The sequence below is a fragment of the Leuresthes tenuis genome, unplaced genomic scaffold (genome assembly GCF_036924035.1).
Source record: "Leuresthes tenuis unplaced genomic scaffold, fLeuTen1.0.hap1 SCAF_21, whole genome shotgun sequence".
In the NCBI taxonomy this organism is placed as follows: Eukaryota; Metazoa; Chordata; class Actinopteri; order Atheriniformes; family Atherinopsidae; genus Leuresthes; species Leuresthes tenuis.
Window position 1 is genome coordinate 29,437,154 of NW_027325375.1, and position 142,809 is coordinate 29,579,962.

The 142,809-nt window shown below is 40.7% G+C and overlaps 7 protein-coding genes and 1 non-coding gene across 12 annotated transcripts; 4 read left to right on the forward strand and 4 right to left on the reverse strand.

Moving 5' to 3' along the window:
- Positions 1-26,346: 26,346 nt before the first annotated feature.
- On the reverse strand, positions 26,347-26,419 carry trnav-cac (transfer RNA valine (anticodon CAC)). The gene has a single exon. It is a non-coding gene; the product is annotated as a tRNA-Val (tRNA).
- A 19,738-nt stretch (positions 26,420-46,157) lies between these two features.
- On the forward strand, positions 46,158-51,909 carry cdc23 (CDC23 (cell division cycle 23, yeast, homolog)). Its single transcript, XM_072374542.1, has 16 exons — positions 46,158-46,276; positions 46,639-46,711; positions 47,595-47,732; positions 47,819-47,861; positions 47,946-48,051; positions 48,149-48,281; positions 48,446-48,623; positions 48,709-48,806; positions 48,889-48,970; positions 50,358-50,511; positions 50,593-50,712; positions 50,820-50,895; positions 50,975-51,036; positions 51,155-51,233; positions 51,429-51,548; positions 51,630-51,909. Exons 1-16 carry the CDS (start codon positions 46,164-46,166, stop codon positions 51,780-51,782), a joined length of 1,728 nt encoding a protein of 575 aa, XP_072230643.1. The 5' UTR covers positions 46,158-46,163; the 3' UTR covers positions 51,783-51,909.
- Positions 51,910-52,627: 718 nt separating this feature from the next.
- kif20a (kinesin family member 20A) lies at positions 52,628-59,621 on the reverse strand. Of its 2 annotated transcripts, none has more exons than XM_072374782.1 (19): positions 59,398-59,621; positions 58,218-58,397; positions 58,004-58,114; positions 57,758-57,877; positions 57,528-57,666; positions 57,224-57,399; positions 56,955-57,054; positions 56,564-56,776; positions 56,222-56,333; positions 56,054-56,128; positions 55,824-55,967; positions 55,550-55,718; positions 55,287-55,439; positions 54,916-55,055; positions 54,558-54,660; positions 53,902-54,097; positions 53,718-53,809; positions 53,482-53,619; positions 52,628-53,117 (listed from the first exon to the last, which is right to left on the reverse strand). In XM_072374782.1, exons 2-19 carry the CDS (start codon positions 58,389-58,391, stop codon positions 52,740-52,742), a joined length of 2,733 nt encoding a protein of 910 aa, XP_072230883.1. In that variant the 5' UTR covers positions 58,392-58,397; positions 59,398-59,621; the 3' UTR covers positions 52,628-52,739. The 2 variants fall into 2 exon arrangements, with proteins under 2 accessions (XP_072230883.1, XP_072230882.1); XM_072374781.1 differs by having other exon boundaries at positions 52,629-53,117; positions 57,224-57,395; positions 57,524-57,666.
- Positions 59,622-60,510: 889 nt separating this feature from the next.
- Positions 60,511-64,895, reverse strand: LOC140279313 (cationic amino acid transporter 2). The gene is made up of 11 exons (XM_072374431.1): positions 64,526-64,895; positions 63,732-63,887; positions 63,431-63,581; positions 63,206-63,339; positions 62,830-63,052; positions 62,478-62,614; positions 62,166-62,268; positions 61,356-61,489; positions 61,089-61,255; positions 60,766-60,874; positions 60,511-60,650 (listed from the first exon to the last, which is right to left on the reverse strand). Exons 1-11 carry the CDS (start codon positions 64,893-64,895, stop codon positions 60,511-60,513), a joined length of 1,824 nt encoding a protein of 607 aa, XP_072230532.1.
- Positions 64,896-68,267: 3,372 nt separating this feature from the next.
- casr (calcium-sensing receptor) lies at positions 68,268-73,819 on the forward strand. The gene is made up of 6 exons (XM_072375104.1): positions 68,268-68,452; positions 68,533-68,839; positions 69,097-69,936; positions 70,016-70,246; positions 72,470-72,593; positions 72,681-73,819. Exons 1-6 carry the CDS (start codon positions 68,268-68,270, stop codon positions 73,817-73,819), a joined length of 2,826 nt encoding a protein of 941 aa, XP_072231205.1.
- A 5,581-nt stretch (positions 73,820-79,400) lies between these two features.
- On the forward strand, positions 79,401-88,332 carry b4galt4 (UDP-Gal:betaGlcNAc beta 1,4- galactosyltransferase, polypeptide 4). 2 transcript variants are annotated; one of them, XM_072375280.1, is made up of 7 exons: positions 79,401-79,423; positions 81,560-82,089; positions 82,201-82,433; positions 84,737-84,924; positions 85,082-85,204; positions 85,301-85,405; positions 86,360-88,332. In XM_072375280.1, exons 2-7 carry the CDS (start codon positions 81,840-81,842, stop codon positions 86,493-86,495), a joined length of 1,035 nt encoding a protein of 344 aa, XP_072231381.1. In that variant the 5' UTR covers positions 79,401-79,423; positions 81,560-81,839; the 3' UTR covers positions 86,496-88,332. The 2 variants fall into 2 exon arrangements, with proteins under 2 accessions (XP_072231381.1, XP_072231382.1); XM_072375281.1 differs by lacking the exon at positions 79,401-79,423 and adding an exon at positions 79,526-79,708.
- Positions 88,333-92,396: 4,064 nt separating this feature from the next.
- arhgap31 (Rho GTPase activating protein 31) lies at positions 92,397-106,448 on the forward strand. Of its 3 annotated transcripts, none has more exons than XM_072375042.1 (12): positions 92,397-93,180; positions 97,012-97,114; positions 97,339-97,483; positions 98,667-98,749; positions 98,857-98,964; positions 99,074-99,216; positions 99,297-99,519; positions 99,634-99,752; positions 100,232-100,288; positions 100,473-101,117; positions 101,196-101,344; positions 101,692-106,448. In XM_072375042.1, the coding sequence occupies exons 1-12, from the start codon at positions 93,081-93,083 to the stop codon at positions 103,723-103,725; spliced, it is 3,909 nt and encodes a 1,302-aa protein (XP_072231143.1). In that variant the 5' UTR covers positions 92,397-93,080; the 3' UTR covers positions 103,726-106,448. The 3 variants fall into 3 exon arrangements, with proteins under 3 accessions (XP_072231143.1, XP_072231142.1, XP_072231144.1); XM_072375041.1 differs by having other exon boundaries at positions 92,398-93,180; positions 99,631-99,752; XM_072375043.1 differs by having other exon boundaries at positions 92,398-93,180; positions 99,312-99,519; positions 99,631-99,752.
- Positions 106,449-112,405: 5,957 nt separating this feature from the next.
- Positions 112,406-113,753, reverse strand: gsx1 (GS homeobox 1). Its single transcript, XM_072375035.1, has 2 exons — positions 113,299-113,753; positions 112,406-113,203 (listed from the first exon to the last, which is right to left on the reverse strand). Exons 1-2 carry the CDS (start codon positions 113,672-113,674, stop codon positions 112,851-112,853), a joined length of 729 nt encoding a protein of 242 aa, XP_072231136.1. The 5' UTR covers positions 113,675-113,753; the 3' UTR covers positions 112,406-112,850.
- Between the last annotated feature and the right edge of the window lie 29,056 nt (positions 113,754-142,809).

The following is a 142,809-nucleotide window of genomic DNA, read 5'->3' on the forward strand; positions in this document are numbered from 1 at the left end:
CTTCATCACTAAGCGAGATGATGAATGTCGTCACTGAGAGAGACTTGAAATGTTGATGTCATCACGCTGCGATGTTCTCAGAGAGCAGAAAGAGGTGCCGAAAACCTGGTGAGCAAATATTACATCAGCGGTCAGGGTGCTTTGTGATCCTGATGAACAGGTGAAGACAGCCATGCAATTTCATGGTTAAAAGAACGTTTTTTGACCTTGCAATTCGCCACAACAATAAACCTACTGACAGCAGGTGATAACGTTAGTCTGCTTGCACAATGCAGTGCTGTGCATGGAAACCGTAGGATGTTTCTCTAGCACATGCTACCTATTGAAACAATGCTGCAGACCGAGCACAGTCAGTGGGAACACAGACTACCCCCAGCACAACGGTTTGACCTCTGACTCGAGCAGATAGACCAGGACCCCAAAGCTGCTGTGAAACAAACCTGATCCACACAGGATCTCCAACCCATAGGATTCCCAAGTGGGGAGCATGGTTTCCATGTCTGGGTGCACAAAGCAGTCGGGACTCTTCAGACATAAGTTCTTACCTATTCTACATTTTGAGTTGGCTCGGCCAAGCTTCCCATGCATGGACATGTAATCGGTCCACAGAACACCTGGAAGTGTATAGATTCTCAGCCAAACCCTGCTTCCACGTTGTTCTTTTGCTCCTTGTCTTCTCAGTCTGGTGTCTCCATTTCTGGTTGTGATTCAGGTCCTTTCAAAGCTGCTGCACTCACTCTGGTTTGTTACAGATATTTGGGTCACGTTCAGTCGGTTGCAGATGGATTCGGTGGAGACACTGGTGGACGAAGCAATGATTAATCTTTTTCTCAGGCTCCAGAAGTCCTTTTTCCCAGCCCTGATGGGTCAGATCTGTGATATGACGGGAACCAGCCAGGTGGTTTTTGTTTTGGTGTGTAACAATATCTGACTCCCACCTCTGGGAAATGGTTCGACAAATCCCCAATTTGTTTTTGTTTTTCCCCACTCCAAGGACCATAAAACTGAAAAGTTATCTTTTAATTAACACCATCAGTGACAATGTTTTATTTATTGCTAATTTTTACAAGTTAAAGAACTTATTGAATGGATTCATTGAAGCAGTGGTTCACAGCATTTGTTTATGACAGCAGTAGATGCATTCCCAACTTGAAATAAAGCTTAAGATTATGTCAAAGTTACACTAAACTGCAATGAAGTGAAACACTTAAATTTTTCACACATATACAAGTTCAGCTGCAGATTGATGCTGTGGGTGCCTGGAAAAAGAACATATGGTAAAACTACTGCAGTCGATGGCAGGCTTTGTCACAAAAGTAAAGTAAGGGTTATTGTGGCTAAAATATAAATTCACTTGGTCATTTAAGGGGGCCCGAGTAGAGCTTGCAGCTTACCATTCTTAATTAGGGGTGTGAGAAAAGAACAGCGAATTGTACAGTACAGGAGTTCAAACTCAGGATCCTCGTAGTGTGAGGTGACAGGAATGACAAATGAGCTGCTGTGCCACCCCAGGAGGCACTCAAATTGCTTCGTATTCCAGCACAGTGCTCAAAAATGTACATAAGATCAGTAGTTATGCTAATGTGCTTATTAATTATGTGAATCGGTGCACTCAGCTGAAGATAATCCATTGTCAACATACAGCACCTCTCTTCACATATTGCAAAGAATATATTAGTATAAATTAGAGCATGAATGGAGAATCTTAAAGTACTAAAGAAAATTACATTTTCCTTTTTATATGATAACATGCACAGCAAGAAATCCTGAAAGTCCAGGTAACCTGTTTAATTCTCTCTCGTTTCAACTGTTGTGTGCAGTTCTCCTCTAGACTTTCTTTACAGATACACAGTGGAGAGAGAGAGAGAAATACAAACAAAGATGACCTAAAAAGTAAAAAAAATCCAGCTGAAGCTTGATGGAATGAAATTGATCAATAAGAATGACGAGTAATGAAGCAAAAGACATGCAAAGGGTGCATGAATGCGTTGGAGTAAGGCTGATACATCACCTGCAATTCTTCTTCTTCACTGATGATTCAGACTGCAAATTACTGTAGATAACAGGTTCAATTACCTGCTGAGCAGTGATGGAAGAAGCACTCAGATCTTCTATTTGAAGTCCTAAAACATTACAAAATAAGCTACGATCAAAGCTTGTGAGTCACTGTACAGACGTTTGACAAAGGAGGAGAGTCTATAAATTCTTCAGCTGAAATTGAAAGTTTCTTTGAGCTCTGAGGCTCAAATGATAACTGGCTGGGAGGCCAGTCCTGGCCCAGTGCAAGCAAGGATTGAATTATACAGCAAGAATGGTCTTTTAGTGATAAAGAAGACATCTTCTATCCAGCAGTTTAACATTTGAAATGAAAAATGTCAGCTCTATTACAGATTCTGACTTTTTTAATGTCAGAGGAGGCATTGATGTCTTTTGAGGGATTTTCAACTGAACTTTTAATGGAAAAATATATCAGACACAAATTATTCTTCAAAGAAGATCATTTTTTTTATGTCTCAAAGTACAATTATACGTGTCTTCTGACATCTTCATGCAAAACTACAAATTTCACAATTTAAAAACGGCCCGTCACGTTCATGCTTCAGAAAATCCACTTCAGTATCGACTCAATTTACTTCAAAAGTAAAGTTTAACATTAAATTACCTATTCTGCATGGCCCTTGTTCCTTATGTTGGACCATTTTGTTGTTGAAACCGACACACAAGTGCTTAGCAACACTTTGCTGTTGTAGCTAGAAGACACGAGTGGTTTTAATAGCTGGCAACAATTTGGTTCAGTGCGTTCGTTCACCAGCTCTGAATATACGCGTCATTATGTGGTGAAGTGGAAACAAAGCTCTGCAATAAACTAATTATTATACTCCCCTTTTAGACTTCTGTTTATCCTTAATTCTTCAGGACCACAACTTTCCAAAGTAAAAGCATGTCTAAAGTGTACTTTTACTGACAAAACTAACCACGACTTGCTGTGCAGACGCGCACTTATCCAGGCAGCGGAAGTTTTGTCCACAAAGTAAATACAGGAACCATGTGAAGCTGCAATGATGCATCATTATCAGAACTTCGCCCGTGTTGGGATTTTATTGGATTTTTTTTTTTTTTTTTGCCTTGTGAGGTAAATAGAATCCGTCTTGAAAGGATGCTGTACCCGCTGTGGAGAGGCGACAAAGCCGTCCCCTAACAACAAATCACCCTCCCACTTCCTGCAGTCTCTGAACAAACACTGTGCCAGTCCGATGTGTTTGTGGTCAACGCACACAGGACAAATAATCAGTCTGAACAGGTTTTAGATGCGGCTCTACTGGTCGGAAGCTTGTGATAGACGCACCTATCCCCCAACAACCCGTCATACAGCTTTTTAAATCCTCTTTTCAGAACAATGACCACAGACAACTTCCGGATGGTTTTGTGTAACACACCATCTGCTTCTGTTACTTTTAGTCCTGCTCTGGACAAAAGTCCACCTGCAGTACGATTCAGCAGCACCAAACTGCTGAGAAAGTGTGACAAATCAGCAGTTTGCCTTGTCTCAGCCTTGAAGATCCGTCTGTGCACAACATCCTGAATTTGTTTAGCTACTAAGTTCTGTTAGATTCTAACAAAGCTAAGTTAAGGTTTCTTTATCTAACATCAACTGGCTTTAGTGACAGCAGTGATTTAGTCGTTACTGCATGCAACTCTGACCTGATGTTAGCCAACTGTCAAGGTCATTAAGGCGCCATTGTGCTGTCTCTACTGTGAAAAGTGTCCACCATATTCCATCATCTCACTACTCCTGCTAACACAGCTGCTTTAGCTTCAGTACAAGTGATTTACAGTCAGTATTCAAACGAATTTGGCCACTAGCCTGCTTCACACTTTGATTTGGAGATCTGCAGCCTCTCTGGTTGGGTCTGTTTGTCTGGTAGTGATGTTGCAGTGACTGTCTAAATAAAAACGATTTACTCTTGATCTTCTGCCTCATGAGTCTGCATTTCAAATCTCACTCATCAGGTTTACTGAAGCCTCACACCAACATGTGAGACAGAATATTTATTCTTGAATAAATTTCTATTTTATTCTAATTAATGGCTACATCTAATTAGAGTTACATTTATATTTACTTAGACAGTCTGACAGGTAAGTAGGTTGAGTAGGCTGCTCATTCTGGCTGCTAGCAAAGTTATAAATATGCATATGAATATTTTCATGATCAAAAGTAACACTGAAAAAAAGCCCCTTTATCAATTATTATTGTTAATACTGTTTAAGGTACTTTGGTAACCTTATGAGCCAAGCAATGGATTACAAACATGCTCTTTAATGTGAAAGAAAAACAAATTATACATGGACACGGTCAAATGTCTGCAGGCTTTCGTCTTTATAAAAAGTGTCAGTGGTTAATTTCACTGATTAGCGTGCCTTAGATGAGAAAAGGGTAAACTAATCAGCAGAAGCAAGTGTGGCACTGTATTTGCTATTAGAAAGAATCTCATTTCCCCTCGACTTATCATGCAGCCATGCTCATATATTGGTATCTTTTTGGCTTTCAGAGAGCAAAAATATTGTGAATGTTACGTGTGATATGTGTGGAAGCTGAATATTTCCTCCTGTGGCGTGCTGCAAATGGACTCTGAGATGTGAAGTTTCCAGTGGGATGATGGCTGAAGGGGAACTAAGTTGCTTTTACACTGAGGTGTGTTTTCTGTTTGCCGGCTGAAGGGCGCCCTGTCAACCTGAGTTATAAAAAGGAATAGTTCTAACTCCAGGTTACTGCAAGAAAGCAAAGGAGCTTCATGTCTATTAGCAAAATATGAAGCCAGCAGCTGGTAGGCTTTGCACCATTAGGAATGTTCACTGACTGCAACCTGCTCTCATTCCCAAGGTGTCAGATGCTGATGTTTCGATAAAACTAGAGGTAACTCTGAGATATATGCACAAGCAGATCTTTAAAACACCAGCGTAGGCAAAAATTGATACCAGGACCAAACTCCATGTCCATGTCCATGTTTTTTTGTGAAAATAATGAAGGATTACAATGAGGCAGAGGTAAAAATTAGTGTTCCTCAAAGCTTCCTTATTCATGTGAGTTATTGTTTTGATATCATTTTTTAACATCTGACCTGATACTATTTCTAGTCATGAAGCCAGTTTCGACAACCGGCTCTAGAGTGTCACATTCAGACAGCAACATGGCTGCTGACTGTCATGCACAAAGCTCTCACAGTGCCACTTGTTTTTGTGTGAATCTGAGGAAAGCACAAACAAAATGTTCTTGAAATATTCACAGCTGTGTCATGAAACCCTCACGAAACACTTTGCAATCTGCAATCCCGTTTGTGGCCTCAAATATTCAGCAGAAGTTAGATTAAATTAAATACGAATGAAGCAAAAGAAGAAACTTTATACTTTTTAAATCCCAGAAATTCAGAAAGGTTTTTCTTTATAAGTTAATAGACAATAATAGTAATTATCCCAGAATTATTCATTAAAAGCAGTCGTTGCATCATGCTAATGCTGCTGGCAGCAGTGACCTGTAATATTCTTTGAGCTGAGGAAGCCTCTCTCTAAACACACTCTGTTGTTTCATCACTGTGTGTCGTTCTGTTGAGCAGCTTTCACAACATTCTCCTTTGCATAACCAGCTTTAGAGTCTTCTTTTCAGGTTGTTCAGCTTCTTTGAGTCTGATGCTGTTGCCCCAACAGATGACTGCAAAGCAGAAAACATCTTGGTGCCGAAGCTGATGGACCAAAGCTTCCTAAAGAAGTACGGTCTGCTCTGCCCCTTCTCTATAGACAGCCTCAGTGCTGGATTTCCAACTCAGTGTGCTGTCCAGGTGAACACATTCCTCCACCTCCTCCACCTCTCCACCTCCAGTGATGGAGACAGTGTCCTGATCCAGGACTAAGGCCAACAAGTTCCCTGTTTCAGCCTCTTTTCCATCACAGATGCACCCAACAACTGCAGGGTCATCTGAGTATTTCTGGAAATAACAAGACTCTGAGTTGTCCTGGAAGAGGAAAGATAAACAGTGAGAGTACAGTTGCCTGTTGTGAGCAAATAACAATCTGTGTAAGACTTCAATGATGTGGAGCGTTATGGCAACCAGTCTGTAGTCGCTGAGGGCAAATGGAGGTACGGTTACAAAGCAGGATGGAACTTTCCTCTGACTCAACCAAAGGTTGAAAGGTTCTGTAAAATCGTACATAGCTGTTCAACCCAGGCCTGCGGGTCTCTGGGGCTGACACCATCTGCACCAGCAGCTTTGTTCCGGTTTGATCTCTCCAGCTGCTTCTTCACCTGACTGCTGGAGACAGACAGGCTGGGGGGGGGGGAGACAGACGAGGTGTCACTGTTTCCTGATTTTGAGGGATAGGCTGTTGGTGTTGGTTGGACTGTGTTAAAGTAACAGTAGGTGTGTGTGTGTGTTTTGCATGAGTTGAAATAACAGCCCGCAGATTTTTGACAGACAAGTAAAGAATGATGTTGAGACATAATTTTCCTCCATGTGACAGATACCTGATTGTAATGTGCCTTGAAATTCTGCCAAAAAAAAAACAAATGCAGATGCACAGCTTTGTATGATTGCAGGAGAGAGTGAAGGTCTCCTTGAATGTGTGAGAAAAAGATGATTTGTTAGGATGAGAAATAACCATCAGTCATCGCCTCACTGGGGTGTGTGTTGTTTAAGTGAGATATTCATTGTTCAATACATTTATCCTCTTGTGATTTAACAACATCTATAACACTTAAATGAAGAAAACTGAAGTGAAGTAACATACAAATTGTATTCTTGTTTAAAGAAAACATATTGAATGTCTCACAATAGGCTGTGAGATTTAAAGAAAAGGTTATTTTAGTCATTTTAGTTTTGTATTTCTTTTGTAATCTTAAATATTCTATTCATTCATTGAGTATTTCTGCTTCCCTGTGGTTCAAAACCACAATAATCAATAATGCATCTGGGAAACCGCAATGAAAATACGATAAACAAAGAAAAACAAAGAAAAACATCTGCCTTCTGTTACAATTTTGTGTTTTAAAAAGAGGCTCCTGTGGGATGGTCTGCATCTAGATTTATTTAAGATAAACAAGAAGACGTACCTGTGGTTACAGCCACAGCTATCGAATGTTTCAGCTCGACATAGTCTACATTTTCCATTAGGTCTTCAGGTCTGCCACTAAAATGCGTTCACCTCATCTATTCTCCACATTATCCATGCAGCTCCCACATCGGCAGAGTTGTTGCGGAACCCTTTATCTTATTACACCAGCAAATAAACCCCTTGAGACTGGAACATTACTGTTATGAAAGCCATGTAATGTCCAAATTATTTATCCACGGCTTTTCTTGTTTGATGATTTTTGGGCTGATGAGCTTTTGACACCTCACACCTCCATTATTAGTCTGGTGTAACAGATTAATCCACTGAAAACGAACAACTCGAAGTTTTCGTGGTCACATTTCACATTTCATGAATTGAAATAACTTGTTAAGCTGTCAGACACTTAAACAGCAATTATAGCTAGAGTCAGAATTGCAGAAATTAATGTTAATCGATAAGTTGCCCTTTCAAACTTAGTAAATCAAAATCTGTGGTGTTTTGGAGCTCAAATGTCATCAAGCTTGCTTTCTATCTGACATTTTCTCTTCTCCTAACTAGTAGAATAAATATAATTTGCTAAAAATTACATATTTTTTTCTGTTAAGTTGGAGAAAGTGCTGGAAAAATAAAAAAGTATTTCACTACTGAAATGTATACATAAGAATTCCTGTGATGTTGAGTTTCACAAATCAACACAACATATAAATCGTTGACAGCTAAAGTGATCGTAGCGTTCTCTCAGGAGAAATGGCCGCAACCTCGGTGTTAAAATTGCATTCCAGCACTTTGACAAGCAACAAGATTCTCCACTCTTTTTGTTTGGCTGTTTTAACGGACAGCAAAAAAGGGAAAAACTGGTGTTACTGTTTTTCAAGTGTGTTCAGACTGCCTGCCTCGTGCCTTGAGGAATTTCGTGCCTTATTGTGACGATGAGGCAACTTCATTTACACCTTACAGTCCAACAAAGACGTCAGATTCAACCTCCATCATCAGTCTGAGCAGAAAATCTGTCCACCACAACAAAGCTGCCAATTTCATTTCACATTATGTGATGTTATTAGATAGTTGCAAACCAAAAGCCTCCCCACAACCCTCCACACTGATAAAAAGTGCCACAGGAACAACCTGAGGAACACAGCGAACACTCTAAAGTACTGACTCATCCGCCAAACTCCCTGCACCTTAATCTGATTTGGTATCTGCAGGATGTGCTACAGCAAGCCTGATCCACGAGAGCTGAGCTGTTTAGACATCACAGGAGACCGAGGCAATATCATTGATTTGACAATAATATATGGGCTCTCTAAGAAGCAGACGGCTGCACCCACAATGCAAGAAGGAACCCTCTTACAGGTCCTTCATTCCAGCTGCCGTCAGACTCTAGAGATTAAAGCATTTACTGGTTTTTGTGCAAACTAGTCATCTAATTAACAGTGAGAATCACATGCATTTAGCATTTTATAACTTATTGTACAGTATCCTGCTCTGTATCTGGATATGTTTTGCATTCAGAGACAAAGAGATGTAAAATAGAAACTTATTGTTGGCTGGGCTGCTGCTATGAAAAGTTAATTTCCATGAAGTGTGTCTCATCTTAACAGGCAGGTGGTTTTAATGATGCATCTCATCAGTGTATGATCAGCTGATCCGCTCTTAACTCTTGATAATTGTTGCACATTTCACTGGTTGTTAATTTGTGTCTGTAGATTTTTACAAAAATCACTTCACATTAAGCTACCACCTTAAAAGTCAGACATTTTGGGGAATTTTCATTTTATATCTATATATCTATATAGTTTAATGGCTGTACAGTAGCATTAACTAGTTTTAATAGTGCATCCACACGATATTTCATGCAGGGGAGCATTTGTAAATGTTCCAAACAGCTTATGTGTATCCTTTACTGGCTTCCTCTTTGCAAATGTAGACTGGAACGCTGTTGTTTGTGCCTGAGACTCTAAAACCTTGAAGATATCGTTTATTGGACAAACACCCCGTCTCTGTTTGTTGCTGTTTGCAAAACACGAAATAAAGAAAACAGTTCTCTCTGTGAAGATAAACATATGAAAAGACGGCAAACAAGACGGCGTGCCCCAGACTTGTGTAAGTGCTTTAAAACGTGATAGATTATACACTTTCTCCTTTAAAGACAGTCATAACCATCGCTGCGGCAGCGATGCATATAAACATTACCCTAAAGTGATACACATCTGCTGCCGAGTAGTCAGTGTGACGATGGCGCTGTGGCTCCAGGCCTGCCAGGCTTCAATACACTGCTGATAAACTCAGAAACATTTTGTTCAATTGATTTTCCCAAGAACTTGGAAGTGCAGATTTTGTTATATAGATACGAATTTATATGAAGACCGTGTTCATCTACCTTGAAAGCATTATGTGATGGTGCCGTAAATTGGACTTTGTGACAGTGATACAAATATAATCTCAGGGCCAATCTGATTTTATTGACCATATAGTGGCTATAGCTGCAATGACACGGGTCATTGAGCCTGAGCTTTACTAGGTAGTTTTCAGATGTCAGCATGAAGTTGGCTGCTGTGTGTTGAAGGTTTGTCACGGGATGTTTTTATGTCTTTAAATGAGCTACAGGAACAGAGTGACCTTTGGATCTTGATTTCTGAGCAGAATCAAACCTCTCGGTGGCCTGAGACGCCACAGAGTGTCTGCTTTGCTTAAGAGTGTTGCTGCCTCCTCCTCTGTTTATTCCATAGCCATATCAGCTGCCTGATGACTCTGGAGCCCATCTTGCACCTGCTCTGCAACATCCCATCAAATCTGAGTTCCCACTGTGCCTGCTGGCTTCATCTTCTCTGTTTTTCTTGCATCCTGCTGAAACAGTCATCAACCTCCAGTTGTTAGCTCTTTACACCCTGGAACTGTCAGATAAAGTTTACATATTACCCTCAGAAACCTCAACTTTCTTGTTTCATAGCTGATTTCGCCCTTTATGGTCTCCACAAACTGGTGCAAAGTGCCTAATAGAAACATATACATGTTAGGGTTTGTTTTTTGGATTCTTGGTGTTTTTAATCATTGGTTTAAACTAGGATTAATTCAATTTGTATTTGTCTTGACATGCTCTGTCTTTTGGTTTCTTAGTTTCTTGTGTTCTGATTTACTTCTCTTTTTTGAGTATTTTGTCTTTACTCCTAATTATCCTCAGTTCCCCTGTTTTTGGTTCTCAGCTCAGTTATTATCAGACCCTCACTGTCCTCATGCCTGTTCTCAGCTGTTCTGTCCAGGCTGAAGCTGTGATTTCCAAACTGATCTGCATTGAATGTGAAGTTTAGTTTCAGTCCTGTTCTCAGCTGCTCCCGCTGATCTGAGGAGGCAGAGTCTTTCCCAGGTTCCAAAATTTAAAAAAAAGAGACAAAAGCTTCACGAAAGCCCAATCTTCTGTCAGGAAGAACAGCTCTGGCTGTTAGATATCAGCTTAGGAAGGAAGAGGGACGGAGTTCAAGTCTTTTCCAGCTTCCATTCAATTTTTCTCAGTCTTCAAACTTTAAAACCAACAAGTCAGAGACTTCATCTGGATACAGAGCAGGAGACAGAACAGTCCCAACCCAACACCAAGCAGCTGAACTAACCAAAGACAGTCCATGAGCAAAGCTGCTTCACAGGAAACATGTTGGAACACTAAAATATAGAGTCTGTGGTCGTCAGTTTCAGGTAAAAAGTGCCAAGAAAGCAGCACAAACCAGCAGAGCCGTAACTCAGAGGCTCAATAAACTACTTTGGGACTCGGAGCTCATAGGTTCAAGTCCTGTGAGCTTAAATAGTTTAAATGTCTCCAGTTTTTAGAGGCCAAAGGAAAGAGTGAAAAGCTTTAAGAGCTTTGATCCCTCATCTTCACAAACAAAGAGCTGCTCAGTAACAGTTTGAGCCATTAAATCAGAGACTCAAACTTTCTAACTCAAAGCGCTCTATGGGTCAGAAAGATTTTGAAGTTGAAAAGATATTTTGTGCAAGTGTAAAACTGAAACCTGACAGACACACAAAGACCAGATGTCCCTGTTTTGGGTGACCTGTCCCTGGTCAAAGCTGCCCCCGATTTTGACACTGAAAGGGGGGGAAATGCGCGCAGCCTCAGAGTAACACCAGTTGCTATGGTAGCCATTTAACGCCAGAGAATACGTTGTATGACGTATAAACGCAGCAGCGTCAACAACAACAATCTAAAGGCGGCAAAAAGGAAAGAAAAGGATTGTTGTGTTTTGACTTACTTATTTTTGGCAGATTTTTCACCACTGCATTGAAAATGTCCCTGATTTTCATTTCACAAATCTGGTCTCACCTTAAAGTAATCTCACCTTACTTTTACTTGATGTATAGATATGAGTTCATGTTTATGCATTTGGCAGATGTGTTTATCCAAAGCAACTTACAGGTTGGCAGATAGGATAGTATATTGGAGGCATTACCTTTCTTACAGGGGTTTTGAACCCAAGACTCCCACATAAGAGGTGGCAATCATACCCCTGTACTATCCAGTGCTATAGATATACATATATTATGTTTATATCACTGTACAACACATTTACATGTAGATTAGCCTGTTTAGTAAGACAAGATGATTAGAGATTGATATAAAACACCTGTTTTAATAGTACATCAAAAGGCCTTCTTATCACAGTCTCCCATATCATACAACGGTGCACATTACATGTTACAGTATGCTTGTTAATGGCAGCATTTAACTTGTAAGCAGTTATGAATTATCTCCATTGTGTTTCAAGAGGTAGTGAAGAGTATTAGGCTAATACTCACCTCAATAACATTACTTAGGCTGTCACGTTTCTCATTTTTAGTTGTCTAGAAGATTATACTGATCTATCTTTTTTCCAGGCTATGTTTTGCTCTTACTGTGGACGAGATCTGGGAACAATTTACATGTTCTGTGGCTCTAATGTGGATTTTATTTGGCAGAATATGCAGACAACAGTAAGTGGACTCATATTATTTGTTAATAACATTGATGTAGTTCACACCACATCTTCATGTAAAATGCGTTATATTTGACTTTAACAGCTTGTGTTGTGTAATAAAGTTACAGTGCAAGCTAACCAAATCTTGAGCTGTGTGTCATTAAGGTGCAGATAGTGAGTTTCACTGCCATATGGGTAGAAAATTGGCATTTATGCAGGTTCTGATGTTAAAGGACCTCCACTGTCCATCAGAGGCAAAGTGTGATAATTCTAATAAAATTCGATCTCTGCCTTTATCCCACTTAATGTTTGTCAGGATCAGCATCAGATGACTCTCTCCAGAGGCAAAGTGGTGTAACGCAGCCAATGACCTGGGAGACCTGTGTGGAACTTCATATGACAGTGAAGAAAATGGCTGATTTGTAACAGAACTGAAAATACAGGTAATAACTGTTGAACTTTAGACACTAAAGGTCAACCTAACAGTTTGTTATACAATAATAAAAAAAAAACATGAGTACAGTCCAAAACCAGGTGAGTTTTCTATTCCGAAGTCCGTGTCCTTTGCAAACTCTTCATAAGTCATTGACAGTGGAATTTCCATTGTGTTTGCACAGGTTCTGCTGCTTGGGAAGCGAGACTTCCTTTGAACCACCAGCTTTGGTCTTGGGTCAGAGAACTGAGTCCTGTGGCGAACATCAGGCTGTCAGCCTGGGAAAGTCCTGTTTTTTTATCTGGAAAAAAAACGTCCTAAAGTTAAAATGTGTTTTATTAAACCTGCCATTCATAAAAGATGAGAGAAATGGGAACAATTGTATGACATGCTATTGTAATAAACCTTCTGTATCGAGGAGATAGTCTCTCCAGAATACCAGTACTCTGGTTTCCTCTTGGCGTCTTGTAGCGCCTTGTTCACTGAGGGGAACCTCAAAAAGGTTATCCAGTGTTGTGGATGTCAGCTGTTCCACACTTGAGCACATAAAGGTGGATGCGTGCTGCTCCAAAGCATGACTCACATTAAGTGCTGAAAGCCCATCCTTGAACCTACAAAATATTCAGAGGGAAAAAACACTGTAAAATGGCAAGAAAAACATCAGTATCAGAGACGACTGATAACATTAAAGGGGTATTTCAACAGTTTGGTAAATTGGCCTAATGCTATAATCCCGATAGTCACATGAATAGGTGCATTACCTTCTATTATCAGTGCCTGTTATGGCAATGGGTCACTTTGCCAAAATGTGGAACTATCGCTTTAAGCACACTAATTACTTAATACTTCATACAATTAACTTTATGTAAAAGTCTTAAAAATGTTAATGTATGAATGTGTGAAAATAAAGCACATTACCTGTAGGTACATTTCAGTTCATTATGGAGAATGTATTTGGATTTCACGGCAGTTTAATAATTTAATTTAATTTAAAAATAAGTTAATTGAAGTCATGATTATTATTATTTAATTATCATTTGTACATAAACACTCATAATTCCTTGTTTAATGTCATTATTAGTTTCAGTGAAGCAGATGACAGTAAGCAGCTGTATCTTTAAGAAGGTAGCGGTTCCAGGTGATGAGGAACTGGGCTGTGGACCACAGGAGAGTGACAGGAGCACGCGGGTTTTCTGACCGTGTTGATCATTTCGTGGATATCGTGCTAAAAAACGTGGAAGACGTGTTTTGGAGTGTGTGGTTACAGTGTCCGTGGAAAACTTATGCTTTTTATTTTTCGTATTTTGGCGAATAAACCTGTAAAATCCATCATCGTGGAGGACGCGCTTCTGGTTTGGTTTCGTTTTGGACAACACGCGTCAGCCATAAACCCCGGTGGTTTGTTGGAAAACCCCTTGCGGTAAATCAAGTACCACTGCATGAAGTCCTTAATGATAATCTTCTTGTCCACCACAACATTTGGGTCCTGAAGACAACCAGCAGTCTGCAGGAGACTTGAATGTTTGTCGGTCACTGCATGCAGTTCATCCAGTGTTGCTGCACTGGATATCTGGGAGACAATTACCACACATTTAAGTGAAAAGCCACAAATTTCCCCATACTGAAAGATAAATATGGAAAGAAATCAAACTATTCGCCGTGCCATAAAATAAGAAGGAGGGGCTTAATTTAGCTAATGTTCTGAGATGGTGCAAACTGGATTTTACTACAAATGGTTGGGTTGTTAGATTACAAGTATTTACTATTCATGTTTAAAAAAAAGATGGAAAAAATACCTGAGAACAGATATTTGGTTTAAAAAAGGGCCCAATTAGTCAAAATATTGTTTCGGGGGTTGAAATAGACTTTAGCCAGTTGGGAAAGTTGTTGTGTGATAACACTTTGTGAGCTCTGTGACGTCATCAATCCTCGCTCCAGCATCAACGCTTGATTTTCCCGTGATGTGGTCGTAGAGCATTTCTGACAAAAATCGAGGGCCTGGACCACCGTGGACTATTGATGTAGCGATCATCCTCCCAACAAGAAAATATTCATCATCTCTGGCAGCTGTTGATATTTTACCATCCATTAGTGCCACTATTAAAATCAAATCCACATGAAAATGCATAACAGAGCCCAGACCGGCATACAAAACACAATATAAACACATATATAACTAATCATTCAATAATTATATTAAATGAAATTTTCTAACTTAAAGGGATAGTTCAACATTATGGAAAATTGGCCTATCGGCATCCTCTGCAGTCATATAGGTACATTACCTTCAACAGAATGGAGGTGGACAGCATGAGTCTGTCTGTCCTTTAAATCATCAACTACATGATCTGACAGCTCCAAAATGGACAAGTTGTGAGCTGTACATTCACCTAAAGTGCATATAGTGCAACTCATTTGCTTCATGTGTCATAATGTTACATAATAATGCATTATTATTATTATTTCATAGTATGGTGAATATAAAGGTCACTACTTGTCCAGAAGAGCATTTTGGAGTATTTGGATTGCATATTTGATGAGACGGACTAATAGCATCCCCTCCATTCTGTTCTCCAAACGGCTCACACCCCCCCCCCCAGGTTCTCAAAACTGATAGGTAAAGATAATGTTCCTAGCAATAGGCCAAAGTGTTGAACTATGGCTTTAACATGTATGCACTTACCACAGATGACACGTTCACATGGACAACATCTTCACTAGAAGACTGTCCACCTTTGAAAAATGCATTCTAACAAAAATCACAAACAGTTTGGAGTAATTGGCAGAATGTATCTTGCACAGATAAGATATAAGTGGAAAGACTCTGAAAATCAATGTGAAATGGAACACTTACAAATGGTTTCAAAATCCTCTGCAGTGCAAATGTATCGCGTTATCTTCTGGCAGGCCTTCCCTAACGCCTCCTTGTACTTCTGGACAGTGAAAGGGTCATCTGTTCCTGGGATGTTTATCACTTGTCTGCCATCAGGGTACAACAAAACATGGACAACATCCTGCATGTCCTGGAAAAATCTGATCTGTGTGTTTTCTAACAGCAGAAGCCAATAGCTGCTCTGATGACCAGTCAGGCTGAATGTCAAGAGGGAGCGACACATTCCAACATAAATCTGCAAAATAACAAATAACATAATAAATAAAATGGAAATTGATACAACATGACAAATCGATATGAGGTCTGCACTGACAGCTAAATCTCAACAAACTATGCAACAACTTATGTAATGTTTACAACTGTTCATACCTTCACTGGCTTCTGTTTCTTTTCAGGGATAGTGAGAGAGAGAAGAACACAATCTGAACATTTCAAGCATTTTATGTTACAAAATCATGAATCTGTTTCCCTGCTCTGGTGCTAGGTTGTGCACGAGTGGCAGGCGTCTCTTCTTTGACATGCTTTTAAAAAGTTATGTTTTTTGCCACATGCACAGCAAAAGGCAAGGGAAGCACAGATCCACAGAATGGACATCTGCAAAAGGTGTGGGAGACTGTGATAAGAAGGCCTTCTGATGTACTATTAAAACAGGTTTTATATAAATCTCTGATCATCTTGTCTTACTAAACAGGCTAATCTACATGTAAATGTGCAGCGTTGTACAGTGAAATAAACAGAATATATATATAGCTCTACATCAAGTAAAAGTCGCATTACTGTTGTGGTTCAGTCAGCTGTTGTGTCTCTCTCCATCTCGTGTGTCTCTCTATTGAGCTGTTAAACTGAGAGCGCCCCCTGCAGCTTTGGAGTACGATCGTTTTTAGTTTGCAGCACATTTGATGATGATGCGTCTGTTTTTTGCTGCTCTTTTTTTTTTTTTCATTTGCACCACTTTCCTCGTTTTGTACTTCGTTTAGACTTGTGTTTAAGTTTGGGATTTTTCATCGTTTCTGTACTTTCAGTACAGCTGTTTTCTCGAGCTGAGACGTCCGTTTGACTCTTGTCGGCCACCGTAGTTACCTTTATCGATGCCATTTTTACATTTTACGTCACACAGTTACAATCAGTCGAGTTCACATATTCTGCAAAGAAAATAATATGCCCTTTTGGTCCATGGGGACATATTTGGGTGGACGGCAGTCTCATACGTTTGCATCACGAACCCATTAACATTATCTTTCCAACTACATGCTTTATTTGTCAGATAATTAGTAGATGTTAAAACAGTTTTAACAGAACCAATTTACAGCCAACAACAAAAAATAAAAGAGAAAATGAGGCCAAGAAAGTGCCACAAACCGCAGCCCTTGAAAGGCCAGTTTGAGGCTGCAAAGCATTTTAAGTGCAGGACAGTGTTGAATGACTGGAGAGTTAACCAGTGGAGCTGCACTGTCTAAATGCTGTACTCAAAGGCATCAAAACGACAGTTCATGCACCAATGATTACAGGAATTTAGCCACAAAACAGTTAGCTCACATACGGGTATTTTAAAGTGCTCAGATTTTGTAATAATCTGAGTGATTATTCCTCAGATAGATTAAAAATGGGGAAAGTGTCACAGTCTAATGATTGAACTGGGCATACAGTTGTAGTAGCTATAGGTTTTCAGTTTAATATTTGGCTTTATGGGCGGCTGTAGCTCAGGAGGAAGAGCAGTCGCACACCAATCGGAAGGTCGGTGGTTCGACTCTGGCTTCCCCAGGATACATGTCGAAGCGTCCTTGGGCAAGACACTGAACCCCACGTTGCTCCCCCAGTGTATCATTGGGGGTATGAATGTGTGTGAATGCTTAGAAAGCACGTAGTTATCCCCTAAGACGTGCTGTATGAATGTGTGTGAGTGGGGTGAATGCGGCATGTAGTGAAGCGCTTTGAGTGGTCAGCTAGACTAGAAAAGCGCTATACAAGTACAAGTCCATTTACCATTTTTTAAAATAATTCCAACAAGTTTAGCTTCTTTTTAGCTAGATAGATCGTTCTAAATGAGTAGGTTTTTGGTCATGGCCTCATTTCAGCCCAAATTCCACTCTACTGGTTTATTTTGAGGAAGACTGTAGGTGACTAAGTTTTGTGTTGTAGTGACCTTGACATGGAAATAAGAAGTGTGATACAGATAAGACAGGTTTCACAGTAGTTAGGCTTCTAAATCCAAACAAATACCCAAAAGATAAAAGAATAAGTCTTCTGTTTGTGCTTCCTGTGGCCTGCAGTCAGTCCAGCTTTTGACAGAATTTTAATTTCTCTTAAAGATAATTAATTCTCTTAAAGATGATTAAAGCCTTCTGCGCCGATCGTATGAAAATATTTGTGTGAGAAACACTTGAGCATAGTATACTAGGATATATATAGAGGGAGACAGAGGCGGTGAGAGGGAGTAAAGCCAGAACACAGATGCTGTCTGAATAAGTAAAACCACCTATGGAGGAAAACAGATTGATGAAAGGAAAACAAGGAAGACAGAGGAGCAATTCCCCCAGACACAAAGACTAAAAAAACACTTACAAGATAACATATGAGAGAAGGTCTGAGAGCTGCAACAGAGACCTTCACATTTTCCCCCTACAGTGCTCCATCACAGAGAGATATCAAGAGAAGGCAATGCACACAGACCTATTTTGGGGAGGGGAAGGATAAACTAATGCCTTAGTTTATTTTCTGACAAATATGGCCCTGCAGAACTGCTGACCATGTTTGCAAAAAGCAGAACGGAGAATGAATGAGAGGACACATAGTGAGAACTGTTGGAGGGGGTGACGGTTGATGGGGAGGTGGTGGAGGGTGGAGGAAATGTTTCTGTGAGAAATTACATAGTGAGAGACACAAGGCAACAGATGGAGAATAGAAGCCCTGGGAGGCTGACAGAGGCAAAACTGCAGAGAGGCGAGACAGTGGGAAGTGAAGCCCTGCGTCCGCTGAATAACCACCCGAGTCTTATTAGGGCAATGGTGTGCCTCAAAATTAGCCCTGAGACAATCCGTTGATATGTCTGAGCCCATTAAAGTCTGTAATGTAGCATATATGCTGCCTCAATAATTATCATTTTGACTTAATAGTTTACCCGAAACAGCAAACTTTTCAATCTGTTGCCAAGCAAGTGTGTGTCATTATGCACGTGCCACATATCATGTCTGCTAAAGGGAGCGGGAGAAATGCAGGGATAATAAAGATGAAGCGTTTGATGTATGCCTCCAGAACAAGAGTAGCCTTAATGATAAAACACTGGCGATGAATAAGTCTGCCGGTGGACAGGGCAGGCCTGTCAGCGTAAGCATAAAAGGTGATGAGTGAGAGCTTTGCACTGGTAAACCTTCATGCTCCAGGATGCACAGTGTCGAAGGCAGAAGAGAAGCCCATTGAATATAAAACACAGCCATAATTAAGTGCTGACTTAGATGGCTAAGTCTGTTTAGAGGCACACATAAATACACACACACACTCACTCTCTCACACACACCTTCATAAATAACAATAACATGATTAGAAATTCATGCAAACATTGATATAATGTTCTGTTTGTTAAAACAGATCCTTTATGAACAACTGAAATGATATTACAAGCACTAAAGCTGCAACATGTGGGAGTCTTTGCTGTGATTTTGAAGAACAGAAATGATCACCAGAACTCTGAGATGTCACACATGTGAGTTTGGAGTTTGGGATCCAGATTTAGTTTTACCCACCACTTATTTTATATTTCCGTTTCAGTGTATAGTTATAGCGCCTCCTGGCTACATCACTGCTGAGACTGCCTCGTGTTGCTTTGGAGATCCAGATTTGGCTATATCTGCATCTGATGCATGGACCAGAAACTAAATGACAGATGGAGCCACTGTGACGTCACTCACTGATTTGCGAGCTGCCATTTTGAAGCTGTCAGCAGTGAAGTCGCCAAGCCAACTGTCTTTGCAGCAAATTTGGAAAAGAAGGTGGAGCTGGCAAGTTATTCCTGAAACCTGGATGGACAAAAAGATCCATCAAAACAGACAAATAGCTAAAGGTACCAAAATGTACGGTGGGAAACATGGCAGCCAGTAGCTTACAGCTGTCAGTGTTATTCCCCTTCACGCTCTTTGTGTCACTTCCAATGTTCTTAGGAGATCCTGGATGAGAAGCATCCTTCACTTCAAAAGAAAACACGACGGCAGGTGCCTAACAATACTGTCTCCATATTTTTCAGCTGCACAGAACGGCTTCTGCCTCACACATTACTCCACTGCCCTCCTCTTCTCAGTCCCTCTCTCGGCATTTTGCCCACAGTCTTGTCATTCTTTTAAGTCGTATGGAGACTGGAGTTGTGCTAAAGAGCTGGGGGTGAAGAGGCAGGGCACTCGATCGCTGGGAATTCTCCAGAGAATAACAGCTTTTACTCAAGCAGATATCTCCAGGGCTCAGCATGGAAGTGTAGCCTGGTGGGACAGAAATACCTATTTTGAATAATGCCCACCAGTTGCTGCCTCTTAATGAGTGCCCCTGTGAGTACATAACCCTCTGGAAAGAGGCCATCTTATGATACTGTGGTGCACATTGTTTTTCTGGAGGATGACATGTTATCTGGGAGAACTTTCCTGCACAGAGGACACGTCTGACTGTTATATATGTTCTTCCTGAATCCAGTGTAAATGATGTGAAAAGTCCCATTATCTCTTTGTTGGTGCTTCTGGACAGCTGTACGGAACCGAGGAACCACTTCGCCTGCTCAGAAAAGAGTCTGAGATTGCAACCACAGCCATTTATGATCATTTGCATACTGTGAAATAATTATCTGTAAAGCGGAGAAAGGGCTTTTTCTTGCAGCTGAGTTTAAAGTAAATGCTTCCCACAATCCCAGGCCACACTATCAGTACTTTTTTTGTTCTATTTTATCTGCTAAACACTAATTTTGATTGTTCAGTGAACAGTGAATCTTACATATAGCCAAATTCAGTGCATAAACGTCATCTTTATGTGAATTGAAAGCTAATTTTGTCAAATGTGGTTATAAAATCAGGGTTTTATTAGTAGAGCTACAGTCCAGCAATGCTTTCAGTGAGTTTAAACATGGTCTTAATGAGCTGAGTTTTAGTCACAGTTTCCTGTACGTTTAGCAGTCTGACTAAAGAAACTGAAAAACATGTGAATGAGTGCTGCTTTATTGGGAATTTAACAGTATTGAAATACACTTGAATTTTAAAGATTTTATTTAAGAAAAGATGTCAAAAGATGGAACTTTTGAGCATGTGGGAGGCAAATTGGCCTATTTTAATCAATCTGAGAATATACATGCAGAGAGATTAAGTCCACAACCGCATTGTCTGGGTGTGTTAGTCCAGCTATGATTTTGTGTAATGTCTCATTCGCATGCAGTATTTTCAGAGCTGTAATCGTAGGTTGACTCAACTGAGCATGTTACCATGCCGACTATCAGCAACAGAGCTATCAAGCGATCTTAAGGAAGAGATCGCACTTGATATAACTCATTTAATTGTGTTTGTAGCTACGCTAACCATATTTACCAGACCAAATGAGTTTTACAGACCAAACAAGGACTAAATCTTTTGTTTGGTCCATCCATCTTCGGCCCTGAATGACATTTCCCAGCAACCAGTCGATGTCGTCTCACAAGGTTTAGAAATTCAGTGTCACAAAAGGCTAACATTTCAGCGCTTATCTAAACAGATAAACATGACATGCATGTTCACCTGGCTTCTCGGGCCAGTACACTGAACAAAGGTTATGAACACGGTAAACATTTCAGTTGCCGCTGCAAGCACAATAACTTAGACTACGAGTTTACAGCCTTACAGAGACACTAACATGGCTGTAAATAGACCCTGGGAGTGAGGGTGAGCGTGGATGCTTGCTTGTCTCTATGTGGCCCTGTGATGGACTGGTCCACACACACACAAACACACAGCAAGAATAATACACACACACAAAATGTGACTGAAACAGCATCATAAATGTCAGCCTAATTGAGTCTGTGATGATGTCACTGCACTTATATTGACTGATGACAGCACTTTGTCCTCCCTACATTTATGTTATGAATAAATATATGAATGACAAACTAGACTTTTACCAACATAACCATGAAAAGACTGACCTGAGAGATACAGTTTTAAGTGTAGCAGTTTGTGATCTTAAGATGTAATAACAGGAAAAGCCTTCTTGGGGCCGATGTCAGCTGATTCTTCATTTGCTTTTCAGCCATTTCTGTGTGCGGAGGCCAGCGGTCAGACATTAAAAGCCGACAGTCTGGCAGGGTGAGGTTTATACAAAAGCACTTCCCCTCCATTGAAACATACACAATGAGAGAGCCCCTTTTTGGGACTTTTGCTGAATTATGCAACTTAATGGATTCATCTCTGCAGAGAAAGATGGGATGGAGGGAATACGGAGAAATGTAGGGGAATGTGGAGACTTACTGAGGGATGAAGGGATATGAGAATGGGAACGAAAGAGAGGAAGGAGAAGGGAAGATGAGCTATCTCAGAGGAGAACACACAGCCACTGGCTTTCAGGCTGTAAATCCGCCCCCCCTTCACGCAGAGATGTGGGCTTTTTCTCTCTTTTACTCTCACCTCTTTCACTCACCGCATCACACACATAAACACAGGCACTAACATAAATGTGAGCACTCCAAACACTGCAACAGGCTTTCTACTTTCTACTGCACTATCAATAAATCGAGTTATTTAAATGTAAAGCCTGAAACCCGAAGAGCTGCATTAGATATAAAAGATATATATAAAAGAGTAAAGGGACTGATTAAGATCAGGAGGTTTTGATTTAAATTACCTGTAAACTTTGGCTGTTCTGCTTAGTGACACAGAACAAATATCTATAAACACGTGTGCTATCAGGGAGAGATGTTTCAACCACTTTGCATAAACATTTTTACAACCTTTACTTTGTACGAAGACTTGATTTTACAACATATTTTACTTTACATTTTCAACCGCTGTAATTTTACAGTATTTTTTAGTCGTGGTTTGCAAACCTTACAGCTTCCTATGCCTTATAAGAGCTTGAAGTTGATATGAAACATTTGATAGGATACAAAACTCTTTGGCTTTTTGGGGGGAAACAACAAAACTGACTGTTGTTCATTTATTAACCATGTAATAATCTTTGTTATCTCATTTTTAAAGTGGCATTAATGTTCTCTCTGTTGTCTACTAAGATCAAAATGTCTGACAGCTGAATTTTGTTTCCATTTAATCAGGCTACTAATTTCCATATGTAAAAATTGCGCACAAATAAAACTCATACTCTGTATCTTCCTGCTGAGATTTACTCAATTAACCCTCTTTTTTCCCGTTTTGTGTCTTTTCAGAAGAACTGGAAACTAAAAACATTTCAAGAGCCCAAAATTGTCAGAGGAGTTTTCCCACCTGGGCCCAGTTTTCACTGGAATGACATCATGCAAATGATAGTTTTTGGTCCTGTGAGAACTTCTCAAATACTAAAAGTCCATGGATTAAAGTGTCACACTGTCTGTGGTGAACGGTCACCCAGTGGAGGAGCCAATGCAGGAAGCAGCAGTACAGAGCCAAGGGATGAGTAGTAAAGATTAAGGAACTGGCGAGACAGGGACCCCTCTGGGGGCCGGGCAGATAAGCAGACAGCCAGCGACAAAGGCAGCAGGGATTGCTCTGGCGGACGGACAGGACCTCCAAGGAGGAAGGAATAAGGACTGATTGAGGAGCTCCCACTCGTGCGGGGGCGGGGGCGCAGGGGACGTGGACCAGGCCTGGGGCGCAGGGGACGTGGACCAGGGCGGGGGCGCAGGGGACGTGGACCAGGGCGGGGGCGCAGGGGAGGTGGACCAGGGCTGGGACCCAGGGGACGTGGACCAGGCCTGGGACCAGGGCGGGGGCGCAGGGGACGTGGACCAGGCCTGGGGCGCAGGGGAGGTGGACCAGGGCTGGGACCCAGGGGACGTGGACCAGGCCTGGGGCGCAGGGGACGTGGACCAGGCCTGGGACGCAGGGGACGTGGACCAGGCCTGGGACCCAGGGGACGTGGACCAGGGCTGGGACCCAGGGGACGTGGACCAGGGCGGGGACCCAGGGGACGTGGACCAGGGCGGGGACGCAGGCGGTAGGGTCCCATGGGTCCTCGGCGCTGGCACCAGCTTTGGCCCTGGAGTGCGCGCTGTCCTTGGCCGGGCTGGACGCTGGCTGTGGGGAAAGGGTGAGAGAAGGTTCTTCAGAGCTCCACCTCCTTCTGGAGCATCTTCTTTGATGACCGCTTGGGGGAAGCGTCACGGTTAATCCCCTCGGAGGCCATTAAGGCAGCTGAGCACATCTGGGGTAATGAGAGGATCTAAACACAGTTAAAACTAAATACCAACAGGGAACACAAAACAGAGAGTGAATTAAAGAACAAAGAAATAATTAAACCTCTGAAAGGACAAGAAAATCAAAACACATAAAAAATGTGGATCGTGACAAACAGCTCTTTTTTACAAGTGGAAGTGTCGTGTCAACAGCTGTTTGACGTATTTTTTATGATGGGGGATAAGGTAGAAATAACTTGCAATATTGGAAAATAAAACTTACTATAAAAAGAATCAAGGAAGGCTCATGTTTTATTGACTCAAGAGAAATACAGTTGCATAACATAAAAGCATTGACTTTTAGTGATTCATTGTTGATGGTTGTAATAATTCCAGCACTTAAAATGATAGCTTGTTCAATAAACATAAAAACATGGAGCAAAAATCCACACAATGACTTGGTTTATTTAAGCATTAAGTGATTCTGTTGTATCAATTTAATTTGTTTGTGTTGGGTCAACAGAATGTATCAGGGGGTTAATTAAATGATTTACTGGGGATGCATCTTAATTTAACAGAGATCCACGTATTGAACTAATCTTACATTTGTTGTTGAATGAACCAGTATAGATTTTATGGGGTTTACTCACATCAGTCCAGTTGTTTTTTCAATTAGATCCGTTTTCATTCATTCACCAAGACATAAATAACAAAAATTTGCTCATTCAAAAAGATTAAATTTAGTGGAAATGGGAATTTTGTGTTTTTTGTGTTCATTCAAGCCCTCTTTTTTCCTTTTTAAGCACACTGGGTGAGGTGGAAATTATCAGTGTTGGTGATCGGGAACAAGGTTTAACCAACATTAGCCCCACATTGTTGTGTGAGTGTGAACAGAGTCAGATATGATCAGCTGCAGGCAGGCCAGAGGAGGATCATTCGACAGGGCTTATTTGTATATTCAGCAATAGGTACACAGTTAAGAATCTAAAGTTAAAACAGTTCATATATCTTGTGTTTAAAAATGCATTGAGGAGCAGAATAAGTTAAAGTGAAAACTAACTGTGAACAGAAAAGTTTTCAGGAACTCATTTTACGTGGGTGCATTAAGCATAGATCTAACAATAAAGACTGCTTGACACATTAAGTCTGTGAAATGGATGCAAGATGTCAGCCAAATATCGATTATGTGCTATGAAAATTAAATAAATAAAATAATTACCTAGCAGAAAAGGAGGGGTGGGGGCAGAGTTTCTTTGCATAATTCTTGGGAGACAAGCGAGGAAAAGTAAGAAATGTGAGGGAAGAATGAGAGATCAACCCATCCCTTATTTATCAAATTAAACTAGTATTGAATCTATGCTCCATAGATCGTGGGTGGCAGTAGATAGAAGGTGTTAGAGGGGAGAGTGTTCAGATTAAGAGTGGTATTAATTCTGACCCATAATCTCTCCTCCACTGTAATTGAGGTCGCACACCAAGGGAGGCTGAGTTTGGAGTGAGACAGGCTTTCTGCTTAACCAAGCTCTGCAGAGGGAGCTAACACACACAGAAATGCACTGAGAGGTGCAATCCTCCACAGACCTCATGACTGGAGAGTTTGTGTTTGGCGACAAGTCAGGGGAAGCTGACAGGGTCTCATTTATTTCCATAAAATCCAACAGTAAGAGTTTTGGATGTACACAGTTGTAGATAGCCTTTATGAGCTGTTTGATGTTTGAAATGAAGCAGCTTTCAGTAGCTCTTCTTAGTGTGTCACCAGCAAAAAATAGCCAACTAATAAAAAAAAAACGGAAGACAGGATGCTTAAACTTCCTTGATGTCTCAGAGGCAAACCAGATTGCTTAGTGTTCTCATATGTGGTGCCCAACCATCAATTCTTCTTGAAGCCCTTGCTTTCAGTTTCTTCACTCCTCTATCCACTCCATTCTTCTGCATCTGTTGCAGATCAATATTGTAATAACTGGAGATGAGAAAGCCTCATCATAATCAATAAGGGCAATGTATAGCTTTGCAGAGGTAGACAGAGAGAAATCATTCTGCCTAACAGAGGAGCTGGCTGTTTCTGGCACCTCATTCATTACACTATTGAATAATCCATTGTCTTGTCACCACCACTGAGGAACAGACGATGGTCTGGTGCGAGCACATCTGCAGACGTTTACAGCAGGAGGAAGCTGCGCAAAGGGCCATGTATTTTGTTTGATGACACAGGAGATTCACTTGTTTTAGAGTATATCAGTCTGCCCATAAGGGTTGAGTCAAGTCTCACAACTGTCAGAGTCTCAAGTTCCTGAGAGCATATCACAGAGCAAGTTTAAATAGGAAGTGTCTTTGGTTCCAGAAACTTGCAACCAGTGTTTATATGTAAAAAGTTATTCAATCCGTGCATCGTGGAAACCAGCATTTGTTTTTGTATTTGTATATTAGTGAGGATTTACTAATGAGCTTATTGGTTTGTTAAGTTAAGTTACAGATACACAAAATCACTCCTCTGCATTTAACCCATCCAAGGCACAGGGTCACACTCATAGAGACAGATGCCATTTACACCGGAGCGGTGGGCAGACATTCACAGTGCCGGGGAGCAGATGTTTGGGGGGCACCTTGGCCATGCCCAGGAGGTGGACTGCGATCCGACCAGCTGTCAAAAACATGTTTCCGCCCGGTTTCGAACCGGGGACCTTTCGCGTGTGAGGCGAACGTGATAACCACTACACTACGGAAACTCATGCGTGATCGCATATAATGAGCGGTCAAACCAGTTATATATATAAATATATAAACAAACCTTCCAAAATTTCATATTTATAAGGTGATATATTTACAACAACACCCGTTTATGAAATCTAGGGATAACTCATCCACCTTAATGGTTAAAAAAAACTTGCCACCAAATGACAGAAAACAAATTCTAGTTTCCAGGCACTAGAACAGTTGGTCCATGCTTGAGTTAAAATGATCACAGCTGCCATAAATGCAGCTGAGGAGCCACACCTTAAACACAGATGATAAGGTGGGAGGAGAAACACTGAGAAATAAGATGCAAAGTTATCAGCTCACATTCACGCCTGACAGTCAGAATGAAACACTTCTTAAGAACTGCTCTTGCAGGGCCTGGGCGGCCTGTCAGTTGACTTTGGTGAGCTTTAAACTCGGGGCTAATAAGGATGTGCTGTTGGGAATTTGTGTGCATGACAGCTAAGCAGAAAGGGATACTTTGATTAGCCACGGGGCCTGTGTAAAGGGAGTTATAGCAGCTGAGACCAGTCATAAACCTGAACTGAATTGGAAAAAAAAAACGGTTTAAATTCTGCAGAGGTTCAACATGCTTTATGGAAATAAGAGCATGAATGGTACGACTTCAGATTTATTCCAAGGTCAAACATCCTCAGGTGAAAACTTGGTAAACAAGAGCTTGTAAACAAGTATATCAGTTTACAGTTGCAGCTCTGATTAGCAGTGTCACATCAGACAGAGCAGAGGGCTCGGAGCCATTTCAGCCAATCACCACATGTGAAATTGATTAAGGATGTCAAAGTGGATCAAAGTGGAGAGCAAAGGACAAGTGATTGCTATTGTCAGGGTGACATGAGGTTGGCTTGTAATACTACCTGTAAGCAAGCTTTAACTGTACAGACCACACAGAAGTATAATAATGCATCATTTTTGCTTCAAGCCTTTAATGTTTTATTCATAAAAGTTTGTGGTTATGCTTCAGTGTCATAATTTGAAAAAGCAATGACGAAATATATACATTCTTTTGGTATTAGATACCTAAATCAAGTGGTAGATATGGCTCAGGCAGGTTTAATTCCACAAATAATGAATATGATACAGTATAGTTACTGAAAAAAGTGCTTTACCGAGTGGAAGAGCGGGACGGTAAAGGAATAAATTTGCTAGCTCACTTGTGTGATTGGGTTCTCTTCATCTTCTGGAAGGACTTGCCATGGGTCATGTCTATGCAGGAATATGAAAAGTACCAGAAAGTTCATGAACTTTCACAGTAGATTTTTAAAAAATCACATCAAAACAGGAACAAAAAAGCAATACAGGCCTGAAAGCTCCTTTCAGACTCCTAAACCATCAGTTTAGTTGATAAGTGATACATAGATCTCATTTGAAATGGGTTTGTATGAAGTATTTATGAGTGGTCAGTGTCCTGACTTCTGCAGTCAGACAGCAGTCAGACTTCTCTTTGTTTGGAAGGCAGGAGGTCTCCTGTGGGGAGAGCTTAAGATAAAAGTTGCTTTGACTGGGGCCACCAAAAGAGCACATTTTTCTTCTTTCTTCATAGCAGTTCAAGCAACCTATTTTGTGGATGGATTTCTACTACAAGGCACCTCTGCATCAGACTGTTATTTATGCTCCCACTACACTTCCTCAACTATAAAGAATCCTTTCTGCAGCACATACCGAAACAATAAGGGTTGAAACACAGCATCCAGACCTGTAAGAATCCACAATGTATCATTCAATCTAACTCCTGTTAAACCTTTGAGGTTTTGGGTCGTTTTAGATTGAGACAAAATTGCTCTTCTCAGCTCTCCCCTCAGGAAACTTTCTGCTTTTCCAAACTAAAAGGTCTCTAACTGCAGTCTACTGCAGGTAAGTCACAGATAACTTCAGACAATCCTCCAAAGGAAGAAAATTCAATGAAAACTGGAACCATCCCTTTAATGCACATGAAGCTCTCATGTATTTGATGCCACTGGCACAACAGATAATGAAACTGTCCACCCAGAAATGCTTTTTGCAGGCTGAACGACCTATAATTAGGTTCAAAGAATAAGAAACCTCCAGCTTTCCAAAGAGCCACTGCACATAAATTACATCTATGAAGGAAACGATTCATTTTAGTCCGAACCATGGTCGTTTTCTCATGTTATTTCATCATGAATGCACGAATGACTGAAAACACTGCAGGTAATCACTCCATCCGAGCTCCTTTCTGACCTCTTTATGGGGATTTTGTGGTTTATCAAAGATTTTTAATCTATTGAAACACTCATGTGAGTCACTTTTCCCCTCTCCAGCTTGTTTTGGCCGTACTTTACAAGCCGTTATTATGGTATTATCGTATTTAAACGTATGAACAAATGACCTATATCATCATTTCAGTTAGAGTTAGACTTGCTGCTATTGATGCTTTCAAAGTTAGAAATTAAATTAAACCTCACAGCTACCCCTGCAATTGATGTATCATCCCAATAAATTTGACAGAAAACAGTTACACAGATTGTAGAATTGTGTTTTAAGACTCTCTTAGTGGAATATATTCTGTCTCCTTTAATTCTTTTTGTCATCAGTGCAGATTTCTGGGACTGTTTGCCCGTATGAGCGCAGCAGGAAAAGGCTTTTTAAATGAGGCTGTTTCCCGTTTAACACTCTGACATTAAAAGTGAGGTTATTGATGTGACTCAAAGCTTGAACTGAGGAACAATAATGTTTCATGTACATGCATGTTGACAATAATGTTATGAGTGGAACTGAATAAGACGAGCATGTGCTAGCATGTAAGCATGCTGATGATTTATTTCTAAATCCTGGGACCCATTTTACTGTAAGCGAAATGGGTCGTAAAACATCAGCTGGACAGGGCTTGCTCAGTTCCAGCTGAACCTCCTCTCCAGAAGGGTCAACAAGGCTGCTCCCAAGGGAGACTCGGCGGCAGTTTTCTTCCAATCAGAGCAGAGCGAAGGAAGATGGTCTTCATCATGTCACACTCACTGTGATTGCAGGGAGTGAAAAGGCCAGAGGGAGTTTGTGTTGACTCGGCCTGTCCAGCTGTTTGTAGGCTTCAAGGTCAGCAAGTCACAAAGTGAGAAAATCACTCTCTGACAAACAGCAGTGGAAATCCATTTGAATTTTATTCATTTATTTGATCGTTTGTGAATTCAATGCAAATTAGGATTTAACATCTTGTAAAACAATCGTTGTCAGTTGAATTTAATTCACTTTCACACAGATCTCAAGTTATGAAACGTCCAATATCAGTAATTTGTCTGTCCTGAGTGCTCATTAACGACTCAATAAAACACTCACATTTCTTTTGTTTCTGAAAAACAAGACATTTTGCACATCAATTTACCTTTTATACAAATTAATCCAACGGGAAAAAATAAGATGTAGCTCCAAGACGAAGGGAGAAGAAGGCAGGATGTGCAATAAAAGTCATTTTCGTATTAAAAAAGATAGCCTGCACTTAATTGATTTCAGCTTTTTTGTTCTTCCTCCTCCTCACAGCTGTTTCAATTAAAAAATGTACAGAAGAATTTTACAAAAGAATGTTTTTCTTTCGTGTGTCTGTGTTAGCTTGACTAAAGTTGACAAGATGACAGTCGTGTGAGGACATGGGAGGGGAGAGAAAGATTCTTGTGGACAGCCTGGAGTTACTTGTTATTCCTCTAATGAATCATGATTCTGCAGCTCTTTATGCCCTGAACTTTAATTGGCAGGGCTCGCGTAGATGTGCAGTGATTTACTACAACTCGAGAATGAAAAAAAATGTCAAATCGGGACATGCTTCAAAAGCTACTGTGCTCCCCTGACTCCCTGTCACAGGTAGAAATGCTGAAATTCCATTACTGCCAAAAGCATAGCATGCGATTTTCATAGTTTCTTTCCCTCCCAGCAGTAATGCAAAAATGTAAATGGAAATATGTTTTCAAGCAGCAGTCAGTCACAAACTCTGTTATGAAGAGACACCCTGCTGGCCCAGCCGATGTAACCTTGAAATATGATGGAAAAAGGAAAAAAAAAAACAGAAGAACCAATGAATTAAATTAGCTCTGATGACATGATATCAGCAGCGAGGCCAGCACATGCGGATATATGGTGAATCCCAAGGCAAAGCAGAACAAGAGGAAGAAATATGACAATAAGTGCACCAAAGAAAGATGATGATATAAAGCTCCGACACTACCAGGAAAGATGGAAGAAAAAACAGACGATGGATGGAGGAAGGGAGTGAGATAAACTTGAAATGAGTTGGAAGAAAGAATCTTTGGATAAAATGCCGGACAGCAAGCAGCCATTCATAACCACACATTTACTGAGACAGAAACATGGAGCGATATAGGGAGAGAAGTGGAGGCACAGAAGTGGGTGGGTGGCCATCAGTGCGCAAGCCCGAAGCGATGAAACATTACGCCAGGATAATGAAGATGGTTCTGCTCGGTCACACTCCACATTAGCCCAGAGTCAGACCGACCCCAAAGTGTCAACAGCGTAATAGACTGGGTATCAGTGACTCTTTCACACTGCTGCTTTCCACCACAAACACCAATTATTTAGAGGATTTCTGTGGATAAATGAGCATAGATACTGCTACATGAAAATGCATTACATGGTCAGTCTGAGGAACAACCAGGGGTGGAAGCATTAATGAGCATGAATGTTCGGCTACAGGTGGGACACTAAGTAAAAAAAATAATTTTTGGCTCTGGATCTTCTTTCTGAATCGGTAGATTTTTGTTGCCAAATAAAGAAAATCAACTTTGGACAATTTACAGTTTATAAAGTAACTGGTGTTAATAATGAAGTAATGAAACATGGCAGAGGATCGTTGGGAGTTATTATTCAAACTGTGTGTGCTTAAATTCAAAAGGGAAGCATTTGGTCACAGTAAAAACCAAAGTCAGGTGATGATGTGGAACTACAAGGTGTTAAAGAGGCTGATAGGATCAGCAAAACACAAATTTAGAAATATTGCACGGTATGACTTGTAAGAGATCCACCCATCCACTGCAGGAAAATGTCTCTCCATCACAATTTGAGCTACACATTCTCACTTCTTTGTCGAGGAGCCATTTTGGTGTGATTGTTCAAATATGCAGGCTGATCATCTGCACTGTGTTCATATTCTGTGAGAAAGTATTTAAAGAACCTGTGGAATGACAGGCAGCGTGCTGTTAACTTCAATAAAATCTTCTCCTTTTCTTGCTCCATCACCTCTGATTTCTCAGCTAAAATGGTACAATCAGACACTGCTCACCCATCACCTCTGATAGAATTTAAAATGAGATTATCATTTTTTAAATTCTGTGTCAGGCAATGAGAAACTATTTAGGTGAAATACTCAAACTACGAATCTGATTTCATGGGACATACAGATGTTTTTATGTTGTTTACTTTTATGGTTTTAAATGTGACACATGTGTGGCTCAGGTTTAAAAGCACATGGGGCGTGCTACATGGATTTCTGGCGTAATCTATTTAAATAAAGTGCCGCTAAAAATACACGCTTGGCATCAAAATGTGAAGGAGCTCATAGTCTTTTGCATCACTTGGATGTGAACATGCGCTTAAACAGAAAATCCAGTCCAGCTGGTGGCAGAAACCGAGGTGGTGAGTATCTGAAGTGGTAAAAGTGTGGTGAAGTGCCTTCGTAACCCAGTGAATTGTTTATGGTGTAAGGTTGCGGCATACCTTGCAGTCTCAGAAATGGAAGTTTTATTTTAGCCAGTGGTTTTCACACTCCTAAAAGCAGAAGGAGCTGTGACAGTGATTGCATGACTTGAGTAAGTGAGTGGAGAGGAAACAGAGACACCAACATCGCTAGTTTTAGAAGTTTAGTGACAGTGACTGTTAATGAGATACAGCGTGAAACTGCTTAAAATAAGGTAAATAACACATATTTAACAACACAATTATAAAATGTGCTGTTTGTTCATTTCATCAAAAGGAACTGAAGCATTTTATGGTGATTTTCCATTATATGACCCTGTATGGATTGATGTGGTTCGGTTCGCTTTTCTTAAAGAAATGTGTTTGTTTTGCAGTCGTTTTGCAGGTATTACCCTGAGTGAGCTGAGCTGATCCTATACTTTGATGTGGAAACCCCTGCTGAAGGTTGTTTTGGTCAGAGAGAATCATCACCTGTTGGTATAATCAATCCTCTGCAGCAGCGTAGAGGGTTGATGGAACTGTCTTGTTCCCTGAAGTTGTTTAAAACTCTGGCATACAATTTACAAGATAAATCATGGTATATCTCATTTGTGTGTGCCTCACTAATGAATGCATGAGCATGTTTAATAACTGTGAGGGTGGATTTATAGATTGATCTTTGTTTCTCCACTGATCTGAGCTGTGATCCGTAGCTTCCATTTGTTATTATCAGACCTAAAAGACATTTAAGTACTTCTGTACTCAATGCTGGTTCAGTGCAATAAGTACTCACTTTGGATAAATGTGTCTGATGAATCAATGTAATGTAATTAAAGTGTCTGATTGCTGTGAAGTCACAGGTTCACATAGGCTGCGATGACAAACAGCTGATCCCTCCCAGAGTGAGATGATGCTGTCTGCAGTGACAAACAAAGCATGGAAGAGGTGTGCCGAGTCGATACTGTGCCGTTCTGTATCATGGAATGAAAGAAACACCCTTTTAAAATGAATCTAACAATAACCTAAAGGAGAAAAGACATTGGCCACCCCTCCAGGGCCTCAAAAGTCAACTTTTCATCAAGCGTCCCCCTGAGAATTTGGTCACACATCAGAAAAGTCAAGCATGCACAAATGTACACAGTGACGTCCTCACTGATGCTGTTACAGACAAGTTTCTGTGAGCTTTTATCACATACACATGTCTGCTTTTCATATGTACAGCTTTTGAGAATAATCAAATGCCGTCAAATTAGTCATGAAATTGACTCAAACAGCCGTTTAGGTATATATTCACAACATATTGGATGCTACAGTGACTTAATATCCTATCAAGAGGTACAAACAGATACAAGAAGGTGCTAGTTGGTTAGCATGTGAAATATGAATATTTTTTTGCACAATAACCTTTATTTAACCAGATTAAAAAAACGACCTCTTTCACAAGTGACCTGGCCAAGAAAGGCAGCAACGCAGGTGATGGTGGTCAAAACAGACAGTAAAAAAAAACACAATAACATTTAAAATCTTAAAAAGCAAGAAAAGAAGAAAAGAAATAAAGTGCAGAAGTTGTAGATACAGCAGCAATTTAAGAACATGTGTTTATTAGATTTCCATTTTACGCTGATATCTTTGAAATAAGTTCATAGCTGTCGTTCAATTTGTCTGTTTTTCTGTTATAAATATGAAATCTTAAAACTTTTTTTTAAGAAACAGTCTTAAAACTTACTTCCAAGTTTATCTTTAGGGAGACAAATCAGTTCCTTTGGCAGTTTGTGGAGCAGTTGTCAGTCTTTGACGTCCAATCCCAAAATGCTAGCTTCAAAGCTTTGTTTTGTACAGCTGGAATCTCTACAAGATGCCTCAACAATTCACCCATTTGTTCCAAAAGTTGTGCTCATTTACAAATCATTTGGGCATTTAGTGATGGTCAAGATGAACAACACTTTACCACTAATTTCCCATGATTCATTGCTTGTCTGTGCTCACAAAGAGAGCGATTTAGGGTGTGATGCATTCCAACGGCTTTACGACGAAGGCAACGCCTTTCAAGAAACTTCAAACTCAACGCCTCGAAGCCATGAACTTTTATTCAAATTGTAAATTAATGTGAGCTGCCATTGTTTTGCCTTAGATGTCATAAAAAAGACAATTTTTGAGAAACTATTGAGAACCAAAGCCCTCTTTGTGAATTCTGAATTGATCCTTGTGTTGGCTGCCGAGGTGTTTCTGTAACAGAAAAATGTTCTTGTGCAGAAATACTGTGTTCTGCCATGTGATGACAGGGAAACTACATTTCTCTCATTTGGTAAATTTAGAGCATCGGGTTTAAAGCTCTAAGAGTCTTTGAATCTCTCTTTATTCTGCAGCAGTAAACATTCCAAGTAAACAAACCAGGCATCTCATTCTCTTTGTATGAGGCAAATTAAATTGAGAAGGAGCCTCTTTGAGGCAATTTTCAACTCTCTATCTCAAGCAATTAGGTGAAGATAGACATGACAGCAGCAAAGCAGATGCTGGTGTGACAGACAGCCAGATGCTTGCTGGTGTGCTACACACAATGCTCCCGATGCTATGGCTTGTAGATGATAGTACAGATCAGCTGTGATTATGATGCTTATTAATTCAATCAGTCAGCTCTGGCTGGCTGTTCTTTTATTAGTGAAGTCTAACTAATTCACTCCACAGAGGGGAGATGTGAGTGATTCAAGCAAAGGGAAAGCAGAGGAGGGCAGAACAGAAATGAAAGATAGAGGAGACCTTTTGCAGACTCTGCTGTGATCGCCGCAAGTTGTTTAAAACAGGGATGAAGAATTGATCCATAGATCTATTTAATCCAAACTGCAATCAAAATTCTCCTTTAAAGTACGTCTTACTGCAGCCGGGGTTGAAATAATTAGATTAGACACATTTGACATTCAGAGTGGTGATATGCTGAGTGACCCTGATCACAGGGCATTTGGGTTTCAAAGTATTCGTGAAACAACTCATAACATCACGTGTAATACCTGTTTGTCCACAGCACAAAGGTGCATAAAACGTACATGAGGAAGGAGGGGTGGTTGGAGCCATCGGTACTACGCTGGAGATCCTGGCTCATCCCACACAACATTTTCCACTGCTCTTTTCTTTCTACTTCATTCTCCCTCTCAACGGTCAGGACTAGCAATGGAAAATGAATTATTTGAGGCGCACACAGGTGCTGCCCTACTAAAAAAAACCAGCAGAGATATTTTTCCATCTAAGTTTCTAACCATGGAAGCATGTACTGGGCTCAATGAGCAGAGCAAACCCAACTAATGAAGCCATCAGACATTTAATACCTCAGTACATTTACTCAATTACCCTATGCAAGGAAGGGAAATATTTTCGGTAGACAGACCACCGGCTGAAATGCAGAATTGTTACTGATTGCTTTTAAGAAGTAGATTTTACACAATGGACGGGGCTGGAGTTGGATTATTTTCCACTCTGGACCTTCATGCTAAAGATCCAGGAGGGCAAAACCGCAGTTAGAAGTTCCTTAGTTAACAGATATTTTTATCATTTGTAAATCCATCATTAAATGCATTTATAGCTCACAGTTTTAATATAGACTTGTGGAATATATGAGCTGATAATATTTCTCCACCTGGTCTGTGACACTGTCCTTGTGTGACCTTAACGCTGTTCTCAGTAAGTAAACCTATTCATGAGAGGTTAAACTTTACAACCCGCTATGTTTAGCACAAGCTACACCTGCTTCAAACATACAGGACAAGACACACGTGGCAGCTGGCTTAGTCTGGGACAATGAGCATACAGAAATAATCATCAGATGCATCTAACTGTGCTCTTGGTGTTTGATTCAAGCAATTGGATCTTATGACACAGGATCAGAGTTTTGCAATCGGAGACACAAAGTGTCTCCAGAGAGTTTGTTGCATTCGGCACTTATGGGACGCCAGTCTGCCCTTTGCATTGACCTGGATCCAAAATCCTATTGTGCTCTTGGCCAAAGGCTGTGATCTCTCAGGATATGAGATCATTTACGTCCATCTTTTTTTGGTGATTGGCACAGCTAACTGCCTTGTTATCACTGCTCCGGAGCTCGGCTCGACTAAATTAAACAGGATAAGTGTGTACCTCTGAGATGATATTGCACTTGAAACTTGAGTATTGGATACAGAGGTCAGTTATTTCTATTGTGTTGTTTTTACTGGCAGCTCCTCAGTAGGTTTTGATAGAGATTACTATTTACCTTGAGTCCAAACAGTGTGAGGGTTTTGCAGTTTAGTTGATTCTGTTGTCAGAGGACATGAGCATTTCCTTCTCAGGCCACAGGAACATGAAGACTTTCTAAGCCAAAAAGCTTCTTTGTTAAAAGAATTATAATCCTTCTTTCTTTGGGGACTCAAGTTAGTAATTGAGCTTCTTATTAAACAACTTTAACCTATTACTCATCAATGAATTATTAAAGTTTCAGAGCAGAAGAATTTCTACGCATGAAATGTAAAAATGAAATTGTCTGGGCTGGATGATCTAATTCTGATTAAACTAATACAGCTTTGAATCTATGATTCAAACATCAGAGGCCTGCTTGGGTTTGGTTGCCTGAACCTGTGAAGTGTGCAATGACATTAAAGTTTAATCTAACTTAAGGAAAATTCAAAGGAGAATCCATCAGTGAAGCCAATGTGTGTTTTCTACTAAACTGCATTGACTCTAATACCCATTTTTGTGCTGGTTTGTCCTCTTGAAAGAATATTTCACACATTTAGGAGCCTCGTCCTTCAGCAACTGTTGTTTGTTAACACCTGAGCTTTTTCAGCCCCTTTTCATCTGCCTCTTCCTACACTTCTTTCACGAAAAGAAATACATTTAAACCACTTGTGAATCTGGTGTCAGACGGTCTCAACCATTTTTGACAATCTAGCAGGGGAATTGCTTCATGTTATGGCATCTATCGGATTTATTGCAATCTCGAGGCTGCACAATCGCAGCTGTAGAAAACAGAGTTGGTACAAGTCAAGCAGCATTTCTTTGGCAGGTGCAGTGAAGAGACACAATACAGCGGTATCAGAAGAGGTGAGGACAAAGAAGGAAGAAAATGGATGGGCAAGAGAGACAGGACAATAGCAAAGCTCAGAATGTTGTTTACTTGGTTGAGAGACCTCAGAGAAAAATCCGGATGTATGATGCAACCTCAGCTTGATACAACTTGCTCTTCAGTGCTGTAACATGCCTGCTTTGCTTGGCTCTGCCGGTAAAGTGGTATTGTGTGTTAGTAATGATGAAAAGGTTGTTTCTCTTTTGTCTCTGCCAGAAGAAGTTGTTCATACCTATAATAAAAGAATCGTTAGAAGTGGGAGACACATTCACACGACATTGTCTGTGCACAGCATTACGTCTCTGCTGCAACACGTTTAAACGCCTGACTTCATCACAGCTAACAGGAAATAAACAACATTACAGACAGACAGCTGTGTGCTCATTGCTGTTCCATATCAGAGACTGAAACATAAGTTAGAACCTTATTGTTATCTTCCCTCGCGATTAAAGCCTCAGTTCTGTTTCACACGCTCATGCAAATAAATCTTCTCACATTTGCATTTTTTCCAAATCTCACACCAAAGTCTTGGAGGTGTATTGAACTCACATAAACACCACATTCGAATGCTTCAAAAACGTATATCAGAAAAAGCGAACTCCATTACAGATTTGTTTAGTCTGTGTGTCGCTTGACCTTTTTGGTGGTTTCTGAAGGTGTCTTTGTCAGCTGTCCATGAGCAAGGCTCATATGGAGATTCGTCTTAATGGCAGTTACGTTTAAAACAAAAAACTGACCGATTCTGCTGAATCAACACAAGCGTGCAATCAAAGCAGGTGCCTCTGGAGAGAAAGAGTTAAGGGATTTCAATCTATTCTGCAGAAATAAATTCTAATTACGGACTGTAACACTCTTAATGTGACGAGCCAGAAAGGCCATCGGGTCACACAGTTGCATGTAAGAGCCACAAAATACATAATTTGGTATTGTGACCATGGTTTGTGATCATACCTCTGTGCACCTATGTTACAGAGTGAACCTTTATGTGTTTGGTTGCTTTATGTTTCCTACTTTAATGGCCTAAATAGTTTTCCTTATTTGGTGTGCAAGTGAGCCACTTTCTTTTAAATGACAGTTTCAGTATGAAAAATGTACGAAAAAGAGTGATTAATGTTCAATAATTAAATCAGATATTAAAACAAATCCTCAGCCGCATGCTGTCAAATCAGCGTTAATAACAATAATAAATCATAACCACAGAAATATGCAAGAGAATGGAATTTAATCATCTCTAACAGAGGAGCATTTGTATCTTTGTTGATAACCCTCAGGAAAAGCTGAGGTTTAACTAATTAATATGTGGGAGATGTCACTCAAAACTGAAGGATAACTTGCAGTCGTAGATCAAAAGCTTCTAAGAAAATCAAAAAACGCAAGGCAGCTCGTCATCTTGATGATTTTTCTGTCTTTATTCACATCTGTTAATAATTAATACAATAAGTTCTTAATTAATTTGTTTCAAGGCCACCACATCATTGTAGGAGCATGAAACAAAGAGAGAGACGGAGAGAAAGAAGGATGGGTTTTCTTTTAGTATCTCAGTGAAAATAACCAAGCATCTGTGTAAGAAATGGCAAGGACAGTCTAAATGTGTCATAGTGGGAACTCTGCAATGTTTCAGCTCTTTTCAAGTCTTCATGAGCACTCCAACATGCGGTTTCATCTGGACCTTAATCTAAAAAAACACCAGCTTGTTGTCAGAGCTTGTGACAGAGTTCAGCAAGTGTCCGACACGAGCTGCAGCAAACACAACCCAGTTTGTGTTTTAAACTCTCAAGACACGGTCAGACAGTCCCAGCAGAGTGTGCAGGCACAAAGTGTTCAACATGAAACTCTGCTCCACTGTTTTGCCTACCGGGACATGTCATCTGCTGCTTGCCATTAGGGAACTCAAAAAGCAGATCGGTGTGGTTCACGTTACCAAACATGATAGCGATGCTAAGCGTGGGAACCTTCCATCGAGGACATGAGGCGAGCCACTTCACAGGAGAAGGCAGTGGCTCCCAGCAGGAAGTCAACATGGTCGAAACAATGAACTTTCCACAGAGGATGAATGAGCTCTGAGTGGTGAACAAAACTGTAAAATGTTATGTGGATATAGTGCATACCGATGGAGCAAATCACCTCACCTTTAAAACAAGCGAATACCTTGGTTCACCTGTCAGTATGAAAAATAGGGTGGACTGTGGGGGTGATTTCCTCCTCTGGCACAGGTGTTTCCAGTTTAAATAGTCCTAAGAGTTCATTTTAATCCTGAGTAGCTGGGCATTTTAACCACCCTTTCAGCTTTTTTCCCTCGTAAACTTTCACACGCCATTGATTTTTATTTCTATGATAACAATGTAACAGATGACAGTGTGAAAAAAATGTGGCGGGAATTTGTAACAAAGAACCAAAAGAGAATCGTTTTTGAATGAGCTTCATTTTTAATAATCTTCAATCCTCTTTCCGAGGAGAACTAATTCTTCTACCTGCACAGAAGTGAAAGGGACTTTCCCACAAACACTGGCTGTAAAAACAAATGCTTTTCACTGATGATGTCGTTTAATATAAGCTGTGTTCGGCTCCAAGGCAACAAAAGGTCACTGAAGTTCAAAGAGGGAAACCAGCAATGCCAGCTGCTGAGGCTATAGAAGTGAAACCTTTAGGGGGAAATGGTCACATATTCCTCGCTGACATTTCCTAGATTTAAATCAACTCATTTGACATTTATGTTGAAGCACTGCGGGGTGTTTGTACTGATCAGTAACGAGGCGTGCTGAGTTTTTCCAGCTTGGCACAGATATGTTTACTGTACCAAAGATTAAAATGTGAAAAATTAGAATGCTTTTGTTTCACAGAGCAATATATCTTATAAATGAATAAGCACAGCTCCTTATCAGCAGCTCACACAGTTATAAGGACTTAGAAGCCACATTATATTTCTATTGCTAGTTATTTAGGTTTCCTCTTGTGTTCATCAGATCTTTCTCTGTCCTTCACTTCCCTCATTTTCTTTTCCTCATCTTTTTTTAATCAATAGGCTTTAACATTATTTGAGAATTATTTTGAAACGCTGAAAATTACCCTGACAAAGAGCTGCGGAGTTTTGAAAAAGAAGCATTCAGTTTTGCCTGCACCACACAAGCCTTGCATTGTTATTCGTAGAAGTCTTCTTCATTTTAATTCTATTTCTTCTTTTATTGTTTTTGTGGTTGTTTGTTTTGCCGCTGCAAGGAGTAAGCCACTGGATGTAATAAACACAGGACATATTGGTTGGCCCATTACTTTTACATATTCTGGGATCAGCCTCAGGCTCAGCGGCGGCTAATGAACACTTTGTTTTCGAGTAACGAGCAAACATTTTATCAGGTTTTTGTTTTATCAGCAATTTTATGACAATAAGTAAAAGAAAAAGCTTGAAAAGGCTTAATAACAATCGCTATAATAATGGTGTATAATAGTAATATTTTTTTTTTACAGATTATCAGCAAGTATTGCGCAATTGGCAGAGGAACCAAATAACACCTTAATGAATTAGTAATATTTCTTCAAGGTTTCATGAAGGAAAGAGAATTGATATCTGAGTTCATGTATAAAGTCATGAATCATACAATATTAAATAATGTATTTACATCGCCCTGGGTGCAGCAACCCATCATCCACTCTCTGTGCTGCTATATCTGACCTGAATTACATCTGCTGATAATTATATTTGACTGGCTCTTTTCATGTCCAGATTCATCAACGCAATATAACTCTTGCAGCTGACCAGAGACAGTTTGATTTGAAATCGTTTTAACTTGCATATATGTGAAAACCTGTACTCAGTAAAACCTGACAGATGGTTCTTATTCTGTGGCAGGTAATTCATGATGTCGTGTCTGTTTTAAATCAAAGTTGACTCAGACTGACTTAGAATAATTTGTTATGACCAGCTGGCTACATTAGTGCTACCAGCCAAAAACCCACATTGCTCAAAGACTAAGAGCACCAATGGTGTCACATTACAGGATGCAATAACAGTGGTGTAAAAGCACATTGCTGACAGAGACTTTCCATATGAATAAGTCAGTTACATGTTCTCTGTGTCCCATGGAGTTTTACGGCTTGGAGTGGGAGCTGGGAGGGGACTGCATGTAACATTAGACTTATTGTGTCTGTTCCCACTCCTCTTGGCACCTGTCCCAAAAGGCAAATTAATCCCATAAGCAAAACATATCCCTCTCTCCACTTCTGTGCACAGACGTGACACATCTGTCTCTACCATTAGCCACGGCCTGACATGCTTCTGGGGCACATCACATGGCCCTGTGACGTGGAGGATGTAGATGCTGCAGTATTCAGCCTCAGTGATGGACAGAGCAATTTATATGATGCTTCTCTTTTTCCTCACCCACTCATCCTCACTATCTCCTCACATGACCTCAATTAAAACATAAAACACTGGTCAGATTACCCTAAAGTTGACAACCTGTCTCTGCACTTTAAGGCGAAAGAAGAGAGTTGTATTAAAGTGATTCAGTTTCATTAACTCAATCACATGTGATTGCACAAAAAACTAATGTAAACCAATATGTGGTCCAGTCCCCTGTGAGGGCATTATGGTGCAGTGCCCAGTGCTCAGGTGGTGGCAGTCCTGATGAGACACGGCTGCTGGCTGTTCTCAATCCAACTAAACAACATCATTAGCAGCCAATCACAAGACCACGCACAGGGGCCTGAAGATCAGAGCCACAGGGACGGGCCATGTCTGTAAAGTCTCTCTTCACGCCTACTTGCACAAATAGCACAGATGTACAGACACATTTTGCTTTGAGGGAAAACGGTGCTGCTTCTTTTGCTCTGAAATAGGTTTTATTTTGCCTCAAACATGCAGGCTCATAATATTTTCAAATCTGCTCCACCTCGTGATGCTGCTGTGATATACAGCTGCTAAGATAAATAAGAATGGGAGACAAGGAAGCAACAGAGCGTGTATTTTCTGATTAGGAACACGTACAAACTGATTCATATTGAGCTCATTTGAACCTTTAATCTCTTCTCTTGACAGCAGAAGCTGACCAGAGAATCTACCTGCTGCTTGCCTTACACGGAGCAAAATAAAAACAGCCTATTGTACAAAAAGTAGCTTAAATAAGCATTACATTAATTTAGCTTGAGCCAAGATGAAGGTGTAGGCTCAAACGAGGGCAGACGTCACACAGCTATCTCAAAATGCTATGAGCTCCATCTAACACGTCATTGTGCTATACCTGTAGGTGTGGTCCGTGGGATGTTTAAACCAAGTGGCTGCAAGAAAGAAATGCTTATGTTTTAGGGCTGAGTGGAACGGATGGACTATATGTCCTGTGTCTGCACCTTTTTCAACCTGCCCAGTGAGGCGTGTGCTTGGCCTTGTAAACCGCAGAGCTACTTGATTACTTTGTCAGTTTCTTTAAGTGGCTTTTGCTCTGTGGAGAAAATAAGGAGACACATCTGACAAATGATGTCCGACAGAGGGTGGGAAAAGTGGGGGGATGACTGCAGACCCTGCATTCAAATAATGGGAAATTATATTTTGCTGTCTTGTGAGTTCAGCATCATCAGTCATGCCAAGTCTTTTTTTTTTATGAATCGAAAATGTTGTTACAAACCCAACAACCAGAACCTGACTATCACACAGTGCTTCTGTAGAAGACTTCCTCTCACTGTACGATGTACATAGTTAAAACTGCGTCATCCTCTCACTCCTTTAATGAGTCCTCAGAGGCCAGAGACTATTTATTTCTCAAACTAAATCCCAGCTCAGTTCTTCAAGCAGTTAAGAGAGAAATTTAAAACATGCCACTTCTAAGTACTTTTTCAAGGATTAAGTAAAAAGGGAGGCTTTAAGATCATACAAGCAGACCATTTCAGGTACACATGATAGAAATCAAACTTATTATCTTATATTTCTGAATCTTTAGCAGTATGCAAACAAAATTTGGGGATTGATTAATCATGTTAGACAGTGCCACCTCCTGGCAGGATGAAGAACTCAGTTCTTCCTACAAGTTATCAACAGTCTTAACGTTTGCTGACCCTTGACATTTATTCAACATGAACTAAACATTCACAGCATTAAGAAGAAGGGTTCCATCACTTGTACAGAAGATTTCGATGTTGATAGATTATAAATTATGACTCTCAGTTATGTGGATAAACAATCAGTTGCCAAACCCCATTGGTTTATTCTGATAAGAGCTTTTCTGCTGCACTGCAGGACTTTTCTGTATCGTTCAAGAACACGTGAACTACTATATGACTGTAACTTTTCATTATTACTATCAGTTACCCAAAGCTTTCTGTTATGAATCCACAGTATGCAAGCAAGGCTTATTTCTGTTTTTACATGTCAACGGGCACCAAGTCCAACTATAACCTGTAAAGCCATACATAATCATGAATAAATAGATGGTTTCCTGTAGATAATTTTATATTCAAGCTGAATAAATGCCACAGATTCTCCATGGCTTGGTGTCATTCTTCCTCTGATTAAAGCTGTGTGCCGACCATGACTCTGCCGGCCCTGTGATCATGAAAAAGAAGTCCAAACTTAATAAGAAAAATCAATGCTTGAAGAACGTGTTCTTTGTGATCAAAGAGGATTTGCAGTTGTCGCGCAGATTTCAATGGCAGCTCTGTGTGCGAACACCTGCTGGTCTGCTGTTTCAAGGGCACATTTCAAGGGTCCTGGATTTATTATGCTGAGCACTTTGTCATTATATTTCATTTGAAAGGAAGCGGTGGATTTAGAAGTCCTTACGCTTCCAACTTTTGACCTTTTGATCATTTATCATTTGTGTCTTCGTGTCACTGAACTTGCTTGAAAACACCCAAGTGATTCTGCAGCCGTTCTCCTTTAATGAGGGGATATGTGAGAGCTAAAATGTGATGTGAGCCACTGTCAAACTGACGGGGAAAACTTTTTAGATAAAGCTCTGCTGATGTGTCTGTGCAGTTTGTTGGAAATCCCAAAGCCAGTAGTGCTGCTGATTGCAACAGACAAGGAGATGATGGTGATGTCTGCTCTGCAGTGAAGCAGAGCCAAGCACAGAAGCCAGTGACAGGAGCAGAGCGGATATGAGTCAGATAAGAGTCATTATCCAAACAAGAACGAGCCATAAAGTTCTTTTCAAAACTCTGCTCACTTTTAAATGGATCTAATATTGATCTAAATAGTGATTAGTCTTTCTGTGTAGTAAAGTTTAACTGAACAAATGATCTATATGGCTATTTCAGTTGAATAACTTATAAGATTCAGATGATACTAACAGAACGTGTTTTATCAGAGTTATTTTTTCATATAGTATTTTCTCTCTAATACAAAATGATTAACGAATGAACACTGAATTCTTTTTGAACAAGCCCCAAAGAAAGGTTTTGTGCAGCTTATTGAAGTGTTACCGTCTGCACAGAGGAATAAAGTCAGATCAGCAACACTTGTCTTAACAGAAGCAGTCAAGGGCAGCAGACTCGACTGTAAATAGTAGCAGGAAAATGTTAAGGGTCATCTGTCAGTGTGGAAGTACATTAATGCTTAAAAGAATTTAAATGTAAATGATAACAGAATGCAGGGGTTTATATTCTTTTATATTTACATTTTAAATGGTTCCTACCTTTTTTTAATGATTTTTATTCTGTGTGTGGAAACAGCTCATACTATGTGATGACATGATGGATAGGCACTGGAAGGAGGGATATTTATAGTACTCGCTCAGACAATAGACCCAAGCAAAGACTTTACATTAACCTGGATCCATTTAAAGAAGCAACTTAAAAAAAGACAGTGTTATGTATTCATTCACTTTCTACAAAGGAACAAGTGAAGACCTACACAATGCCCACAATCTTCAGTTGACTCATGCTGAAGCGATTTGATTGGACAGCGAATGTTCATTGCTTTCCACTGACTTCAGTTCACATCATTTTTATAACCCTGATTCTCTGGGTATGCTCTCCGCAGAAAGCTGGGGCTTAACCTTGCTGCAGAGCAGGGTCAAGCCCTGTTTGGTGGGAGGGGGGTGTCCCTCATTTGAAGTTTTGTGAGTGAAATAACAAAGCTTTGGCTTAATGGAGGTGTAAGCGCTGAGAAAACAGGAGTTTCAACCGAAGGTTAAATATAGACCGAAAAGTCTGCTGCGATGATTGCTGGAAGAGAAAAAAAATTAAACTTGTTAATAATAATATATTTAAAGACCAATAAGCACATGAGGCTACTGTATTGATACATAATTGCTAAAATAGTTCCTAAAAAGGGTATATTACTTGAATGAATGGCGCAAGAACCCCATGTGAAAAATATACTTTTTGTACAGTTTTGAGTAGAAGTCAACACTCTGGATGATGTGTTGGCAGGCTGTTATTTAATCAGACATTAATTCATACATTACATTGCACAAATGAATAATTCTCATTCCCCATAGACAAACTTGATTACCTCATGGCTCACCTGAACTGATATTAAGTGTAATACTGTAAAGAATAAGAGGACATTTGGGTTCTGGCTCATGTTGACACATGTTGGCAATGACAGAGTCTACAGAACTAAGAAGATAGTTAAAAAGAAAATAGATACAAACATTAAACTATAAAAAAAAGATGGGTGGAGTGGCAGCAGCGTTGGAACGGGAGACAAGAGAAAGATATTTACAGTCATATCAAGTCAGGGTTCATACCATAAGAAGTAAGGGAGGGAATAGAAGAATGGTCACTATTGTGATTAGGTTAAAGATAGGAAGTACACTTGGGAATATTAGAAAACATCCAGCAGGTAAAAGAAAACAAGAAAATTAACATTGTAGGAGTTGCCAGGTAGACTACTTGGAATAGAACTAAAAAAATATAATTTGACTGAAACAACCCTGTAGAAACTCAATACTTCCAAAAGATGGCAGTAGTGCCACTTTTATATGATGCAGACGCCATTAAAAAACAAAAGAAGAAGAACTACCGCTTCCCCAGTTTCCACCAATAGCGTGCCTGCTTGGTGAAATATGAAAATGGCGGCTCTGTGTAGTGAGTTTGGGGATCTGGTCCAAATCAAGAAACAGCTAATATCGGTCATATCTCTTTGTAAAGAAAGAGGACTTTTACACAGCGCGAAGTGGTGAGACTGACAGCGATTAATGTCATTTCGCAAAATAACTTAGTAAGCGTTAAACCCAAGTAACCTGTGTTAGCAACGTTAGCACTACCGATAATAACATCCTTTTAGCACAATATATAACGTCAGTTGTCTGTTCAGATATAGTAAAACGAGTAAAACTGCAGCACAGATTAATGTTAAATGTGCTGTAAGTTCAGCGTTAAACAAAAAAAGCACTGAGTAGTTGTAAAGCTGGTGGTTGTGTTATTATGATACATCAGTAACAGCAGTTCTGTTGTGGCTCATGTGAACTGCTGTAACAAACATAAACTGAACAGTGTTGGATGAAGTCAAACAGCAGCTCTGGGATGTTTCTATTTCAGGGCCTCTGAATTAGCATTTGCTTTGGACCCTCTTCCTAAAGATGAGTTACCCCCAGCAGCTCCCTTCACTGAGGTATGTGCACTCTGAGGATTATCTGGGATATTTTAACATGAGTATTTATCAGCCCACCATCCAGTTTCAGTACAGGATGTCAACAAAGTCTGTATCAACTTTTTTTAGCTCCTCACTGAAGATATATGCTGCTTACGATGGTTAAAATACTGTAGAGTCCTACATAATGTAGTCCTTTTTCTTCTTTTTACACTGGATTATTTGGGATGGATGGACTGGACCACAGTGAATTTGGTCCTCCTTGATGGTGATATGTGATGGAAATGATTTGCACAGCACTGTGCGCGCTTGTCTTTTTGTTTATTTTTCAAAAGGTGACTTTAATATAGTGTCGTTTAGTTTGTCACACAGAATGTCTATTCCGGTTGTTCATTAAAGTTCTCACCAGCAGCTTCTACTCCATCTGTGTTTTATGGAAGATTTTGATAAAGTTTTGTTTTTCAATCAAAATTTACAACAACAGTAAATGTAAAACTGGTCTGCTTGCAAGTGATCAAAGCAGCAGGGCGTTCTGTGTAGGATTTCCTCATCAGGTCGCTTTATGGGGTGTTCTGTTCACTGATGTTTGCGGTATTGGACCAAAGGTGCGGTCTCTCTGTCTCAGGCTTCATCAGGATGTGGCTTTGATTAATCCAGAAGTTCTGGTAGTCGGACACGACTCAATGTCACCCACCCTATCATTGACCATAATGTTACTTTTGATCATCAAGACACGATATTCAGATGTGTTTTACATGCAAAATAAAATGAAAAGATGTATAAAGATGCTGTAAATAATGTTTTTTATTTATATTACCTGCCTCCTGCTCATTTAATGTAGATTATTTATCTTATTTATATGGCTTTGATGGCCTCTCCGTGTCATTGTCTGTCGCACATACAGGAAGATGCACAGGACCTCGATGCGTTTACGCTGGCAAAGTCATACTTTGACCTGAAAGAGTACGACCGTGCCGCTTACTTCCTGAAAGGCTGCTGCAGTCAAAAGGCTTATTTCCTCTATATGTATTCTCGATATCTGGTAAGAGTCTGTTGATCTAGATAAGCTTCTGCTCCCTTTACTGTGTGTGGGAGACGTTTTTAAAATGATCCTTTTTTCTTCTTTAGTCGGGTGAAAAAAAGAAAGATGACGAGACGGTGGACAGCCTGGGTGAGGAACTGCCTATTTCTACCAATAAGTGGTTTATTTGCCTTTCCCCTGGAACTTTTTAACACGTTTCTGTGTGGTTTTTAGGTCCTTTGGAGAAGGGTCAGGTGCGAAATGAAGCTTTGCGCGAGCTCAGGGTTGAGCTCAGTAAGAAGCATGCTGCGGGAGAGTTGGACGGCTTCACCCTTTATCTGTAAACACTTTTCTGTGAAGTGCTCACATTTTGCTGACATTATGAACGGAAATAGGATGGGATGCGCATAAACCTCATCTCATCTGTGCAAACACAGGTATGGGGTGGTTCTACGGAAGCTCGATCTGCTGAAGGAGGCAGTGGAGGTGTTTGTTGAGGCAATTCATGCGCTTCCTCTTCACTGGGGGGCGTGGCTGGAGCTCAGTAACCTGGTCACCAATATTGAAATGGTAATAACCCTTTTATTAAGTACAGTATCTATTTACAGTTTCAGTTTTTGGATTTAAAACTCAGCTTTAACCCTCTTCTTTTCATTTGAGAACAAAGCAAAGACTATATTTATATCTGACTCATGCTGATGGGATTCTTTGTTTCTTGGTCTCATCCTTTCCAGCTGAAGTTGTTGTCTCTGCCGGACTGCTGGATAAAAGACTTCTTCATGGCCCACATGTACACAGAGCTGCAGATGATCAAAGAGGCATTGCAGAAATACCAGAACCTCATCGAGGCCGGCTTTTCAAAGAGCACCTATATCATCTCACAGATTGCAGTGGCCTACCACAACATCAGAGGTTTAGATTTCGATTTTTCGAGGAAAGTTTGAGCCGTCCGGTCAGTCTCATGAATCTTACCGTATTCTGTCTCCATCTTTCTCAGATATAGACCAAGCTTTGGCTTTATTCAAAGAGCTTAGGGAGCAGGATCCGTATCGCATTGACAACATGGACACATTTTCTAACCTGCTATATGTCAAGGTCAGCCTTCCCTCAGGTTATTGATCTGAAGAATATGAGCTCAGAATATTCTGTATTCAGTCAGTACTTTGTGCTTTTACAGAGCATGAAACCAGAGTTGAGCTACTTGGCCCACAACCTGGTGGAGATTGATAAGTACAGGGTGGAGACGTGCTGCGTTATTGGTAAGTAGTTTTTACTCGTCAGATCACACCTGGTAAAACGACTTTACCGGGTCCGTTTAGCCATTTATTTGAATGATTCGCACCATGAATGAATGTTTGCTGCTAAAACAGGTTAAAATGACAGTAAAGTTACTACGACTACAAGCTTTTTTCAGTGGTGTTTGCAGCTGTTTTTTAGGTTTAATTCAGTCTGAAAATGAATGAATGAATGAATATAGGCTCTAATTAATGTATGTTTTCCAGCTCATCGATGGGTTTGAAACACATTTAAATAGTTAAGTCTGAAAATGAACCCACATGATAAATATGAAACACGATTGTCCTTGAATTCTAATTAAACCCCATCATATGCTCTTCCCTTTGAGTGTAACACTCGAGGCTTTAATCTCTCCTCAGCTGAGGGACTTACTGAAGAGTGTTGCACAGAATCCCTTAAAAGCTGTCCTTAGTTTAGGGGAATTGTTAAGGCATTTACAGCACTGTGAGAGTTTATAGAGCAGTAAGATTATACAGGTTCAGTGGAGAATTCACAGATCATTTTAAAGAAATAGCTTTAGATTACAAACTGAACTGATCTTCATGTTTAATATGTGCTGACAGATCTTAAGTGATGTTTCTGTATTTATCAGACGCTTTTATCCAAAGTGACTTACAAATGAAGATATAACAGCTATATAAAGCTAACAATAAGCTCCATAGAAGGAACCCAGGAGTCCGACTCTGTCAGAGGGGACAGAGTAGAGATAGGGTGCAGGCATAGAAGGAAGAGCAGAAAGATAAAGTGCAGAGATAGAGGGGGTAGGGAAGTACAAGGTAAGTGCTGGGATAGGAGATGCTCTCTGAAGAGCTGGGTTTTCAGGAGCTTCTTGAAGATAGACAGGGACGCCCCTGTTCTGGTAGCGCTCGGTAGGTCATTCCACCATCGTGGGACGACACATGAACAGAGTTTGGATTGTCTTAGGCGTGGTGTAGGAGCTGCTAGACGACAATCCTGGGACCAACGGAGGGACCCAGTTGGGACAGAAGCCTTTGCAAGAGCAGATGGAGCACAGCTGGTCAGAACAGACAAAACCATGAATCGTATCAATCAGTTGCTCATTATTAAGCCCTTTCAAAATGATCAGTGAATACTTTACTTTGAATCCACTAATTTCCTTCACTTAATGCCATAATCTCCGGCGGGCTGTGGTTAGGATACAGTTAGAGCTGCCCCATGGCTGTCTTCAGTTCAGACGAACACGTGAATCAGTTCTTTTTAATGTGAGAAAACCTTAAATCGCTTTAAGGGACTTTTTTTTTAGGACAAGACGTCAAACAGCAACTGTTCGCAGAGGCTTGAAATGTTGAAAACACAGCAAAATCTTTCCTTCATTGATCTCATTTGTAGGTAATTACTACAGCTTACGCTCCCAGCACGAGAAAGCAGCCCTCTACTTCCAGCGGGCCCTCAAACTGAACCCTCGCTGTCTCGGCGCCTGGACCCTTATGGGCCATGAGTACATGGAAATGAAGAACACTTCGGCAGCCATCCAGGCCTACAGGTCAGGAACTTTTCACACAGTGTGGAGATTTAAACCAGCTGCTTTGGTTTGTTGAGCGTCACTCCCGTTTTTTTCCGTCAGGCACGCCATCGAAGTGAACAAGCGGGACTACCGTGCGTGGTACGGTCTGGGTCAGACATATGAGATCCTCAAGATGCCTTTTTACTGTTTGTACTATTATCGAAAGGCTCACCAGCTCAGGTATGGACTTTATAAAAGGTGTTTCAGCTGGTGTTGAACGTGATTTTCATTAGAAACATCTGTTGAGCTGCGCCCCAGCCTCTGGGTCACTACTCTTTTTATTCCAGGCCCAACGACTCGCGCATGTTGGTTGCACTGGGTGAAAGCTACGAAAAGCTGTCTCAGCAAGTTGAAGCCAAAAAGGTAATCGTTGTTCAACTCTCTGTGACTCCTGCTTCAAGTTTGATATAATATATTAATCCTGTTCTCCATGTGTGCTCAGTGCTACTGGAGGGCTTATTCTGTGGGAGATGTAGAGAAAATGGCTTTACTCAAACTGGCAAAGTGAGTGATTGTTGTTGTATTCGGTGCTGAAATTAGATCAAATGTTACAGATAACAGCAGGCTAGCCTTTGATTCTCTGCATGAACAGAGCTCTGAGCTAAATATTTTCCCTCCTCAGACTCCACGAACAGCTGAATGAGGCTGATGATGCTGCCCAGTGTTACATGCTTTACATTCAAGACATTTTCTCTTGTGGGGTAAGCATTTTTAAAGAGAAAACATCAATCTTTTAGAACCCTGTGCTCAGTCTGGAGCTGTATTTAATGATTTGGGCTGAAACAAATGCTACAGCTTCAGATAAGAGCTGCTTTTGTTTGGCTGGCTGTAAACTTTATGCCACGTTTGCGTTCGATTAGAACAAATCGGTTTCAGCCTAAATGTTGCCCTGACAGGAAATCCGGGACCTTTCCGAGGTGAGCACAGCCCTGCGATACCTGGGTCAGTACTATTTTAAGAACAAGCTCTACGACGAGGCGGCCATCTGCGCTCAGCGTTGCTGCGACTACAATGATGTAAGTGTTCCTGCATAATCTGGGCCTCCTGGTGTATCTGCTCAGCTGTCTCATTTACGGGCTTCGATGCTTCCTCTGCAGGCACGTGAAGAGGGAAAGGCTCTGCTGAGGCAGATCTCACAGGTCAGAGATCAGATCGAGACGCCGTCGGCAGATCTGTTCGCGCCGCTCTCAAACAACAACACACCGGTTAGGAGAGTGTCTCCTCTGAACCTAATCTCCTTCACACCCTGACAGCCAGCGGCCTTAAGATGGACTACTTGTAAATTCTGTGTCATGAGGCTGCAGACTCTGGGCTCGGCAGACTTTGCCTTAAGACAGTATTGGAAAGATGTACATGAAAATAAATTGCATTTGTTTCTAAAACCATTTTTGTCCAGGATAGACATTATTTTTTACTGCAAATATGAAACATTTTGCTAAAACTCTGGATTCTTCAACATCGTTAAGGACACAAACATCTCTCTGAGCAGATATTTAATAGACAAGGTTTTAGTGTAACTGAATTCTTGGTTGATAGTTGAATGTAAAAAATAAAAAGGTGCATACGACCACCGACACTCGGAGAGAAAACATCTTGAATTATTTACATGCATGCAACAAACAGACTGAAAATGTATCCTCGGGGCACACTTCTTCATCGTTTTATGTAGCTAAAACAATTAGAGCACAGCAGCAACGAAGCACATCAACACACAGCACAAACTGACCAACTTACTGTCCAAAAGAACCCTCTTAAATCCTTAACCAGCTGAGCGGAGGAAAAAAAAAAAGATAAATATATTGCAACAAATGGAAGAAACTCAGGTGGACAACGCATGCAGCTTAGCTTACTGGCACAAGAAACTAGTGAATACAATCTATTTGACTTGGTTTCTAATAAAAACTCTTTGGTAGTACAGCTAATGTTAACCAGCAGATGCGTTGGCTGTGACCGGCTGTAAGCAGGAGTGATGCATTATGGGACAGGTTTAAGGTGCCGATGCTCGTGCAGGAATCTGAGACGCTCATGCACTATTCTAACCTTACAGTCTTTAGCCGCTGAGCAGCTTTACTGGCATTCCTAATGGTTTTTTCCGACTGTATTTGTGAGGAAACCGCACTCCCAAAAAGCAAATATAGCAAGCAAAACAGTATATATACATGTACAGTTAACTGGCAGGTGTTTTTTTTGCATAATATTAGATTAGCTCAGTACTTCCCCCTGAGGCTGCGAGGGGTGGAGACAGGGCTGGGGGGTGGAGTCTGCTGGCGAGCCCGCAGGATCTGGGAATATGGGGTGCAGGCTGCTTCCTCAGCAGCGCGAGTGTTGTATTTACGGGTCGGGGTACGCGCCGGGAACAGAGACTGGAAAAAAGGCCGTTTCTGCGGCGGCCGATTCTCGGTGTCCCTGGGATTGGTGACCACGCAGCCCCTCTTTTTGCAGGAGCCCGGTGTGGTGGAGGCAGCAAAGCTCGTCGGGGGCAGCTGATGACCACCTGCCTGTGTCTGTGCCAGAGTCTCTGCTTTGCGCCGCAGGTCTGCTTTAACCAGCATCAAGCCATTCTGGAGCTCCATCAGGATCTGATTCTGAGAAGAAGTCAGTTGAGAGGGTTAGACCAGCCCAGAGGGGGGGTGGAGGTGAAGGATGAGGTGACAAAGATGGTGAAGCAAACGTGCTGCAGCAGAGCAATCACCTTCTACAGAGGTTAGAAACCTAAGTTTTGTTTTAGGGCTGGCTGTGCGTTAAGAACGTTAAAGAGGGCAAAGGGAGAGAGAAAAAGAGTGTTTTGAGATGAGAATCGCACATAACAAATGAGCTTTAATACTGAGAACTGATGCTTGTCTGAAGTTGGCATCCTAATTAGCATTAAAAGGAGGATTCTGTCAAATTTGAGCTTTTCTTTCCGAACACAAGGCTCAGTTTAAAGAACAGATTTAAATGTGTTTGCACCTGCTTGGCTAGCGTCTCATCTGCAGCTGATAATGTTTGGCGCAGCCTTTCTCCTCCCGTGTTGCGACAGCAGGCTCTTTCACCGGACTGCAGGTCCACTCCCAGCCTCTGTAAATCCAGCTGCAGCTGGCGCAGGTTCTGTTGGTCAAACATTTCATGTTAGCCTCTCTGAACTGAACATGAGGAGCATCACAAGCAGAAAGAGCAGAAAGTGTCATGTTAGAGCTGTTACTGACCCGCTGACCCTCCAGCAGCTTACGGTCAGCGGCGCTGGTGACAGCGCCGGTTGAACCTGGCACTTCCAGCTGCATCTTCAGTTTCGTCAGCTCTGCACGGGCAAACAGAACGAGACGGTGAACAAACACCAGCGATAACCCAGCATTGACACATCAGTGGAGCCATCTTGCTGCCAGACTTCACCTCCGGCTTTGATATGAAGCTCAGCTCGACACTGATCAAGTTCGGCACGCAGTCTGTTCAGCTCAGTTTGAGACGTGAGGCGCTGAGAACGGCGAGGACCCTCAGATTCTTCCTGTGGCGCCGCCGTGGATTCTGCTTTACCCTCCTTTTTTTCTTCAAGCGCAGCAGATAAAGCTTCAATCTCCTGATCGCGCTCCTACGAAACATTTACAATAAATAAACTGATATGTGGATGCATTAAAAATGAAACCACACTGGATGTGTAACAGGTGTGTTTGGGCACAGAGGAAGAGGATTCAATATGATGCTTTCCTGCATTTATTTTCTGCAGAAGACATTAAAACATATCTCTTCTGTCTCTTCCTACACCTCTGCTCCCTCAGGAAACCACAATGGGACTGTGAGGGCAGAGGGGAGGGGCTACAGAAGCCCAGGAGGAACAAAAAGGGCAGAGTGCAGGAGGGTAATTAACTCAGGGAAAATGTATAAAATAATGGTAAATTAAAAAATACTCAAAATAATCATGAAATGATTAATAAAACTTACAAATTGGAAATAATTAATAAAGTACATTTCTAACTCTGTTACACTTGCACCGTGCATTTGGAGGTGTGCAGCATCACCTTTGGGACAATGCCTGACAGATCTGCACTGACCTTCAGCTCCTGTGTGTAGAATTTCTTCAGATGCTTCTGCAGGTTGGTTATCTTGTCCTCATATCTCTCTTCAATTAGGGCCCTCTCAGCCTCCAGAGTCTCACTTCAGGGCAGCAAAACATCACAACTTAGCATCTATATTCGTCATCCAAGTCCAGAATTCTCTTATTTTCATGTTAATCTGCAAGACCTTTTCTCCAAATCAGGAGTATCAACATTAAACAGGATAATGTATAAAACCTCTGAAGCATTACGAGCACATTCACTTGCATCTGCAGAACTGCCAGAAATGTTTTTATTATGAGCTCCTACTTAACAACTCAAAGCAGGTATTCTTATATTAACCAAACACACATACTTGAATCCTTCTTGCATTCCAGAAATGACCTCCATCATCTCAGAGACCACCTGCTCTCTCACATTAGCCTCAAGAGCCTCTTTCTCTTCCCGCTGCCGTCTCACTTCTCTCTTCAGAACATCAATGGCCTGCAGCAAAGCCTAATTAAAGAAAATAACAGCGGACATGTGAAACAAACCCTCTACACGCCTTTTTAAACCTTTAATCCTTTTTAGATCTTAGCAGACAGGATTTTGGTGTTCGTCCAACATGCAAAAAGCCAAAGTTTTTACGCCAACATTTTGTGATTTTTGGTTCAAAGATTTAAGTCATAAAGCTGCTCACAAGGTTTGTGAAAACTAGGAAATGTCCAAAACCAGAGAGGATATTACCTCAGTGTTCAACAAGGTGATATCTCCGTCTTCCACATCACTTTCATCACCTTCCTCCTCCAGGATTGTGCTTTCATTACCGTTCGCCGCCGGCTCGCGGAGCAGAGACAGGATGTAGGCCACTCTGGTCTTTGTGGATGGGCCATGGACGAGCTGAGATGATGATATGCATCATACCTCGTTATTCTTTCATCTTCTCCCCACATGCAAAACTAAACTATTCCCACAGAAAGTCACTTCTATGTACGAGAGTGTTTCCTCACCTGTGTCGCAATTGCAGAGAATTTGAGGGCCTGGAGGGTCTCGTCATAGATGGAGGCGCATGGATTGATGTTGACCACCATGCAGGAGGTTCCTCGTCCACAGAAGAAACCCTGCAGGACACGGGTCAGTTTACTGTCCCTGAAGGGCACCACCTGAGGGGGTCGTGACCTGTGGAAGTATAAATCAATCACTGCAGCACATGCACCTCTCCAACAGCTTCCTGCTCATATTTTGACTCGTTTACTACGAACGCATTGCTAATTTTAAGCATACTTGTTGTTCTGGTTGTGCCTCAGGGCAGCGATACAGCGTCCCAGTGTTAAGAGGGAGGTGTTGATGTTGTTGGCCTCCTTCATCCTGTCACCGTTACGCTGCTCTTTACAGCGCTCAGATCCAGCCAAGTCGCACACAGACAGTCTGCAAAGGAGGCACCAAGCTCCGTGTTCACAAGCTCCCAGTTCAAGAAAACCAAATCAACTTGAAGCAACGAGAGTGGAACTTACTCGCTGATGTGCATGGCCTGGGCTGAGACGGCCTCCGGGTGGACATGCAGCACACGGATAGAGAAGATGCTGTGGCTGTACAATTACAGAAACCAAATCTAAGATGCAACAGGTGCCAGTCAAAGAATAAACATCAAAAAGGTCTCAAAAAGTTGAATGTGCACCTACCTTCTGCTGGAGTTGTGGTTGAGATGAGTGCTGGCGAAGCTCTGATTACGACGTCCAACCTTCAGAATCCTCCAAGCCTCCTCAGCACTGCAGACCTGGATCCAGGTAAGATCTGATATAACGAGAGGGATGCAGCACACATTGCATTTGTATCAATACAGAGTGTAAAATAAGTCTAGTTAAAGTGCAGAAAGAGACATAGAAATCTTAACATATCCTGCTTAATGAAGCGTAACACAAATCGGATGAGAGGCTGCATTAAGGGACTGAGCTTCAGCTTTAATTAGAACACCAAAGAAACTGCTGAAGGTGAAATAAATAGATTTAATAGGTCAGTACTACCTTTAACATAAGGGTTGCCCTGTTTGTCGTCACATAAACGCATTGTGACTCTTTTTCGGGGCTGCAGGGAGGGCGAAGCGTCCAGCAGGTCGTACAGGAACTCGTTGTAGATCTCATAGAAGGACACCCAGATGGAAAACTGCACCCCTTTCTCCAGGTCGTCCCCTCCACTGACTGAGAGGCTGTCCGGCTCCAGACACACACTGTTGGTGTCTGCAGAGAAGCAGCAAAATCAAACCGTTGGAACTATAAGAATTTAAAGAATGAGCACGATAAAGTAAGCAAACCTGGTCTGGTTCTGTGCCACCAACCATTCATGCTGTTTATCCAGCATCATAATCAATAAGCAGCTCTGACTGTCACCATTCACACCACATTTCTGTCTCCTCACCTTCAAGCTGGGTGGCACTGTTGGTTGTAGAGGAGAGTCCTCCAATGCCGCTGTCCCAGACTGTGGTGGTACCGACCCTACGAGAAGTCAGACTCTCATCCTGCAAACAAAAAATGTAGAAATCTTAGAAACTTAACTTAAAAACTCTTTAAACTAATGATAAAGGTCCATATTATGGGATAGAGATATTGCACCAATACATTAGGATTATATGTGCCCTGTTGGTAGAGTGTGCCTCAGACTTCTGGAAGCTGTTATTCCCTTTTTACCTCTTTGAGTATAGAGTTTCTGCGGATTTCCTCCACCCTGACCTCACTGGGGTCAAGCTGCCTCACGTCCTGATACATGACAGGCTTCAGGTCCATGCCCCCATAGAGACGCCCCTGCAGCTTCTTAAAGAGCGACGCTAAAGCCCGGGGCAAGAGGCCCGCCTCTTGACCGCTACCTGCAGGTCAAAGATTGACACTTCAGATATTTAACCGACAGAAATACGAGATCAGCATGTGCTGCAAACAAATAAAACAATCAAACCTAAAGTGATCGGGACGACGGGGAAGAGGAGCGAACACTTACCCTGAATGGTGTAAGTCTTTCCAGAATTGGTGACGCCATAAGTGTAGAGGAGTCTGTTTTCTCCTTTAAGTACATCATTTATCATGGTCTTCATCGTGCTCTCATAAAACTGTTGCTGTGTCGTCTCCGGACCAAAAATCTGTCAAAGATACGTAATGAAAAGAAGATCAGGCTTGACAGGTTGGCACATGCACATTTAGGAACAGCAGACACACCCGTGAGTCTCCAACCTTTGAGAAGCTGAACTTGTGAATGCTCTGGGTGATTCCCCTCTCTGCTGTCCTCATGTTCTGAGACTCCTTTGGAGCTTTTAGCAGCAGTGTCTCTTCATCTTGGACGGCAACACAGGCCTAAGAGAAAAGTGAAGCTTTAAGCTCAGAGGACAGGTGCCCTAACAGTTGTAAATGTATACATGGATCATATAAACAAAAAAGGTCTTCAGGAAAAGCTGTTGGTTAAAATGACTTCAGTCTCACCTGCTCTTCTTCTCTTTCTTGCTCCGTGTCGGTAAGAGGCCGAATGCGCAGAAAAACCTTCACCTTCTCTGCGGTTCCTTCATCACAGCTTCCTCGTTTCACCGCTGCTTTCTAAAGATGACAATGTTTACTGATGTATGTCTTTATGCTGCAGTGAAGGAATTTAGATCAAGTAAAATTCAGCTAGTTAACAAACACTTCTGCCAAATCTCACCGGTTCTGTAATGGATGGCTGCCTGTCCAGGCCAGGGGATATAACAGAGAGCTCCGGTAGACGTGGTCTGGCCATGCCTCCATGCTCTGCAGCTGTAGACTCCAATATGGCCGTTTCCTCCTCTTCATCAGAGGGGAATCCACATGGAGAAGACAAGGACAGAGCCAGCGCCATGCTTTCCTGTAAAAAAAGAGGCCAAATCCTCATGAATATGAAAAATATGTGTAAGTAAAACCTGGCTGTGAATCAAGAAGTTTATGTAGAATCTGTATAGATTTTTAGAAATGCTTTGCATTTAAGCTCAGATCAGAGGGAGCATGAAATTTAAAGAAAGAAAAACTCTTTAGTTGACAAAATACTTGTCTTATCTAGTCAGATACAAAAGTTGTAGTTAAACAATACAAGAATACAGTCTAATGGTGAATCCTTGAGATTATCCTGCGATCAGGCAGCATGTTGTTGGTAGGAAAGAAGGAGCCAATTATCAGGGTGTGTCATGGTGAGACAGAAACTGAATAAAGACCTGTTTGCCCTCCGAAGTAAAAAAAATCCAAGTCAGACAGGAAACTAGTTTCCATGAAGTCGCCTGTCCTGACAAGTATGTGCAGAGGAGAGCGCATGATTTCAAACTAATGAATGGCTGAAGGTCAACATCACGCACCAACTGCAGCACTTTATTCTGCACGACCACCACTATAATACTAATAATATATGATAACAATATGCTAGTAGATACCCTTCAATCCTAAAAGCTGTGGTTATTTAAATTTAAGAGCATTATTCTGGAAACATTGAATTAAAGCTGTAAAACTTTGCATCATCTTGTGCCAACCTCGCGCACTCAGTTTGTCCCTCAGCTTCATGAAACGTTGTCGGTAACACTGTTAGCCTGTTACACTGTGGATTATACAAATAATAATCCTTCATATTAGCTCATCTCAATTTGTATAAACTACTCTATCCCGAGAAAAGAATGTGGGTAGAATAAAACGGATGTTTTCACAAAGGCTGATCAATACGTGCAATGAAAGCAAATAGTGTAAATATTGCTGAGGTTGTCTAACAGGATTATATATTACAAATATTTCACATTCATAAATGCAGTTTTGTCGCAACTAACAAATTCCCTGTCCTTTACCACCGAATGACCCATCTTTAAACAAAGTTCAGTTTTACTAACCTCAAATGTGGAAATTGAGACGAGCGGCTGTATTCCAGTAAATTTGTTGGCTAAATGTTCTCCGTTGATCGCAAAAACCTAAGAATATGCCTAACCTATGCTATAATTACAACGTCAAACCCGTAGCACGCCAAATTACCTGTCTATGCGTGTAGTTTTCGAAGCTATCTGAGCTCCAGCAGAGTTATTTTACTCGAGTGCGTTTGGTTTTTTGAACAATGCGCTCACCCTGCGAAGCGGCTCGCTGATTGGCTGGATTTCACTGTTTATTGTTCTCTGATTGGCCAATAGGATCAGACGCAGTGCGCAGTGCAAACTGTACCCCCTCGAACAAAGACGACTTTAACTCGTTCCTGACCTGTCACGTGTTGTATGTGATTTTATTCCAGAAGGAGTTAATTATTGATGGACAGTGGGTATGGTTAAACAATAAAGAAAAGAAAGAAAGAAAGAAAGAAAGAAAGAAAGAAAGAAAGAAAGAAAGAAAGAAAGAAAGAAAGAAAGAAAGAAAGAAAGAAAGAAAGAAAGAAACTGAATTACAATTTTATTTTACAAAGACAGGTATAAAGTTACAATGAAAAACAAATTGGAAAAATCATCGTAATCAAGAATAAAACATTTCATTTAACTGGCACCAGCATGACTAAAGAGAATACAGGGAAATCAAACGTTTTCGTCCAGCTGTAGTATGTTAATTACAATATAATATATTGGACAGTGAGAGGAAGCTGGAGTACCCGGAGAGAACCCACGCAAACTCCACACAGAAAGGCCCCAGCTGGGAATTGAACCTGGAACCCACTTGCTGTGAGGTGAGGGTGCTGACAACCACACCACCCGCTAATGATAAATGTTACTTGAAAATTGAGATAATCAGAATTTTACAGATTGTAAGAATCCTCCAGCACCTAATCCTGAAGCCACAATTGAGAAATTTTGAAAGCATTGTTAATCTATGAAAGAAATATGGGTCAATTCTCTACTTTAACCGATCTAGATCTAATTTTCCCTAAGACATGGAATGACACTGGGAATAAAATCAAATACATTGAATCCATGAGCACTGTTAAGACACTTATGTACACAATCTTTGATCACTTTGATGCACATAACCTATCCATTAAAATGTCCAGGTTGAAGGTTTTGCCCCATAGTGGTGGTGATGTTGTGAAAACTGACGCGGTTCTGTGAATTTGCAAGCCTTTGTTTTTGCACACTGTGCTGAATGCCGTAACAAAAGTAGATGAGTAAACCTGTGAAAAGAAAAGACAAACAAATCAGTTACACGGGAAGCTACATTATTTTATCATATGACTGACATTTATGGCTTAAAAATGGCAGTAATTTGTGTTGGTGTTCTTTTCATACCTACTGCCATCCACACTGCGTAACGGATCCAAGTGTCTGATCCAAGCTGAACCATAAGATAGACATTTACAAAGGTGCTAAAAGTAGGAAGCAGTGGTACAAAAGGAACCTGTAGACATAAAAGAGTAGATTTTCATGACAAAGCAAAGGGGAAAAAACTACATCGGGGGCAGCTATTGCTAACTTGCTAGTTAGCAAAATCTTCTACACTACTTCATTATACAATATATTATATTATAGTTATACAGCTAACACATTTATTAGCAGTTTAGCAGAGTACAGTATGCATATGCAACTTAAAAGTGGTTCTAAATGTGAATTACCATGAAAGCAGCTTTAGATGTACTCTGTGGTTGTCTCCAGATGATCAGCACAGTGAGGCCCAGCGTTAGCACGAGCACAAAGACACAAAATAAACTCCACCAGCGAAGGGCCTGCAGGGAGTCTACAGTCTGTGATATGAAGATGCTGAGGATGATAGCTATAAAGACTGGGGAGAAGCAATTGTCTAAGTTCCAATGAATCATTAACAATGAAAATCTTGTGTACAAAGGACATTATTTAGGGATAATGTTAACTCAGTCACTTACCAATAAAGACGGTCAAAACAGACACATTTTTTGATGTTTGTGTGGTGGCCTCAGAAGGAGGACATAATAATCCTCCTATTGTGAAGAGTTCTGCTTTGCTTGAATTTGAATCTTCACTGAGGTCAGCCTGGTACCTGTAAAGATGAACAACTTTAAGCAATGGGCACAACATTTAGCCATTATATTGGTGCAGCTGCAACACAGGGTTAAATATGAGGTTCAGAGGTTAATGTTTTTCTGGTATATAACCATTCTTATATCACCATTTTATTGATGTTTCTGCTTCACATTCATATGTCTGGATTATTTTGCAATACAGTTTAATGTTAAACTGAATAAAACATGCTTTCCCAATTAAAAAAAACTTCTAACAGATCCATGATGCTGGCTTATAACCCACATTTAGACAGTAGTTTTGCAAATTTCCCACCTTTTAATCATCTTCAATTTGTTCTGCAGACTTGTGTTGCTCAAGTAAATACCAAAATACAAGTTTGTTTGTTTTTAATTTACAAACTGCTTAGTAACTTCATTACGCTCACATTTATTTGGGATTGTATTCAATATCTAATAATACAGACAATCTATGCTATGAAAGTATAAATGTAACTGGAATTGTCTTAATATGATTAATTCAATAAGAGATAAAAGCCTGTGTTATCTGAGGATATTTTGAAACATACTGTATTCCCAACCTGATTATCAGCATAAAAGACAAGAGTGGTGGCAACACCCTATAGTAGACAATAAAACACGGCAGTTTAAGATTAGAGTAATAATACAACACATGCATACTTTTAAGATTCATACCTTAAAATGAGAATACATATGGCAACAAGTGTGTATGCAAAGAGGGTTCCAATTGACATCATGTCAACCAGCGCCTTCAGGTCAAACAGCAATGCCATGATAGCTGCAAAGACATCATTTACATAGACTTACACGCATTTGAGTGAATCACACTTCTCTCTGTCTGTCACTGATATCAATCGAGTTGAAATATGCTTTACGTAAGTCTACATCTATATTCATTCATTTATACACATGTGCTGCATGTTGGCAGCCTCAGGTCAGTTAATACACTAAATATTATGAGATTATGTTGCACAATGGGGCCTTTACCTGCTACTATCCCTGAAGACAATGTAGCTATGACAGGACTTTGTCTGGCACTCATTTTACTGAGTGGGCTGAAGAGAAGTCCATCCCTGGCCATGGCAAAGAGAACACGGGGCATCGGAAACATTGATCCAAGTAGGCTGTGGAAAAAAGCTCAAATAACCGATCAGAAGTCACTGAATTATTTGCTTCTATTTAAATCTGTACAAGGGATTCCCCGTGACCCTCATAACTACTGTGGAACACGCAGTGGACAATAAGATGTTCAGCAAATCAGCTTAAACTCTTAATTAAACACAGATCTGTCTTGATTTGAGGAGTCCTCGGTTTCTCAAATGAACCCTGCGTTTCATACCTTGTTGACAGTGCACAGAGGGATCCAACGGCTACTGCATACTTTGCAGGGCCCCAACCGATGTATGAGAAGGCCGCAGGCAGTGGGCTGTGGACGCTGAGCAAATAGTACGGCATCATAAGAGTCAAGGCAGCAGACACACCGAAATAAGCCAGGAAGCAGATGAGGAGGGAAGCCACTATTCCGAGTGGGATCGACTTCTGAGGGTTCTGTACCTCCTCTCCTAAAGATGAAACCATGTTGCAGGGTGGATGCTCTTACATTGTACAGTACTGTGTGTTTTCTAACAAGTCATTGCTCAAAAGATAATAGTTTTTTCTTTACAGCTCATCAAGAGGCCAGTCTCAACAGTCTTTCTGATACTCAGTTTGTTTACCTGTTGTGGCAATGCAGTCAAATCCAACAAATGCATAAAAGCAAGTAGCTGCCCCCGCTAATGTTCCCTCAAAGCCAAAAGGAAAAAATCCTCCGCTGCCGTATCTGCTGGTTTCATTCAGGAACGTATAGTTTCTAAAAAATAACAAACATATTTCCATGTGGTTATTAAGGAAGCTTTAAAAAAATACAGCAGTAGCTTGAATACAGGAGTCCATACTCCTACCCGCTGAGGAGAGCATCTTCATCGGTGTGCCAGTTGTTGAGGTCTCCCTTTATGAAGCCAGAGAGGATAACAAACAGCAACACCAGGATGTTAACGGCTGTAAAAACCTTATTTACGATAGCCGACTCTTTAACACCAAATGCAAGAATCCCTACAAAGAAATCAAACACAGGAAGTTTAAAGGTAAGCACAAAAACTCTGGCAACTCAACTGTGAAACATGTCAAAGACTTTTCACGAGTTACAGTATTACAAACCTATATTTATTTTAAAGTCATGGGGGTGTCAACTCTGAAACTTGCCTGCCAAGAGCATTATGAGACCAGCTGCAAAGAAGTCTGGGTAGGAAGCCAGTCCAGGTAAATTCATCGCAGCCTGTTTTCCCAAAGAGTTGGCAATGATGTTTCCAATAAGGTCATCAAAGGTCCCACTCCATGCTCTGGCTACACTCGATGTCCCTTAAACACAAACCAAGACACAATGCGGAAAACCTCTTAGAGGCGGGAAAAGTGGAAATTGTCACAGTTTGTTTTTCATGTCACAGTTTATGTTTAATCATCTTGTTTTCAGGTTATGTTCTAGTCATGTTTTTCCACCTAGTTTCACTCACATCACCTGCTTCACTGATCACTCCCTCCACAGTATTTAGCCTCCTGGTTTCCTTTCAGTCATCGCAGAATCCTCACTATCCCTTCATGCCTTGCCACAGAGATAAGTCTGGTTTTGCCTCATAGCCATAGTCATGTTTCTTTGTTTAGTCATTGCTCGTAGTATTTATTTCATAGTCTTGTTACCACAGTCTTACCACAGTTAATCATAGTCCTGTTTTGTTTGTCATAGTCTTTTTCCACGTTTAAGTATTTTTGAATCCGGCGCTTTTTGTTCTTGTTTTTGCTCCCTGTTTTGTGAATAAACCTTTTTTTTTAACTAAAAGAGCTGCATCTGGGTCCTACCTCTCCACCGATACCTGACAGAAATCGGCAAAAAAAATCTTGATCGGTCTCAAAATGACAAAAACTCTTCTAAGATGACATCACCCATTACATACGGTGCAAGCTTTTTATTTTAGGAGCATGTTTGTTGTACTTGTTTTTACCTATGACATAAGAGAGCAACAGGTTCCAGCCAGTGATGAAAGCCCAGATCTCCCCCACAGTCACATAGCAGTAGAGGTAGGCAGAGCCTGTTTTTGGAACACGAGCTCCAAATTCAGCGTAACACAGTCCTGCAAAGATGGAGGCCACAGCTGCTATCAAGAAGGAGATAATAATACTTGGACCTGCCACGGTCCTGGCCACCTCTCCTGAGAGCACATAAACACCGGCCCCCAGTGTGCTGCCGACCCCAAGAGCCACCAGGTCGAGGGTTGTCAGGCAGCGGCGAAAGTTGGACACTTCGCCTTCGGGCTCCAAAGGTTTCCTCCGTGACAGGCTCTGCAGGAACAGCAGCACCTTTGCACCGGACATCTGTTAATGCAGACATGTAGGGTTAAGTTTCAGTTTAATTTCAGTCAAGTGATCAATATGCAGCATGTTCACAGAATTAGTTTTTATCAAAGAAAGCAAACTGAATAGTTCCACATTTCCAAATCCAGTAAAACACAAGACTCATATAAACCTTTATGATTTTGCTGAGTGTGCTAAATAGATTCAGAGTGTTAATGGCCACGAGGCACAAAAGATTTAACAGCAAAATCAGTCAGCCACAAGCAGACACGCATACAATCTTTTTCTACACATGTAGAGACCCCTCATCCAGATTAAGGCCCCTTTACTTTCACCCTGTTTCTTACAATTGAATTCCTAACCCTGACTCTTGTCCTCACTCTAACCCTGAACCCTGAAACCAGTCCTCAGCTCTTCAAGCATGACTCCGACCGACACAGTGCTGTAGCTCTTCCATCGTAAGCTATCCCATAGTTTCTGCACAGTAAAAGGCATTCGTTCTGACAAATAAGAATATACAGGGATTATTTCTTATCATTTAATATTCATAGGCAAAGTATTAAGTATGAATCAGAGATAATCCAGGCAGTGCATGGTTATTTTACAGTTTACATGCTATATCTTGATAATAAGTCAGTCATTCTCATACGGTACAGTACTTCTATACTTCTATAGACAGTACTAACTATATTCCATCCACACCACACCATATATTCACTCATTATCTTAAGGAAACATCCTTACCTTCCCAGTTGAAAACTGCAGTGTGTGGGACTGTTTTGATCTGTCCTGGTGCACACTATGTGTGAGCATAAATCCATTCACTGTGAACTCTTCACAGCCTAACATTTTTTACACATTATGTTACATTTCAGACTTATGTGCCATTTCTGAAAAAGACAAGATCTAAATGATTTATCCCAGGACACCACTGGCAAGGCAAGCAATGACATACACTTTATAAAGTAGAAAGCAGTTTATAAACCGTTAAATCCGGCTGTTTCTGAGCTGTTTATGTTTAGCTTTTATTTTTTCTGGACTTCCTTAAACTGTTGATGCTCTCTGACAGATTCTGTGATTGCAAAAAACAGTGAATAATCTATCGATATTCTTTTAGACTGTATGACAGTCTATGTGATTCTATTATTGATATTCTGGTATTTGAATAGACAAATTAAATAGTTTAACTTAATGTGCAAAAGTGACTATTTGCCATAAATTCATTCAAACCTAATACTGACCATGATGCATCGCTCTCACTTAAATCAAGTTTATTCATCTAATTTCTTTCATCTAACTTTTATCTAATGGTTAAATCTATTTGGTCAAGTTGCTGCCATCAACTGATAATGCTAAAGATGTTAATTGTGATTGTTTAAAGACTGCTGAGATGGTTTCATGTCGGTGTTGAGAGGATTTCTGAGTGTCCTGATTAGTGAAGTCTACATTTTGAGTGAGCCAACCTTCCTTCAACTGTAAAGAAGTTGACTGGAACAATAAACTTGCTTAAACCAACTTTAGAGCTGGCTTGTTACATTAAACCTTTTAGGCTTTTCTTTGTGTCTTATGCCTTGTTGACACAGAGCTGGGTTTCCACACATGTAAGTCGCCTCGTTCGTCATGTAAGTCAACATGTTGTAAACTGAAATTCTTTTTACTGCAGACATCTGCTCAGCAACAAATTTAAGACTGGCTCACCGGAGCATAAGGAGTTAGCTCGTTGTTTGAAGAACGTAACGGTGCAATCCATTGCTTCCAGGGGTTCCTGGTATCATGCTGCAGCTCGACTTCAGTGAAAAACCTGCCTGTAAAACTGATCACTGGATGTTAAGCATGAAAATAACTGGTGTCAAAGTTAACACCACTGTTTTCCACAAATGTGGGCTCCAATTTCCCTTTTTCTAGTTTGGTTAAAATACTTACAGAAGCTTTAAAACTGCTATATTTGCTGAAAGATTTAAAGTTACTGTAACTTGAGAGTGACAAACATCCAAATACGCAGCTAGAATTACAAATTAAGGAGGGTTGTAGACAATGGTAACTTTTTAAATCTGTCTTTTCTTTTTATCTGGTTGTTTATATGTAATGCTGTGGAAATACTACAGAATTACCTTCTTAACTCTTTCTCAGCTACTTTATATTGTGATTACTTTTAGTCCCAGAGGAGTGAACTCTGAGCAGACTTCATTAGCTGAAGGAAGTGGACAATCCCCCTCTCTGTTAATGATTCATCTGCAGAGAGGGGTTCAGAAGGTAAGCAGCATCGTTCTTTGAATTCACTCAGAACCGAAGATATTTTGGAAATAGTTCTTAGAATCACTGGAAAACGTCCGACCAACTGCTTTAGGTGTGTTTTACAAACAGAAGTTCGGGCGGTAAGTTGAATTCTCCTTTTATTCCTTGCTTAATGTTCGATGAACTTATATTAATTCAGGCCACAGCTTTCTCAAAACAGCTGCTAATATTCTTGTGGCTCAAAATAAGATCGACTCCCTGAATTTTTATCAACTATTTTAGTTATTTTACTGATTTGACCTTAAATACCTGTAATTTTTGTCACTTTTTCACTTTTTAAATTTACACTTTTACACAAAGTAAGATAAGAAGAATAGTCGTGGAAAATGAAAAATGCTAATTCATTTTAATCATTTTTCTTTTGACACAACGAAGGCTCTTCTGCCTCTGTGCTGTGACCAAAAATGGCTGTTTGGCGTGGTAGTTACTTCATTATCACAGCTCTGCCCCAGCATTTTTCCAGCAGTATTAAACAGATGCAGAGGGGCTGCTATCGCTTTTCTCCATGGTGACTTCAGCTCACTGGCCACAGCATAAGACTGGGGCTCTGCAGAAAAGGAGGGTCATTAGAGTGTGACTGCAGCCTCAGCTTATGTAAATCCTGCATCTATTTCGGTTCAGAGTATTTTCAGCAGTATGCTGACCGTGTCAGTCAGGTGTGAAATGTTAAAACTTATCTTTCTTTAGAAACATTATTGAATGAGTCAGCTCATTATAGAAAAAAATCTAGACTTAAAAACTACACGGTTGAGCAGTCATTTGAGTGGAGGTACAGCCTCAGGTCACGTTGGCCTCTTCAGTCGTTGTGTCCCTTTTTATATGGGAAAGTGAGCCCAGTAAGTGTTTTATTATCAGGAATTTTAAAAGGCTTTTTTTCCAGTGCTGATTGTTTCTTGTAAAATGTGATGACAGCCCATTTGTCCACAAATACATGACGTGTTTTCCTTGCTCTTTCCAACAGTTAGACTTTCTCATCAGTGCAAACATGAATAACACAAAACAACACAACAAGCAGAGTGAAGGGAGCAGGGAATATTAAAAAGAATTTCACCCCAGGTAGACATAGGAAACGATTCTACCCGGTCAAAGAAAAGAGAGATGAGACTGCTCCTGTATTACATGATGCTGTTGGGGTCCAGTTGTGTGATTTCCACTTACGGGCCCCATCAGAGAGCACAGATGACTGGTGATATCTTACTGGGAGGTCTGTTCCCCATACACTTTGGTGTCGCATCCAAAGATCAAGACCTGGCAGCCCGGCCAGAATCCACACAGTGTGTCAGGTAAGATTCACGAAGCAAAGTCTCATTGAAAACCGAGTGCATCGAGCTCATCCTAATGCATGCCTCGTCTGCTTTTACAGGTTCAACTTCCGTGGTTTCCGTTGGCTTCAGGCTATGATTTTTGCTATTGATGAGATTAACAACAGCAGCGTGCTCTTGCCTAACATCACCTTGGGATACAGGATATTTGACACATGTAATACTGTGTCAAAAGCCTTGGAGGCTACCCTTAGTTTTGTGGCTCAAAATAAGATCGACTCCCTGAATTTAGATGAGTTTTGTAACTGCACCGATCACATCCCATCAACCATCGCAGTTGTAGGAGCTGCAGGATCTGCAGTTTCAACGGCAGTTGCAAACCTACTAGGTCTTTTTTACATTCCTCAGGTCAGTACCAGGACAGCGGCTATTTCAGCACCACATCATCATTCCACCTCATCCGAGGACTTAGAAATCCAAATAAAGGTCGCATTAATCCTTAAAACAGAACCCACAAACAATGCGGTGCTTAGAACCTTTTATTGATAGTCTAATGCCTGAATGATGTTTAATCAACAGAATAAAAATGAAACATTTATTGTGACTGAAGGTGATTAATGACGTGTGAAAACCTGACAGATTGCCTGAAATCTTTCCTGCTCCAGATCAGCTATGCCTCCTCTAGTCGCCTCTTGAGCAACAAGAATCAGTACAAGTCCTTCATGAGAACAATTCCTACAGATGAATACCAGGCTACAGCCATGGCGGACATCATCGAGTACTTTCAGTGGAACTGGGTCATTGCTGTTGCCTCAGATGATGACTACGGGCGCCCAGGAATTGAAAAGTTTGAGAAAGAGATGGAAGAGCGAGACATCTGCATTCACCTGAACGAGCTTATTTCTCAGTACTTTGAGGATCATGAAATTAAAGCTCTGGCTGACAGGATTGAGAACTCCACAGCTAAAGTCATTGTTGTGTTTGCCAGTGGCCCAGATATTGAGCCTCTAATCAAAGAGATGGTCAGCAGAAACATCACGGATCGCATCTGGCTAGCCAGTGAAGCGTGGGCCAGCTCCTCCCTTATTGCTAAACCTGAATATCTAGATGTTGTGGCAGGGACTATTGGCTTTGCTTTGAAGGCTGGACATATACCAGGCTTTAAGGGGTTCCTACAGCAAGTCCACCCGAAGAAAGACAGTCACAACGAATTTGTCCGAGAGTTTTGGGAGGAAACCTTCAACTGTTACCTGGAAGACAGCCCGAGACTCCAAGAAAGTGAGAACGGCAGCACTAGTTTCAGGCCTTTGTGCACTGGTGAAGAAGACATCACAAGTGTTGAAACCCCATACCTGGACTACACACATCTTCGTATCTCCTATAATGCTTATGTTGCAGTTTATTCTATTGCCCGGGCCCTGCAGGACATACTCACCTGCACACCTGGACATGGAGTTTTTGCCAACAATTCATGTGCCGATATCAAGAAAATGGAAGCATGGCAGGTGAAATATGTTGCAAATGATTAAAAACATATAACTGACTTATGTGTGAACCATTCCAATGTGTTGTTTTGTGTCATAGGTGCTGAAGCAGCTCAGACATTTGAAGTACACCAACAGTATGGATGAAAAGATTCACTTTGATGAAAACGCTGACCTGACAGCAAATTACACCATTATTAACTGGCACAGGTCAATGGAGCATGGCTCCGTGGTGTTTGAGGAGGTGGGATACTACAACATGCATGCCAAGAGGGGATCCAAACTGTTCATTGACAAGACAAAGATTCTTTGGAATGGATATAGTTCAGAGGTCAGTGAAACTGTTCTGGTGGATGCACACAGACATCAATTCAAGTGTGATTAACACTGTGATGTTGGTGATATATTTAAGTCCAGTAACATCTCTGTTTTAACTCTGCTGTTTGCTCCTGAAACATAAATCTGATCCAAAGCAGCATTGAGAGTTGGGCAGTATTGTGAAGTTGGGTGGTGGGTAGCTAATTTCTTTATAAATATGTCAGACTCTTCTCAAGTTGACATCAAATAGAAATAATAATACATTATTATCAGTTATACCTGTATCAATCTTGTCATATGATGTACTTTGAGTTTTCCTTTAGTGTGTTATTTAGTTCTTTACATGTAAATATTCTCCAAAATCACAAAGCCCAGAGGATAGAGCAAAAGGATTGAAAAGTTCTTTAAATGCAACCTCTACAGTCTATTTTTATCCATTACTTATGCACATCAACATTTGCATAAGAGCCTGTCCTCCATCCAAACATATCCTGTTGGTAGAATACACAGCCTCTCGTGGTCATGAGCAGAACTGCAGAGGAATTGTGGATATAGCATGAATAAAGGTGATGGTTTCAGTTGCAATCTGAAAAATATATATGATATGTTTTGGTCTGAGCCACAGTCAGTTCTAACCCTAACAAAGTAGTTTAATTTCTAACACTAACCAAGGGCAGTTATTGGCTGGACCCAACAAGGAAGTGACTAAAGTGTCTTAGTAAAGGGTTGTTAAGTTTTCAACTGAGCATAACTGTAAAGTGAAAAAGTCTTTGTCATGCAGCATAAACTCCTGAATGATTGAAAGTGCTGCACACTACAGTTCAATCTCAGTCTTAGCTCCTAATGATCATTTTCAAATTCTTAAAGGAAACACTTAAGAATGTCTGCTCTGAGTTGCGTTTGTAGAGGAGATATTTATCATGGGTCATATATACTTAAAGGTGTGGACAAATTACCCATTTGATCGTATCAACTGGATGATTTGTTGCTGTATAATGCCTGTCTAGTAGCTAGTTTAGAGCACCTGAAAACAAAAAAAGAGCTGCTGCATTCCACCACACCACATTCGATCAATCAGCCAACCACAGACAAGCATATAGGCTTTTCAGCAGGGAGACTTAAAGAGACAAAGAGTTTTAAAAAGAAAGAGAAATAACTGTCTCGCAGAAATGTACAATATAAAATTATGTAGTTTTTTAATATTACAACATGCAAATTTGTTCGAGTTAACTACTCGAAATCACAAAACTTGAAAATGATCATATTATCGGCTCTTTAAGGAGGAGATGTTGCTATTTACCACAATAACATGTTATTAAGTCTTCTTTTGTTATGTTTTCAGGTTCTAGATTCATTCTGTCTCGTTTTTTCCTGTCGCTTTAAGTTTCACGTCACCTGTTTTCGTTCCATAGCTGCACATCATCACTAATAACCTCCCCACAGTATTTAGTTTCCAGATTCACTCATAGTCATTGCAAAATCCTCACTTAACTTTTCTTGTTCATGCCACGTAGTTCTTGTCCACAGTTTCGCCAGGTTTTGCCTCATCGTTCCATAGTCTTGTCTTATTTGTTTTGTCATAGTCTGGTTTTGTCTTGTTATTTTGCCACAGTTTAGTTTATCAGCCACAACCTTTGTTGTGCTTTGTGCGTTTTGGAATAAACCTTTTGATTTTTGAGGTTCTGTATCTGGGTCCTCCCTTCTCCGCACCATCGTTTTCTGACATTTGTCTGTGATGGACTGGCCATTATACCCAGTGGCAGCTAGGATAGGCTGCATCCCTGAATATCATTAAGCAGGTATAGAAAATGGATAGAAATCTAACTCGGCACTGAAGCTCCTCCTTTTGCTGGCCGGAGGAAACAAGTTGCTTTAAACATAACAATAAAGGCTTTGAACTTTTTAAATTCCAGTTGCTTACAGCATTTGTTTAATTGAGCCGACACAGTCCAAGTTTTACTCTCTTTTGCTATGTTTTGCTCTCCTGTAACCACGGAAAAAAATACTCTGCTTTTTGGTCTGTATTGACAGGGTAGCATTCATTCAGTTCATCAGAGCTGGTATAAATATGATCAAGAGACTTGAAATAAAAAGAAAAATGGGTAATATTTGATACATTGACCATGTTAGAATTTTTTTTTAACTTAAAACTACACACTTATACATTTTGAATAGAATCACATAAATATTTTTTGCCCATCTCATGCAACATTTATATCTGCTCTATACCCTGCAGGTGCCATTCTCGAACTGCAGTGAAGACTGTGAACCCGGCACAAGGAAGGGGATCATTGACAGTATGCCCACGTGCTGCTTTGAGTGCACAGAGTGTTCAGATGGAGAGTACAGTAATCATAAAGGTATACAGATCTGTTCAGCCTCTGTGAAACCGCTTGTTAATGTCGAAGTTTTATCACAGAATACTTTATTTTTTTGCATTCACACAGATGCCAGCGTTTGCACCAAGTGTCCAAATAACTCCTGGTCGAATGGGAACCACACATCCTGTTTCCTGAAGGAAATCGAGTTTCTCTCCTGGACAGAGCCATTTGGGATAGCTTTAGCCATATGTGCCATGCTGGGTGTTGTCTTGACAGCTTTTGTGATGGGAGTCTTCGTCAGATTTCGCAACACACCAATAGTGAAGGCCACAAACCGTGAACTGTCCTACGTTCTCCTGTTCTCACTGATCTGTTGCTTCTCCAGCTCTCTCATTTTCATTGGACAGCCGCAGGACTGGACATGCCGTGTGCGTCAACCTGCCTTTGGGATTAGTTTTGTTCTCTGTATCTCCTGCATCCTTGTGAAAACTAACAGAGTGCTTTTGGTATTTGAGGCCAAGATTCCTACAAGTCTCCACCGTAAATGGTGGGGATTAAACCTGCAGTTTCTTCTGGTGTTTTTGTGTACATTTGTACAAGTCATGATATGTGTGGTTTGGCTTTATAACGCCCCTCCTTCCAGCTATATGAATCATGACATTGATGAGATCATTTTCATTACATGCAATGAGGGTTCTGTGATGGCTCTCGGGTTTCTTATTGGCTATACGTGCCTCTTGGCAGCTATATGTTTCTTTTTTGCATTCAAATCACGGAAACTTCCAGAAAATTTTACAGAGGCCAAGTTCATCACCTTTAGCATGCTAATATTCTTTATTGTGTGGATCTCTTTTATCCCTGCCTACTTTAGTACTTATGGCAAGTTTGTTTCAGCCGTGGAGGTTATTGCTATTCTGGCATCCAGCTTTGGAATGCTAGCCTGCATCTTTTTCAACAAGCTCTACATCATTCTCTTTAAGCCCTCCAGGAACACCATTGAGGAAGTCCGCTGCAGTACTGCAGCCCACGCTTTCAAAGTGGCAGCTAAAGCTACACTAAAACACAACACAGCTTCGAGGAAAAAGTCCAGCAGCAGCATTGGCGGGTCTTCTGCCTCAACTCCATCCTCATCTATCAGCCTTAAAACGAATGGCAATGACTGTGACCCGACTTCAGGAAGGCATAGGCCAAGGGTGAGCTTTGGTAGTGGAACGGTTACTCTCTCATTGAGCTTTGAGGAGTCCAGGAGGAGTTCTCTAATGTAATAGAGAACTTATGGGGGTGTTAAACTTCAGCTTCAGTGACTCCTAATGAATTGATTTATTATTATATTATTGGCAAGACTGACAGTGTGTGATAGCAAGAGATGGAGAGATGAGTTGACTCTGCTTTCTGAGGAAACTCAGACCTCTTATTGCATCTCAATAGGTACACAGCAAAGAGCGACATCAGCTGTGCTGTGGTCGGTTAGGGGAACGGCATCAGTAACAGTGATGTCAGCAGGATCTCAAGACCAATTCACAAGGCCCAAAAAAATCATTGGTCAGAAATCAGGAGAAGTTTAAGGCTGCAAACGTGATCTCTGTGATGGACGATTCATGCTACCCTCTCAATGTCACATGATGACAATTTATTTCCAAGTAGATCATTTCATCCTTGTTTTTTTTTTCATATGTTGGCAAAAAGAAAACATAGTTATAGCAGAAAAACTCCTACTAAAAGTTCTACTAATGTACTGCACCTGAATTCTGTGACTTTTATTATTTCCACCATAAGTCTACAAATTATGTTTAGATATTTTATACAATAAAAAACATCACACCAGATCTTTATGTTTGTTATAATTTCTTTGATAGCAACTCATTTTAGTAATTGCAACAAACACCTGGCATTCAGTATGTGAGGCACTTTTGAATTAAGACATCGTACAATAAGAATAAGAGCAAACTCTATCTGGCCCATCTTCCATTTCTACAGCTGAAGCTAATATTCACTTTGGATGTTTTCTGTTTGGAAACCTGTTTGGAGGTCTCATTGCTACACGATGTTCTATGTAAAAACTGTGGAGGTTAAAAAGCATTAGTGTTAGCAGATTATCAGATTTTAGAAACATCCATCACAGCTCTGGTAAAAAAAAAAAACAGAATACTTTTGCAAACAATTGAACACACTGATGAAGGTCTACGAGCCATTTTAGTGTTTATCTTTCAGAGAATATTCTCTGGCTGGAGCTTGCTTATCACAAGCCTCTGCCAACTGCAAACAGTGAAGGCCAGCCTCACACATTAATGTCATTCTTGCATTCTCCACTACACAGTCATGTCTTTCCAGTATGTTGGGGGGTATAGAGAGGAAGGAGGAGCAGCTATCTGATTGTAAACTGTGAAGCAGCAACTCCAGCCTGGAGTGGCTGCAGCTCAGATGGTACAGCGAGCTGTACACTTAGCACCAAGCTACTCCGTGTAGTTTACAAGCATAGGGAATGAGTTTGTGAATGGGTGAAGAAATGCTGTCTAGAGTTTGAAAGACACTAGCACAGACCACTTAGAAGATTCTTTGACTTTTAATCAATAGTCAGTTTGAATATATGGGGAAAAGCCATTTTAGTAGTGCACTCTGCTCACATCTCTGAAGCAGGATATACCCGATTATATTCATATATTAATTAGCACTGCTGTTGCATTTCTACACTTCTATAAACACATTGATACCCACCTGAAATCAGCAAAGCTCAAAGACACCAGCAGGCATACGTAAGTGGTTGTATGTTTTAGGGCTGCCTGCAACCTCGAGATTTGTAAGGATGAATGATCCACAGTTCCTTATCTGACCATCTGACCGACAGCTTCAGGAAATTGTACTTTATTGCAGCAAAGGTTCAACAAGTTATTGATTTGAGTTTCCAAAGGTGTGTCTATGTTTGAGACTCAAGAAGATCAGAAGACATTTAATGACCACATTAATGCAGAAAGACAAGTTCTAAATAGTTTTACATACTGTGGGAACATGAAAAACAAGACTTGGATATCTATTTTAAACAGATACTCCATCCTCCGGGAGTATGGCGTGCCAGACCCCTTGATAGGGGCTGTTCGGTCTCGGTATGACCGGTGTCAGAGTTTGGTCCGCATTGCCGGCAGTAAGTCGGAGGGTTGGACTCCATCAGGGCTGCCCTTTGTCACCAATTTTGTTCATAATTTTTATGGACAGAATATCTAGGCCCAGCCAGGGCATTAAGGGGGTCCGATTTGGCGATCTGAGAATCGGGTCTCTGCTCTTTGCCGATGATGTGGTTCTGTTTGCGTCGTTGGGCTGTGACCTTCAGCTCTCACTGGAGCGGTTCGCAGCCCAGTGTGAAGCAGCTGGAATGAGAATCAGCACCTCCAAATCCGAGACCATGGTCCTCAGCCGGAAAAGGGAAGGTGGAATGCTCTCTCCGGGTCGGGAATGAGATCCTTCCCCAAGTGGAGGAGTTCAAGTATCTTGTTCACGAGTGAGGGACGAATGGAGCGGGAGATTGACGGGCGGATCGGTGCAGCGTCTGCAGTGATGCAGGTTCTGCACCGACCTGTCGTTGTGAAGAAGGAGCTGAGCCAAAAGGCGAAGCTCTCAATTTACTGGTCAATCTACGTTCCCATCCTCACCTATGGTCACGAGTTGTGGGTAGTGACCGAAAGAACAAGATTGCGAATACAAGCGGCCGAAATGGGCTTCCTCCGTAGGGTGTCTGGGCTCTTCCTTAGAGATAGGGTGAGAAGCTCAGTCATCCGGGAGGGGCACTTATCTATTCGGTTCCTTATCGATTGGATGGTGTTGCTACAGGTATGCGGGAGCCTGCCTCACTCTTGCAGTCCTCCTCAAGTAAATGTTAATATCAGATGGAAATTATTCATACAGTATGTCGTTAACATTGTTACAATCAACAGGACCTGGAAGTTTTATGTTACATGGTTTTGAGTGCAGGAAAGAGTGACTATTCTTATTGTCCATTCCTCCCAGTGGCTAAAATGAGCTCTTTCAGATTATCATTGGGACTCACCCCATGGGATTAAATAGCAGCTGTTTCACTATGGCCACAGATAGGATTCTTACTAGATACTGGACCAATGCGATAGATTTGTGTTTATTAATAGTTTTAAAGCAGAACAATGGGCACATTAGAATATTACTTAATGTTCAACTTCTCAAAGGTTAATTTGAATATGTGTTTCTATGTGAATGTTACTGCTGACATTGGTAAACCACAAGTTTGAGGTCTTACATAGAGAATCCTTCTGTTACATTTCATTCAGTCCAGGGGAGATGGGTTGCCTTTATTCACTGAACTTGAGAAGCGCGGCCATCTTTCTGTTAATTTCTCTGAATAGGAGTGAATTTTTATTCTGCACATACGTTTTCTTGAGTTTGTTTTCAGTTTGTTTTATTGGACTAACATTTGTTCTGCCATTCAAACCACATTCCTGATGTCTCAGTTGATTCAGAGTAAAATTAATTTTTTTCCTCTTTGGAAATGCTCAAATTGACTGCTATATTACAGTAATTTATCAAATGAATGTTCCATGTGGTGTATTCAGCACTATCCCACCTGCAGGTGGCACTGAAAACACAACTTCAGAGAGTTTGCTTTCACTGCCAGGGTGTTGTATGAAATTCTTTTTTCCCTTCATTGCATCATTTCCACGCTCCCATTAAGTTGGAGCTGAATTATGCTGCAGCTCTACAAAACCCTCCACAAGCCCGGAGACATGATGGACTAAAGCACTAGAAGTCAGGACAAGAATAAGCTCTTATTTCTCACACACAATGAAACGTATTTTTTCATTTTCATTTCTTTTTTTTTCCCAACTGGAGCAAAGAAAAAGCGGGATTTAACATTAGGTCACGCTGGCCTCTTTAATCGTTGGATATCTATTTTAGACTTAGCAATGTCATTTGGTAATCCATCCAAAAAAATATTTCTCTAGAAAAGTCTGTATGCAATATCCACGAATGGAAGAGATGGTCTTTAGTATCAGCTATACTGAGTAAGCAGACAGGACCTTTCCTTCTAATAGTCACTCAGAATATGTATTGTTAGGCAAATAAATCTAATGCATCTGTATGATATGAAAACAAAAGATAGAGAATTAAGTTATATTAAGTAAAGTAAAGTAAATGAAGCCGTCAGCAGCTCAAGGATCAGGTTAAAGAGGCATTTAAGAGGTTCAGGACCTCCAAAATCACTCAACATGAGAGCAATATACTCATATATACAGAGCCATGGCTGACATGAAGCAGCCCGAGGAGCAGCTGGACAACCACCTCCTCAAGATGAAACAATCTTTACCCTCAGAGGCTCAAATAAGGCCCAGCAGTGAAATCAGCACGTTGTCCATGTCTGATCTCCTGTTAGAGATGAAAAAAAGAAAAAAGAAAGATCAGGAAGGACTGCATGCTGGGAACATCTGGCACAACTCGCATCCTTGTTAGGAGGAAGGCTCTGACAAAGTCCAGCAATTACTGCAGCTAAAGCACACTTACAAAAGGGAATCTGATACATTTGATCCATTCGGGTAATAATAGTGAAGGCTAGATATACTGAAAATAATGTGTTGGGGTGGATTCTGTGCATCTGAATGTTATTCAGCTGTTTCTCAGTGACAGTTCAATTTGGGCAGCCACTTTTATACAGTACAGACACATTTATGTACATACAAACATTTCTTTGAATGAAACTAATTGACATAATGTGGATAGTAAACATGATTATTCTAAATATTGTCATTAAATTAGTTACCTTGTCAAGGATTACTTGATTACATTCTGAATTAATCTATAAAACATGTAAAAAATCTACATGAAAAATGTTTTGGGATGATAATTTGGTGTATAAATAAATAAATGCTGAATATGGTCTGTAACATGTCAAAAAGAAGTTTCCCCTCTCAGACTCCCAGTTTTGTTGCCGGTGTTTCAACTAATAATTGCTTGTAGCTTTTGATGAACATTAGCAACAAAAGCAAAGAAACATATCCCAGAATGCCATATATTGCAGAAGACAGTACTAAAGTCTGTGCTTATAAAGACTAATGTTTACTGTAGTTTTCTTTCATTCTTTTGAGGAGGCCCCTGTACATTCTGACAATGCAGAATGCATTTCATTAGCATTTCTTATTAAAAACTAAATTCGTTAAAAACTCCATATTTAAAGTTGCTTTATTATCTTTCGAAAGTATTCAGGTTTCTTAACTTTTTTCATGAGCCAATTACGTTGCTAATTATAAGAATTTGTTGTCATGTTTTAGTCTGATTCAATTCCTCAATAATTACATGTGGACTTAGTCCACTGTAAACATATACTGCAAATTTAATGTAATTAATAAAAATGTAGCCAACTGTGACGGCTTTTACTCTCAAAACCATGGACCAGAAGTAGATACGGAAACCCCCCTGAAACCATAGTAACCAAATGTATTTAAACTGTTTCCTGTCTGTAAATGGTGCCTTCACAATAAAAGTAATGCCATGTGCGTTTCAAAGTGTTCGTTGTAAAACTGAAGCATATGAAATGATCGTGTATCGTTTTTTATTAACATATTTTAACAAATAGTGTGAGACTTTATTAGGTGGTAAAGTAACACTTCGTAGCTATCGGTCTAAATTTTCTTCAGCAGTACAAATGGCAAACATTTTTTCAGTCTAGGTTTATGACCTCATATCTCTAAACATGGAACTTGCTGTTTTTTTTTTTTTTATTTCATTCTTGCTCTTTAAAAACAACCAAAACATCCGTGGACGCTGCGAAAATACTCCCAGCGGAAGTTTGTGGATTTCTCTGACTTCACACATTGTTGTTTGTTGTCGATACCTGACGTTAGCTTTCAGAAAAGGTAAGAAGCGCTGTCCAAACCAGCAACATTACCTCTGTATCAACATAAGTACACGTTTTGTGTCAAAAAGTGACCGGTTTAAACTGGTTAAACGGCCGCGGGAGTGCGCGCAGCCTGCTAAATTACTTCCGCGTTCGTCAGCTAGCTAGCAGGTGTGTCAGAACATCAGAGCACAGCTGCCGCAAAGTTGACGGGACAACTTTTATAACTGTATAATAGCGACGGCAAGCTGTAAAGGAAGAAGTTGGCTCAGCTTTAAAGGCTGTGATGCGGATTACTGGAACGGTAAATACATTGATAGGGACAAGCTAACTGATGTTAGCTTATCCCTGAACCCTAACGACACAAAGTATATGTGGAATATTAAGGTTAGCAAAAATGTCAATTAGCTGCTGGTGTGGTTGCTGTGTTTGTAGCATCGTGTCTTTGCTTAGATGATACATAGTTTCTAAAAACGTAATTGTGAGAATGCTTTAAGGCATTCTGTTTTCCTGTTTCCCTTTATTATTATTATTCCGTACGTTTTTTGGCACGTAACTAGTCCTACAATCTTTCACCGATTTCAACAAATTTGGTATCAAAACGTTCAGCTCCTTCAGGAGATCGTGGCTACTATTTTTTGTTGTTTATAACTTTTATACTTTTTAAACTATTTAACTTTTATTCAAATTTTCCCGTCATTCAAATGAATGCAAATTTCTTTCAACTCTTCAAAAACTTCCTCCTCTTTCCAACCTAACTAGTTCAGCATATGTTCAGCTAGAGACACCATTCAAACTTTATGGTGTTGCAGCATAGATATTAAAATATTCACAAGACATTCAGCTATTACCACATGATTCAGCTTTTTCAAATATTAAGCCAATTTTGAAATATGACAGTTTAAAAAACATGAACATTTCTGCTCCTTCTTGATTTTTATGAATGAGAAGATTAGAGTGGCAGACTGATCATTTTAACTTTTTCTGATATTCAAACAGATTCCTCTAACTTTCATACTGTTCAACTCAGACAAACAAATTATACCTTAAAATGTAGGTACACTTGTCCTTTCAGCTGATGTAACTACTAAAGAGTTCACATTTACAGAATTTCAGCTATGAGCCTTGAAGCGAGAGAAACCTTTCAATTTCTCTCACTAACTCCAATGAAAATTTGGTCTGATACCAGAGACAGGTTCAACTGTGTTCAACTCGCTGCCGTTAAAATTTTTTTCACTCCATTGAAATAAAAACTACATTGCCGCGTTCCTCCAAGCCTTCTGCTTCTTACGGTCTTCAAATTATTTTCCTCGCTCTTCCAGTTTTCTCACAGGAGGTCATAGTATCCAAAAAAGCCATTTCTGCAGGTTATACAGGGAGAGAGCTCTTAAGCTGCAGCTGTTGACAAACATTCCTGTCACTGATGACATCACCGATGACATCACTCTTCCACTCCCTGCTGTATATTACACTGAAGCCATTTTAACTATTGCTCACTTGATTTCTGATAAATTTTCACTAAATTCAGCTATTTGAGCATGTTCAACTAATCCATTCAACTTAAAAAGCATTCTCACAGCTGTTTTGCAGGAACAGCTTTTTTTCTAGTTAGACTTAACTTTAAAAGCTACTGCCAACAAAGCTGTGTTTTAGTGTTTTTCTTTGTTTGGATATGATAAAGCGAGGCTTTTTCCTTATAGCCTCTGAAAGGAGACGATACAAGTCTGATTAACAGTCATTTTTAGTAATTTGTTGTTGTGCCGACTCAATCGATTGTGAGACTATGAAATATCAACAGGATTCACATGGGAGGGATCAGTTTCATGGTGTACAAGAGGCTCAATAAGCAGGTGTCCAGTTAGGTTACATTTGGGAGTTGGTTCAGTCACATGTAACAGTGTAAAGAAAGGAAAAATCAACAGGTTTGAAACCTGTTTGGTAAAAGCACATCAGATTGTTTCCCTGGTTTAAATTTCTGTTATTGTCAAAAGTTAACCCAGTAAGACCCATTAAAACCTGGTGAAACATATTCCCAGTGGCTGTGAGGTACCTCGGGCCCAGATAAGTTAAGAAACTCTTTGCTGGTTATCAAAAGAAATGCCCCAGATTGTAGTAACGTGTTTTTCTTATAATTCTTCTCTAAATCTTCTTACAGTTGTCTACGAGCTCAAGTTTTTTTTGGCTTCACCTCCTGAAAATGGATTTTTACAGTCCAGCGTTGGATTTTCATCTCTAAGCTCCCCTAACTTCTCACCGATCGCATGATTCATCGACTCCGCAGTGAAGCAGCATGTTTCACTAATATGGGATGACTGGTCATTGATTCCATGGCTGTTCATGTTGTTTAAAGCTGACGCACAGTGGAAACACCCCAAATTACATGTAGCAGCATAGATATTAAAGTTCATTACTGACAGCAGCCAAGTGAGATAGCCATGGGCATCTTTTCAACTGTCAGCAAAGTCGTGCGCAGGAGCAAATATTTTTTACTGCTTTTACTCTCCCTGTCGGTGCTGGCGTGGATAACAAACTTTTCTGGGGAAACTGTCAAATCCATCCTGGCCCCCCGTGCAACAACACAAACTTTTATCAGGGGGGATGAGATGAACTCTGGGACCGCAGAACCTGATCAGTCAAATACTCCAATAGAAAAAGGCGAATGCCCACAGGTGTCTCCATTGCTCAGTAAGTACACCTGGTGAAGGAGGTGATAAATTATATTTTATTTTATTCATGTGACTTCTTTGATATTCAGACTTCTGTGGCTTCTTAAATGTGTGAACATTGTTTCCACAGAGGGAGCTATGAATCTGTCGTTTGCATCCTCCCTGAAACTAAAGGACGTTGAAAGCGCCAACAAAGGCGTGACTGAAGGAGAGTATGAACCTTCAGACTGTACATCAAGGCAAAGTGTAGCGATTCTCATCCCACATCGCAGTCGGGAGAAGCACCTTCTCTACCTCCTGCATCACCTGCACCCCTTTCTGCAGAGGCAGCAGTTGCACTACGCCATCTATGTCATCCAGCAGGTAAAGATCTGTTAAAGAAAATCAGCTTGTAGAGTTTACTGATTCATTACCGTGGCATTCCTAACACATCCCCACAGTTACTCTAAAAAGTAAAATGAGTATAAGATGAACTGATGTCTAAATGGTATTTAAATTAAAAATTAGACATCATTGGAAGTTAAAACAGAGCAAAGTTTATTGTGAGAAGAATGAAGCAAATTCATAGAAAGAACGCTTCTCCAACTGTTAGGCAGGGAGGTGGATCCCATAATGAAATAGTTAGTGTTGTGTTCTCCAGCCAGAGCAGGTTAAGCCAAACTAAATTAGCTGCAGAGCAAAGCAGTGATGCCACAATTTCTGTACAAGGTGAAAACCATTCATCATCATCCACTGTGGTTCAAGTTTGGATCAAATCTGATGTTCGAGAGACAGCAGAAAGAAATGAGACAAACGCCACATTGATTTGGCAACTTTTGCATGCACTGACATTCATGCCAAAAGGAAGGATAGCTGTTAGTGGCTAAAAATCCTCAAAGTGAAAACAGGATTCAGAGATTTAGGAGGTTTAGCTCTGAGCTGGAGTGACAGATTTTACATGCAGGCAAACATACAGTTGAGGTCAAAACTATTAGCCCCCTTAAGAGCTTTACCTTTGTAATGCTCGATCAATCAATCAAGTTAAAACTAAGGGTCGTCCTCCACTTTACACACAGTGTAAAAACCTCATTAAGGGTTTGAGCTGTCACATGAGAAAGCATCATGCCAAAAGCAAAATTATTCAGTTCAGACTTTAGAAAAAGAATCACAAAGCAGGAGAAGGACATAAAAAGTTATCACAGCGTGTCAGGAAGTGGAGCGAGAAGTATCGTCAAGAAATTCAAAGAGAGCCACACAGTACAGAACAAGTCTGGCAGAGGTAGGAAGCGAAAGGTTTCAAAGACTCTGGAAAGAAAACTAGTGAGAGATGTGTCTAAAGAAGAAGAACTACCAAGACACGAGTTAATGACTTAGCCAAGTCAGGAACTGTAGTGTGAAACAAGACAGTCAGTAGAGGCCTGTATGGAAAAGGACTGAGAGGCTGAAGGCCAAGAGAAACTTCACTTCTACAGAAGAGACACCTTCAAGCCAGGCTGAAGTATGCTAAGGACCATCTGGAGAAAGATTATTCAGACTGGAGGCGTGTTCTTTGGTCAGATGAGCCCAAACTGGAGCTCTTTGGCCATAGAGACGTTGCTTATGTTTGGAGAAAGAAGGGAGAGGCGTATAACCAAAAGAACACCGCTCCCACAGTTAAACACGGTGGTGGGAGTATCATGCTGTGGGGATGCTTCAGTGCTTCTGGAACTGGGAATCTCAAGCACCCAGCAGCAAATCTGGGTCGTCCCTTTGTCTTCCAACATGACAACGACCCAAAACGTGCATCTCTCCTGGTGATGAGCTCCCTCCAGAAAACCAAACGTTATTGAGCCCTGACTTGAATCCCCCTGAAAGTCTGTGGGGGGCACTGAAGACCGAGGTCCATCCAAGACGACCTTCAAATCTGCAGGAGCCTGAAAGAGTTGCCAGAGAAGAACAGGCCGGGATTCCTCAGGAGACGTGCCAGAGACTTGTTACAAACTACAGCAAACATGCTGTTATCCAGCCAAAAGGACACAACTGACTATTAGCATCAGGGGCGGCTAATCATTTTTAGCCTGGTAGTTCTTTTGAAATAATTTAGTTTCTGTGTGCAAAGTAAAATAATGTGAGGATCCAAACTAAAACTAATGTTTGGAAAAGCTGTGTTAAAAATGAATTGATCTGTTTTACAGCACTTGGGACATTTAAAAAAAAAAAAAAAAAACTTACTTAATTTTGACTGAATTTTAGCACAACTGAGTGTGTGCTAACTGGAGGTCAATCTGTGGGGACTTTTGATTCAGATAATGATACCGTGATGCTATTCTAAAAGCATCTCATGATGTTTTGGCTCGATTAGCTTCCCTTGAAAGATCAAAGCAACAAGTCATGTTGTTTGCTAAAATTAAACTTCTTCTGGAAACTTCCCAACAAATAAGGCAAGAAAGCAAATGCAATCCTGGGGGGAAATTATTAGGGAAAAGTTCACACATTCCATAAAGTTTTTGTATATTTGTTGTTATTTTTACGGGTTAGTTGCTTTGTCTGAGTTGCATTTAGGTTGTTTTCATGGTGTCAGTCAGAATGAACTCGGTGTGATGAAGCCACAGCAAATATTTTTCATGAAGAAGTCTCTTTTTCAGTGGTTAAAACATAGAAATCTGCAGAAATGAACATTTCACTCTTGTGTTTTCTCATTTCAAAAGGCTGGAGATGCAACTTTTAACCGAGCCAAGTTACTGAATATTGGGTATTTGGAGGCCCTGAAGGACTACGGTTGGGAGTGCTTCATCTTCCACGATGTTGACCTGGTTCCTGAAAACGATCACAATTTATACGTCTGTGACAAGCAGCCCAAACACTTGGTGGTTGGCCGGAATTCCACAGGATACAAGTAAGTGTACGAGGACCAGTAAAAACAGGAGGTAAACTTTATTCTACCCTTGTAAATGAACAGCAGCTTCCTCAGGCTTGATATTACCCCCAAAGGTCTCATGTCCTTTCAAAGTAAACAACAGGTTTCTCCTAATTATCCTCCCCTCTCTCAACAGGCTGCGGTACAAAGGCTACTTTGGTGGAGTCACTGCCATGACCAGAGAGCAGTTTCTTCAAGTCAACGGATTCTCAAACAGCTACTGGGGTTGGGGTGGGGAGGATGATGACCTTCGCGTCAGGTAGGAACCAGTATGTGAGATTATCAGTGGTCTGTTACAGCTGAAGCAGATGTGCACGTACTCACGCTCCCTGATGCTTAATGCTGTGTCAAACAGGGTTGAGCTGCAGAAAATGAAGATTTTGCGGCCGCCTGCTGATGTTGCCCGCTATACTATGGTGTTTCACAACCGGGACAGTGGCAATCAGATCAACAAATACAGGTCGGTATATGTGGAGATAAGGGAAATTGATTTAAGAAAGATTCTTGTATCTGTATTTGAAACACTGAGAGGCTCAGATTGTTTGGGGCAGTTTTCTAACTGTGTTATGTTCATCGATGCCAACTTACTGGCCGAGCAAATGACATCAGCCTGGGGTTAATCACATAGAAGGAGGAAGAAAGACAACAAGATGTCCTGAAACACAGAGTCCAACTGAAGAACTACAAGAAGTGGAACCTGTTGATGTCACTCTTAGAAATAAACAATCCCACAATCTCCCAGCAGCAGATAATGACTTTACAGCGCTGCCTGTCCTGGACCTGGACTTCTGTTCTTAAATCTGCAGACAAACCATTTTATCAGATTCACTGCAGCCATCGGGCAACAATTGATTTTATGTCTTTAATTACCTCTGGCCTAACTGCACAGTGATGTGGCGGCTGGCTCTTTCACCTCACATCAGTAGGATTCCTGCTTCGAATCCCAGCTGGAATCCTTCTGTGTGGGTTCTCTCTGGCTTCCTCTCAACATGCATGTTTGGTTTAATGGTGATTTTAAATTGACCTTCGGAGTGAGTGTGAACCCACAGGGTTGTCTTTTTCCTGGTGGCAGCTGGGATAGGCTCCAGTCCCTCTGTGACGCTGAATTGGATTAGGCGGATGTAGAAAATGGATGGCTGGACATTTTTTTTTGTCTATTCCTCCCAGTGGCTAAAACGAGCTCTGTCAGTTTATCATTGGGACTCACCCCATGGGATTAAATAGCAGCTGTTTCACTATGGCCACAGATAGCATTCTTACCAGATACTGGACCAATATAGATAGATTTTTGTGTGTATTAATAGTTTTAAAGCAGAACAGTGGGCACATTATAATATTACTTAAATGCTCAACTTCTCAAAGGTTAATTTGAATATGTGTTTCACCTCTTGATTGAGTTTTTTTTGCTTTTCAGGATGGGGCTGTTAAGTCAAACCCTGCAGGTGTGGAAAAAGGATGGCCTGAACAGCTGCTCGTATAAGACTTTGTCAGTTGAGAGGTTGCCTCTCTATGTGAATGTTACTGCTGACATCGGTAAACCACAAGTTTGAGGTCTTACATAGAGAATCCTTCTCTTACATTTCATTCAGTCCAGGCCACTGAGTACAAGGAACCACAAGATGTCGTATGAAGTGAACAAAATGCACTTTCTTTATGCATGCAAACTAAAGTTGATCCGTCTACAACATTTGAAGTTATCAAACACATTTTTGCATATCCGTCTGTTTTCAAGGATTACTTAAGCTTAATTCTTTGTATTCAAACCCATCAGACTGATTAATTCACACATGCCTTATGATTTTCCTGCATAATGTACACATGTGGCTGATGTGTGTGCATCAGTATTTTGTGCTGATGCCCTAAATCGCCTGATTCTCACATCTAACTCTTTCAAGACTGCAGTCAGTGATTGATTGAAGTGTTCCTGCCAATCATGTTAGATTTAATGCTTCTGACCTGCAACACTTCTACGTCTGCACTCCATCGCACTTCTTTTCCAGCATCTTATCTTCAGCCGACACAAGTCTAAACCAGCGAGCTAACTGAAGACTGTTAATGTGTCGCTGATGGAAATGGAAGCAGCTGAGGTACACAATGATCGTCTTGTTGTGCATCAGTCTGACAGCAGACGACAGGTTTGTGAGTTGGAAAAAAGACAAACAGCTTAGGCTACAGTATACCTCTGCAGATATTCACACTAGCAAAGGAAAGGCTGAGAGTCGGTGGCGTTATGACGGCTCTGAGGGCAGCTCAGTTCTGTAAAGGGTCACATTTTGTTCGCTACGACACGTCAGAAGTTGCTGTTTGTCGAGCCTATTTAAAGGTTGACGTGTGTTGGAACTATAAACAGCGAGCTGCTCCACAGACCTACATTTGTTTAGTTAATTTGAGGCCTTCTGAAAGAGATGGGTTGCCTTTATTCACTGAACTTGAGAGGCACGGCCATTTCTCTGAGTAAGAATTCATTTTTATTCTGCACATACGTTTTCTTGAGGGCCTTAAATACTTTTTTTTGGTTGGTTTGTTGTGAGGTTTATTTGGTGATGGTTTATTTATTACTTCTGAACATGTTCAGAGGAACAATCAGCATAAATATTACAAGTGAAGGAGTTTCAGTTTGTTTTTTGCTGTTTTGAAATGTTTCTGACACACATATCGAGTTAGCCAAATGATTTGTTTTACCTCAAAGATGGGATAGCAGTTACTTTGTTTTAAATTTAACTTCTTCCAAGACTGAGTAGTACTACTAATTAAACTGGGATAATTGTTCCGGCTTTGACTTCCCACTCCTTGAACGTTAGTTTCAGAATAGCTGCAGGTACGAGCTCGTCAGCCACACTGTTGATGAGCTGAAGAATCTGCAATAAGCTGTAGCAAAACACGTACAAGCTTCCTGTGGTGTTGAGCTGTGTGTTTATTTCATGGCTGCATGTCTATTCCTGAATGAATGTTTTGGTTTTTACTTTAATTTGTTATCTCGTGACCGCGTCTCCAGGTTTAGATCAATAATCATGACAAGAAAATCCTCCGTTTATATTGTAACACAAAGATTTGACTTGTTTTGATTTCTCAGATTGTCCTTGAACGCGTTGACCTGTGAACTCTTGTTGGGTGGTTTGGGATGTTGTGTCACCCCTTTTGTGTGTGTGATAAAAAGCTTGTGTGTAGGATTTAGGGGGATCTGGGTATTTAAACAGGGCTGTTTGGTTTTTAATCGTATACAACGAGCAAGTTGCATCTCCAGAACTGATCCTCTTCCCTGCAGTTCAACACGTTGGACCGCCATGTTTCCACAGTGTTTGGACCAGAACACATGAGGAAAACTTGGATAGATGCCTTTAAATCCTACACACCGCTTCTTAAAAAGGAATTTGTCCGTTTCTTCACTCTTGGGAGTATTTTCTCTGAAGAATTTGTATAATAAATACTATTTTTTTCCTATGAACTGGCTTCATGTGTTTTGTATTTAATTTTCTTCTGTATTTGTGTTTTGGTTTTTTATGTTCAGGTATGCATGATGTAACGGTGCTCTGTTTAATCATGGTGGTTAGCGTGTGACTGACCTTAGTGTATTTCTCACGCCGGTCCCAAGCTGTTGCGTCAGGAAGGGCATCCGGCGTCAATGATGCCAGATCACTAAAGGGAGAGGCCGAAAGAAGAAGAAGAAGTGTGTGACTGACCTTAAGGAGGTAGACTAAATATTGAATATAGCTACTTGAACATGACAAATTAACTTTATCATATGCGTCATATTGGAGAAACATTTGTTCTGCCATTCAAACCACATTCCTGATGTCTTGTTAAGTTATTTTCCTCTTTGGAAATGCACAAATTGACTGCTATATTACAGTAATTTATCAAATGAAAGTTCCATGTGGTGCATTCAGCACTGTCCCACCTGCAGGTGGCACTGAAAACACAACTTCCTTTCTAAAATATCTTCAGAAGACAGTTTGCACCACAAACTGCACAGTTTAACTCATCATGGCGACACATTTTTAAACCTTGTTTAGTTGCCTCTCGTCTTAAGCACGATCCATAAGAAGAGAATACAACTAATGACATGCAGAGAGAAATGAACAACCTGATAGGGTTTGTCCTGAAGTGACACAACAGAACCACCAGTTCTTTTACTCCAACCTGCAGGATAAAATACAGATGGTCTGTATTCGATCAGCCTAAAAGAACACGTCCCCCCTCTGTTCATTGAACTCCTCTGGCTGCCCTTAGCCGCCCGCATCAGATTCAAGTCCCTGATGTTAGCTACAAAGAGCTTAATGGAACGGCTCCATCTACTTGAATGCTCTTGCAAAGGCTTCTGTCCCAACTGGGTCCCTCCGTTGGTCCCAGGATTGTCGTCTAGCAGCTCCTACACCACGCCTAAGACAATCCAAACTCTGTTCATGTGGCGTCCCACGATGGTGGAATGACCTACCGAGCGCTACCAGAACAGGGGCGTCCCTGTCTATCTTCAGGAAGCTCCTGAAAACCCAGCTCTTCAGAGAGCATCTCCTATCCCAGCACTTACCTTGTACTTCCCTACCCCCTCTATCTCTGCACTTTATCTTTATGCACTTCCTTCTATGCCTGCACCCTATCTCTACTCTGTCCCCTCTGACAGAGTCGGACTCGTAGGTTCCTTCTATATAGTTTATTGTTAGCTTTTTATATAGCTGTTATAACTTCATTTGTAAGTCGCTTTGGATGAAAGCGTCTGATAAATATATAAACAAATACTGAGAATGAGAAACTCTGTTCAGGGCATGATTAAAGAGTTACAGCAGATCATCTTTTAACTGCACTGTTGGCATTTGGAGACAAATCGCTGTAGTTCTGACATTGAAATGTTTTTTTTGTGGCTTCTTTTTGTAGGATTTCAGCTTGTTGGCACTTATGGGTCATCATCCATGTATTCTTTTTATTATAACAGGTGACAGGTCAGTTTAGCACACTGTGAAACCATGCTGTAGTGATATGTGTAGGTGTGGTTTGGCATTGTCTTGCTGAAATTAACTTCCTTGGACTTCCTTGATAAAGACTTTTCTGGTTAGCAGGACGTATTTGCTCCAAAACCTGTGCATATCAATCACTGTATTTTTTCTTTAAAAGGCACCTTACAATGATATTTAGCTAGGCACAACAAGAGTATATCTATTATTTTTAACTGTCAATAATTGAGTCTCAGTTCCATAACAGAGCAGTGTTGTTCATGTGGGATATGCGGCATCTTTCATTCAGATCTATGGGGTGCTGTCTGAAAAGAATATTCTTTTTTCCCTTCATTGCATCATTTCCACTCACATTAAGTCGGAGCTGAATTATGCTGCAGCTCTACAAAACTCTCCATAAGCCCGGGGACATGATGGACTAAAGCACTAGAAGTCAGGACAAGAATAACCTCTTATTTCTCACACACAATGAAACGTCTTTTTTCATTTTCATTTCTTTTTTTTTTCCCCAACTGGTGCAAAGAAAGAGCGGGATGTCTGAGGCTTTGTATGAACAGAATGATGTCATGTCCTCTTCCTTTGGTGCAGAAAGAAAGCTTTGTCCTGATGAAGCAAGGCCTGGTCATCAAGCTTCAATGTGACATTCACAAAACACTTTTAGCACAAAAATATCAACACTATCATCTTCTATACAGACCATTAGAATAATACCAGCATGTTTTTGGGAAGTCATGACTAACAATGCCAATCATTTTATTGCCTTTTTTCAAACCAGCGCTGCAGGTTAGTATTACCTCTGAGGGGCTCCTGGTTTCTGAAGTTTTATTTGAAAGAAGTAGCATACGTAAAGCTTTGTTCATTTATAGAATTTATCAGATGAAAGGATCATATGTCTACCGGATTGTTCTCTCAAGTCTTTTCAGAGTCTCAGCTCATTGTTTGTTTTTTTTTATCCGGTCTGCTCCTTTACTTTTCTTCACTCGCTCTGCTCTCATCACTGTTTAGGCTGAAGTAGGCAGCTGTTGCAAAAAGCTGCTTAGAAACTCTCAAGTTACACTCCTGATGAGCATTAAAGGGGGGACAAATGCTGTTAGCGGTTAGCTAATGAACTTGGTGGATAGTTCCCTCAGCTAAGGAATACTGAATATTAGATGTGTCCATATAACAATCACCTTTCTGAATTAATGCTAATATTAATCCATAGGTTAAGACGCAACCGTTCACTTAAAAAGTCTACTATATAAATCTTAAAAGGTTATGATAACTGCATATTTCATTAACTGAAGCCAAACATTTGCAAAAAAAAAAACGACCGAAGCTGATATTTTTACCATGATGTCAACATTTTCTATTATCTCTATATACATAGAGCGCTGCACGGCTTCTTTAGGAACCACAGTTCTCGGTCACAACATGCTGTCTTGTGTTGATTCCCAGTCATCAGGTTGTGGAATCCTAATTGTTTAAAGAGAAGGCATTCGGATTTCTTTTTGGTGTTTCCCTTCTCAGACAACATGCTTCCTCAATTCTGACTTGCTTGTGGGGATCTGCAGGCATTTAAGTTCTTGTGGGGTCGGTAATGCCTTGAAAAGTTGATTCTCAAGGTGCTAATGAAAAGAATTCCAGCTGCCTTCACTTTAAGCACTTATGGTCTGCATATGTTAGTGGTTTCTCTGTTTTCAGAGCCTTCCAATTGAGCTGCTTTATTGTCCTGGACAACATCATTTTTGAGAAAAATATGCAAAACTAGTTTCACATGCTGTTCAGCTGAGCTGTACAGAAGCTTTTCTGTCATTATCTGTTAAATTTAATGTTATAAATACCCCTAATCTAATGAATTACTGCCGTGAGTTGTGCTATGAAAGCAATCCAGCAGGGGAAGATTACAGATCTGCTGTAATTACTATCAGATCACTCAAAGTTCAGTTGTTCTCAGCTGTAAAAGTCAAACCTGAATTTATGGACTTTGGGTTTTAGGATCTGCTATTTTTGAAAGTGAGACAGAGAACTGGAGATGTGAGGGATATCCCAGAATATTGCATGATATTTCTCAGGCACAGCATTCCAATGCATGGGTGTAATTGGATTACATTTACTGAAGACATGGGTGGAGTTCTGGGGGAAACCATGATCCACTTTGCAAAATTAACATCAACACAGTCCCGCATTCATTAATTGGGCTTTTCATTGAAGCTGCTTTCCAGTTCATAAAGAAGATAAAAAGCATAGCACTTAGTAACAAGAACCATGTGTTGTCCATCTTGTCACGCCTGCCCCCCTTTCTCCCCCCATTTCCCATCTGTGCCCTTCAGGCCCTCACTTCAGTCACCTCCCACTTCCTTCTTCCTTTAGAACCCGTCTGTTTTTGTTTTTGAGCCCGGGCTCTTTGCACAGGAAACTGCGTATACATTGGGAGCATTCAGGAAGGCAGAGAGCAGCTTTCCCGTTAGCCCCAAGTTTGGGCACATGGAAAAAAAACAAGAATTAAAAAAAGGAAAAAAAAAAGGTCAGTCATTCCTACACTGGGAGAGAGACACAAGTCAGCTGTTCTCGTCCTCCTCCCCTAACTTCACCTCCCTCCCTCTCGTAAGTCTCAACATTGCAGAAATCTCTGCTCCGCCACGAGTCCATCTCCGAACTCAAAATGTTTAAAAGATCTTTCAGGGACATCTGAAAATGAAAAGTGATGTTCATGAGGGGACCTGCCTCTCTTAAGGTTTTATGTCTCAGCTCCAGAGCAGTCAGTGAAAAGGGGAGACTGTGTGGAATGAAGGAAAGGAGGAGGAGATAAAAAAAAAAAAAAAAAGGACTGGCTGGGGGTTAAAAAAACAACAGGAAACCGACCGATTCTAATGCTGTTTCTGCAAATCTGCCGAAGATAAAGCTGCGGACCGCCAGGTCCAAGCCAACGAACAGTCACGCTGTGTCTTTTCCTGGGTCATTGCTTGAAGGAAAAACTATCTGAAGGACTTCAAGTTTCAAAAGTGACGTCACTTCTGCTCTCAGCCTCCAACAGTGTGGTTTGTGAGTGTGAGCGGATGCAGACATTTGGGAGCTGTTTGCTGGGATTTCTATGTGGCTGCTTTTTGATTTACCATCTCAACCTTTCTAGAGGTCATATGGATCAGTCGCTGTGCTTTCAAGGAACTTTTTGTTTTAATCGCCTGGACGACTAACTGGAGCCACATGAAGAATAAAGGAACTAAACAGAAGTCTAAAAAGAAAGGAAGTGAAAATGCGTTCGGCTGTGACCTGACAGAACATCTCCAGAATTCAGGACAAGATGGTAAACTTTTCTTTCTGGTTTCCTTTGAAACTCTCCTTCACAAGCAGCTCTCACCAAACAAAACGTGATTTCCCTCAGTGATAACTTGACTCAGACACAGGAGATACCATTCAGAATGACAGCTGAGTTTCAGGAATCCTTTCCTAAGTTATTGAGGCTATTGAAGCATACTGAACGCATATAGTGTTAAAGGAAGGACAGGAAGACAAAGGGTCTTTATGTAACGGATCATCTTGGCTCAGAGGTTTCGTATGTGCGCTGTGAGAATACATGTGTTTTACATTTAGTTGGATCATTCATTCACCCATTGGCTGCATTAAATTGACTTTGGGTGTGGCCCTTACATTTTTTGTGTCAATTTCCTCTGGTGACTGTTCCTTTGACAAGTTTTGTGTCTCCGCAAAAGACTGGGCGGTGCTTTCGCTTCCATGGCAGACAGACAGAAAGCATGATGGAATATAATGAGCCAAGAAGCAAATGAATAGAAAAGAAATTCATCATTAGATATTAGATGGTTTCAGGTCCTTTGTCTTCATTTCTTTCCCATTTTTCTTGTTTTATATCCACGATCTGAGAGATTTCTGGCATGATATGTCACAAAATGGGAAAAAAAAGTGGAGAGACTGCACGTGCACACGCATATGAAAAGCTGTGTTAAGAATAACTTTAAAAAACTTGGGGCTCAATGCAAGGCAGGGCATTCTGAGCAGGAAGTGAGGGAGGAGGCGTGGGTCAGACTTCTATGTCATGGAGGCAGGAGACACATTGTCCTTTAAAGATTTCTGTGCAATTTAATGTCAGTTAAATGACTCCAGACGCCTCTGGCACAGTAAGGACAATTAAAATCTTAGATAACAACTGTAACATTCATATTAATAAGTCAAAAACAATAAAATATCTCACATTGTAAATGGTTTAAATTGATCTGAAATGGATGTAAAGAGGGAGTTAAAAACCTTTCAGCTCCTGACACAAGATCTGTGTCGTGTTTCAAGTGTAAAAAACTCTTTTATCTCCATCTGAGCAGTCGCCATCTGTCCTTGGAACAGTATCATCAATACACAGGCTTAAAGGGAGCATCTTTCTTTCAAAACCATATGCAGTATAAAATGTAAGTGTTAATAATGTTGTCAAATCATGAGTAAACGCATGTAAAAGTGATGTGAAAGTAAAGGTGATGTCAGCTGGTCATGCATTTCTTTGTCTGCTCATCTGCTCCAGGAACATCCCTCCCATACCGTGTAACTACAGTCTTCAACAGTGAATAGAAACACTGGAACTAAACTGCTTGAGTTGTATCACAGCACACAGAAACAAACAGCCGTGCAGGAAGAAAGTCTGTAGTCATCTGGCAGCAGCAGAATAACGTTTCACCTTCAGTAACTTGGGTGGAGTAGCACCACTTCTTTTCCAGGGTTTGTAAGTGAAAGATGGAATCCTTCAATGGGACATTTACCAAGCAGGGAGGTGGTGCTGCTATCTTTGTTGCTGCAGATCTCCATGCTGTTTACATGTGTATTACGAACAGGATTCAGGCTCAAACATCTATGGGGGGATATGAGAAGTCCTTATTTCCAGTTAAGAATGATGCATTATGGTACTTAGCAGGTTACGTTTGCTCAAAGATTAACACCAGCAAAACAAACAAAGGTTTCCTCCAAGCCTGCCAGTCAAACGGAAGGCAAATATAGAGCTAAAAAAAACAAAGCCAAGATACTTCATGTCCTCTTTCAGCTTTTGACTTAATCCTGTTCTAAGAAGTTTTTATTTTATGCTTCATTCAACAAACAGTTATGCTACTGTAAAATATGTGTAAATGAAACCTCAAAAGAGTAGACTGATCAGATGTGGTGATGGCATCTATAAAATGGCTTCCAAGTGTGCCCTTTACTGCCTGGATGCTCTCCACCACTCAGCCATCCGTTTTGCACCCATCATTGTGATCTGTATGAACCGATAGGCTGACCCTCCCTCCCCACCAGGCGACTTCATCATTGGTTTCTATTTACCTACAAGACTCTTCTGGGGAAAACGCCTCAATACCGCTCCAGCCTCTTGCACCTTTCCCATAATAACTACCAGCTGAGGTCCAGTGATTTCATTACTCTTTCTATTCCAAAAGGTCTTCGGCCAGAATTCCTTTAGTTTTGCTGCAGCAAATGATTGGGACTCCCTTCAAAATCCCCTTAAACTTTCAGCTTTCCCATCACTCCATATGTTTAAACACAAACTACAACATAGTCGACTGTTGTATGTGTTGACTCCTCTTCTTCTCTCTCCATTTATTCCAGTGGTAGTTATTCTAGTAGTTATTTACGCCGTTTTTTTAACTTCATTGTCTCTTCATCATTGGTTGCGTGTCTTTGATTCATCTCAACTGTTTATTTTTAACTGCTTTCTTTTCTTTTGTTTTTGTCTGCTGGGGCCTCTCAGGTCATCATTGTAAATGAGAAGCTGTTCTCAATTGATTTCACCTGGTAAAATAAAGGTCAAATAAAATAAAGGGATTTGTTAAGTCAAACTCGAAGCAAAAGGTTGGTGAAAGAACGATGAAATGTTCTCAAACAAGTCATCGTATCAGGAGCTGCAGTGTCGAGTCCTTTCAGATTAAATGCATAATATACTGGCTCTCTTCAAAAAAAGCAACTTTATCATCTTAGCTTCAGGACAATTAAAGTATCGTTTGATTTTATTCAATAAGTGTCTTAAAAAAAAATCAGTCCAGAGTCAAACTATATTTGGTTGCCAGTGACCGAAAAGTCTTCCCTCAGTGCAGAAGCTCAGAGGCACTAAATGACATCCCCGGAGTTGTTCATCATCCAGATTTTGACCACAGCCGTGCAATTAGAAATCCAATTATATAAGTCGAAAAGATGAGAATTTAAATAGTTCTTCCGCCTGTGGTGAGGAGTGAGAAATTAACCGTTGCCAGAAATATTCGAACATTCATTTTGCGGAGGAGGAATTCTGCATTTTGTTTGCCAGAGAACTGAACTAAATGCAAAAAGTCAAGGGAATAAAAAAGAAGACTGACTATCTTCTATCAGCCTTCACTAAAACATAATTACCCAGTAGCCTAATATCCTGTGCTGCTTACTTCTTCTGAAGATGTAAGATACAGTTTTATGTTTGGAGTTTGATGTTTGAGTTTTGCTTCAAGCCAACATGGAACAAAACTTTATTGATGCAGGTCTCCTCCTGGCATATGTTTAAAGAGTTTGTTTGTGTGAAACAGGCACCAACAGCGGCTCTACATTTTATAAAGATCAGTGGCCTGTTTCTGTATCCAAGTGTGCATCAAATACAGGAACACTATGTTGATCGGAAATCAATTGTTATTTTCTGTGTTAGTCAAAGGGAAGCTGTGGCCAGAGTCAATCAAAATGTGTGATTTAACAGAGACGTCAAGATTTTTAAGAAGTGGAGCCAAACTGTTGTTTACTGAAGGTGATGTACTGTTGTTAAGAAAGCAGTGTAGGTCAATGGTAACATTACAAAAGCAAATTTCTATTAGAGGAAATGTCGTAAGTAATACCGGCTACAAGGACTGGGTGTGTCAACTTTCCTCTGAAACAAACAAACCATTTTTAACTTCCTGTCCAAGTCCACCTACAATCACTGGCCCTGAAGAGTAAAAAACAGCCATAGTGGAGCAAACGACATACCGTGAAGTCAGCCTTATGAGCACTGTTGCTGCTGAAGTGTTACACTCACAGCTCTGTCTTTTCAGCGCTTTTATGCACATGCGTAGCGTAAAAGAGCAAAAACTGGAGAAAATTGTGTTCAAGTTTCTCAAACAGTACATAATTAACACTTTTTTTTTAACTAAAGTCCCTCAGGTCCTGAAGAAATGTGCAGAGTTTATTGAGAAGTATGGGGTTGTGGATGGTATCTACAGACTGTCCGGAGTCTCCTCCAATATCCAGCGTCTCAGGTACTCATGGCATGTGTTATCCCTCAAATTACAAGTAATCCTGTGCTGAGCAAATCACACAAACTGAATAATTAGAGTAGTGCATGTTGTATTTTCAGATTTGTGTTGAGTCTACAAGACAAGCTTCAGTCTGTCGAGCCACACGCTGCAGCAGAAGTTAGCCGGGGTGCTAAACAATCAAAGCATTCAGCTAACTGTGACTGTGTGTGTGTGTGTGTGTGTAGGCAGGAATTCTGCTCTGAGGCGTGCCCTGACCTTACAAAGGAAGTGTACCTCCAGGACATCCACTGTGTGGGTTCCTTATGTAAGCTGTACTTCAGGGAGCTACCCAATCCTCTGCTTACCTTCGAGTTATACAGTAAATTCACTGTAAGTACACTCAATGCCGTCAGATTTGTTCAAATCCATGCTTTACATCTTGTAATTAGCGACAGAGAGTGGGCCATATTCACTCAGTATATTTCTGTCAGTGTTATAAAAACCTGTCATCATTTTTTCTGAGTGAAACCTCAGACCTTTGGCTCAGCATTTCCAGCACTTCTCTGTAGAAAACAGCACAGTCAGTGGATCTCAACTGAGCTGGAAGCAAAGAAAACACTGCATAAGATAACATAACAACAAAGAGACTTTCATTTTAACCCAAATTATTTACTATAGTCGTGTGTTTCCTCAATGGTGCGAAGGCAAAGCTAACATAACTCTACCTTCCTGTAAGACAGAGTGTTTATAGTCTGTCTTATTGTGTGTGTGGTTGTGTTGCTTTGTCTTATGGGATGGCAGCATGGTCTGATGCAAGGCCAACTAAAGAGTTTGGTTTATGCATGAACACACTATGTTTATTGTGACTTTGGATCTCCTGAAAGTTTAGGTTTTGTATCAGAAAGAGTTAAAAAAAAAAAAAAAACATGAAAAGATAATCTCTAAATTTAGTACCAACAAGAGGTTTCAATGCTGCCCTTTCTGGATGAAATGCTGACATTAAGGAGGCAGGAGCAGGGGAGAGAGAGACAAAAATGCCAAACTGGAAACCAAGACCTGGTTCACGCTTTCTGTGGAGTTCTGTGTACCTTGACGGGTCATTTGCATGCTCTGGAATTCATAAAGCAAGAGCTTCCTGTCCCTGAAATTTCCAAGACACAGAAAAACCTTCAGCTTAATTGGTGTATGAATAGAAATATCACAGAACAAGAACTTTTTCCTCATAACACTCTTATATACGGTCAATGATACCCTTATTTTTTATGAATGCATCTATTTGATCTGTTACTATGTTCCAGATTGTGGCATTTTTGGGCATAATGGAGCATTTCACAGTGAATTTGTGTACTTTGATAAAGACTACAAAAGTTTTACAGCTTATAGTTACAGCACAAGAGCAGCTAATCTGCACAGTGCAAAGGCAAATATGCAAGACAGTTTCAGAGGCTACATGCTTGTAAATCTCCTTCATTTGACTATTTTTCCTAATCCATTTTCATAAACTGTAATCATATAATGAACATAAAAGCACTGAAATGAAAAAATGTTAAACTTTTGTCTGTTTAAAATACAGGAAGCCATCCTGGTTCCTGGAGATCATGAGAGACTTTTACACATTCAGACGGTTATCAAAGAACTGCCAACGCCTCATTTCAGGTGAACCTTAAGCCTTCCTCATCCTCAGCAGAAAGTACAACAGTCCAGCTGAATAAATTAGTCCTGTTTGCTTGGTTTAAGTCAGATATGACTTTATCTGTCCTCAGGACTCTGGAGTACCTTACAAAGCACCTCGCCCACCTTGCTACTTTAAGCACTCAGACAAACATGCATACACGAAACCTGGCGCTGGTGTGGGCTCCAAATCTGTTAAGGTGAGTTTAGCCTCACAGATGCAACTTGCTAGCTTCCATTTGTACTGAAAAGTCTTGAAAAGCTTTGAAAAAAGGTTTGATTTCACGACTGCAGCACTTCTTTGCTTAGATCTAAGGACATTGAGACTTTATCCAGCAACGGAGACATGGCCTTTCAGGAGGTGCGGAAACAGCAGTCAGTGGTTGAGTTCATATTAAACCACACAGAACAGATCTTCAGTGGCGATTCTGTGCAAATTAAACCCAAAGAAGGTATGCCATTCAAGCGTGTGAACAAACTTTTTTTGCTGGTCCAAAAGGATTTGCTGATTTATCATTGCAAAATGTGACAGATCACGCTTCAGCAGGACCGAGTTTGGTGTGTGGGGAGAAGTATGCCACACTCCCCATCAGCAGCCAGTGTGGGCCGATGAAACTGATGAGCCTGGAGGAAGCCCAAGCCCGCTCCTTAAGTCCAAACCATCCCGTGCACAGAGAACGTCAGCGAGAGAACAGCCTGCCTGACACCAGCACTGCCATGCTTTATCACACTGTCATAGACTTATCAGACAACAAGTGAGACCACTTTTGAGCCACTATGATTGTAATTTCAAAACAATATGCACCAGTCTTTAAAGTGTTGGAGGTTTTTTTAAGGCAGGTTTATAATCTCTTCTTATCTGCCAGAAGGAAGATTTCTGGGAAATCAAAGAAGTGGAAGTCCATCTTCAACCTTGGAAGGTCTGTGGACACAAAGGGAAAACTGAGCCGGAATGGTAGCGTGTTCATAAGAGCACAGGGTATGACAGGTGAGTTTTCCAGCCATGCAAAGTAAACTCAGTGCACATGTTGTTGCTCCAGTCTAACATGGTCCAGTGGGAACATGAAAACTGTGAGAGACAGACTTGATTACTGTGTGTTCAGAGAAGAATGAGTTGGAGATAAAGAGAAAGAAGGGTGTGTAAGTTCCATTTCTATGGGTACAGTGTGGCCTCCATCAATCGATGAGATCATACTTTATGTGCTTTTCCCCATCCTTTAATGTGTTATGTAGTTTTTGTGCATGTAAAGCTTGCAGAATTGCAGGAATAAAAGAGCGTTTTAGATAGGTGGCAAGAGGTGCTTTTTTTTTTTTTAAACATTCAAGTACATAAATCTCTGGGGGAAGTACCTAAAAATAAAATTTACAGTTTTTAAATAACTACAAATGGGGTTTTCAGTCAAGACAATTCACTGCACCGCAGCTCAGCCAGCTGGATAATAAAAGTATTGTCCATTTGTTCTGCAGAAAAAGCAGCTCTTCGTCCTTCCAGGAGCATGGAATCCTTGTGCTCCTTACCAACAGGTGGGGCTACACCTTTAATTTGCACTTTGCCTGGACTACAGGAGCTAAGTGACAGGGGTGTTGTAATTTTGCAGAAACATAAACTTCACCTTTGCCTCATTGTGGAACGATGCAGTTGCAGCTGTGATGAGATTGTTAATAGATATCAACACTCCTGATATTTCTTTATCGCTTTATTTTGCAGATGATGACAGAGCAGGAAGCAATAGCCCAACTGGTGGACCTGACAGTATTTTCATTCCGGATGCAAAATCCAGAACTCTGGGATCTGACTCACTCTATGACCTGAGTGAACACGAACAAAACTGGGATTTTAAAGGGAAGAAATCCGGCGGTGCAACCGCTGGCTGGAGCTCCGGCGTGAGCCGAAAGGACTCACCAGGAGCGTCCGCACCACCTCAGAAAACCTTGCCAGAGCAACTCAAGGTGTACAAGGGTGATGACCTCAGCAGCTACAAGCCCACCTCTCCAAAAAACAGGAGGATGCTGTACTCAGGCTCTTCCCATAGCAGTTCCTCTCGTCCGTCATTCCCAGGAAGCTTCTTCCCACTGGAGTCATCACCGAGGCATCAGCGCAGAGCTGTCAACATATCGGAGCCTTTTGCCGTGTCTGTGCCCTTGCGCGTGTCGGCTGTTATCAGCTCTAACAGTACGCCATGCAGGGGGCACAGCAAGGAGAAAGCACCAGCTCTAAAACCCTGCAAAGAGCCCTCAGAGCAGATGAGCAACATTGGAAAGAGCAACACCTTCCCTCTACTGGAGCCGAAGAAGCAGGAAGGAGCCGAGAAGAAAAACACTGAAGTGCTGATCTGTGAAGTATCACCACAGGGTGAGAGCATTTTTCCTTTTCCTTCCATTCAAGTTCACACAATTGGATGTAATGAATAACACACCTTTTTTCATTCAGATACAAGCAAAAAAGTGACGCAAGAAAGTAAAGGAAGGAGGAATATTTCTGAACTGGAAACACTGTCCCGTGCACATGCAAGGCAAGTCAAAGATGCACCGCCATCTTCTGGGGAAGACCTGCACAGCCAGCCCACAGATGCACAACCTGTAAGGCATCTTTTATTTCAGATTTATCCTTTATTAGGGGCTGAAGAGCTCTCTGCTGTTGCTTTGTTAGAAATTAAAAGAAAACTGAATTTTGTAACAAATCTTTCTCTGTTATAGTTTGAGTAATTTTGTTTTGAGCATCTTGTTTTTGCAATTGTCTGAATAGATCAAGACAAATAACTGATTTTAAAAATTAGGAAAGCTGCAATGCATTCAGAATTATATCTGCTTGAGGTTTGTTTATATGCATTGTGGTAATATGATTATTAATAATCCCATTTTATACATGCTTGGCTCACACCAACACATATGATTTACAAATTTCTTTGCCTTTCCAAATCTCTCAGGATGAGAAATCTGGGAAAAAGCTCCGGTCTCACCTCAACCAAGAACTGAAAATAACTGAGCCTGAAATGTACTTGCTGGATGAGACTTTTAAACCAGTTTTCACCTCAACAAGCACTTGTGGGAATCCTAAATTAACAATGGATGTTAAGTCGAAGCGAAGTCGCAGCTCTCCATCTTTGTCTTTGCTGTGTAGGGAGCAGTCTTATACCTCTCAGAGTGAGCAGGTAACCGCCAGCAGATCCGACTCCAAAAAGAAACAGCCCTCAGAATCAGACCTTTTGTTTCGTCTCCAGAAAAATTCTGACGTCATCTCTGGTGGAAACACTCAAAATGTCTGCCCTGCTGAACTGCAGGATGAGTCACTACAGAACCAAATCCCGTCCTCAAACAAAGATGACCAAGCCTACACCAAACAGTGCCAACTTCCTCCGAGGAAAACCAATTTGGATCATGCTATAAATCCTTTAACAATAGAAGACATTCCACAGGTAGAAAGTGCCTCAGGCGCAGACCGTACAGGCAGAAAATCTGAGAAACTTAAAATTCCTCAAGAGAACAAAGAAATCTCACACGATGGAGCAAAGAAGGAAGCTAATAAGAAGCTTTCGATGTCTTTAGAAGAAAAACGGAACATCCTGGAGCTGCCAAACCTTGACGATGAAGAAGGATTTGGGGGAAATTCGGAAGACCTGGACTTAGTGGAGCCCTGGGAGGATTTTAGCTCCACTAAACAGTGGGTTACCAGTCCTCTTCACTCTCCTGATGTGGAGGAATTGTTCAACCAGTTTTCACCCTTCAGTCCCAACGGAGAAACTCTGAGCTTAGAGCTCAGAAAGCTTTCTTTGCCATCGGTTGATACTAACAAACAGTCTTTGGTGAAAAGCACTGAACAACTCCCAGGAAACCCTCCTCAGACTACCAGCAGTAACCCATTAACCCAGACATATATGCAAACAATATCTTCACGATCAAGTTTGAACAGCGTTAACACAACACAGCCTCAGACAGCAAAGTGCAGCGCAACCAGACAGAAGAACACAGTTTCATCTCAGAGATTCAACAGACAAATGTCTTATGAAGCAGCTGTGTCAGAGAGAAGAGAGGAAAATCACTCATCCAAACACCGCCCTTATTCTCTCAACTTAGATCTGGGGCATCGATATATAAGAGATATTTCTAACCAGCAAAATTGTAACTCAGAGTTCTCCTCTTGTAAGAGAGGATTTCTGGCTTCATCTGCAACTATAAACAAAGGGCACTCTGAGTTGGACCTCTTCCTGAGTGATCGACAGGCTCCTCTGCGCCGAAACTCCGCCCCAGTCAGTGTGTCATCAGTGCGGACAGCCTTCATGATAAAAACGTGCCAGGCCAAAGCCGTGCCTGTCGTTCCTCCCAAGGTGCAGTATAGTCAGATACCTCAGTCCCGACAGGAAAACGATTTCAAGGCAGTGAAGGATCAAGAAAAGGAGAGTCCCAAAGTGAGTGCAGACGCATGCAATGTTCCATCTCCTTCCGTGATGTCGAATCTGAAGGAGGAGCTGGAGAATAAAGAGCCTGGTCTCAAATATCAAAAACATCCACATGTTGAGAAATCCTCTGAGTCTGGGAAGACCACATCCACTCCGGTGGATCTGCCAGTCATAACCAGGAGACACCCCCCCAGCCTGGAAGTGTTTGTAGATGGTCCCAGACCCAACAGAGGAAATCTGTTGCAGAGACCGTCCTTCAGGAATAGACAAAGACCCCAGAGTCTTATCCTGCTCAGCCCACCTTTCCCCATCATGGACTATCCACCGTCAGGGGATGACGGCAAGCTCCTCTCATCCATCAAGGGCCTGAATGACACGTCAGCAGTGAACGTCTTTTCAAAAGAGATGGCAGAGAACTTCAGGACGCCAGAGGGACTCACCCTTCAAAATAAAATGACTATTCCAAAAAGTGGACAGAGACTGGAAACGTCGACCAGCTGCTTCTACCAGCCTCAGAGGAGGTCAATGATATTTGACAGCAGGAGCCACAGGCAGATTGAATGACTGCAGGTGTGCTCACTGACTGTGAGACTGGGTGCACGGCATGTAAATAGAATCACTGCATGAAGAATCCGAGAAGAGGGTGACTGATATCCTGCTGGATTTAGTTTGCTGTGATTCATACATTCCTTGAAGGATAAAGTAGGTTAAACTAAAATGGTCAAAAACCTGGAGGAGAAAGCCATATAATGTAAATGAGACTGAGCTCTGGAGCAGAAACAAATACCTCTGGTCCTCACACCTTTATTCTTTTAACTAATCAACTTACTTTAAATTAGACGATCATTTAAATCGTGTCCAGATAACGACAAAAGCAGAGTTACAGTTACCCGAGATACGCAATCAGACCCTGTTCCAAAGGCACTCAAAAGACTTAAAACACTGTCAAACACTAAGTGTTGTAGAGCTTTTTTATCTCTAATATGCTCACTTACAAATAAGCAGCAAAAACTGCCAAATTATTAGAAACTACTGAGAAAGGGACTTAATGAGATGTCATTTTTCACCTGGTAACCATGGGAAAAATGGAAGAAAAAAAACTCCCTCTCTGCTGTGCTTCAGCTCCGTTTCCACAGCCCCTCACTCCAAATTATCACTGTCATCCATGGCTAACTCAGGCTAATATGGTTTTCTATTGCTTTATGTAAAAGATGCTTTTTCTGTTATTTGGTACCAGTTGAGATCCAGCGCGGGCAGAGCTGAAACCAAACAATGACAAAACACTGCCGACCACTTCCTGGTCATAAAGAATCCTCTCCAGGGGCCATAAAAACATCTCTGCAGCAAAGCTGAAGTTCTTCATACAAGAAACACCTCCTCCTTTTCTGGGAGAAATTCTTTGCAAAGCCACGCTGCAAACGCAACACACAGATATCACGGATCAACGTGCACGTGCATAAAATTGCACGAATCCAGACTAGACTCACACACAGCTCCTTCTTCTCTGCTGGTGAGCTCTGTAGGGCAGTTTTTATGCTCACAGCGATCTAAAGTCATCCAAAAAAAACAATATAAAACAAAAATAGTTGCATAAAACAGTGCGATGGACTCCCTAAACACATGGTTTGAAAGCAGACACGCCACAGTTATAAACAGTTCATCCCACCCACTGTGCAGGGATGTTGTTTGCAGAAGTCGAGAAAAGAAAAGCGGAGTTAGAAAAGCAGCTTTAGAGACTCGGTTGTGACAGTTTCTCCAAATGTGGCACAAAGTTTACCAGGTTTTGCTTTAACAAGGCCTGGAAAATAGTCTTTAAGAGGTTTCAACTGAAAGATAAAAGTATCAATAAAGCAGAGTAAAGAATGCACTAATGATTAAGTCGCATTATTCATTCTGATAATAATGCTACAATGTGCAAGCATTATTTCACCTCAGCATTAGTTTCTGACCACTTTATGTAACCAGTTTAGCTTCTATCTCCACGGATGGATGTCCAGAAGACTCAGATAAAGATGTGAGGAGTTGTGAGATGTTTAATGCAACAAGAACTAAAAACAAAAAGGTCTACAACACAAATTAGGATTCAGTATTAAAGACAATTTAACAACAATGTAGTGGCTTCCTACCAATAGTTTCCATAATATCCAACTTTTTTTAACCTTCAATGGAAGGAGGTTACTGGGGTTACTGGTTGTCATGGACAGAGCTCACAGGATGTACCTCATCCACCAAGAAAGATCTCCAGAAACCCTGAATTGGATTGAGCTGGTGTAGAATGACTGATATGCAGATTTCTCCTGTGACACAGTCTCCTTAAATAAATCAGAAGTAATTTTAAACAAACACATCCTGCTCCAGTCAGGGATTTTACAACATTCTTTGGCCTTTTGAATAATTCATGTATAGAATGACTTACTCCTCAGGAATTATACTTCAGAGGTCTAAACCAGAGTGCTGACGTTTAAACTGTTAAACAGTTAAACGGCCAAGTTTATTTATTCCTTTATTAACTTACACATGATATGATGTAAACTTGATAGTGTATGTAAAGTCCGACCCTGTGGCAAGTTGATGTCAGTGTGATTTTAAACTTAAACTGATATTTAAATGAACATTTCAAATTCAAATATATCATAAGCTTAATTAAAAGTATTTACCCAGAGAAGGAGTTTTGTTCCAGTGTATCTTAATTTTCTGTAATTATCTTGAATTTCATGGCAGTTTTTAGTAAAAAAAACAATTGGAAAAACATAAATGAATGAGTTTGATGTTAGGAAAGCTGCTCATGAGACAGTAAACTGGAATTTGACTTTGTGCATGTTGACTGTATTTACTGTTCAGACCCTGACGAGGCTTTGGGTCGGAGTCAGACTGTCATATCCAGATTTTTCTCTTTTTCTTTCCTCCCTCTGGTCTCATCTATTTACCTTTTCTGCTACTTTTGCAGGCGCGCCTATGAACGCCACAGTTTGGATGTTAAAATGTATTTAAGATGCCGTGGATGTGACTGAGGTGACAGTGGTTTGAAACTGTAGTTTGGATGGACAGTTTGTGTGAATGCTACAGACAGAATACTTGTTTTTTGTAACTTCTGTATACTTGTTGATACTGAAAATGATTTAACTATGTGTATTCATAGGAAAACACCCAAATTAAGAATTTTGAGATAAGAGTTTTGCCTTAATTGTCTGATGATGGGACCTAAAGTAGTGTACAGTACATAAGATGCTAGATGAGTTTTGTTACAAGTTATGAGAATAAAAATATTCAGAAAAATGTTGTAACTCAATGGAAGTGACTTATTATATTAAATATATAAATATATGTATGATATACTAAAACTAGATGAGTTTGAGTGTTCTGGTTGGATGTTTGACCAACCTTCTTGTTAGTATTAAATCAAATTAATATATGATTTCCTGTCATTAACCAGAATTTTCAACAAAGTTAAGAACAATTCCTGTAGATAGTCAGATGACCTCCAGCTGCTTAATTCAGAAACTATGTCAGGACTTTGGGGAGTAAAATTAGCTGTTGCCAGTTTAAGATCAAGAGCTGATGGTTTGATGTTATGCTGAGGATTTATGTTGGAACTGTCCTTTAATTGTACAATTTACAAGTTCCACGGGCAGCAAAATAAGCCCAGAGGAAGATATTACCCCCACCATGTCTTAGAGCCGGGAAGTTTTCTTAGTGCTAAATGCCTGAATTTCACTTCTCCAAACATACCTCTGGACATTTTCACCAAACAACTTGAATGTTTTGATCCTGGACAAGAGGCTTTTTTTGTTGTAAAATCAGATTAATGACAGATATATACTTACACTATATACCTGTACCGATTCCCCTTTTGCGTGGTGTGGTGGGAGGACCCAGATGTTCAAAGCAAACTCGATTTATTTACAAAAAAGTTATCAGAAATCTTAAACTGTGGAAGAACAAAACAAAAACAAGACGAGACTATGGAACAAAAGGAAAAAACCTGACCTGAACAAACGTGAACTTGAACCATGGGGAAAGGCGAGGATTGCACCGAGGGAAACTGAATACTTCGGGCAGGCGATTGGTGATGGGGTGCAGCTGTGAAACAAAAACAGGTGACTTCAGTGAACCTGAAGGAAAAACATGACAAGAAATAAACCTAAAACCTGAACACAAGACCTGACAAAACTCAAAACGTGACATGACAGAGAGTAACACATTGGTCCATCTTCCAGACTTTAGCAAAGTGGCTACACTTCCAACTATTTGTGCTTGTGTGCAAATTTTGTAGGTCTATAAATTCTTTTGGAATATATAGTTGTTTAAAAAAAGGTCCGACAGACATTGCAGGTTTGGGTAATGCAGGGGTTCCTTATATTTATTGGTACAAAGTAGAAACCAACATCCTTAAACAATAAATATCTAAGGCTGGTCGCAACTGTAGCACCAATCAGTTCAAATACACATGTTTTTTCACAAAGTTTTGACCTTTAAAGCTTGTGTTCTAAGCACACTTTTGATGTATGTTGCAGATATTCTTCACCAGATGGCAAACAGTTCAAAGAGATAAACACAATTTTGTCATGAAATCAATATAGAAATAGTATATATAAACTTCCAGCAACAGCTGATCATTTAGTGGATGTTAAAACAGACAACGCCTGGAAGTAAGAATGACAGATTTCAGGATACAGATGAGACCAACACTGAGATTATTGCTCTGTTTTTGATGAGTGAAGCAAACTTTTGGCTCTATTGTTGAAGAGTCCTTAAATAATACAGTAGAAATCATTCATTTTTTTCTGTTATTTAAATATTGTACCAAAGGAGGGAGACAGAAATACAACATATTCAAATAGGCTCTCTAAGTACTGCCCTGATTTATCAGTTCACACATTAACTGTAGTTTTAATGAACATATCATGATGTAAACATTTCTGTTTTTCTAGAGTCCAAAAAACCTTTTTTCCTGGCCTTCACAAAGCAACTCGCTGCAAGCAGAATGCTGGACTGTGCTGTTGCTGCCTGAATGAGAGTATTTAAGGGGCCCCCAAGATTGATGGGGCCCTTAATCGGATGTGATTCCACACCCAGTTGCGTGTGGTGTGGTTGTTTGTTCCAATCTGCCATACTTTACTTTAACAGAAATAGCACAGTGGGTCACAGTTTCAGTCCAAATGTTCTTTCACTCTTTTTCTATACTATACAAAGCCTGGTTGTACACTTCCATGTTGATCAACTCACATGTTTGCCAGCAGATGACGCTCCTGCTCCACACTGCACTCCCGAGCAAGTCACCGAGCTGCGGAAAAAACAGACAGACGTGATTACAATGGTTCAAATTTACGCTTCAGGCATCCAAACTGTTGAAACTACCGCACAAACACTGGCAGGAAAACAGATTCTCTACCTGCTGACGAAAACGTCACCTCTCTGTGAATTGTCCTGCGAAATATTGGATGTTTTTTGCGTTTACACGTGGCTTCAGGGCTTTTATGGTGCAGCCAAACAACTTGCACCTTCCGTTTTAGATTTTTTCTTCGGTAATTGTGCTAAAAAACGACAAAAAACGCGATCAAGTTCAACCATCGCCTCGTTTGACTCATGCTCCTGTTTCCTTTGTCGTAGGATAGAGCATACACAACACACAAGTAATAATATAGAAGCATTAATTGAAAATAATCAAATGCTGAATAACATGTTTACACAACCAGATCCAGATTTTCTTTCCCCTCTAACTTTCACATGAAATTCAAGCAGTCACCTGGCGTTTCCACAGCTTCCAGCACACATCTCGGTGCGCAAATGGGCCTCTTCCACGTTTTAATTAGTCTAATATTCATATTCATAACTACAGGTGAGGCTATAAAACACTTTTAAAAAGTAGTTTCATCCGAATATCGTGTCTCAGACTGAGCTAAATTAAAATTTAGGGGCATTAACTTTCCACCAGCGGCGGCTCCCGCAAAGATCTCCTCCATGTCTGCACAGTTCATTATTTCCAGACCTTTGACACTGCTTGTGTATGGGCCGAGAATTAAAAAGGCGTATTCTCAGCTCACTGAAAAAGGCAAGCAGGGCATGGTGCGCGCGTTGAATATTCAATTAGAGATGGGGGACTGAGGGAAAACGAAGCTGCGTGCCAGTCCTTCATTTTAGTCTACTGATTAGCTGTTAAACAGATTATATACAGCTGAGTGAGTTCAAATGTTGCCGCAGAAAACAGAGCGGAGTTCAAGGCAATGAGGAGCTGTTTCCGTCTTTGCAGCCGCTTCAACACACTTTGTCCCCAACAACAGCTCCATAATGAGACATGTCGCTGTTCTGATTTTGAAACAACACCCACCTTATAAGACAAAAACCCGTTTAATCCGTGGACGCAGGTGGAACTGGCAACATGAAGTTGAAATATAGAGGAATAGCTAAGATGGAATATTTAGGTGCACCAGTGTTGGTGCAAATGTACCATTTTTGCAATTCTAAAAAACAAACAAACAGAAATCGTGCAGACTTTTTCGCAGCAGAAAATAGCGTCAAGCCTAAGTATAAAAACAACACACCAAGAAGAAATGTAAGAATAAATATGATTTTCTACATTAAATCTGTGTTTTAAGAAAATCCTGTCGAAAAGAGTCTCCCATCTTCCAACAATAACTTAGTTCTCTCCATTTCCTGGCGAGTCTGGAGAAGCTCGCTTTTGTCCTTTAAACAGGCACAAACAAACAAGCTACTAACGCATTAACGTGTTAAAAGTTTACAAACTGTTTTATAAGACTTAGTAGTTTGACTGGTTGCGTTTTACTTCACACTTTTATAAAGCTTGGTAAGTTTAAAGAAGTTAAATGCAGTGCCATAGCAAGCCACGCGGGTCCAAAAGAGCTCTCATTGAGAAGCCACGTGTCCGTTTCCAAAGCCTCTCCAACTTAACCACCTCCTTTGTACGACTAACCCACATCGGCAGCGTCCCTCCACATAAAGGGATTTGCAATTTCAAGATATTTCAGCTTAAATGTTTTTGACAGTTCCCTCGCTTTTACCTCGGCTTGGTTATTTTAACTGTGCCAAATGGGTCACCTTGGGTTGCTGTCTGCGCGCAAAGGGCTTTTGCGCGCATTCAGTCTGAATTTTTTCCAACTTTCCTTGACGGGGAAACCAGCTGCTGGTTGTGAAAAGACGGCTTATTAATTGTCCTTTGTCATGCAGAATTGCTTGATTTCTAAAGAAACTTACAAAGGCTCTTTTTCAGGATTCAAGTATTTTGTTTCGTGCGTATTTTCAAACCATCGAATCAGCTGCAGCGCTGCGCCGTCTACCAGACTCTCAGGTACTGACTGCCTGCTCCCTTTGTCCCCTTTTAATGCTGTTGTAAATCGTGCAGACTGATTTGTTACAAGCTGTTCTTTTAATCTGATAGATAAGAGACATGTCAAAGAAAAGCCGTAAATAAAAAATTAGCAAGAATAAAGACAAGGGCGAGTCTGCTAGATGGGCGCCTGTTGACTCAAGCGGCTCTCCAGCGTCAGGGGAGCCCTCTCCTCAGCTCCGTCAAGGTTACGTCCACAATTCCCTTTTCTTCTTTTCAAAAAGACACCGTAGTCCTTTTTGCTTCAATGAATTGATCGGCACAAAATTAAGAATAAATAAATTGAGTATTTGGAGCACCGACCGTATAAGCTCCCCCAGGGCGCATACCCCCGGGCTATTGAATGGATAAAGGGCGCTTTGCAGAGGACGTTGTGAGCAAAATGGGGCTCTATGGTGCAATTAACAAAATAGTCTAATCCCATATCTTAACAAATGCAAATATTAGAGTTTTGTTAAAATGTTTAAGTGAACAATTAAATGAAAGTTTACTGGTGAAACTTTTCATCCAAAAAAGGCACACCGAAGCAGATTATGTTCTCTACGCAGTTTAAGAACAGATTTTCCTCTCTTTAAAAAAGTCTACAGATAATTTTATACGGAAGAAGGTATAATTTAAAGCCTGTACAACTTGAAATATATGATTTGGATAACCAAAGCCCCGGTCAGAGAGCAGCAGTGGCGCTGCGTAAAGTAGTCCCAAAAGCGAAGCAATATGATGAAGTCCAGGTTTGGCCTTTTTAGATTTGTGGTTTTGAACCAATAACACTGAACTTAGAAAAAAATCAATGTACGCGCTTTTTAGAGTGAGTTTTTAAACATTAAATGTATATTTGCTTTTCCCTAAAAGCCTGAGTTTATGTATGAGCATGCTGCGTGTTATTAAAGTCAGCGCGTCATTCAATTTCATTTTTATGCGTTCAATAACGTTCAGTAAAAATATATATTTCACACCAATTCATAATTTTGTGTTTTGCTGTTTCAACAATAAAACTGACCAAGCTGAGGATGTTTGCACGAGCATTAAAATGCACCTGCAGCTCATAAAACCGCCAATAAACTGTTGCACTCACAATAGGAACAATCTGGGTCATGGACACCAAACTGTGTCCTTTCCTCGTTTATTTTCATGTTAGATTGATATCTTAAAATATGCACTGTCCTGATGCACTATAGACTCGCGAAGATTATTGACTCGGTCACACGAGACGGATCATTTCAGCTGGGCTGAGACTTGAAAAGAGCTCCAAAGGGCCAGGGCAGGCGATGATATCTGGGTTGAGTGGCCCCCGGGGAAAACAGATAAGGGGACCCCATCATAAAGCCTTCATCATTTCGGAGTGATAACGGTTATTAAGTCTTTAATTTACCCATTCGGTCTATATGATCTAAAATGCTCCTCAGATATACGAGAATGTTTTGTTTGCTGGTTGGAAACGAGGAAGTCTGCACTCAAACATGCAGCACCCACTTTATTTTGGTCACATTTAGAATCTTAAATGGCCTAAACACATCGTTCGTGTGGCACTTTCAGCTTTATTACAGAGAAAATTCAAATATATCTTTTTTTAATTTGTCCTGAAACTAAGTCTGGAGTCTGCAGAGTAATTTGCGCGGAACATCCGCGAGCTTCCGCGGCGGCGTGTTTACCAGCCGGAGTTTGAATAAAAATGATCCATCTTATCAATTTGGATCAAACACTCTCGCACAGTATGGATTGATCTGGTTGTCTTCCCAGATGTTTTATCACCATATTTTATCCCCTAACCAGAATCACCAGCCTGAGATGACGTGCGCTTCTGTGCGTAGTCAATGGTGCGCAAAACTCACAACACTGAACTCACACGACCACGTATACGGCTCAGAAATATTTTTATTTAAGTATCAACATTTTTAAATAAATAAATATTTTTTCAATTACACTGAAGATATATATTCAGAGTGGTCTCGGTCATGTGACAGTGGTGGAATCTCTCCAGCTTGCCATATTTTAAGAGACAGTTCCATCCACATAGCATGAATCTAAGCGGTACTCAGCAAGTATAGTACAAAATACTGTCTTTCCCAAAATACTTATAAACATTGTTGCTATTGTTTTTGGGCTTGTCCTCAAAATATGCCTATCATACTCATTAGATTGGCAACAACAATGAACTGTTTTCAGAAAAAAACTACATACAAAACGTACAACATGTATACAGCTATACAATCATTCAGGGCAGCTCCCTGATTAAATATTATCTGTCTATGTACAAACGTCTTCTGTTTTTTTCTTTCCTTCTTATTTTGGCTGTATTCAAAATCATCGAAAGCAAAATCTTTCATAGAAGAGTTCAGAGAGGAGTTCAAGGGGAGATGGACAGGTCCACATCCTCCTTTTCGGACGAGGAGGGCGATATGGGAATGTCGTCGTCCTCTTCTTCCGAGCATCTCGCGGCTGACAGGGACGAGCATTTGCAGTTATGTGAACCAGTCCTTGGGCCACTGCTCTTGCCCTCCTTTTTGTGCTTCACTCTGCGGTTCTGGAACCAGATTTTCACCTGCTTCTCAGACAAGTTCAGGTACGTGGCGATCTCGATGCGCCTCAGTCTGGAGAGGTACATGTTGGAGGTAAACTCTCGCTCCAGCTCCAAAAGTTGTGTGCTGGTGAAGGCAGTGCGCATGCGCTTGCTGCTCTGAAGTTTCCCGTTGCTGTTTTCTGTGAGAGTAATAGAAACTGTCAGCAACGGCGATTTATTGAAAGTTGAGAAACAGTGCTCCTCACAGAGAAAAGTGAAATCAGCTTCTACTCACCGATGGAGATGCAGTGGAACTGCCGCGGGTCTGGAACCGAGTACGCAGCTTGATATATCCCAGGTCCGTGGCCGAGATTGACGCTGTTGGAAGAGTGTTGCCTGGACAGAGCGGAGTGGCAGTACTGTGAGCTGAAGGAAGGAAAGGATGCTTTGAGGAGCGGCAGTGTCGGGGGAGACGGGTGGAGCTGGGACGCGGCCATGCACAGCGGACAGAAGCACAGCAGTCCGGCTTTCCTCGAGTGGCAGGAGCCCGGTAACCCATGCGGATGGTGCGGCGTGTGCACGGCGTACGGGAATAAAGGTGTGCTATTCTCGTTTCCTTTGTCGTTGGCCTCCCTTAAAATCAAGGAATCCACGAGAAAAGACCTCGGCATAGTTGCAAACTTGTTGCTCAGCGTGGTTGAAGTTTGAGTCGCAGTGCGTCGGTCGTTGCGTCAGCGTGCTCTCCTCGGGACGGTGGACAGCGAAGTGGTGCTGAAGGCGCACAGCCTCTCCTTAAATAGCCGCCGTGGACTCGGTTCGGCCATGTGACGGTTACGCTGCAAGCGGCCAAGAGCTCTCAATAGGGTTTTGTGCCTTTCTCTCGGCATTCCCACTGCACGCTTCCCCATTATTTCACTTGTTAACTAAATGAACTGCATAATGTAGTCTATTCTTGTCAGCCCCACCCACGCCGCAAGAGGCGGCACTGCCCATTCTCCCTTTTATCATCACTCTCATTTTATCATAGAGAAGAGCTTAAATTTCTGAGGAAAAAAAAAAAAACGTTTCTGTCACATTTGGAAAGCCGACGTGTCGTCAAGTTTCATCTTAGATAGAAACAGTTCTGAATGAGTTATCTTCATTTTCAAGGAAGTTATTAAGGGTAACATTTACATCTAATAACAGAGAAATGACAGTAATTTCACACCGATTGTTTTAAAATCTTGGTTTTGATTCGGTGATTTGCAGAGAGAGGTTGAAGCCAGTAAAATGATCATTAAAACGAACACCAACAATAAGCAATCATTCACATATTGTCTTTTGAATGCATACAGTGGTTGATTATTTCTGCACTTGTGTGGCTACTTCACTGACAGTGCTGTCCACAAACAAACGCAACAGCTGAATGTAAAGTTTATGCATATCCATTTTGGGGTTAATGTGTCATTTCTGGGCACAAATAAAAGGGACAAGTCATTGCCTGAAGGCAGTGCTGTTAAAGAGCAGTGATTAATTCCTTTGCTCGGGCCCCTGCCGAGTCGGGGGAAAGAATATGTAAAAATAACCAGGTTTTCACTCTGCGGCCCTTATTGAATGTCATTGTGGAGGGTTTTCAATGAGAGAGAAAGAGAGTCGAATTAAAGTGTGTGACAGCGGCGGATAGGCGCAACAAAGGCGACTCTGTCATAGAGGAGCCCTGTGCGCTGCGCGTGAAGCCCCCGCCTCGCGCTCTGATTGAATTAAGTAATAGGAAAACATTTTCTTTCACTTTAGGGCTTTCTGAACAAGACCTTCAAAGGGACCGGAGCCGTAATATGTGAGTAAATAGTGGAATGCGATTTATTTAGTACACCAGAGCCTCTTCTTGCTTGAGCAGACAAATACAAAAATAATCCTTGATACTAAGGTAATATGACATAAAGATACTCAGCTGTGCCAGACCCAGCGCCTCGGAACATTATGCAAATTTAAGCCCACGAAAACTTCTGTCTCTACTTATGCTTTGTGTTATTTCGGCTTGTTTATCGTTGACAGAGAGAAACGTCCCTTTTGTACGCTTATCTGTATGTATTTTGCTTTAAATATGACTTCCCACATCATTTCAGCTCCAGAACCCAAATAACAGTGCGATGCTATCAATTTTCTCCTCATGAAAGAGGCTTAATGTTTTGAGCTTCACACCACTAATCTTGTAATTAGGTTTCGCCATTAAAGTAGGTACAAATAAGGAGCTCTTAAACCCTCTAACGAGATTCAATCATTAGGACAAAAACCTGTTGTATCCTCGAGAGCCATGTTCATTTTACTAATAGTCATTTCGGCGAGGAATTGGCCATTAACTAGTTTGTCAATGTCCCTGGAATCTCTGGAACCTCTAAAAACTAATCTGGCAATAAGTTTAATATCCATTTTCATCCTGCACGAGAAACACTTACATCACGAAGAGCTCGGACAGTTCACGCGCTAAAGGTCAAAATAAAATAGGCAACATTAGCGGCAGGTAGTCGGTGCGTGGGGGCAGAATGATGCCCGTTGCTCAACATAAAGATGTTATCAAAGGCCCTAATTTTCAAATTATGTACAGCAGTTATCCTGTGGATAGGAATAGAGGTTTCATGGGTCGTCACGCAGGGAGGCTCATCCTAATTTGCAATCCCAACTGGAGACTGACAAATAGTTTTGACCTCCCTCTGGAGGCGCGGGCCAGAAGTGCAAAGAATCTCATTCTCCATAATCACTTGTTACTGAGATAAATAATCGAGGAAAATAGCCCTCTCACACTATAATAACGCTGTTACATTTCTGCACAAGCTCCAAGCAGAAATAATAAATATACATCTATAGCCACTTATGATAGTGTGTCATCACATCCATCTCGATGTGTCTTTTTTTTGTCAGTCAGCATTAAGCCAGACTAACTCAGCATAGCTCCATGTGTTCAGCATACAGCTGTGGGTTGGTAAAGCTTCTTAACATGAATGTTTGATAGTGGGGGAAGCAATGCCCCTGAAATAGTAAATTATTTATAAGATATTAAGTTGCAACAATTGCCATCACTCAAATTCATCCCTGATGATAACACTGACCAGTGCCTGCTGTGCCGTTGGTGAAGCACATTTTCAGGGGCTTTTACGCAATTATACCCAAAGATCTCGTGCCTGATGACATAAAAAGAGCAGTCTGTTTATGGAGATGTAGTCAATATCTCCTTTTCTTTTTGATATGAATAATTCATAGTTTAAGACACTATCCCCCCTCACTTAATATGTACACACACTTAAACACCCACACATCTCTAATACAAATGATGGTTTTAGCTGACAGTGTAACAGGATTTAAGGTCCCACTGGGGCTTGGCCCAGCCGCGGATGGGCGCTGTGACTGTCAACGTGACACAGAGGGCCGGCTGCCCCTCCTAATCTGCCCCTGAGGCAACATCATAGACTGCAGATCCCGCTGCACCTCTATGGGCACACAAAGGCCTGATTATCATTCATATGCTCACCAGAAACACCAGTCCAATAGATAACAGATGACAGATAAGTACCAGCTGAATGGTGCAATATGTTTAGGCTGCTGGAGTCTATAGGGACTAATGAATCCTTAAGAGAGAGGGACATGGACAAAGAGATGCTGTCAGCTGAAGGAGCATAAAGTGACAGATATAAGGCTCTACAGGTGAATTTGAACTTGACTGAACAAAAAATCAATTGTTTTGGCACATGTTCTCTTTTACCAAACTGAATGATAAACCCGAAATATGGAGATTTTTTTCGTGTGTTATTTTCTTTGTTAAGTTGAGGCGATAGTATCTTATCATTTGAGGATGACAACTATATGCTTTCAAGTCTGCAGAAGCCTCACAATTAACGAGGTGGCACATCATTTCTGCCAAAGCTGGCAACACGAAATGTGTCACAAAGTCAAAACTAGGTGGATATTTCTCAACTCATAAAACACTTTTTTTAGGCATTGATTTGCTGATATAGTTTCAAAGGATCACATTTGTACTGCTTTTTGTGTAGAAAATTCTATGTAGTTTATTGTTAGCTTTATATAGCTTGTTAAATCTTCATTTGTAAGTCGCTTTGGATAAAAGCGTCTGATAAATACAGAAACATAAACATAAAAATTAATGCTCCTAATGCAGCTAATGAAACCTTCACGAAACCCTGAAACTAAAATTTTTACTTTCCCATTTTTATCGTCACAACAGAAGTAACAAGAGTCCAAAAGAGACAGAGCAGTAAAATTCAACAGTGTGGATTAGTAAAACCCTCAAAGCTTTATTACGCTGCTGTAAATGAGCTTAATCATCATAAAGTGAAGCCAATCTACAGTGTGTTAAACAGCATTTGAGACCTGCCATTTTGGAACTTAATTAATTTTCTGATCACACAGTCTTGTTTGTCATGCTCAAAAAAAAGCCTGTTTAATGGGAGTGGGGGTGTGGGATTGTTAAAGGGCAAACATATTCAATTTGAGTTGAACGATCTCCGTATGTCTCCTCAGTTTAACTGTAATTAACTAATAGATTTTCATCAATTTTTTTAGATTAAACCCAGACAATTGTTGTTTTTGTTGCAGTTACTCTATATCAGTGCAGAATCTATATGAACAATGTTAGCTACTGTACCTTTAAACACACTTTATATATATACAATTATATCAAAGGCAACAGCAAGAGATGCCTCTGAAGTGGAGGCTGTATATGCAGAAAAATAATGTGCATATGCTTCTGATATTTTTTCCTTTAAAGTATGGAAATGGTAATAATTCAAAGGTTAAAACAGGAACAAAACGGATAAACAACGCTGGTGACCTCAGTTTAGAGAAGAAGTATAGGTTGTTTGCATCAATATATTCACATGTAGGCTGCAGAATTTTGATTTTGTTTGATTAAACTTGTGGCAAATGTTAGTTACATTCAGTTTTTTTACCATCTTTAAGTGAATAACTTCTCCACTACAAAGCAAGGAGTGCACCTGAGGTCATATCATTCTTGTGTATATGACAAATAACGCATCATAATTCATGTTGGCAACTCACTGCATCCTAAAACTCTTCACACCGACTCCATCATGGACTCCACAGGGTGGAAGAATCCCTGGGGTTGGTGTGTGTTATTAAAGCCTCGTCAATAATCTGCAAACAGATTACATTCATTGTTGCTCAGTCCATCAGTTCACTTCAGTTACTCGAGTTATTAAGTTAAAATAAAAACAATTAATGTAAATCTATCCAGTTATGTAAATATTATGAAATTGAATCAAATAAAATTGAGTATATCACAAGAATATTGCATTAATTTTAAGTTGAACAGTAGGGTGTTTGCCCTTTAATCTTTATTTTTGATGACAGACTCGGTGCTGCAACACCTGTTGTTCTGCCATCAGCTGCTCGTTACTGCAGAGAAGTGTTGCTCCACCCAAAGAAGACGTTACGACACCCAGATATGTTGCACTGAGACTGAGTCCGGTGACATATTTGGCCCGGTTTGCTCTTCATTTTGTCCATTTGTGTTGAACCATGATCATGTTTATATATCTCTCCTCTGCCAAAGTTTCTGGGGATTTTCATATATTCACAAGCATTTATAAATCTGTCCATAAAAGTAATTTCTCCAGTGTCTTTTGCACTCATTTAAGCCCATATCATCACACTCCCAGCACCATGCTTCGCTGTCCTCTGTATGCATTCCTGGTCAGCTTCACAGCAATCATGCTGGACTTCGTCTGTTGTGACCAAATCATTTGTTCCTAATTGTCATCAGGCTTCTTTTCACTTTAGTTATTAATGTTTTTTCCTTTTTTGGGCCACCGTCAGTAGGCCAGAGGCTGAAATTATGCACTGTTTACCACTCATTACACAGAGTTATTCTCATTTCGGCAAGGTCTGGAGCCACCCTTATATGTTTGCTAGAGTTAGATTGTGCAACAACCTGATTGTCTCAATACATTTTCTCCCTAAATCCTTTTCCTCCATCCATTCATCCATTTTCTCTCCCACTTTATCCCATTCGGCGTATATTCAGCATTGTGCTCACGCCTGCTGCAGAGTGAACGCAGACATCTTTAACAGCCCTAAATATAGAATTCTGCATATCATAAAATTTCTCCTAATTAGGAGATACGAGAGACAATAATCTAATGAAAATGGTAGAGATGATATAAGTAAGTAATAAAATATTCAGCACTAATTGATGGTAAGTCTGATTTCCAAATGCATGCCTCAGTCTGCTGTGTAGAGCCTCTCTGATGTGATTGAGTACAGTTCAAGTGCTGCTGCTGCCTGTCTCCACGCCGCTGGCCACACAGACTGTCTCAGCGCAGAGTGAAGTGCAATTACTGAATAACTAGAAATGGCAGAAGAGAACAGATACTGGGAAAGGAGCTGCGTTAGTATGGATAACATGCATCCTGTAAATGAACGACAGCCGTATTACGGTGTTGAAAAGCAGAGCGGACATGAGGACTCAAGTGAAAAACCATTTAGAAATAGTCCTTAACACTTGTGAATTTAAACAATATTTTAAATTTAAAACATTTTCAATGTGTACTGTATATGTAACACCTATGCACCTTGTTTTAATGCTGCAAACGTCTTATTTATTGGTGAAACATTCACAGTTTGAGCTTCATATCCAATCAATGATCGCCAATCACGACACATTCTTATCATTTTAGTCACTATTCCATTATTATGTATTACGTTTTTTGTTATTTTTCTACATTTACATTAAGAAAGACACATTGTAAAGGATGTTCTCTATAAACCGCTCTCAAAGGATGCTCATTTAGCTCACATTTTGTGGTAAAATGTGTTCTTTTCATGCTTTTAAAAAGTGACTGAGACTAAATTAGTCATTTAAAAAAGCAGTGCAATGGCCATGAATCTGGTTAAAGAAGGCTTCAAATCTCAAAGTTTTGGGTTTAACGTTCATTTGCACTCATTTTGTAAATGAGCATAAAGTGGACCAAGATGCATTTTGTGTCTCATCTTTGAGCACAATTTGGTAAAAAAAAGGAGAGATCCAGAAGGAACTTGGAACTTTTCTGATTGGTGATGGTTTCTTACTACATTTACTGTAAAACCAAACGGTCTGGTGGTGGCTTTCCTTTTTATAAGCTTCAATTTGCATAATCTTCTTCTTTTAAGTAAAATAGAATTTCTCTCATTTGTAACATGCAGAAAGCCACATGCTGTGGGTCCTGGCCTTTTTCAGGAGAATAAATGAGAAAAATACGCGAACCTGACACCCTGGCCTCTCTAATGAGCCTATTTACATCTAAATGTGTTGATGTTATGGGAACTAAAGCAGCCAAGAATACTTCTTTTCCTGAACCTTTCTGATACAAATGCTTTAACTGGTGAGTTCACCAACTACGTCATTTAACGTCAAAGTTTCACCATCCTCACACTTTCCAATGAAAAGCAACTGTAGAATATGTTAGAAATATTACTAAAATGCGATTAGAGTTCTAAATATCTTTGGATGATTTCAAATTTCCTTTTGATGTAAATCCATTGGTTCTGCTATAGATATGCCTCAAACTTCCCCTTTGACCCCATTCATATAAAAGCCTTGAAATGCTCTTCAAAAGGGTTTGTTACCCTGTGGAGGTCAGTTGGCTTTTGCGTACGTCTGACTCACATTTTTCCAAATCAGTAGACTTTTGGCCTAGAAATAACAGGTCAAACCAATGAATTTAATGAACTCTCCCAGACACAATGAATGCCTCTTGCCATTTGAACCCCAATAAAGGGATATGGGCAGGTCAGCAAGCCCTTTCAAGGGGTTTGTACACAAATGTGACAGAATGCAGTTGCTTCAGTGTCTGCACTGACAAGTTGTTCAAAGTGCTGGGGATGTCAGCAATGGTGCCTTCATCCACACTGCCCCCTTTGTTCCCTGTTCCCATTCATGAACAGTCTCACAACTACAAAATAAAAGAAAGCAAAGCGTCTTTCGCGATGTTGTGTTTGCCTCATTTCTCTTCTCTGAATGTTATGCTATAGACCAACACGCAGGAGACTTTATTGTGGCGAAAACAAAGCTGAATTATGGCACAGAACGTCTTCTGATGATGACTTGCTACTCCACCCTCCTTTTCACTGCTTTACTTTTCTGATCCTCCCCTCTTTCCCTCCCTTCACTCACTTTTTCACTGGGAGTTTTCATGTCTGATGCTCAGATGTTTCCAGATGCTCAGAGGTTTTCAGTGATGGAAGGAAATAGCTGTTTAAAAAAAACAAACATTCTACGTTTTATTGCAAAAGAGGTGCATGAAGCACGCCTTGATGCAGCTGCCAAGCTGTTTTGTGGTTGGTTGAGAAAAAGCATACGGTATTTGTGTGCTCACTTAATTGAATCAATAGGAGGCCCATGGGAAATCACAGAGGGGGGTAAGAGTTAGAAAGGAGTGAGGTCAGAGAGTTAGAGCAGGAGGGAAAGGGGGGAGATAAAAACCCTCACCAAATCTACTCGTGTAACCATTACTTATTAATTTTTAACTCAGCAGCTCATGATTACTCCTGCAGTGTGTCCACCCCTTGAAGCAGAGGATGAGAATGAGCCGTAAGAAACACAGGCTGAAGTCTGCGAGGAATCTGAGACTAAAACCCACTGACTCCTTTAATTTTATGGCTTTCTCATTAATGACCTCCTGCAGTTTGGCCCATTTCCTCCCCTTTCATCTCACATTAGTCTCCTTTCAGGAGTCACCATTGTTTTGGAATTGTTTTCATTTCTCTGGAATACAAAGATCTGACTGCCAACACAAACTCTGACATATTAAAAATCTCAATTTCTTAAACTCAAGGTTTTTTTAAGATCTACTGTACAGAAATCCCTTTATGATGAGAAAATGTTTTTTGCTTTAAATCTGAAGGATTTTGCATAAAGCACCTTGTTATTCTCCTGGATGAGAGGAGCACAAGCAAGCCCCCTGTATCATTTTCATAACTTAATATCCCCCATTCTTGTCTAATTTCTATTGGAGGTATTGTGATCTAGAGTCGGCTTTTGTTGGATCCCCCCCAACCCACTCAGTTGTTGCATTTCACTTCTCCCCCTTCATCCTAATGACCTCTACGACAGCTCGTCTCACACTCTGCTTTTATCAAATCAGGGAATATATGGCCCAGTTCAACTTTCTCTCAAGAGTTATGACGTAAGCAGTGTGAAAGAGAGGTTTAGGCTAATTCAGTGTCTATATATGACCATATATGTGAGAGTCGGTTTGATGACGGGTCACTGCCCATCTCACAGGGTCTCCCATTTTCTGCAGATGCACTCAATTGAGGGGGCGACACGCGGCGGGACGCTGCTGGGAGTTAGTTACTATTTCTTCATTACCATAGAAACTAACACACTGGCTTTGAGTCGATCTAGGCCAGGGGTCCACCGACACCAACTTTCACACTACTCTATGAATCCCATCACTCTGAATAATAACCATTTGTACCCAGTTCACTGACGAAATGAGCCGCCAGCAGAATCCTATGACCAAAAAAATAAAGAGGCCTTCTTTTTGAATGACCACAAGTTGAAAAGCACTCAGGCACTGATGCAGTATGAGGCAGTCAACTACAACAGTTAACATGTCATCAAGGGAAATGCAAGAAGCAAGTTGTCAGCATGTTTAAGGAAAGCTTGCTGTTGTTTTAGCTAATAATTGTGTATGCTCTTGTCAGTTTAAGCCGTTTTACTGCAGTTTACACCATGGACTTCAGCTGCTGCACAGACACATGCTGACGTCAGACGTTTTCTGATGGCTCTGCTGTAGTTGCATGTATCAAACAGTGTCGAGGTTCAGTACAGAGCCGTGGTGGACAGCTTTGTAAAGTGATGTGTGCAGAACCATCTGCTGCTTAACACTGCAGAGACCAAAGAGCTGATGATGGACTGAGCAAGAAACGCGGCTGCAAGAAAAGGCCAGAGCTGTCGCCCCTTCCGAAGGCGGATGAGGTCTTTTGGCTCCTGTGGGATGTCGTCAGCCTGTTGTGGTCAGTACTCTGTGTTGTTGCACCGTGGGGCAGCACACTGAAGGCTAACATAAAATACTAACATACTCAACAAACTGATCTTCAAGGCCAGTAGGATTAAAGGAGTGGAAATGGACTCTTTGACTGTGGTGTCAGACTGGAGGATGGTGTCCAAGTCGAGGACAATATTGGACATTTCCTCACATCCATGATGAGATGGAGTGGAGTTGATGTTGTGCAACTGAACATCACAGAAAATCCTTCCTTCCTGCTTCTCCCTCTGACATTTATTCCTTCATATGCACAATAATTCATCAGTACATAATATAACTTATTATGTAAACGTTTTAGTTTGTGCATGAAAAGAATTCTCTCTAGTTTTCCATTTCCATTCATAATTATATCTATTATCATTTTGTGATTGAGTTGTTAATATTCATATTATCAATGATATCAGCTACAAATCAATCAAGTAAATCTGTGTCTGTATTTCATCCTCTGAGGGAATAATTTCAGATTTTTTAGATGCCCTAAATGCCTTAATTTTTCCAGTCTCACTCACATAACGTCTTCATCAGCTGTCGGGCTGCTGCACTCGCTCCAGAGACTCCAGTTAAGTCTGTTTTACTTGGCTATATATTCCACTAAGTGCTTTCACGAGAAAAATATATTTTAAAGGCTCAAATATTGCAACAGAAGCTTTCAAGTAGCAACAATGTAAGTCAGCAAGTCTTGTTTCTGTGGATACTGATTCAGTGTCTCTGTAGATAAAGAGGGGACGGAGCACAAATGTTGTGTGGGACCTTCACCAAAGACAGAGAAAGAGGGCCTGAAAAGGTTTGCAGCACACAGCTCTACAGTAAGAGAAGACGTAAGAGAACTGTAAAAAACGACAAATTATCTTGACAGTTTAAGAGAATAATGCAAGTTTACTTTCAATTCCTCCTCCCCTGCTTTCAGCACTCTCCCTCCTGGTAGCTGAAACTGTATTTTTCTGCAAAAACTAGGTTTTGACTTGATGGCCAGACACATTAGCTGCACATTACATAACTTTGATGTTAAATCTAACTTTGAGATTGTTTGAGATCAATTTTGATGCATGATTGGACGGAGAAAAAAGATGGAGGAGGAGGAGGAAGTCCATCCAGCAGACTGACACTGAAAAGGTTGAAGAACAGCTGCAGACAGAGCATGACTAAGTAATTGAGACTGAAGTATTGTTCGACCTGATGATCAACAAACTGAGTAAGGTTGTCTTTCAGGTGATCTGTCAGGAAGGAGGATGTGAGATGACTGCTTTGCAAGTAGATTGTAAAAAAGGTGGCGAAAGAAGTCAGATGCAAGACAGATGAGACCAGAATCACTATCACAATTAAAATAATGGAACTGAAAAGTCAGGAGAAACTTGGCCAAGATTAAGAGATGGACTAATACCAGAGGGGTCAAATAGAAGAAGAAACACCAAGTTCAAGAGGAAGTAAAGACTCCTCATATAAAAGAAAAAGAAAAAACATGACAGAGAGGCCTCTCATCAGGGAGGAGTGAGACGGAGAAGACATAAAGCTCCGGTTCCATCAAAATACAGAATACAGGGTGAAGGTAGAGATGAGGAAGGAGGAAAATAAAGTGCCAGGAAAGCAGCTGAAGGAGGCCAGAAATGAGTGGAGAATGATGAAAGAGAGCAGACGCCTTTGCTTCTTATCAGGCTCAACTCTAAACTTCAGCCCAACAAGGCTTCACATTTCTTTTCCCTTCTGTTCGTCAATCCTTCCTGCATTAACCCTCTTATCCCTGTTCTCATTCACTCACAACGGCTCTCATCTACCCCCAGACCTCCCATCATCGGGCAGCTAAAACAGCCACGCCTCCTCTATGCTCACAGCATGGAATCAGTTCATAACAGACTGGAGAAAGAAAGAATGAGAGGAAAGAAACCGCCGGTCCTCTTTAAAGTTAAGGTGAACAAAACGGGTTGATTCATAGATGTGTCCACATATATGAACGCTATAGCTGCTTAACAGACCATAACAGCAAGTTGGAGGTTCAGTCTGGATATATTATATCATATTATTATATATATATATTAAAATGTAAAGTAAATGAAGCCTAATGTCTCCAGATATTTCCCTGGATGTTATCTGTCTGTTTCTTATGAGTCAGTTTGAAGATCATTGATAGTTTATCTGTTCAAACTTTCTCAAGATTGATCTGAAAATCAGAAAACATCTTATTAGATTTGTACCAAATGTATTTCTATATGGATAAAACACCAGTTTATCTCCCCGGTTATGTAATAACCTCCTTGATTACTTGTCCAATTAGTTTCAAACCACAGTGAGGTGACTGTGGGGACATCTTAATATCTCTACTTGATTATCAGCTGTGAAAATTAATTCTGCAGCTGCCCTGATATGAAGCTTCACTGCCAGAAAATATCAATTTTTCTGCCTGTTTTCTAATGTACAGTGTATATATTACATGGTACACGTTATAATCGGGCATTGTGGAAGGTACGAGGTCAGAGTTCACAATTGATCCTCTCACCCCTGGCAGGTGCAGCTCACAGGAGTGAGAGGAGGCGGCCCCTCATCTCTCCCACCTCTTCACGCTGCTCAGCGAGAGAAAGGGAGGAGTGTAAATGAGTGCACTCCAGAAAGCCATCACCTGCTCCCTCCACCCTAAAATCCCCTCTAACTCCGCCAGAAAGAGATATGCTACAACTCCAGCTCAAATTTCACCAACTCTGATTAACGAGAGGCACAGAGAAGAGAGACAGACAGACAGAAAGAGGGAGGGAAAAGGGGTTTGGGAAGAAAGAATTTTCGCCTATTACTCTGCCCAGATTTAGTTTTTTTCATCTGTTTTTCTTGTTCTGAGTATGAACACATTCATCTCTGGCAAAATGTACATTTGTCATGCCTATAGAAGGAACTGAATTGGAGTGGAAGGCATATTGAGTTTATGCACACAGAGGGTCCAGGGAAGAGGTTGTGTATTGATGGGTGCCCCTCCCAGCTTCTCCCAGATTCCCCCTCTATTGTGACTTTGAGTGAATGTATCCTCTTGCTAAGGGCACTGGAATGTGTCTTCTCAACTTGTGTGATGGATGGGGCCTTGTTTTGCACTCCTCCGCCCCTCCCTCTGAATCCCTCTTTCTCTCACTCAGCCTTTGACTCTTTCATCCCATCCTTTTATTCAGCACCAATAAAAGTCAGCGATTCTTCATCAGCTGTTGTGAGGATCTAAGGGCCGCTGTTATTTTTCATCAGGAGTGTGTCACACATCACTATTCAGCCCCTCCGTCACACAAATTCAGACATTGGCAAAGAGGCAGAAGCAGGTGGGGATACACCATCAATGAATTATTCAAATGAGACACTTGGCATGTCCTTTAAATTAAATTTAAACACTTGGTTAATGTAGTTTAGTGGCTTTCTTGCCGTTTTACGGACAAGAATGATATACTGTTTCAGCTTAAAGAAGATATTATAGCAGCAAACAAAACAACTTCCAACTAACTCTACTGCTATAAATGCAAATAATTAGTCAATGATAGTTATTAATGATAGAAAGAAGTGATTGCCTTATTTTTTCAGCTTACCCGCTGTGGTATTATAGCCGAGTAAGAACAATAGGCTTTTCAAACAATCAGGAATAATCCATCCGCCCAGCATAGATAGGGTAACCAAGGAGATCATAACCTGCCCATACCTATCCCAGGGGCCATAGAGTGCATAGAGTTCACCGGTAAGCACCTGATGACCTCACAACCTTATCGAGCTCAGCCAGAAACAGTGATGTGGAGGATCCAGAATAAAGGGCCGCTGTGATGCCTGCTGAGTGGCAGGTGGAGGTCAGATTTTATCAGCTGAAACTCTGGATATGTGTAACATCACATCATGGAGGGGAAGGAGACTGAGCTGATAATAAGAGCTTAATGTAGTGAGGCTCATAGTGCTGGTCTTCAAGGCAAACCCCTGGATAAGGAGCGCTCTCTCCTGCTCGGGTGTCACCAAAGCCATGGGCGGGGCAAGAGGAAGATGCTGGAAACTGAGGAGCTCCGGCTTTCTATGCTCTCCTTGCTGCTGCTGCAACTCTGAAATGAACGAAGCAGTTCAGAGGATGATGATGATAAAAATATCTAATGACTGAAAATGGCTCTGAAACTTGCAAGGCCAAGCCTTGTAGTCAGTTGTGTACGATAGAACTGCTCCTGCTTCAGCTCAAAGACCTCGAGTGGGTCTTAATGGGGCTGAAGCCGTCGGATCAAACTGATGCTGCTCGAGACCACAGGTCCTCCCCCCCACAGTAAAGTCCACGTTGTAGAGGGATGGTGAAGAGAAAAAGTCTTGCACCTCAAAAGATTGTTCTGTGGCAGATGCTTTAAAATACTGGGTCTCAGTTTTTCTCGCTTCACTGAACTCCTCCTGCCTCACAAATCCATGCTCAGTGCCCCCCTATAGCCCCTTTTCCACTGTTTCTGCCAGGTTTCTTAAAAAACTCATTCTTTTAAAAATTCTTAAAAGAATAAAGTTACATTTTAACCATCAGCCATGATCTGTAGCTTGACTTTTTCAACTTTGTTTTCACACACAAGCAAAGCGAAGTTTTCTATCTCTAAGCTGCAGAACTTGTCCAATGCGGACGTAGTGGCCTTCTTTTTTAGATTAGGGTTGCACCTGACATCAAAGATTTTCAGCTGCACATCCATGGGAGCTTTTGTGTTGTTAAACCAAAGAAGAGAGCAGAGCCGCTCAGGTTCCTGTCAGTCTATGCACAGGTGGAGAATCACAGGTTGTAGCTGGTGTGGAAGCCTGGGTACGGATGTATCTTTCAGGGTGGCACATCCTGCTTTTGTTGGGAAAATATGGAGAGCTTGGCTCCAAATGCTCACACAAGCACAAATACTTTCCTCCCCTTCACCTATAGATTGTGGTGATTTATGTGGTCCAAGAAAAGCATCCAGTCCACAGAGTGGACTAGTGTCTCTCTTCCAAACCATCTACACCAAAACAGCGCTTTTGCCGCAGATTGTATGTTGCACCTTGGTTTGTTTAGTCTTATTTCCTCCAGTAGTTAGATGAATCCCAGCTGGACTGATTTACCATTAAGTCTTCAGGCCTGAATAAAGTTCATGAGTTCCAACACCATCCAACATGTTTAGCAACATGTTTAAATTGAAGTACAGATCAATTCAGAGACTGATGCATTGAAACACAATCGCACATGAGACATAGTCAATTTCATCATCTCCACCAGCTCACGGGGGTCCAGATAACACCTCTGCTGCACTACCTAAACTGAGTTTGTGCTCAGGACTGTAGGCCATTTATGTGTCAATGCACGAGAAGCTCTGGTGCTGCTGACCGATGATTGGATCACATGAGCGCCTGCAGTGTTTAGGTTCAGGAAAGTAGCATGTGGTCCTGTATCTTTCAGAGGAATCCGATGCTCCCACCGGTTGTAGCTGAATCCTCTACAACAAATTGATCTATGACAGATGTTTGTTCTTTAAGAGCTAGAAAGCCTTTTTGTCTGGATTTTTGTTTCAGCACCAGGAGGTAAGTCATTACTTTAAAAACTATTTACTAAAACCAGCTGGACAGTTCTCCGTGTTTTATTACATCAAATTCACTGACCATTTAAGTTTTGCAAGAAATCTAATATATGATTTGAGTAGCATTTATTTCTTTATTTGTTTATTTGTTGTTATCACAGTTTGACACAGTTTCCCACCAGTGACTCAGTGTGAATCAAGAGAACCTCTATTTAAAAAGTATTATTCAACCGAGTGTTACATAAGAAGCTTCAAAAAGAAGTCAGGCCTCGAAAATGAATCATCAGCACAGGCATCACTTGAAGCACTTTATGACATTCTACACAATATAAAAGGACTCATACACAACTAAATACGGACTCAAGTATCACTTCGATGCACATTAACACTTTTTTTTTTACTTTAAGCATTATGTGTGGACACAGAAATGTTACTTTTTGCGGTCATTTTTAGGGAGAAGCTAAAAGGTTTCATCATTAAATCATTACAGTGTATACTGGCCACTTCAAACGTATCACAGAGGGAACAATGCACATTAGATGCTGGAGATAATGTGTTTGGAATCACAACTGATCTGCATTAGTCTCATTCTTGAGTCACTTGATTAAATGCTTCCACATTGCCTCTAACTTCTAACTTATGAGACCTGCCAGTAGCAGCAGTGACTGTAATTACTTCATTTTTCTTTTAAATGTCTCCTAAATGTTGCCCAGCATCACATGATGTGCATCGAGACATAAGATACATGTTAGATGAGGACAAATTAATCTTTTCTAATTAAACAAACTATAAAATCACAAAGAAGCTTCGTCTCTTTGTGCTATATGAGCCTGAAAAGTAGAAACCTGGTCCACCACACACATGTAGGTCGTTAGAAAGCTAAATGCAATTCCAAATGATTTAAAAGAGCCGAGATGAAACTCTACCGTTTTTTAACATGATGTTGAAACTATATATGCCAAAAAAGTGTTATAATCATACTTCTTAATTCTATTTACTTAAAGGAAACATATGCATTATTGTAAGTTTAACCTTTGGATTTATGAAGAGGGAAACCTTTGGGAATCTATTTGGTTTGAAGAGGGAAAGAAAATACTAAAAAGATGATTGACTGCATGGAAAATAAAACCTCAGGCTCTGTCACCTCATATTTGCAACACGCCGGTATAATTTTAGACCAATCCAGGGATATCTAACCTCCATTAGTGTCTTAATTCATTTTTAGCAGCGCCCTCTGCAGGCTGTTCAGCTCACAGAGGGAAAAGAGACTTTCCATCTACAAACACTGAGCACATGGAGCAGTGTCACAAACACATAAGATTACTGATTTACTGGACATAAATGTTTTTTTCATAGATAACATTTAGAGAAATATTTGTTTACCCAAAGACCAAAAAAGACCAGCGGAAGCAGAAAATAGAGCAAAAAACAGGCAATAAAATGGAAATATGTCATTAGTTCAGTTCATTTAGGTGTAAAAAAAAATATCAACGTGCGTTACATTAAATTGTTATATTTATTAAACGAATCCCAGGTTTTATTTTTTAAGAATTTGCATAATAATTTCTTTTATATTGTTCTATATTATCACTCGTATAGAATATAGTTGCAACATGCTGCATTTTGTTCTGTTTCAACAGGAGTGCAGTTACAGTTGAGCACTTTAAATGTGTCTTAAAATCTCTGCAGCACAGTATTTTCAAAGTATTTCTGCACAACGGACCCTCCTCACAGCTCATAAGGTGCTGACCACCATATTTAATTTGACGAAAGGGATGAGAAACCGTTGATCTCGACCTCAGCTATGAAATATGAACACGAGGTTGGGATCCTCTGTGTTATTTTGAGACAGTTGTGTTAGAGGAAGACGGGCAAAAAGCCACGAACAGACACAGATTTAGTATCATTGGGAGTCCCAGCCCTTAAACCTCAACTCTGGTGGTATTTTATAAATTCCATGACAAATACAGCTTAAAAGAAAAATAAAATTCTACTTTTTAATGTTTCTGGCTTTAATTTCGGAAATAAAAAAGGACACACAAATTTCATTAAGATCTTCTTTTATCGGAACTTGTCATGAATGGTTTCTACCTTTTAAATAACACAATTTTAGAGCATTTTAGAAAAGAAATACAATTATCAAGAAGATTCAAGTTAAATAAAAAAATTGCTTCTTACAAAATATCATCGTTTTTAACATTTTTAATACATTCATGAATTTCTGGATAAATTATTCTTGGGTTATTTAATATTTTCATTTGAGTGATTCTCTCTTAGGTCGAACATTTAGAAAACCAAAACATACTGTATATCATTGCTAATTAATTTTATTAATTAAATTCATGATATAAATGTTTAGATTTTTTCTATTTAAAAAGATACAAAGATATTTGTTTAGTCTATACTAGCAATAAAATATGTGCATCTGGATGGAAATCTGCCATGGCTGCAGAGGAATGTGAGGACGTGATACATGTGATTTTACACAAAAAAAAGTATATATAATGTAACATTTAAGTCAGATTCAAATCTGTGAGCTTGAAGCATTCTGTAAAATTCCTCCTCTGGTGTCAACTATAGCACCACTAAATGAAAGTGGGTACATATTTGGACTGATTTATTTATGTTGTTATCATTTAAACGTGATCTTTCTCTAACTACCCGAATAATATTCAATGTTAAACAGACACTTCGGCTGTTTAGATGGACAATTGATGACCGGCATGTCTTACAGATGTTTTTAATGATGTGTTTATTTCTGGATGCCAGTGAGGCAAAAGACTAAATGTGCATGTTTATAATCAGTCCCGGTATAACCTCTTGAAGCACAGAAAAATGGCATAGGCATTAAAACATAAAAGGGAAAAAGGGCAGTAATGAATTTAGAGGAAAATGGACATTAATGGTATTAGCATTACTCATGTTCCATATAACAAATTATTGGAAATTTGACAAGCACACCAAATTATCTCCTCATGCCTGATGGGAGTGTGGTGAAGTCCTCTCTACCTGCTGAGGAAAGACAATTTCTGCTCATTTTACTATTTTTAACAATAGAACCAACCCATTAAGACAAATTAATGTCATTATCAAGTCTCTATGAAAATGACAAATACCACCGTTTCGAGCAGCTTTAGAGGCTATTGACAATAATGAAATTCGCTGTACAGGTACTGAAAAGAAACACTCCAAGTAATTATTTTCTAGTAGCTTGTTTGTCTGCCATCCGTTCATTTGCTTTCAGCTCAATTATCTGACTCTGTGAGCATGTGGAGGCGCATAGTGCTCTGCGGCCCACAGAGCGAGGGCCCTAATTGGGCAATTACCGTTCTGTTTCGGGGCTTTTAGCTCCAATGGAGAGTGGAGGGAGACCGCTGCGGTGTGTAAAGCCACGAGGACCTTACTTGCACAAAACCACACATATACACTGCTTAAACAAAAACAATACCCAACATCCTGTATACACACACAACACAGACCTATGCGCTGCAGTTTCAGTGCAGTAAAAACATCAAAAGTGACAGGAGCTGCAGGCCAAAACACAGTCCTTTTAGTGACACATAATGCAGGTGCAACACCGAATTATCTATGCTGTAACTTTTCAAACATATGATTACACCGCAGCATGCTAACCTATCGCATTCCTCCAGGTTTCACCTTAAAAAAACAAAAAAAACAAGCAGCCACAACTAAAAATAACCGAGGGTACTTATTGTATAACAATGCTTAGTTTTTTTTTAGGGGGGGGGGCGTTGGAGGAGCAGGGTAACAGTAATTCAAGGGTCAACAGTATATAACACTTAAAAGTGTTGTTCATCAGCAAAAAGCTGGGAAGAGACAGACTCACTCCAACACTTATGAATCAGGTTGAATTCAAGCTTTTCCTATTTCCAGTCATTTAAGATGGTGATAAAAAGCAAGTTGAGGCAGATTTACATTTAAATTACACATTAAAACAAAACGCACTGTAAGAATTTAAAAGAAAGCCCATCAGCAGAGAAGCGATGTGAGAAAAGATGAAAAAGCGAGTGGAGAAACATACCAGGGTTCACAAAATGTTCTGATAAGTATAGAAAAAGATTAAAGATCAATGCAGTTTAGTATGAGTAGAAACGGTCTCCATCTCCTTCCTCAACACACTAACTGAGGAGGTTTGCTCTGGAAGAACGAGGTTCAACCTCTGGAGAAGTGAGCTTTCTTTCATCTTTTGTTTACTGACAGTTGTTCAGCTGCAGCTGCATAAAAAATGCCACAAAAAGCATTTCCTCATCTGTAACTTGGCTAACTTAAGTCATTTGGAAAAAGTATTTCTATGCTGGGCAGCTAAACTAATAATTGCAGGTATTAATTATCCTATTGTTGATACTTTAAAAACATTCAATAAAATATCTTTTGTACCATCTATTGCTTTAGTCACATGAACTAAAAGCGCTCAAAAGAACTAGCTAGCTGGGATATTTTACAAATATTCACATCCTGTCAAGCCTCTCAACATGTGTGATACTATAGTGAACAGTTTAAAACAAACACTAAATATGCTATAAAGTTAGCGAGCTCGTACCATGGAGATCCTTCCAATGTAGCCAAGATGGCAACCACAGAGGATGAAAAGGGTTTGGACCTTAACTCGGTTCTGAGCACAAGATTTTCTTACTTGACTGTTTAAATGCGCTTACTCACTCAAATTATATGTAATTATTATATTATATATAATATTTTAGCTTCTCGTAATTGGCTCCCTGTAAAGTCCGGGGATATATTTACAAATTCTTCTCCTCATAAAGCTCCAAATGATCAAGCTTCACGGTATCGTAAAGACTTCGCTGTTCCATATTTTCCCAACAGAGCACTTTGCTCTCAGGCTGCAGGTTTCCTTGTGGTTCCCAGAGTTTCTAAAAGCAGAATGGGAGGCAGAGCCTTCAGTTATCAGGCACCTCCCTGTGGAACCAGCTCACAGTTTGGATACAGGAGGCAGACAGCCCCTCTACCTTTAAAATTAGGCTTAAAATCCTCCTTTTTGATAAAGCCTATAGTTAGGGCTGGCTCAGGGTCACCTTTAGTTACGCTGCTTATAGGCTTATGGTGCTGTGGGACCTCCCATGATGCCATGAGCACCTCTCTTCACCCAACCTCTTTACTTTTTCCTCTCCATGTATGTGTATATTATTATTATTATCATCATTCTCGGTGTGTTTCCTTTCCTTTCATCTTCCTGTTAGCATGTTCAGTTAATTGGTGACGCTAAATTAACCCCTGGGGGGTTCATTAATGAGCGCGGATGGTTATTTGTCTCTGTGTGGCTCTGAGGTGGACTGGTGACCTGTCCAGCATGTACCTACCCCCTCCCCCCTGCGGCGACTGTGGAGAGAAGCGACTCCCTTTTAGCAGGAAGAAACCTCTGGCAGAACCAGAACCAGGAAGAAACCTCTGGCAGAACCAGAACCAGGAAGAAACCTCTGGCAGAACCAGACTCAGGAAGCGCGGCCATCTGCCTCGACCAGCTGGGGTTTGAGATGAGAAAAGAGGGGACAACAAACACCGTAACACCATTCAGAGGATACCTGTTGAGAAAGAGAAACACAAGTTAATGACCACAATAATGCCAAATAATATCATTTGAGAAAAAAAGAGAGCAAAGTGAGGAAAGGTGAGACATAAAAGGCCCCCCAGCATTAACTGTGGGATGAATTGAATGAATAAATGGTGACTGAACTGGAATGTATCTAATTGGACTTTCACTTTAAAATGCCTCGAGATTACCTTTGTTATGAATTGGCGCTGTTTTTAACTGAATAATAAGGTTATTAAAAATCAGTTGGAAACAATTATTCAATAAAAATTCAGATTTTCCGTAATTTCACTTTATCATCGGGTCAAATTAAAGTTATGTGCAGATTCATATCATCGGATCAAACTGGACACCTGCTCTGCGCTTTGGGCCTTCCATCCGTACAGATAAACTGTATGTTGGTGATGTTTTCAACACATTCGCTTGCTGCTGCAGTAATATGCAAAACCAGGAGTAAAACCTCTGGATTAAAAGTTGGCTCACTGACCCCCACTCCCCCTTGCCTCCCCATCTCCCCCTCACTAATTTTCATCCTGTGCTGGGTGCTCTCCCCCTCATTTTAACATTCTGTCACGCGCTCCCTGGATCATGTAGCTTGTGTTAATTAAACCCTCTTTCAGATCATTTTCTTTCTCAAGTGGCTTCAGTGCAGCACCCATTAGGCAGAAAGCTCTGTTATCTGAATTTCCAAATGTAGCTCAACATTTATTAAAGTGAAATTCATCCTGTAATTGCCCGCCTCGGTATGCCCCATGTCTCCCTCTTACCTCCAGGGCCACCTGCTCAGAGACACCTCCAACTATTTACCAGCATGACGCAGGGATAATTACACCTCTCTGACCCAGTCCACTAAGAGCCCAGTAATTGCGTTAATAAAAAAATTAACAGCAGCAGCATGAGGATCATTATGTAAAAATACCCAGTAATGAAGCATTAGCCTTGATTTTATTTGGATTAAAAACAGCTATAGGTATTTAAAGGTTACAGTGTCTGCTGGAGCAGGAGAAAATTCTTCTCTTTTTATCCATTTCTTGTTGAAGAAAGGAGCAGACGTTGAGGTTTCTCCACAAATATTTAAGGTTTCCATGTTTCTAACCTACATGAAATGTTTTCAGACATTTGGCATTTCACAGTAAATCACAAAGGCTTCAACTTCCATATTAAAATGTTAATCTCATCCCTTAAATGAGTGAATTCTGAAGCTCAGACATCAAACACTGAGAGCATTAACAATGCACAAACCAACCTGGAGGCTACTCCTGCACAAGCAAGTGCAGAAGAAGAAGAGACGTTTACTTCGACTTTGAGCGGATCGACATCGTGTTGTTTTCCTGAAAAACTTTGATCTAACCATGTTGCTTCTTCTTATTCTTTGCTCTTTGACAGCCTGTCAGAGTAATAATATTATATATATATATATATATATATATATAGTAATAATAATCCTAAACTGATGAAACTCTGATGTTTAGTTGTGTGACTTTTCATCAGAACTGTGGACAAATGCTCTGTTTTTGGTGCATTTAGATGATTTCACTTCAGTACTGCTCATTTCTAAATTTGAGTTAAGACAAACAAGACATCTTGATAAAACAGTGATAATTCATTAAGAATTAACGATGAACAGTAATGTATGAGTGACTTATGGAGAAAACGGCAAGGCTCATCATCACATCTACTTGCCAGACACAGAAACAGGTTCCTAAGAGCCGTGTTAAGATAACCATCTATATACTGACATCCTATGGGCTCATAGTGCAACTGCAGCTAGTTGTGACAAACCTGACAGCTCACGGGCTGTTAAACTGTTAACCTCTGAGTTCCTCCTATAACTCCAAACCAGAAAAGTAAGTAAAAATAAGTTTTAAAAAGAATAAAGTGGAGTGAATCTTACATTTACTGCGTCCCAAAGTTTCCATCCATTTTCTATACCCACCTAATCTAATTAAAGGCTGGGTGGGAAGCAGGATAAACCTTGGACAGGTTGCAGTAAACACAGAGAAACGAGAACTATGCTCACCCACATTCACTCTTAGGGTCAATTTAGAGGCCTGTTTTTGGTCCATGGAAGCCAGAGAAGACCCATGCATGCACAGGGAGAACATGCCAACTCCACACAGAAGGATAACTATTTATACCAGCTTTACAGATGAAGCAATATTTGATATCTGTGAAACAATGTTAAAGGAATGTTTTACCCCATATCTGACTTTTAATGCATGTTCAACGACTTTCTCAGAGTAAGCTGTTGCTCATCTATGAGCCGAGGTTCAACAAACACACAGTGAAAGATGTCTCCTCTTACAATTTGTACGTGCAACTTTAAGCCTGGTCTTAAAACGATTAAGCTGCATGTCACTCCGGTTAAATCCTGTTGTCTCCATGACCATCTAAGCTCTCAGCATGGATCAGCTGGGACGTGATATAATCCAATTCTCACTAAAAATCGACTCATAAATCATTTTTCCCCACATATAATCCAGATAAATCAATTTCCATATGATTCTCCTCCTTCATTCAACCTGAGCAGAGCAGCTCTCCTCAGGTTTCCTGTGGAGGTGAGTATCCTCTGACACAGGACAAAGGATTTAAGTCTTCAAATTAAACAAATGTTCTTGCCTGTGAGTTTATGAATTACTCTGACATTAAAACTCACAAGGAAGTTGCTTTAGAAGGATTTATTCAATAATATTTCTATTAAAAATGTAAAAAAAAGGGTTAAAACCCTCCTTATTTTTAACTTCACATAAATAACACATTTCTTATAATGCTAAATATCTGTCGATCAGTTCTTTTATCATTGAAAATGTATATGTTCATCATCTCTAAGCATTTCCAATAACTGATGGGAGCCTGTACTTAATTTTAACCCTAATATCCAAATGCCAGCAGCTGAAATTACACACAAGGTTAAACTGAGATCAGTGTCAATTAGTTTCTCATTTGGTCTGTTGTAAACGTCTCTCTTTATGTGCATCTTTGTTGAGAAAACACTGTTCAGTTTCTTTGATTAAAGGGCTGAATGGAGAGCTTGGCTGTGGCCTCACTCATTACCAGCTGGTCCTGTTTGTATTTACAGCATCATGGCGGGTAGACCTCACAGTATTCATGGCTTCACATCTCACCCCCATTCACTGGTGGAAAATAAACAGAGCTGCACTGGCCCCCAAAAAAGAACCTTTTCCCCCTGAAAAGATAGAGGGTTTTGTGGCTTGACTCAACTTTTTTGTTAGTTTGCTGCAACAATGTGGGATGCTGCAGAATCCAAACGCTAATTAGGAGACGTGGAGCATCGTCTTCTCGTCCTGAATGCTGCTATGGGCATCTATTTATTTCTGATCGGTCAACCATGTACAATCATCCACCTGCTACTTCTAAATGATGGAAGCTTTTTTTTTTGTTGAGATTCTCCCTAAAAGAATTTAAATGTGTTTGCAAACATTTGCACTTTGTGCCCAGGAACATGGAAGGTATTGCTGGGGCAGTGGGAGGCCGGATGGCTCCACTTGGTGGCCAACAAAAGTTATTTAAGTTACCAAATTAAAAGAAGCAACATGCGCCACTTTAAAAAAAACTCTTTTAAGGCATTTTAAGGTGGAATGAAAACCACAGTGCTTTATATTGGATATTTTTTAGTTGATTTATGCACACTGAGGGCAAACCATGTGTGATCTGAGCCTAAAACCAAACTTTCCCAGGCATACCAAGTAAAACTATGAAGTATAGGACACCTGTGTGTTGAACAGGTGATGGAGCTTTATCGAAAGAAGTTGTTTAAGACACTCTACTGCACAGCCTGGTGCTAAGCTTAAAGCCAGCAAAGAAAGCAAAGATTAGATTCTTTCTGTGCTGAGCAGCTTTAAACATATTACCCCTTTGCTGTTCATTTGACTGCGAAATCTTTGGAAGCACTGCTTCCAAAAACCAATGAGTAAAAGCTTATCATTTAACCACCTTGATGGAGAGTATACCAGCATCTGGAGGCCCATGCCCCTCACAAAAGTGCAGCCTAGTATTCCACAGATATGTTTAAATTGATAAATAAGATACAGTTTGAACATTTCTGCGCTGTGAAACATCTAAGTTAAGCTTCCAACAATAGCCTCTTCATTCAATCCACTAAAGAGGCTTTTCCTTTGAAGGTCAGGCCAAGAGAATTCTGTCAGAGGACCTACAAAGGACCATTTCTGAAAGGACAAAAAGTTCCAACGCATAATAGAAAAGCAAATGTTGAGAAATGAGAGCTTAGAAGACTAGAACATTTTATAGAGAGTGTTAGGATAGTGTTAAATGCAAGTCCCAGGGGAGAGTGGAAAACAAAGGCCGGCAGAGAGGGGTATCGGCTGAGGTCAAATTGTGTCAACCTGAGTTACGTTCAGATGAGCGCACCGAAGTTGACCTGTGGACCAAGTGTAAGCCCGCACCAGCCTGTTTAAAAAACCTGCTTTCATTTCAGATGCTTGATGTCATTGATGTCTCCAGTGGGCCATGTGCCTTCAGTTGACAGCCTCCCAGTTTCACAACATCCTTTTTTCACAGCCGCCCACCAGTGAAAGCGTCCCCAAATCTGCGGCATTTGTGAAATTGTGACACATTTGGCAACAAATTAGACTATTCATAAATCCAGGACAATGACAAGAATTCCAGTGCTCACGCTGGTCCGCTTTAGACAGAAATGACTGTGAGCGGACTGAGTGCAAGTGGATATGAAATCGTTAGCTACAAATTTTACATTTAAAAGTATTCTTCAGGTATACCAACTTCCATCTGTGACAAATAAAACAATAAAGAGCATCGCAATGAAAGAAAAAGCAGCTCAATTATTGTCTAGCAACACAACAGGCATTAAGGGAATGATAATGAGTGTATTTGTTAGTAATATAAATGAATGTATCGGCTCAGACATCTAATATTTACATGGCAGATGGCTGCAGAAAGACCTGAAGTGATAGGTGCTCGTGTCCTGCAGACCCGAACGTTTCTGTCCTCAACTGCTGAATAATAAAGAAAACACATAAGCATGGATACCAAATAAATTAAATGCTCTAACTAAACGACCTTAATCCTACGGCGTGTTTCATCGGCAGTGTGACCACACGCTGTTGTTATGTGGAAGAACTGACCACAGATTTGACAGTAAGAACATTCAGTCTCATCTGCTGCTGTTTTCACATTTTCATGACATTTGATCTTCTCTTCTTCAGTAGAGCAGCGCGGTCTGAGCTCAGCATGAACACAGCCAGCAGACAGGCAGTGAGAAAATAAAAGGCACCAAAGCCAACATGATCTCTTTACATAACCACTACAAAAAGTGTGTGTTGTTGCTTTATGGTTTCAGTTTCAAGCTATTTTCAAGCAATAAAGTGAGCCCCAAACTGATGCGTTGCAGCTTACAGCACACTTACAAAACTAAAAGGTAAGAACTTGTTTCCAAATAACCGACATAGTACAATAGATAGTTAAAGCAAGTGAGGGTAAAGTGCATTAAGAACCCATCTCACCCGTTATTGATGCTCAGGTTATTTAGTTAGATATCCCCCTTGTGGTTGGTAGGTAGTACTGCATGTGTGTCAGAACAGTAACATTGAGTTGATCTGAGAGTCTACCACAGGGTTTGATACGTTAAAGGAGAAAACAGTGATGCTAATATGCTCTGTTTTCACATATAATTGAGCTAATATTTTTCACCATATATATCATTGAATTGTATTCATTCATTGTGATTTTTATTTGTGATGTTTTGATTTACTTTAAGTGAAATAAACCGTCCATCCATCCATTTTCTATACCCGCTTAATCCGTCGGTCGGGGCGCGGGGGGGGCTGGAGCCTATCCCGGCGGTCATCAGGGTACACACTGGATTACTTTTGCCTTTGGCTGCAAAGTGCAATGTGTTGGGTCTGGAATAAAAACATTTGATCTGTTTTCTGGCGTAAATAGCAAGCAGTGCAGCTCAGGACAAGAAAAACTGCTGTTTTACAATTCTGAAACAGTATCTTTTCATTTAAACTGTTCATTATCGTTTGTTTAAATTCTGCTAAAATGTATCTGCCCTCAAATAAAACTACCTCTTTAAATCTGGGTTCAAGTGCATAGAACTTTCTGAGGCTTTCTGCGTGCCTCCTAAAATCTTCAGTGATGGTGAAGGAGGGTTTTTTTTGTCTTTTTTTAAGGCTGCACTTCACGGCCTCCTTTACTTTGCAGAGACATTATCCTTTCTTCCTGCCACCCAGCACACACGATGAGATTCCTCAGCGCATACAGTCACACAGGCTTTTAGACACTCATTAGCCCCTACTAATACAATAAGTGTCACCTTCCATTACATGGTGCCGGGTGTGATATCACGATTGGAAACCAACCAAGTCTCCACACAAGGGGTGCCATCCCCTATTGTCTTTCAGCCACAATGTTGAATAGCTTTCGTTTTGACTAATGTTTCAGAATGTAGACATATAAACCTAACATAGATAAAAACACATTTACAATTACAACTCTGACTTGGAAATGCCTGGTCATCTCACAGGCTATCTTTGTGGGAATAACTGGAGTGTCACGCATTCCATCATTGGGAGGATCTTCATGTTAACTTTGGGGTTTGTTTCAGAGCAGGCAGCTGTTTAAAAAACCCACCAAACCCCCGCCCTGCGCAAGCCTGTTGTCTGGCATATGAGGAGCACATGCAGCATTGTAAAAAATCTTAATTAAGACTCCTAATTCTCCGTGCCGTCGCCTGACTGTGGCTGTGGGCTCACGTGAAGTGCTGCTAAACACAGCATGAGGGTAGATGTTATTGGACAGGGACTGTAGTTTTGTTGGCTATCATCTGTGGTCTTTAAAGTACAAAACAGCTCATTTTCTAAAGGTTGTGGAGAAAAGTTTACGTTCAATATAGAAAGCAATGCTTTGATGTCAAGATGAGCAATTATTATCAGAGGTTATTGCGTTTATTGTCCATCTTTAACCTTGTTTTTATGGTTTTTTTGATGGTTTCTAGCTTGCTTTCAGGTATTTTATTCATTTGACAGAGGAAGAAATGAAGAAGCTGTATGTCACCACAAAGATGAAAATATGAAAGTATTTTCTTTTGCAAAGGTCATTTCAGTTTTAAGTTCTGTGCATAGCCTTTATGTTGAGAGGCCTCTCAGCCTCTGAGGGGCACACGGTCCTCTCTTAGCATGGTATGCTCTGAAAAGTCTTGCAGCAGATGAGTCCAAAATGAGCGTGACGTGTTAAACAGGCGAAACGCCACAACGCGGACACTTGACAAGATGATGGGGGCAAGTGATCGTCATGGCCTCCACTGAAGCGAGAGGTAAATAATCGGTTCTGATGAAAGCAAAAGCTACGCCACAAATAAACATGAGACGATTTTTATCACTGATTTAGAAGTTTGAATAGATTGAGGTCAGACTCAAACACATCTTGTGAAGTCAGACCCAGATTTTTGATAGCTGAAAGCTTGTGGGTCCACATTTAAGACTTGAGAGGCAATTGGTTTCAATGCTTACTCTATGAATTCCTTCCTTCTACACTTGTACATCTCTTTACTCTCTAACAGACCTTCGACCTCAGTCCTTCCTGCCCAACAAAGGTACCAATGATGGTGAGTGAGGCATGGCGGAGAACATGCCAAGGAGGTGCCCCCCTCTATCTCCTGTCACTCTACCCACCCTCCAGAACCATTTGGACCACAGGCAATGGGTTAATCACATTAGAGGCCCAGAGAGAGATGGGAAGTAGACAGTACCGTGACAGCCGGGGTAGCACTGGCACGACTAATCCCTTTAGGCCGAGGAAAAAGGGGGACGCCATCGCGCCTACAAGGCTGAGAAAGAAAAAACATTTTCCCAGGAATGAGTTCACCTGTATGGTAACACAGAGAAGTTGGCCTGTTGATGCCTATTAGAAGAAACAATCACACTTGGCACATACAAATGTTTTTTTCCTGCTGGGCACTACTTTATTGTCAGCGCCTGAAAAAGAATCAGCAGCAGACAGTGGCATTGCATGGGATCCTCTTTCATGCCATGGTGAAGCAGCCCCTTTCAACCCAGTGCTATCTGTCTCACGAACAGTGAGAAGATGGGGAGGGGTGCTGTAAGAAGGATAGAGCTTATTTCATCCGCCATTGTAAGTGCACCCGAGTTCAACCTTAATGTAAACCTTTGCAAGCAGGATATGAATAGGATGCTCTCTATAAGAATACATCCTGCTGGGTAATCTGGCAGATGGCTCCAGCGGCGGACACTACAAGCGAGGCTGGCGACTGTGGGGATAACAGGGAACGTCCGATCAGCAGCTACTCCTCAGCCTAGGAGATACGGTATCAAGACTCTTTACTCCCCATAGCAACGCTGGGAAACAGAGCCGTCAGTTTGGATTCGTCAAGTTTCTACTTAATCTTGCCCACCATTTTTTTCTCTCCATTTTCTTTTTTTTGTGTCTTCCCCTTTTGTTGTGAGGATTAAGCCAAGTGGTAAAACAGTGATTTAATGATCTTTCCATGGCTATGTGCACCACTTAAACCATGAGACAAACAAGCTGAGGCATTCTAAGAGTCACCCCCTCTGAAGGAGGCTACCCAGGAACTGTGAGGCTTTTGATACGGCCTTAAGCTGTGGCTGCTTATGTTCTCCACCGCCGTGTGATGTGCTGTGCTCTGCTATGGGAAAATTTAAGGTTTTGTGCTT

Bases quoted from the DNA above. Each gene is read 5' to 3' on its own strand.
- casr (XM_072375104.1), top strand. From the start codon at position 68,268: ATGAGACTGCTCCTGTATTACATGATGCTGTTGGGGTCCAGTTGTGTG. The intron at 68,840-69,096 runs GTCAGTACCAGG...TTCCTGCTCCAG, and splicing joins GTCTTTTTTACATTCCTCAG to ATCAGCTATGCCTCCTCTAG. The intron at 72,594-72,680 runs GTATACAGATCT...GCATTCACACAG, and splicing joins AGAGTACAGTAATCATAAAG to ATGCCAGCGTTTGCACCAAG.
- cdc23 (XM_072374542.1), top strand. From the start codon at position 46,164: ATGAAAATGGCGGCTCTGTGTAGTGAGTTTGGGGATCTGGTCCAAATC. The intron at 46,277-46,638 runs GTGAGACTGACA...TTTCTATTTCAG, and splicing joins CTTTTACACAGCGCGAAGTG to GGCCTCTGAATTAGCATTTG. The intron at 46,712-47,594 runs GTATGTGCACTC...TCGCACATACAG, and splicing joins CAGCAGCTCCCTTCACTGAG to GAAGATGCACAGGACCTCGA.
- gsx1 (XM_072375035.1), bottom strand. From the start codon at position 113,674: ATGCCGAGGTCTTTTCTCGTGGATTCCTTGATTTTAAGGGAGGCCAAC. The intron at 113,204-113,298 runs GTGAGTAGAAGC...TTACTCTCACAG, and splicing joins GTTCCACTGCATCTCCATCG to AAAACAGCAACGGGAAACTT.
- b4galt4 (XM_072375280.1), top strand. From the start codon at position 81,840: ATGGGCATCTTTTCAACTGTCAGCAAAGTCGTGCGCAGGAGCAAATAT. The intron at 84,925-85,081 runs GTAAGTGTACGA...CTCTCTCAACAG, and splicing joins CGGAATTCCACAGGATACAA to GCTGCGGTACAAAGGCTACT. The intron at 85,406-86,359 runs GTCGGTATATGT...TTTGCTTTTCAG, and splicing joins AATCAGATCAACAAATACAG to GATGGGGCTGTTAAGTCAAA.
- arhgap31 (XM_072375041.1), top strand. From the start codon at position 93,081: ATGAAGAATAAAGGAACTAAACAGAAGTCTAAAAAGAAAGGAAGTGAA. The intron at 97,484-98,666 runs GTAAGTACACTC...TTTAAAATACAG, and splicing joins AGTTATACAGTAAATTCACT to GAAGCCATCCTGGTTCCTGG. The intron at 100,289-100,472 runs GTGGGGCTACAC...TTTATTTTGCAG, and splicing joins CTTGTGCTCCTTACCAACAG to ATGATGACAGAGCAGGAAGC.
- LOC140279313 (XM_072374431.1), bottom strand. From the start codon at position 64,895: ATGTCCGGTGCAAAGGTGCTGCTGTTCCTGCAGAGCCTGTCACGGAGG. The intron at 61,490-62,165 runs GTATGAATCTTA...TCATCTTTACAG, and splicing joins ATATGTATTCTCATTTTAAG to GTACCAGGCTGACCTCAGTG. The intron at 60,875-61,088 runs GTAATTCACATT...TTATGTCTACAG, and splicing joins CATCTAAAGCTGCTTTCATG to GTTCCTTTTGTACCACTGCT.
- kif20a (XM_072374782.1), bottom strand. From the start codon at position 58,391: ATGGCGCTGGCTCTGTCCTTGTCTTCTCCATGTGGATTCCCCTCTGAT. The intron at 57,055-57,223 runs GTAAAAAGGGAA...TTTTGTTTGCAG, and splicing joins GAAACTCTATACTCAAAGAG to GATGAGAGTCTGACTTCTCG. The intron at 56,129-56,221 runs GTAGGTGCACAT...GTAATTGTACAG, and splicing joins AACCACAACTCCAGCAGAAG to CCACAGCATCTTCTCTATCC.